The sequence below is a fragment of the Hypanus sabinus genome, chromosome 5 (assembly GCF_030144855.1).
Source record: "Hypanus sabinus isolate sHypSab1 chromosome 5, sHypSab1.hap1, whole genome shotgun sequence".
Classification (NCBI taxonomy): Eukaryota; Metazoa; Chordata; class Chondrichthyes; order Myliobatiformes; family Dasyatidae; genus Hypanus; species Hypanus sabinus.
Window position 1 is genome coordinate 91,385,170 of NC_082710.1, and position 144,179 is coordinate 91,529,348.

The window sequence follows — 144,179 nt, forward strand, 5'->3', positions numbered from 1 at the left end:
CATGCTGGAACATCTGCTACAGTTAAGAGAGAGATAAAGCAGGGGGAGAGAGGCTTCTTGATTCACCATGTTATGACTTCTGAAAGACTTATGGCTTCTGAGAGGATTGTTTACCTTATACCATTCTGTTCATTAAAATTCCTCAGTGGACAGCCGGAGTGGGCTGGTTTGATGGACACAGCCATTCAAAATTGATGGACAACGGAGAACCTGCGAGTAGGGATAAAAGTGAGGTCTGGGGAGATACCCCTCAGACACATCAGGAGACACACTATTGAGCACTGGTTGAGTGTTGGAACCCATGTGAAGGTGTGGGGCATCGGAGACCGAACAAAGGATTGATCAGTTTAACTCACAGTGTTATAGCAGGGCTGGTGGGGGCTTGTGTGTGTGTCCACTCATGCCTGGGTGATGAGTCCACCACAGAAGAACGGTCTAGCTGAAGGACAGAAGGGTCATACCTGAATGGCCACAACACATCGACGGATCAAGATCGTAGAGGAAGGTTTGCCTGTCTGTAGCTGTTACTGCTCGCTTGCTCTCTCTCTCTCTCTTCAACAATTGCAACACAATGACCAACATCTACCTCAGCCCGTATGAACTGAACTTTATATTCACCCTTTTAAATTCATTATTCCCTAGACATCGATAGAGCTTGTTTATTATTGATTATTATTATAGCCACACTTTTAGGTTTATTGTTACTAATGTGTATTATCTATATATTTGCATTATTGATTTGTATATTTTACTAATAAACACTGTTCAAAAATAGTACCACCAGACTCCAACAGATACTTCTTTCTCTGCTGGTTAGACACCCAGTTACAGGGTACGTAACACTGGAAACATTGGCCGAGTCATGTAACAATTGTGGGAAGAGGAAGAATTAACATCTCTGATTGAATTCCCTTAATTTGAAAATTACCTTGTGCTCTCAGTTTCTATGAAGATCTTAGAGACTGTAGATACTAAAATCTGGATGAACACACAAGCTGCAAGAGGAAAGATGTTTCATTCCTCCCATTGATGCTGTAGCTGTAGAGTTGTAGGAACGGCAGAGAGCAAGCGATGGGATAAAACAGGTTAGTCTAATCCCAAGATACATCCCTAAGGTCTCACGTCTAAAGGAAAATCCCTTTCCCATCCATTCTCCTCCACTGTTGACTCTGCAACCTAAACCTACTGTCTTTTCTCAGTTCTGACAAGGGATCTCTGGTCTGAAATGTTAACTCTTCCTCTCATTGCAGATGCTGACTAATCTGCTGAGTATTTCCAGCATTTTCCGGTTCTATAGTGGGCTTACCCTGCTCATTGCTAACAGCAAAACATTGGGTCCTTATATTTCAGAGATACCTAGTTCAAGTTGTTCAAGCTAAAGTTTCAAATCAATGGCCCATCACCAATTCTGATGAAAAATTATCGATCTGAAATACTAACACTCTTTATCTCTGCGGAAGATAGATTCAGCCTGGCCTGCTGTTTATTTCCAGCATTTTTGTTTTTAAACTATAATTAGGTCAAGGGATTGGTCAATAAAGACGTAATCCTAGACATCTGAGGGGACCAAAGAACACACAGAAAAGATACTTGGCAAACAGTAAAGAACTGAATGATGGAAAAAAAGTTAAAGATGGTCTCAAAATATAGAAAATGTGCATCATTACAGGAATGTGGATTCCTTATCAGAAAACCTGTCACAACATTTGAAAAGCAAAGAATGTCTAGAGATCAATATGGATGGAAAAACAAAACAAATTAGAAAAATAAATAGTAAAAGTTTCTAAATATATTTAAAAGATCGAACAAGGGAGAGTTGAGTTTATTGAAAATGAGTCTAGAGAATTAATAATGAAAAGAAGGAAATAACAAATGAATTAAACATGTACATCAATTGAATATAATTCAAGTCCCAGAAATATCTGTAAATTGGGGTTTCAAAGGGGTGAAAGGAAGAACCCTTGGGAGAAAAATAATGAGAAAGTGGTTTGAGATTGAGCTTGCATCCTCATGGACTTCATTTCAGAGGATCTGTCCTGGGCCAGCACTTATTAAAAAAAGCACAACCGTGCCTCTAGTTCCTTCGGAGTGTTGCAAAGATTCGGCATGACATCAAAATCTTTCAAGGACTCTTTTCATGTTCTTGATGTTTATTGCTTATTTATTTATTATTTCTTTGTTTTTGTATTTGCACACTTGTTGTCTTGAGCACACTGATTGAACACCCAAGTTATTACATTGATTTTATTATGGTTATTATTCTATTGTAGATTAAATACACCCACAGAAAGGAATCTCAGGGTTATATATTATGACATATATTTACTTCGATAATAAATTTACTTTGAATTTTGACTTCATCTTGGGGTCTTAAAAGTAGTAATTTGGACTATAGAACAATAGGATTGAAAATCAACAAACAAGATACATTATTCTTGTTTGAGTAAAACTTTGAACCCACTTATTCAAACGAGAGAAAGAAAACAGGAACATGCAGGCTAACACCCACCATAGTGAAATTATTAGAAGCTATCACTGCAGATCTTAGAACATTCAGATATGGTCAGGCAAAGTCTACGTGATTCTGTGAAATGAAAATCTGCTTTAACCAAGCTCTTAGAGTTCTTTGCTAAGATTAATGGAAGCTGGTGATTTTCCCATATGTAGATTTCCAAGTGATAAGATAGCATATGAAAGGTTATTGTAGAAAATAAAGGATCATCATGGAAGCATTAAGATATTAGTGTGGATTGAAGACTGGTTGAAAGATTGTACAAATTCTGGCAAATGGAGTATAATGCAGGAAATTGTTCACTTTCGCACAAAAGATATTTTTTATGGTTGCACCCTTTATGAAATTGGCCACCTTAATGTTTCCATTAATTCTCTCACTTTAACTGCACCCCTCCTAACATCCAGTAGTCTGCTTGCAGAGGACCAAATCCAATCCAAATCTGCTGATGAAGGCATTGATTTTGTTTGGAGAACTGACCTCTTTCTTTTATTGACAAACACAAGAAAATCTGTGGATGCTGGAAATCAAAAGCAGCACACACAAAATGCTGGAGGAACTCGACAGGCTAGGCAGCATCAATGGAAAAGAGTATACCGTTGATGTTATGTGCCGGGACCGTTTCTGAGGACTGAATGAAGCCAAATGCACATTTCTTGACACCTTCCCATACCTCCCTTTAGATTATCTGACAGTCACTGAACTGATTTCATCCGGAGATCACCCTTTTCTCCAGTTTCCAATTATCATTGATTCCCAAATGCCATGCAACTTCCTGCCCAAGATAGTAAGTAGGATGATTCTGGTTAACTCATTGTTTCAACCTGTTCTTGTCCCTTAATGCTAATTTGTTCCTCCTCTGTACAGTTTCTGTTTACTTACACCCATTATGCCTATGATGCCCTTCATCATTTCTACACTTTCCACTTTCCTGATCCAATTGACTCATATTTACTGTGAGCATTCAGTTTCTCTACACATCTATCCAGCATCAGGGTGGCCTTCTCACCTGAACAGGATCACAATCAGGTTTATTATCATCAGCAAGTGTCGTGAAATTTGTTAACTTAGCAGCAGCAGTTCAATGCAATACATGATAATTTAGAAAGAAAAAGTAGTAAATCAATTACATTAAATATATTTATGTATATTGAATAGGTTAAAGTGGTACAAAAACTGAAATAATATATTTTTAAAAAAGTGAAGTAGTGTTCATGGTTCAATGTCCATCTAGAAATCGTATAGCAGAGGGGAAGAAACTGTTTCTGAATCATTGAGTGTGTCTTCAGGCTTCTGTACCCCCTTCCTGACGGTAACAATGAGCGATGGGGGTCCTTAATAATGGATGTCACCTTTTTGAGGCTTTTGAAGTTGTCTTGGGTACTACAGAGGCTAGTACTCAAGATGAAGCTGACTAATTTTCTGACTTTCTGTAGCTTTTTTTAGTACCAGATGGCAATGCAGCCTGTCAGAATGCTCTCCACAGTACATTTACAGAAGTTTTCAAGTGTTCCATTCACAAACCAAATCCCTTCAAACTCCTAATGGAATATATTGCCTTCTTTATATCAATATGTCGGGACCAGGTTAGATCCTCAGAGATCTTGACACCCAGGAACCTGAAATTGCTCGCAATCTCCACTTCCGCTCCTTCTATGAGGATTGATTCGTGTTCCCTCATCCAACCCTTCCTGATGTTCACAATCAGCTCTTTTATCTTACATTGAATGCAAGGTTGTTGCTGCGACACCACTCAATGAGCTGATATATCTTGCTGCTGTACACCCTCTCATCTCTATGAGATGATGTTAATGGTTACATCATCAGCAAATTTGTAGATGGTATTTGAGCTATACCTAGCTACACAGTCATAGGTATAGAGACAATAGAACAGAAGGCTGAGCACATACCCTGAGGTGTGCCAAGTGTTGATCATCAGTGATGAGGAGCCATTATTACCAATCTACACAGACTTGTGGTCTTCCTGTTAGGAATTTAAGGATACAATTGCAGAGGCCCAGGTTCTGTAGCATATCGATCAGGACTGTGGGAACGATAATGTTAAATGCTGAACTATAGTCAATGAACAGCATCCTGACGTGTTTGCGTTGTCCAGGTGACCAAAAGCCATGTGAAGAGCCATTGAGATTGCGTCTGCATAGACCTATTGTGATGAAAGGCAAATTGCAGTGGGTCCAGGTCCTTTCTGAGGCAGGATTTCATTCTAGCCATGACCAACATTTCAAAGCATTCCGTCCCTGTAAGTGTGAGTGCAACTGGATGATAGTCATTAGGGCTGCTCACACTACTCTTCTCCAGCACTGGTATAATTCTTGCCTTTTTGAAGTCGGTGGAAGCTTCCAACCATAGCAGTGAGAGGTTGAAAATGTCCTTGAATACTCCTGCCAGTTGGGTGCCACAAATTTTCAGAGCCTTACCAGGTACTCCATTGGGTCTGTTGCCTTGCAAGGGTTCACCCTCTTGAAAGACAGCCCGCCATCAGTCATTGAGATAGAGATCACAGGGTGATCAGGTGCAGCAGGGTTCTTTACAGCCGTAGTTATATTCTCCCTTTCAAAGTGGGGATAAAAGAAGTTGAGCTTGTAGTGAAGCATTACTGCCATTCATGCTATTTGGTTTCACTTTGTAGTAAGTAATGTCTTACAAACCTTGCTAGAGTTGACTACATCCAATATTGCCTTCTACTTCACTTGTAATTGTCTCTTCACCCTTGAAGCAGTCATAACTGGTTTTCTTGTACAGACCTGGGTCACCAGAGTTAGATGCCACAGACCTAGCCTTCAGAGGATGATGAACCTCCCTGTTCATCCACAGCTTTTGATCCATCCATTTCCATTCCACCACCACCCTATTTTGCTTCACAGAAACTCATTCTCAAATGAACAACTTCTCCCTTAATTCTACTTTTCCATCCAATCAAAGATGTGGCAACAAGAACCAAGCCTTGTCCAGCTCTGTGGGGTGTATGGAATCATTCTCATTTCAGCTCTAAGCTCCCTTCCTCACCTCTTTCCATGATTTCCTGGTTCACTCCTCCATCTCCACCAACATCCACTCCCTTCTTCTTAGGACTTTCCAATGTAACAGCATTAATGATGTTTATTGTGCTGCTTATTGCTTTCATACAGAATTTGAAATTCTCATAATCTTTGCTGCCACTTTCCATTCTACTCTCATAAATTTAATCTCAGACTCTTCCCTTCCCCACCTCCATCTCAGGATGTAGATTAAGAAACAACAGATATTTTGACTATATCTTGCTCTTGGCCTCACCTTCCACTCTTCTGATTTCTATATGCGATGGATCATCCAGCGTACCTTGCCCTATCACTATCTTCCCTTTAAGCATCACGTTGCAATTTCCTGGATCACCTTTCCTTCACCTCAACAAACCAAGACACCTTCCAAGCAGCCTTTTATTCCCTCTCCTGCAGTCCCATCCTGAGACTGCAATACAAGTTTGCAGATGATCCTACATCAGTAGGCCAGATCTCTACCAACAGGTTGGAGTACGGAAAGGAGATAGAGAATTCAGTCGGATGGTGTCATGACAACAATCGTTCCCTCGATGTCAGCAAACAAAAGTACTTCAAGATCTACATGCTCCTATCTACGTCATCTGCACCATAGGAAGTATCCTATTGGCTTGAAATGGCAACTGCTCTGGAGAGAGTTGCGGACACAGCTTAGCACATCCCCTTCGTGGACCGTCTATACTGCTTGCTGCCTCTGTAAAACAGCCAGCATAATCAATTATCCATCTGAGACACTCTTTCTTCTTCCCTCTCCTATTGGGTAGAAGATACAAAATCCTGAAAGCACACCTCACCAGGCTAAGGCCAGCTCCTACCCCATTCCTATAAGACTTTTGAATAGTTTCCTAATACAATTAAACTTAAACTATCTCACTGAAATCTAGCACCTTACTATCTACCTGCACTGGACTTTCTCTGTAGCAGTTACACTTTATTCTGCATTCTATCATTGTTTTATCTAGTATTACTTCAAAGCACTGTGAAATGAATTGATCTGTACGAACAGTATGCAAGCCTCTGTACCTTGGTATATATAACAATAAGAAATCAATTCCAATTCTAAATAAATGTTTAATAGTTTGCATTAAACTTTGTCACAATTTCAGCTTGGCTAAACATGCACATTTGCGGGTTGCGGGGATGGAGAAGACCACTGGCCTTTATATTTACCATACTGGTAAAAGTCAGTAAAACTCATCATATTCAAGACAATGCCTAATAAAGTACAATAAAAAATTGGGGGGGGGGAAAGAGAGAGAAGTACCTGTGATAGTAGATTTAGAGCGGGGGCTCCCAATCTGATTTATGCCATGGAGCTTTGCCTTTATCCGAGGGGGTCTGTGGTCCCCAGGGATTGGGAGTCTCTGGATCTGGGCCAAATGGGAATAGCTTGGCTGGTACCGTGGTTGGCATGGATGAGTTAGGCCAAAGGGCCTGTTTCCATGCTGCATGGCAAGGTAATTCTGGAAAAATTATTAGAACTAAAAGAGCTCACACAGCTGTGCATCTATTTGCACATGGGAACAAAGGAAATGCTAAATTAGAAACCAAAATACGAAAGCTGCACCCAATAAAGGCTCACTATTTAAATATTTTGATTGATCATTTACATCTATGAGTTTATTTCTGTTGTAAGTCTGCAATGATATACTTCTCTGGGCCTGATATTAGAAATGATATAAAAGTTTTCTCAGTATCATAAACTACAAGGCCATGTGCCATATACACATTAGAACAATATGACAGTTTTCATTATCAGACATTAAGTGGTATCCAGAATTGATTTCATTGCACCTGTTATTACTCACAAATTAGTATCACATAAAAATATTCAAATAAGTATGAACTATTTGAAATACAAGTAAAAAGTACAGATCATGGAACTCTGAAAGGTAGTAACTGGTAGAAATATTCAGCATCTGTGGAGAGATGGTGTTAACAGTTTAATCAGAACATTAACTGCTGTTCCCCGAGTGAACACAAACTTTAACTAAAGTGACACCAATTGCTTTTGCTATACAATTTAGTTTTGGTCAGCCGTGGAAGGCCAATAATGCATAACTATACAAATTCACATATGCAAATTTTTACTGTATGTATCCTATAATGGGTGGCAGAGTGGAGATATTTCTCTACCAAAGGAGGTGTAAGGTGCTCATTCCCTCCGCTAGCCTGCAGGGCACCCTTGGGCAAGGTACAACACTTGCTTATCCCCTGATCAGGGTCATGTGAAGCCATGGGAGAAGGTGGTGGATGGTCATATGAGCAGCTGATGCATGTCACAAGTCCTGGTTTTGTGCCACTGACGCCAGGCAGACAGTCTCTGAAGAGTATTGCTAATGGCTGAGGTCACCTGTCTTGTAAAGACACTGCTCAGAAGACTGCAATGGCAAACCACTTTTGTAGAAAAGTTTGCAGAGGTTTGTCATGAGCCTACACCATATGACATGGCAAATGAGAATAATGGTCCTACAATATTTGTGATTCCCTGTATTCAAATAACTGCTATTGAACAAGAAGTTTTGAGGAGGGTGGGGGAAATCAGCTGTTCTTCTGCAGCCTCAGAAATTTGAGGCACAATTGACCATTTAACCATGGCAAATGCAAGTTTGGGGGCTTTGATATCCATCTCAAGGTGCTCTTTGTTCTCAGCACAAGTACTGGGAGAGCTGTGTTGACCTGTAAAACAAAATTAATTGGATTTAGCTAAGATGTAATATATAATAACCTTGCCTCTTATTTAAAAGTCCACAGATTGTGCTCAAACGATGCTGTACTTTACTAGATCTTCAGCTTTATATGTCCAAGTGCCTTTAAATGAATCAGCGGACCTCAATTCAGGACAGAAAACATTGGTGGAAATTGTCTACAGGCCTCCAAAGTCAAAGTTGAATAAGTATACATATGCGTACAGCACATGAATGCACAAGTGCAAAGAAAAACTTACTTGTAGCCACAACACTGGCACAAGAAAAAGCACAATTAAAAAGATGGCAGTTGTGACATAGGATACACAAAAAATAAAGAAATCTATAGTAAATAGCATCATAATGATGGTACAATAATTTACATACAGACATTACATAATTTACATAAAATAACATTCATATTAATTTAAAGGATGAATTCCTGGAATGTATTAATTAATGGATTTCTAGATCAGCATTTCAAGAATTAATGTGGGATATGGCTATTTTAGGTTAAGAAGGGATTGATTAACAATTGTGTAAAAAACGCAATGAGAAAGAATGACCAAAATGTGACAGATTTTATATTAAGCTAGAAAGTGACATCAATCTGAAATGAGGATTTCAGTCGAAACATGAAATAATAGTAATTTTTACTTCTAGAGCACTTTTTCATACAAATGATGTAGTTCAAAGTACTTTACAATGGGATAAAGTGCAAACATGAAAATAAAAGACAAAAGTTTGTTAGTTAAAAGCAAGGAGAAATAAATAGGTTTTAAGCTGATGTTTAAAAGTGTCAACTGAGTCTGCTTTCCTTATTGTTTTAGGTACTGAATTCCCCAGTTGATGAGCGCAGTTCAAAAAGCTAACCTGCCGATTACCTTTTGAGGGAGATTGTTTAACTTTTAGAGACCAGCAGAAGACCTGAGAGCTGGTCTTCTAAACTGGGTAATTTGGATGTGGTCAAATGGAAAACGACATTAAAGTTGTGACAGTGGACATACAATAGCTAGCATCTGAGACATAACTTCTTACAAAAGTATATTCTCTTGTGGCACAAACACAACAGGAAATTTGGTCAATCTGAGGAGTACAGTCCGAGACATCTCAGATCGGGTGCAGATTATTCTCGAGAGGGAGGGCAAGAATCCAGTTGTTGTGGTCCATGTAGGGACCAATGACGTGGGTAGAATGAGAGAGGGGGTCCTGCGTAGGGAGTTCAGGGAGTTAGGTACGAAGCTGAAGAGCAGGACCTCCAGGGTAACAATCTCAGGATTGCTACCTGTGCCATGTGCGAGTGAGACAAGGAACAGAAGGATTATAAAGATTAATACGTGGCTGAGAGGATGGTGCAGGAGGGAGGGCTTCAGGTTTGTAGATAATTGGGCTTTGTTCCAGGGAAGGTGGGATCTGTTCCAAAGGGACAGTTTACACCTGAACTGGAGCGGTACTAACATTCTTGCAGGGAAGTTTGCTAGTGCTTCTTGGGGGGGGGGGGGGGGGGGTTAAACTAAATTTGCAGGGGGCGGGGATCCAGAATGTGAGGGAGGATAGCAAGAGGAAGAATAAAGGACAGGTGGGGACAACACGGTTCCAGATTATTAAGTGTGTAGTAGAGGAAGGTGGGGCGGAACAAGTGATAAGGAGGACTCATGTACAGTGGGATGGTCTAACGGAACATGGAGTTAAATGTGTTGAAAGAATAAGTAAATTTAGGAAGGACAACAAAATTCTAGGGGCGTATAGCCCGATGGGAGTTCAGGGAGCTGGGTTAAGCACAATAGGCAGCGATTCAAACAGAGAGAGGAGAAATGGGTTAAAAATTCTATATCTGAATGCACAAAGTATCAGAAATAAGGCAGATGAGCTTGAAGCCCAGGTGCGAATGGGTAACTATGATGTTGTTGGGATAACGGAGACATGGCTGCAGGGAGATCAGACCTGGGAAATAAATGTACAAGGGTATACGTGCTATCGTAGGGACAGAAATGTGGGCAGAGGGGGTGGGGTGGCCCTGTTGGTGAGGAATGAGATTCAGTCCTTTGCAAGGGGGGACATAGGATCAGGAGAAGTAGAATCTGTGTGGATAGAACTAAGGGCAAAAGTACCCTAATGGGTGTTGTCTACAGGCCACCAAACAGTAGCATGGATATTGGGTGCAAGTTGAATAGGGAGTTAACACTGGCATGTGGCAAAAGTAATGTTGCAGTAGTTATGGGGGATTTCAACATGCAGGTGAATTGGGAGAATCAGGTTGGTGCTGGACCACAGGATAGGGAGTTTGTAGAGTGCCTACGGGATGCATTCTTGGAACAGCTTGTATGAGAGCTGACCAGGGACAAGACTATTCTGGATTTAGTGTTATGTAATGAACAGGATTTGATAAGCAATCTTGCAGTAAAGGAGCCATTAGGAGGTAGTGATCACAATAAGATAAGCTTTTATCTGCAATTTGAGAAGGATAAGGGCAGCTCGGAGGTGTCAGTGTTGCAGATGAACAGGGGAAACTATGGAGCCATGAGGGAGGAGCTGGCCAAAGTTGACTGGACGGATAGCCTAGCAGAAAAGACAGTGGAACAGCAATGGCAGGTATTCTTGGGAATAATGCACAAGGTGCAAAATCAGTTCATCCCCCAGAGAAGGAAGGATTCAAAGGGGGGAAAGGGGCCATAGTGGTTGCCAAAGGATGTCAGAGATTGCATAGCATTAAAAAAAAGGAAATATGATAGAGCTAAGGTGAGTGGAAGGACAGATGATTGGGAAGTTTTTAAGGAAAAACAGACCTTAACTAAAAAGACAATACGGGGAGAAAAAATGAGGTACGAACGCAAGCTAGCCAGAAATATAAAGGAAGATAGCAAAAGCATTTTTTTAGGTATGTGAAGAGAAAGAAGATAGTTAAGAAGAATGTTGGGCCCTTGAAGAATTAATTGGGTGAAATTATTATGGGAAACAGAGAAATGGCAGAAGAATTTAATGAGTACTTTAGATCTGTTTTCACTAAGGAAGACACAAGCAATCTCCCAGATGTATGGCTGGGCCAAGGACATATAGGGTAACAGAGGAAATGAAACATTGACATTTGGAAGGAAACGACGATGAGAAGACTGATGGGACTGAAGGCTGACAAATCCCCAGGTCCAGATGTTCTGCATCCTAGGGTACTAAAGGAGGTGGCCCTGGAAATTGCGGATGTATTGGTAATCATTTTCCAATGTTCCTTAGATTCAGGATCAGTTCCTGAGGATTGGAGAATGGCTAATGTTATCCCACTTTTTAAAAAAGGAGGGAGGGAGAAAACACAGAACTATCGACCTGTCAGCCTGACATCGGTGGTGGGAAAGATGCTAGAGTCCATTATTAAGGATGAAATAGTGGCATATCTGGATAGCAGTGATAGGATTGGGCCGAGCCAGCATGGATTTACCAAGGGTAAATCATGCTTGACTAATCTGTTGGAGTTTTTCAAGGATGTAACCAGGGATTAGATGGGGGAGATCCAGTGGATGTAGTGTACCTCGATTTTCAGAAGGCATTTGATAAGGTCCCACATAGAAGATTGGTGGGTAAAATCAAAGCTGAGGGCATCGGGGGGAAGGCATTGACATGGATAGAAAACTGGTTGGCAGATAGAAAGCAAAGGGTAGCGGTGAATGGGTGTTTCTCGGAATGGCAGGTGGTGACTAGTGGGGTACCACAGGGCTCGGTATTGGGACCACAGCTGTTTACCATTTACATTAACGATTTGGATGAAGGCATAAAAAATAACATCAGCAAATTTGCTGATGATACTAAGCTGGGTGGCAGTGTGACATGTGATTAGGATGTTAGGAGAATTCAGGGTGACTTGGATAGGCTGGGTGAGTGGGCAGATGGCGTTTAATGTGAATAAGTGTGAGGTTATCCACTTTGGGAGCAAGAACAGAAAGGCAGATTATTATCTGAACGGTGTAGAGTTGGGTAAGGGAGAAATACAAAGAGATCTCGGAGTCCTTGTTTATCAGTCACTGAAGGTGAATGAGCAGGTGCAGCAGGCAGTGAAGAAGGCTAATGGAATGTTGGCCTTTATTACAAAGGGAATTGAGTACAAGAGCAAGGAAATCCTCTTGCATTTGTAGAGCCCTGGTGAGACCACACCTGGAGTATTGTGTACAGTTTTGGTCTCCAGGGTTACGGAAGGACATCCTGGCTGTAGAGGAAGTGCAGCGTAGATTCACAAGGTTAATTCCTCTGTCTGGACTGTCTTACGCAGAAAGGTTAGAGAGACTGGGCTTGTACACGCTGGAATTAAGGAGATTGAGAGGGGATCTGATTGCAACATATAAGATTATTAAGGAATTGGATAAGATAGAGGCAGGAAATATGTTCCAGACGCTGGGAGAGTCCAGTACCTGAGGGCATGGTTTGAGAATAAGGGGTAGGTCATTTAGCACAGAGTTAAGGGAAAACTTCTTCTCCCAGAGAGTTGTGGGGGTGTGGAATGCACTGCCTCGGAAGGTAGTGGAGGCCAATTCTCTGGATGCTTTCAAGAAGGAGCTAGATAGATATCTTATGGATAGGGGAATCAAGGGATATGGGGACGGCAGGAACAGGGTATTGATGGTAATTGATCAGCTATGATTTCGAAATGGCGGTGCAGGCTCGAAGGGTCGAATGGTCTACTTCTGCACCTATTGTCTATTGAAATCAAATATGGCTGTGAATCTAAGGAAAAACCATAATAAAGTTGCCTGAAAAAGCATTAAGCCTGAAGCCAGTGCTTTGGAATTGAGCAAAGGATGTTCAAGAAACTGATGAAGGTAAATAGAACATAAGTGAATTAGATTGGGGTAGCACAATGACACACCTAATAAAGCTGTTGCCTCAATGCTCCAACTACCCAGGTTCAATTCAATCCTCCAGTGTTGTGTGGGAGTTTGAATAATTTTGAGACCACACAAGTTTCCTCCACGCGCTCGTTTCCTCCTGCATCTCCAAAGAGCTACAAGTCATCAGGTTTATTGGCCACTATCAAGCTGTCCTTCTTGTCCAGGTTTGTGCTAGAAATTTGGAGAAATTGTGGAGAGAATTAAAGACATTAATGTAAATGGATGTTTGATAATTAGTGTAGATTCAGGGAGCCAAGAGTCTGTTTCTATGCTTCCAGCTTTTATTGAAACATTAAAATGAAATGATTAGCAAATATGGCAGATGATCCTTTCAAGATGTGAACCTTTATAATGGGGTAGAAGGCCGGTTGGTGGTGTAGTGGCATCAGCACTGGATTTCGAGGTGGATGATTCTGAGTTTGCATCTGGCTGGGTCACAACCGGGGCAGCAGCATCTGTGTGGAAGAAAGTCCCAGCAATCTACTTCCATATTTTGCCATGAAAACCCTGTGGACTACACTATCCATAGGGTGTCATGAGCTAACGACATGAGGCACAAGCCTCCAATCTGTATTACAATTTTCCACCACCATCCTCTGTCTCCTTCCACAAGTCAGCTTTGCAACCATTTGACAAGCTCATCCTGGATCCCATGTAATCTAAGCCTCCATACTTTTCTACTCTGTGGTATCCTAGCAAGAGCCTTATAAAGTCCACATCTACTGCACTGCCTCAAACATTTAAACTTTAAACATGAGGCACAATTTCCAAGACACAAAGCCATCTCTAACCCAGCTTTGCCTTTCCAAATGCTGGTTGACCTGTTTCTCAGAATCCTCTCCAAGTGCTTGTAAAGAAGTTGTAGATCTTCCAGCTCACAATCATTTATTATTATTTCATGGGCTCCAAAAGAACAGTAGATTTGGTCACCTAGGAGGTTACCAAATGTACACAAGTCAAGAAGAGAAAATTAAGGAAACCAGACAGAATCAGAAGTATGATTCATCATGGGAATCTTGTGGAAAAAGCTTAAATTCTACCAATAGCTTTACACAGACCCAAAAGCAAGACAAAACTCACAGATGTAATGAGCACTGTAAGTATGTAATAACTGCAATTATTAAAATACTATAATCTGATTGCCAAACTTTTTGTCAGAATTCCACTAAACCGAAAGAAATCTGATCACGTCACCATTTTCCATGTTTGACAGGGCTCCCCCTTTCCACCTCCTTCAATCCAGATGGATCAGAAGTTGGTGGTTCTCCACTTGGACCCTTAAAGCAGAGCTGTATATGGACTTCATGCATCAAAACCAGCTTAGCAAAACCATGAGAACCCATAAAACAATGGATCTGTGTTTGAATACATCATACAAAGCAGCTTCAATACTTCTAAACAATCCGATAAAGGATGGGTAATTAGAATTCTCACTTGACATTCAGCCCACCTTTGTCCAAAAAGTACTTTACTAGCATTGCAGTCATAAAAGATGTGACAAAAATAACAAGAACTTTTTTTATGCCAATCTATCAGTTATTCTTTAACAATTTAATATCAAGTGTACAACAGAAAATCATTTCACATTTTTAGTTAATAACGATCCAATTTATTGCAATTAAATCCAGAAAATAATAAAACTGAAAAATTATCACAATAGTAAGAATAATTTAATACTTTTACCCCATAATTTCCTTTGATTTACCACATGAAATTAAGGCTGTATTTGCAAACCATCTTATAAATTACCACATGCAAACTAAAGCAGAATGTTGTCCATACACATTTCTCATTGTAATTACTTTTTTTGTTTATCCTTCTAAATCTTATAAATTGTCATTGCATTAGAAATGGTAAAATGGAGCTGTGTTTTCTTAACAGAATTTCAATCTTCAGCCCTGTAATTTAAGCATTTTAATTCAAAACAAATAAAATGTGAACTTAGCCACAAGATGAAAAACAATTTTGGCATTTATTAGTATTTAGCATTTGTTATTTCTGAAAAGACAAACATCAGTTATAATACTACATCAACAGATCTTCTTATCCTTTGAGCCTGATCAAGGAGTTAATCTCTTTGGATCACGGGGGAACATCGATGTCTGACGTATATTATGCAATCCCAAGTATAGCATTGTGACACGTTCCAAACCTAAAGGTTGAGGAAAGGAAAAAATAATGAATACACAATTATATCAATTTGTATTTATTTATATATTGACACATGCAGTAAAAAGACATTACCTATACCGCCACCAGCATGCGGTGGTGCACCAAAGCGGAAGGAATCAATGTATGATTTTATCTTCTCTATATCTGTAATGCAAAAATAAAACCTCAGTTATACAACAATAAAGGGCATTGTGGCAATTAGCACTTTCATTTGGTAGAAATAATATACTGGAGTCATTGAGTTCACTCCTGTATACAGTGGTGCTAGAAAGTTTGTCAACCCTTTAGAATTTTCTCTATTTCTGCACTAGTATGTCCTAAAATGTGATCAGATCTTTACCCAAGTCCTAAAACTAGATAAAGAGAACCCAGTTAAGAACATTATACTTGATCCTGCTGAAGGATTTTGGCCCGAAACATCGACAGTACTTTTTTCTCATAGGTGCAGCCTGGCCTGCTTTAACATTCGTTGGTAGACTGACGTGTGTTTAGGGTCATTGCTTTACTGCATTACCCACTTTCCCTTGAGTTTAAGTTCACAGATGGGTCTTCCTGTAGAAATTGCTGGTACAGTTCAGAATTCATAGTTCCATCAAGCCGTCCTAGTCCTGAGGCAGCAAAGTCGGCCCAAACCATGACACTGCTACCACCGAGTTTCACAGCTGGGATGAGGTTCTTATGATGGAACGCAGTGTTTGCTTTTCACCAAACATAACGCTTCTCATTTAAGCCAAGACATTCTATTTTGGACTCATCCATCCACCGAACATTCTTCCAATACCATTCTGGCTTATTCACATGGTCTTTAGCAAACTTTAGACAGGCAGCCATGTATTTCTTGGAGAGCAGCAGCTTTCACCTTGCAACCCTGCCATGCACATCATTGTTGTTCAGTGTTTGCTGATGGTAGACTCGCGAACACTGACACAAGTCAATTCAAAAGCGGCCTGTGGCTCCTTCGATGTTGATCGAGCACTCCTGGGGAAAGTAACAACAATGTTGAATTTCCTCCATTTGTACACCATCTGCCTGACTGTGGATTATTGGAGACCAAACTCTTTAGAAATGGTTTTGTATCCTTTTCCAGCCTGGTGAGCATCAATAACATTTTTTCTGAGGTCCTCAGAAATCCTCTTCGATCAAGGCATGGCACACTTCTGAAAACCTGTGTGGTAAAGATCAGACTTTGATAGTGAAGACCCAGGTCTATGTTCTTTAAATAGGACAGGGCCTCCCGCACTCACACCTGATTGTCATCCCATTGATTCAAACATCTGACTCTAATTTCCCCTTTAAATGAACTGATAATCCTAGAGGTTCACATACTTTCCCAAATACATGTAATATTGAATCAATTTTCTCAATAAATAAATGAAGTATAGTGTTTTTGTGTTACTTATCTAATTGGGTTCTCTTTATCTAGTTGTAGGATTAATGTGAAGATATGATCATTTTTTATGTCATATTAATGCAGAAATAGAGAAAATTCTATAGGGTTCACAACTTTCTAGCACCACTGTAAATACTTCACAACCATTCATAGATACAGAGGGAAATTTTTTGCCTTTAATATAGCAATTGTAATTTAACAATTTACTACCAAGGGTACAACTGAAAATCATTTTAATTTATAAAGTAGTAATTATCCAATTTATTGCAACTAATTGTAGCAGTTAATTGGTGGGCAAGTTATCAATTTTAGATTGTCCAGTAAGACAGGAAGCATCCCATTTCCCATCGCTGAATGGTGTCAACCTGTCTTCAGATCTTATTGGTTTCAGCAAGCATCCATCTAGGCAATTGAGTTTGCTGTTCCTCTTACCACTTCTAATACTTACAAGCCAGCTAGAAACAAATAAAACCAGTTGACCAATATGCCATAATCCTGGCATTGACTGAATCAGGTACACTCAATTGCCAGGCCTCTGTATCTGTTAACTTTGTTGAATTGGAAATTCAAAAAAAATAAAATTATGTAGATGACACAGTGGGGGAGTTACGTTTCTCACAGCAGGCGTTGCAATTTTAAGACACATACCTATACCAAGTTGGACAGCTCGATCGGTTAAGACCTGAGGGTCATGGATTCGCTGGGCACCAGACAAAATCTCCTCTCCTCTCATAAACATGTCATACGAGTTGGAATATTTCTGGAATGTTGAACAATTTAAATAAAATACAGAAATGCAACAGATTTTGCAAGGATAAAGTTATATTAAAGTTAAAGTAAAATGGAAGTATTACTCACAGGGTTATGTGGATCTGGCATTGTATAGAAAGGTCTCACAGCTAGAGGATACTTGTCAAGGATATAAAAGTCTGTATCATACTGTGAGAAAAAAATGAATTAATTTTATTTGCAAAATAAGTCTTTTGAATAAAAAAAGTTAAAATAATATTTATATTTCAGAATCCAAATGCACAAAAGTCCCCAAAACATGCATCTTTAAAGAGCAAAAAATAAACTGATGGAAGAGTTCAGCAGGTTGAGCTGCATTTGTAGAGACAAAGGGACCCCATATCAGCACCGAGAGTGCGGAAGGAAGACAGCCAATGTATAGAATCGAGAGGGAGGGGTTGGACTAGGTGATAATAGAACCAGATAAAGAGAAGGATGCTGGGCAGATGTAACCAAGTTGGAGAAGAGATTAGAAATATGAACCAAGGGAGAAGAATATCCAGCTGGTGTAGGTAGATGGGTACGTGGGTGAAGGGCAGATAAAAATAGATGGCAGAGGCTGATAAGTGTTTGTAACAAAACAGAGAACATAGAACATTACAGCAAAGTATAGGCCCTTCATCCCACAATTGTTGTGTTGACTTTATTACCTACTCTAAGATCAATCTAACCCTCCTACGTTGCCCTTTATTTTTCTATCATTCATGGGTCTAAGAATTTCTTAAATGTCCATAATGTATCAGGTCCATCATTATTTAACAGGGCGCTCCATGCATCCACCACTCTCTGTGTGAAAAACTTACCTCAGACATGCCCCCTCTACTTTCCTCCAATCACATTAAAATGATTCCCTTTCATATTAGCCATTCCTGCCCTGGGAAACAAGTCTCTTGTGATCCACTCGTTCTATGCCTCTTACCATCTGTATGCCTCTATCCCTCAAAATTGCCGTGCAAGTTGATAAGGGTTACTAAGAAGAGGTATATTATGTTGGCCTTAATTAGTTGAGGGATTGAATTCAAGAGCTGCGAGGTAATTTTGCAGCCTTTTCTCTCTTGAGTGACACAGTAGTACAATGCATCCTGGGTTCAATTCAGTCCGTTGCTTGTAAGAAGTTTGTATGTTCTCCTTATGACCCATACAAGTTTCCTACCACAATCCAAAGGTGTACTGATTGGTAGGTTAACTGGTCATTGTAAATTGTCCCGTGATTAGGTTTCAGTTAAATCGGGGGTTGCTGGGCAGTGTGGTTCAAAGGGCTAGAATAAATAAATAAAGATAGATAGATAAATAAAAAAAACAAAAACCCTGGTTGAACCACATCTGGAATATTGTGTAGCACAGAAACATAGAAAACCTACTGAACAATACAGGCCCTTTGGCCCACAATGCTGTGCCGAACATGTACAGTCGGCCCTCCTTATCTGCGGGTTCAGCATGTACAGATTCAACTAACCACGGATTGGGAAAACTCGGAAGTTCTCTCTCCAGCACAATGTTTGAGCATGTACAGACATTTTATTTTTCTTGTCATTATTCCCTAAACGATACAGTATAACAACTATTTACATTTGTATTAAGTATAAGTAAATCAGAACAGGTACATCCGGTATTATTTAGCACCAATTAGTCAAACGCTTGTCTTAGTATATAGTATATTTTCTATGCATATTAAAAAACTTAAGAAATGTATGTATTTCAATAATTAAACCACTCCGTTGCTTAGTAATAATCGTAGCTTTCATCGGGGCAGGGCCTTTCACATGCTCCATTATTCTCACTTTATCCTATAAAATTGTTCCGATTGTTGATCGACTGTAACCTAATGCTTTTCCAATGACTGATGGCGTTTCACCTCTTTCCGATTGCTTTATTATTTCCACTTTATTTTCAATCGTGATGGTTTTCTGTCAACGTAACAGAAACACTGTGGGCAGCGGGACCCGAGCTCCACCGGGTCCTAAAGTCCACCGCACTGACAGGTTAAATAAGCTCCGGAGCTCTGCCGGGTCCTAAAGTCCACCACACTGAGACCGGTTAAATGAGGGACTTGAGCATCCTTGTTTTTTGGTATCCGTGGGGGGGGGGGGGGGGTGGTGGTGGTGTCCTGGAACCAATCCCCCGCAGATAAGGAGGGCCGACTGTACATACTTTAGAAATTACCTCGTGTTACCCATAGCCCTCTATTTTTCTAAGCTCCATGTACCTATCCAAGAGTCTCCACCACTGTTACCAGCAGCCCATTCCATGCACTCACCACTCTCTGTGTAAAAAACTTACTCCTGATATCTCCTCTGTACCTGCTTCTAAGCACCTTAAAACTGTGCCCTCTTGTGCTAGCCATTTCAGCCCTGGGAAAAAGCCTCTGACTATCCACACGATCAATGCGTCTCATCATCTTGTACACCTAGCGTTCTGTTCATCTCACTATTGGAAGGATGTGGAAGCTTTAGAGAGGTTGCGGAGGAGATTTACCAGGATGTTGTTAGTAGCCTCCATAGTGTCAAGGAGTGATGCCTCAAAAAGGTAGCGTTCATCATTAACGACCCTCATTACCCAGGACACGCCCTCTTCTCATTGTTACCACCAGAAAGAGAGGTATAGAAGACTGAAGGTACACACTTAGCATTTCAGGAAATACTTCTCTGCCTCTGCCATCTGATTTCTGAATAGACATTACACCCATGAACACGACCTCACTACTTTTTAAAATCTCTAATTTTTATTCTACTTATTTATTTTAATTAATTAATTAATTTATTCTACACCACCACAGTGGTGCTAGAAAGTCTGTGAATCCTCTAGATTTTTCTCTACTTTTGTATAAATATGACCCAAAATGTGATCAGATCTTCACACGTCCTAAAACTAGATAAGAGACCCCACTTAAATAATGAACACAAAAACATTATATAATTTATTACAATTGAACCCAGGTTGCTGGTACTATAAACATTATACAAAAAACAATTTATTTATTGAGAAAACAATCTAATATTACATGTACATGTTGGAAAAAGTATGTGAACCTTTGCTTTCAGTAACGGCTGTGACTCCCTTGAACAGCAATAACTTTAACTAAACATTTCCAGTAACTGTTGATCCGTCCTGCACATCAGCTTGGAGGAATTTTAGGCCATTCCTTCTTACAAAACTGTTTTCTCTGAGATGTAGGTGGGCTTCCTTGCATGAACTGCTTGCTTTAGGTCCTTCCACAATATTTCTATAGGATTAAGGTCAGGACTTTGACTCGGCCATTCTTCTTTTTAAAAAATTCTGCTGTTGATTTACTTGTCTTTTGGATCACTGTCTTGTTATATTATCCAACTTCCATTAAGCTTCAGGTGACAGACTGCTACCCTGACATTCTCCTGAAAAATATCTTGATACAATTTTGAATTCATTGTTCCCTCTACAATTGCAAGCTGTCCACACCCCTGAGGAAACAAAGCAGCCCCACACCATGATGCTCCTTCCACCATGCTTCACAGTGGGATGAGATTTGTATTGGTGTGCAGTGCCCTTTTCCCTCCAAACAATGTATATTTATGCCAAAAAAAGTTTGACTTTTGTCTCATCTGTCCACAGAACATTGTCCCTAAAGCTTTGTATAAAATCCAGGTGGTCTTTTGCAAACTTGACACATGCAGCAATGTTATTCTTTGGAGAGCAATGGTTTCTTCCCTGATGTCCTTCTGTGAACACCATTCTTGTTCAGTGTTTTTCTTACAGCGGACACATGAACAGAGACATTAGCAAGTTCCAGAGATTTCGCTGTTACCCTTGGGTTTTTTTTCCACCTCCTTCAGCATTGCATATTGTGCGCTTGGAGTGATCTGTGCAGGATGCCCACTCCTAGGGAAGGTAGCAACCGTACTGAATTTCTTCCATTTTTTGACAATTTCTCTTACCGTGGGCTGATGAACACTCAGGTCTTTCAAAATGCTTTTGTAGCCTTTTCCAGCATCTCGACAATTCTTCTTCTAAGGTCCTCTGAAAGTTTTTTTGATCAAGGCATAATGTATATAAACAGATATTTCTTGAGAAGAGCAGGCTCTGACAGTACTCTGACTTTGTGTGTCTTTTTTATAGGGCAGGGCACCTCTACACCTCCAGTCTCATCTCATTGACTGGAACACTTGACTCCAAATAGCTCTTGTAGAAGGCATTAACTCAGAGGTTTGCATACTTTTTCTAACAAACACATGTAATACTGAAACATTTTTTCCAATAAATAAATAAACAAGTATAATGTTTTTGAGTTATTTATTTAATTGGGTTCTCTTTATCTAGTTTTAGGACAGGTGAAGATTTGATCACATTTTAGATCATATTTATGCAAAAATAGAGAAATTTCTACAGGGTTCACAAACTTTCTAGCACCACTGTGTGGTGGGGGGAGGGAGAGGGGAGAGAGAGAGAGAACGCGCATGTGCACATCTATTATTATGTAGTGCCTAGTTGCTGCCACTGGGTTAACAAATTTCATGACATATGCTGATGATATTGAACCTGATTACGATTCTAATATCTAGTGATCATACTGCCATTAGTGTCAGACTGCTTTCTGGCAAAGGTGTATCTGTTAGTGGGAGGCCTCCAAAAATGAAATTTTGAGAGTACAAAACTTGTATGTGCCTGTCAGAATAAAACTAAAGATAAAAGGTTTAGAGAACCTTCATTTTCAAGAGATATTAAAGCCCTGGTTAAGGAAAAAAAGGCGCACGGCAGGTATAGAACATAGAAAACCTACAGCACAATACAGGCCCTTCAACCCACAAAGCTGTGCCAAACATCTCCTTACCTTAGAAATTACCTAGGTTACCCACAGCACCTCTATTTTTCTCCATGTACCTATCTAAGAGTTTCTTAAAAGATCCTATCGCATCTGCCTCCACCACCGTCGCTGGCAGCCCATTCCACGCAATCGTCACTCTGCATAAAAGACTAACCCCTGACACCTCCTCTGTACCTACTTCCAAGCACCTTAAAACTATGCCCCCTTGTGCTAGCCATTTCAGTCCTGGGAAAAACCCTCTGACTATCCACACGATCAATGCCTCTCAGCATCTTATACATCTCTAATCCTCCATCGCTCCAAGGAGAAAAGGCCGAGTTCACTCAACCTATTTTCATAGGGCATGTTCCCCAATTGAGGCAACATCCTTGTAAATCTCCTCTGCACCCTTTCTATGGTTTCCACATCCTTCCTGTAGTGAGGCGACCAGAACTGAGCACAGTACTCCAAGTGGAGTCTGACCAGGGTTCTAAATAGCTGCAACATTACCTCTCGGCTTCTAAACTCAGAAGGCCAATGCACCGTATGCCTTCTTAGCCACAGAGTCAACCTGCGGAGCAACTTTGAGCGTCCTATGGACTTGGACACCAAGATCCCTCTGATCCTCCACACTGCCAAGAGTCTTAACATTAATACTATATTCTGCCATCATATCTGATCTACTAAAATGAACTACTTCACACTTAACTGGGTTGAACTCCATCTGCCACTTCTCAGCTCAGTTTTGCAACCTATTGATGCCCTGCTTTAACCTCTGACAGCCCTCTACACTATCCACAACACCTCCAACCTTTGTGTCATCAACAAATTTACTAACCCATCCCTCCACTGCCTCATCCAGGTCATTTATAAAAATCACAAAGAGTAGGGGTCCCAGAACAGATCCCTGAGGCACACCACTGGGCCGCAACCTGGGTCAGAAGCATGCAGTATAAGGAGAGGTTAGTCAAATTTGGGTTTTCTTTGGAGAGGTGGATGCTGAGATGAGACATGATAAAAGTTCATAATATTATGAGAGGCATAACTAGTGTAAACAGTCGACGTTTCAGGCCGAGACCCATCATCAGGACAGATGACTGGGGCAAGCTTTTTTCCGCACAAAGAAATAGGTGCATACGTGAAATGTACTGGCCAGGGTGGGCAGTGACAGAGGCCTTCAAGAAGCAAATGAATGGGCAGTGAATGGACGGGTTTGGACATATGTGGACAGAGAGAATTGGTTTAGATTGACATTTAATTAATCTGACACAACAGCATTTGCTAAACGGCCTGGTCTTTGATCCATCTTCATTCTGATCTCAACATGATAGGTTAAATGGGGTGAAGTGTTGTGACAACTCCGGGGCATTCATGTTAGTTACAATATCAGGCTGATAATCCATCCTCCCACCGATTACTTCTCTTTTTCCCACTGCCTTTATAAGGCTGACAATATCCAAAGGATCCTGATAATACTGTATGCACCCTGAATTATATTACAGAAAGAACACAAAGGCACTTGGAAAAAAGAGCAAAAGAAAACAATCTGAAAATAGATAACAACTCTCAGGCAACACTAACTAGCTCATTTCAGCAGCAAAAATAGATCAAGTGACAGTCATCTTCAAGATTACAAAGGGGTATCTTCATTGGACAGAAATCATGGCAACAAAACTTATGGGAAATCAGATACAAGCAAGATCACTAAAAATTAGTGTTACAAATGGTGTGAGATGATGACATTTATCACTGGCTGATGATAAGAGTGGTATTATCAAAAGCAACATAAAAATGAAAGAGACACAAACTGGCCATTCATTAAGATGCAAAAAAAGCTTGTGCAGAAAACAGTTATTGGCTTGGACCTGTTAACTCAAATGAGTAGTAAACTCTAGTTATTTAACTTTATTCAGACTGATATAGGCAGGTAGGAACAAATGAGGTGCTTATGGAGTAAAAGAAATACAAGAGGACACTTAAGAAAGAATCAGGACATGAGGTTGCCATAACATACAACGTGAAAGTGGACTTCTAGGAGTTTCTACAGACATGTTAAGAACAAAAGGATTGCAAGGGACAAAATCAGTCCTCTGGAAGATCAGAATGGTAATCCACATGTGGTGCCAAAAGAGATGGAGAGATTATAAATGGGTTATTTGCATTTGTTTTACTCGGGAGACAGACGCAGAATCTATACAAGTAAGGCAAAGCACCAATGAGCTCATGGAGTTTACAGAGGAGGAGGTATTTGCTGTCTTGAGGCAAGTTAAATTCCCAAAGTCCTCACAAATCCTCTCAGACCCTGCAGGGGCCCTAGCAGAGATATTTAAATTAGACTTAGTGATAGGTGAGGTACCAGAGGATTGGATGTTGTTCCGTTGTTTTAAGAAAGGCTCTAAATATAAACAAAGAAATTATAGGCTGACATCAGTTGTGGGAAAGTTATTCTAAGGGACTGGATATATGAGTATTTGGATGGACAGGGACTGATCAGGGACAGTCAACATAGTTTTGTGAGTGGTATGTCATGTCCAACTAATCTTATAGACTTTTTCAAGAAAGTTACCAGCAAAGTTGATGAAGGCAAGTCGGTGGATGTTGTCTACTTGGACCTTAGCAAGGTCCCGCATGGGAGGTTGGTCAAGGAGGTTCAGTATTCAAGATGAGGTATTAAATTGGATTAGACAATGGCTTTGTGGAAGAAGCCAGAGTGATAGTAGATGGTTGCCTCTCTAACAGAAGGTCTGTGACTAATGGAGTGCCACAGGGATTGGTGCTGGGTCCGTTGTTGTTTGACATCTGTATCAATGATATGGATGATAATGTGAATAACTGGATCAGCAAATCTGCTGATGACACCAAGACTAGTGGAGAGTGAGGAAGACTCAGAGCTTGTAGCATGAATTTAAAACACACAAGTGTGATTGTTGCACTTTGATAGGGCCAACCAGGGTAGGTCTTACACAGTGAATGGTAGGCCACAGAGGAGTGTGGTAGAACAGAGGGATTTGGGAATATAGATCCATAATTCATTGAAAGTGGAACACAGACAGATGGGTTGTAAAGAAAGCTTTTGGCATATTGGCCTTCATAAATCAAAGTACTGAGTACAGGAAGTGGGACATTATGTTGAAATTGTGTAAGATGTTAGTGAGGCCTAATTTGGAATATTGTGTGCAGCTTTGGTCACCTACCTATAGGAAAGATGTAAATTCCCAGAGTCTAGTCTGACACCAACCTACACACACACACACACTCTCAACTGAACACCACTCCACTCCCTTTGCAATTTTTGCTCATTTCTTTCTCAATTCCTGCTAAAACATTGTTTATATTTACAAACCCCATTTCCAGAAAAGTTGGAATATTTTCCAAAATGCAATAAAAACAAAAATCTGTGATATGTTAATTCACGTGAACATTTATTTAACTGACAAAAGTACAAAGAAAAGATTTGCAATAAGATTTGACCAACTTAATTGTATTTTGTAAATTTACGCAAATTTAGAATTTGAAGGCTGCAACACACTCAACAGAAGTTGGGACAGAGGCATGTTTACCATTGTGTTACATTACCTTTCCTTTTAATAACACTTTTTAATCATTTTGGAACTGAGGATACTAATTGTAGTAGATTTGCAATTGGAAATTTTGTCCATTCTTGCTTGATATAAGACTTCACCTGCTCAACAGTCCGTGGTCTCCGTTGTCTGATTCTCCTCTTCATGGTGCGCCATACATTTTCAATTGGAGATAGATCTGGACTGGCAGCAGGCCAGTTTAAGCACAAGCACTCTGTGTCTACAAAGCCACGCTGTTGTAGCCCGTACAGAATGTGGTCTGGCATTGTCCTGCTGAAATAAGCATGGACGTCCCGGGAAGAGACGTCGCCTTGATGGCAACATGTGTCTCTCTAAAATCCTAATATACGCCTCAGAGTCTATGGTACCTTCACATACATGCAACTCACCCATGCCATGGGCACTAATGCACCCCCATACCATCACAGATGCTGGCTTTTGCACCTTTCGCTGATAACAATCAGGATGGTTGTTTTCACCTTTGGCATGGAGAACTCGACACCCGTTTTTTCCGAAAACTAGCTGAAATATGGACTCATCTGACCACAGCACACGGTTCCACAGTCTTTCGGTCCATCTGAGATGAGCTCGGGCCCAGAGAACTCGCTGGTGTTTCTGCATAGAGTTGATGTATGGTTTCCTCCTTGTGTAATACAGCTTCAAGTTGCATTTCTAGATGCAGCGATGGACTGCGTTAAGTGACAATGGTTTTCCGAAGTACTCCCGAGCTCAGGTGGCTATGATTGTCACAGTAGCATGACGGTTTCTTAGGCAGTGCCGCCTGAGGGCTCGAAGATCACGCGCATTCAACAGTGGTTTCCGACCTTGCCCTTTACGCACTGAGATGTCTCTGAATTCTCTGTAATCTTGCGTTGGGAAATGTTCCTTTTGAACTGACTAACAATTCTCTCATGAATCTTGGCACAAAGGGGTGAGCCACGACCCATCCTTGCTTGCAAAGACTGAGCCTTTGATGGACACTACTTTTATACCCAGTCATGATACCTCACTTGCTAACAATTAGCCTGCTTAATGTGGAGTCTTTCAAACCAGTGTTACTTGAATATTCTGTGCACTTTTCAATCTTATTTTAACTCTGTCCCAACTTCTGTTGAGTGTGTTGCAGCCATCAAATTCTAAATTTGTATATAGTTACAAAATACAATTAAGTTGGTCAGTAAAACTATTGAAAATCTTTTCTTTGTACTTTTGTCAGTTAAATAATAGTTCACGTGAATTAACATATCACAGATTTTTGTTTTTATTACATTTTGGAAAATATCCCAATTTTTCTAGAAATGGGGTTTGTACATCATTATTATATTGTAATCTACTCTTTGCCATGCCTATTGTCTTGTTTATTAATTATTGTACTGTCTTGCACTGTTTTGTGCACTTTATGTAGTCCCGTGTAGGTCTGTAGTCTAATGTAGTTTTGTGTTGTTTCATGTAGCACCATGGTCCTAGAGGAACCTTGCTTTGTTTTTACTATGTGTTGTACCAGCAGTTATGGTTGAAATGACAATAAAAGTGACGACTATAGATGAAAGAGTACAGAGAAAATTTACAAGATGTTGCCGGGACTGGAGGACCTGAATCAAAAGGAATGATTGAATAGGTTAGGGATTTATTCCTTGGGACGGCGAAGTTTGAGAGGAGATTTGATAGAGGTATATAATGTTATGAGAGGTAATGATAGAGTAAATGCAAATAGGCTTTTTCCACTGAGTTTGAGTGAGACTACAACTAGAGGTCATGGGTTAGGGGTGAAAGGTGAAATGTTTAAGGAGAACATGAGGGAAACTTCTTCACTTTAAGGGTTGCGAGAGCATGGAAACTGCCAGTGCAAATGGTGCATGTGAGTTTGATTTCAACATTTAAGAGAAGTTTGGGTAGTTACATGGAGGGCTATGGTCCAGGAGCAGATCAATGGGACTAGGCAGTTTCAATGGTCCTGTATAGGTTAGATGGACTGAAGGGCCTGTTTCTATGCTGTACTTTGCAATGACTTTATGATTCTATGTCTCTACCCTTCCTCCCCACCCCACTTTGCTATACTTGCCTATGTTCTTTTTTCCCTAATGGTTCCATACATCAGCTACTAGCCTCTGTCTTAACACTACCCCTCTTGGTTCCATACTGCATCATCTTCCCCTCATTTGGTTCCTCCTATCATCTACCCCCTCTGTCTCACCCTTCCCTCTCATTTCTATATACTGACTTTCTCAGGTCTGATGTTGTGTCTTGTTGATCATCCCTTTACTTCTACAGATGCTCTCTAACCTACTCAATTCTTCTAGCCATTATTTTTGCTCAAGATTAAAACCCCTGTAGAAACCTGTATTTCTTTAAAGAGCTAACTTTTCAATTTTTTTCTATCGTTTAGAACTAAGAATGCTAATTATTATCCACCCATTTTTAAAAAAATGTACTCTGCACAAAATTACAAAGAGATCATTACTGAATTAGCCTTACTGTAGGATGTAATGCTTAAAGAACAGGATCAGATTCCCATTTCCAGTATTGAGACAATTATTTTATTTCATACTTTTACATCAAGAATCAGTAATTTATTTGTGATAATGCCAGCGGAGAAGCAAGATGGAATCACCACTGGTTGTAGTCATTATACTTGCGCTCAATGCTGTTTGCATTGTGCATCAGGTTATAACACAATTTTGTATTACATGATTCTTTTCATATAATTACTTTTGAACTGAAAATTTAGCAAAGCCATGTGAGGGACTAAGTTGACTACACTTGAAAAATTGGCATGTGGTGTATTTTCTAATAATTCTGTATTAGAAAAAAAACACTTGAACCAATTTAAATTTAAGCTATTTACAAATGACTCCCAATGTAAAATGTCCTAAATATAATATGCAAGAAAAATAAGACAGATATTACATATTTATGTAGCATAATGTAGTCAAATATTTCATGCAGAATATTCACTGTTAATTTTCTTACAAAGAAAAAAACATTCAAATCTCTAATATTCTTTTCTCCACCTTACAAATAAAATTATTATTACTTTTTTATTACCTTTTCTTTCACCAGGCGACCCAACAGCTTTTCATTGGGAGTGCTGGAAGTATAAGTAATATGCTCATAATCTGAATTGGTAATTCGTTAACAATTAATAAAGAAAAATCAATACTTGCCATCTTATGCTTCATTCTACCTTCAAGAATGAAACTGGAAAATCTATCTTATTAACTAGTTATTTCAATAATTTCTTGTAAATACAATAGTTTATGCTAAAATAAATGATTTGATTAACATTATGTCGCCAGACTGAGCTGACAGGTAAGGATTATTCTACAAAGACTTAACAAAAGGTCCATATAATTGCTTTAATTCCTAAGACTACAAATTTTTCAGTCAAAGTATCATTAATGCTACCTATGCAGAGTCAGGCACATATGTTCAATTATGATTCAAATGAAAAACCAACTTAATTTTAATATTTACCTCAAATCCTCTTCATCACCCATCTCCACACCTGCTTCTCTTAGCATGGCTACACCTTCCAAATACTCCAGCCTCAAAGTTGGTTCCAGGAACTTAAAAGGTTCACAGGGGTATTGTCTGCAAACTGTTTGAATCTCAGTTTGAAACCTAGCCATTTAAAAAAAAAACAGTAAATTAATGCTTTATTATACTTTTGCAAACTTTCAGACAGTGCAATTAACTTTTAGTTTTCCTTTATTCTTGATTTCAGTTCTAGCTACAAGAGAAAGCAAAATTGAAACTAAAAATACTTGTCAGTTTTTATACTTTTAACTAATGCTTGGTCAAAATCATAATGAATTTTATTATTAATTACAATGAACTATACTACTTTAAACTTTGAAGGAATCACAATTAGATACAGAATAAAACTTCTTTAGAAACAAATATTTGTTACGACTGACAGACATCATGCAGAGATGTCATTCAACTGTTTTACAATGAGAAGTGATGTATCGAGGCTTCACATAACTGAATTTCTGTACCAACTGCAATGAGGTAAACTTTGAAGGAATTACAAATAATTAGATGCAGAATAAAACTTATTTAGTAACAGCTATTTGTCATAATTGGCAGACATTATGCATAGACATTATTAAAGTTTTCTCATCAAGCAATTTACAAAGGGAAGTGATGTATTGAGACTTCATGTAACTGAATTTCTGAATAACAAAAAAGGTGTCTGGATGATGGGCGACATTATTATTTCACAAACTTGTCAACACAATGTTTTAATTGTTATCCAACAATAGCTAATTTGCATTAAGGCACCTTCAGCTTTATAAAAACAGCATCATGCCGTCAGCCTCTTCAGAGTTAAGGATCTCACTACTGTAAATTAATTGCTAATTTGACTGAAGAGAAAATCAAGTCTTTATAATGATATTGACAAATTATAATTGCTAATGACCACCAACCAACCTACTTTTTGCTTATTTTTTAATCTCGAGATCTTATTGGTCAAGGATGTATGTCTTGATATTTGTAAAATATCCTTCAATAATGGCTTTCAATACTTCCTTAAATACAAAGTCCAGAATTTTATACTTTCAAAATGAAAATGAAAAACTAAAGTTGATTTCTCTAACTGCCCTACTTTCAGAAACTTGAGCACATAGACCCAAGATTCCCTGTTCCTGCAGCTCCTTAAAACAATGTATTTCAGATTACTTTGCTTTTCCTCATTATTCCAATCCAAATATTGTACATCACTTTGCACTTCATGTTAAATTTCTTCTAAAAGATATCCCACCCATTTCACTAGCCTTCTGATGCCCCCCATGAAGTATGCTCTACTGTTTTCCCTTCAGCTCTGCATTGCATGCTGCCAGGTTCAGGGGAGTTGTTGCCCTGCAGCTGTCAGGCTCCTGTACCTCGGCACTGAACTGACTGCGCAGCTGTGGACTCCCTTTCAGGGACTCTGCATCTCATGTTCTATGTATTACTTGTTTCCTTTTTTCACTATTGGTACTATTTGTCCTCTTTTGCACATCAGATGCTTGTCTGCCTTTACTGTATGCATTTCTTTGTTTAAAGCATGCAAGCAAGATGAAGAATCTCGTATATGGTATGCATACTTTGATAACAATTTTGAACTTTGACACTTCTAACTTGTGTATCAGCTGCAAATTTAAAAACAGGCTCCTGTACATCAATGTCTAAGTTTAATACACATTAAGAAAAACAGTAGTGTTGATAACGGATTTCTGGGGAACTCTGGTATCTGCCGATGTTAATTCCAAGAAACAACCTTTCACTACAATTCTTCTATCCCTTGCCTAATCATGCATCCACATTGCCACAATCTCGTATTCCATAGGCTTCAATTCTACTGAAAGTCAATACTATGGCACTTTATCGATTACTTTGAAAATCCATACATAACAGTGGACTCGAGTTAATTGGGACAGCAACTTATTTGGGACAACTCTGAAAGAACAAAAACGAATCCAGAAAATAGCAAAGATTCTCTTCATTTATTTGGGATACTATGCTGCTTAATTGGGATAGGAGTCTGGTGCTGAACAGTTTCTAACTTGTGTCAGTCACTTGCACTTGCGTGATTATTAAGACATTACACCATGATTAGAGCAACCAGTTTTAAATAGAGCCAGTTGTGTGTGTGTGTGTGTGTGTGTGCGCGAGCATGCATATACAAAAACAGTGATTTTAGATGGTGACAAATAAGCAGTAAGACAATTTAGATCTGTTTTGTTCAATGTGGATACAAGCATTCAGGCATGGAGATGAAAGAAAAGGCCAGGAACAATTTCATCACTTCAAGTTAGGAACAATGATGAATTTGAAAGATCAACAATCATCTTGAATGTTGGAGGAAGGAATCACCGGAAGCGATGTGTGAAGGCAGCCCACTATCTGCACTGATTTTGTTAATTTGAAGTCAAAGGAGCATATCAGTGTACACTGGATGAATATGTCCATCAATAAATACTAGGAACTGATACACATTTTATAGCACTGTAGTACTACTGATAGTGTTCTATTTTTTTCCATTTCATTTAAAAACTTAATTTATGACTCAGTTAAATGGTAATTTGCCTTTTTAAACTATTTCCATGAAACTTTAGTTAAGTTTAATTTGGCCAGTGTGTACTGGTCTCAATGTGTTCCAGGTAGGCAGAATCCACTGGATTTTAATACCATTGCCTTCATCAGCCTCTCTGTTAAATGGACTGTTAGATAATGGTTGGGTTTATCTTTACATTCTATTTTGAGCAAAAAAATCTATCTAATGGATCAAAATATGAGGAGCTGTGTTCCACAAAACTGTACAAAGTTAACATTTCAGATTTATTCCTGTAGTTATATTTGGAAACTCAAATTTTATTTACTAAAGAATAAATTAGCATGTTATCCATTTGGGGATAAACTTAAATTATTTTGAAGCATAGTCATATTGTTATATTCAACACTTATACAAGAATTGGCATGTCATCTAAAACTCTGATAAACTTCTATAGATGTGTGGTGGAGTATATGACATATGGGGCACCACAGTAGTGTGCAACACACACAAATGCTGGAGGAACTCAGCAGGCCAGGAAGCATCTAGGAAAAGAGTACAGTTGATGTTTCGGTTCACAACCCTTCGGCAAGACCTCTCTTGTTTATGATTGGATTACCACAGTGATAAGAGTGGTGGTATTACAGCTCAGGGTATCAGAGCTTGGAAATCAATTTAGCGTCATCTGTAAGCAGTCTCTGTATGTCCTACATGTGAAATGAGTGGGTTTTACCCTGAGTGCTCCAGGTTCCTCCCACAGTCCGAAGGCGTACTAGGTTGGTTAGCTGGTCACTGTAAGTTGTCCAATGATTAGGTTAGGGTTAATAGGGATTGTTGGGGCAGCATAGCTTGAAGGGCTGGAAGGACCTACTCTGCTGTTTCACTAAATAATAAATACGCACTGTGATAATAAATTTACTTTGAACTTTGATCAAGTACAAATGCCAAAATCTAATTAGGATCAATAGAAATAATCTTTTGATATCATAATCCATCTCTATCTTTACCACACATCATCTAAAATTCTTAACTACAGCTCTATTATTTATGGTTGTTTCAACACTTCCCTATAAAATCAAGCATTTCCAAAATCTGGCTGTTTGTATCTTAACATGCATTTATTAGTATTAGTCAATAACTTCTGTGCTCACTACTTGTATTGATTCCCCATGAGACGACACCATGATTTAAACTATCTCATCCTTGTTCTTAAATCCATTGCTTGCATTATCTTACTCTAACCCTTCAGGTTTTCTCTGATCACTGAACTTCTTGGGATTCCCTAAGTTTCACAAACACGTGATTGATGACTTTACCCTCAACAGTCCAAAACCCAAAAGTTTTAGAATTTCTCAAGTCTCTCACTCATGCTGTAATTAATTCCTTCTGTTCTAAACTGTCACTGCAGCACAAAGTTTAAAATTTAACACTCCTGTAAAGTTGAAGCAATGCAAATTACTTTCAGCTGAAGGACAAATGTTACTCAACACCACTGGAGAAATATCTTGTGGCTTCCAAATACTATCTCGTGTTCACTTGCAACCTTTTGCAATTACTTGTTTTTGTGCATTAATTACTCATAAAATGTGGTCTGATCTTCATCCAAGTGACAATAATAGACAAACACAATCTACCTAAACTAATAACACACAAACAATTGTACTACTTCTAATCAATAATGAGTAAACCATTTAAACAATCACAGTCTAGCTTCAAGAAAGTATGTGATCCTCTGGGATAATGCCTTCTACAAAAGCTATTTAGAGTCAGGTGTTCCAATCAATGAGATGTAGAGGTGCTCTGTCCTATGAAGTCAGGTTACTGACAGAGCCTGCTCTTCTCAAGAAAGATCTGTTTATGTGCACCATGGCTTGATCAAAACAACTTTCAGAGGACCTTAGCAGAATTGTAGAGATGCATGAAACTGGAAAAGGCTAGATAAATATTCCTAAAGACTTGAGTGGTCATCGGTCCACAGTAAGAGAAACTGTCTACAAATGGATGAAATTCAGTACTGTTACTACTCTCCTTAGGATCATACCAAGAGCACAACGTGCAATGAAAAAGAACCCAAGGGTAATAGCAAAATCTCTAGAATTCTTTAACATTTGCCAAGTCTCTGTTCATGTGTCCATTATAAGAAAAACACTGAACAAGAATGGTGTTCATGGAAGGACACCACAGGGGAAACCACTGCTCTCCAAAAACAAAAACGTTGCTGTACGTCTCAAGTTTGCAAAAAACCACTTGGATGTTCCACAATGCTTCTGTGACAATGTACTGTGGACAGATGAGACAGAAGTGGAACTTTCTGGCAGAAATGCACATTGTTATGTTTGGAGGAAAAAGGGCACAGCACACCAACCCCAAAACCTCATCTCAATTGTGAAGCATGGTGGAAGGACCATCATGGTTTGGGGCTGCTTTGCTGCCTCATGGCCTGGATAACTTGTAATCTTTGAGGGAACAATGAATTCAAAATTCGATCAAGACATTTTACAGGAGAATGTCAGGGTAACAGTACGTCACCTGAAACTTAATAGAAGTTGGATAATGCAACAAGACAATGATCCAAAAGACAAGAGTAAATCAACAAAAGAACAACTAAAAAAAAGAAAATTTGTGTTTTGGAATGGCCAAGTCAGAGTCCATACCATAACTCAATTGAGATGGTGTGGCGTGACCTAAAGAGGGCTGTTCATGCAAGGTATCTCAGAAATATTGAAGAAGTTTTGTGTGGGATAGTCTAAAATTCCCTCTTACCGTTATGCAAGTCTGATCAACAGCTACAGGAAACATTTGGTGGAGGTTATTGCTGTTGAATGAGGTTGTACCAGTTAATAAGTACAAGGGTTCACATACTTTTTCAATGAATTACTAAACAATATGTTCATTTAAAGACATGAAAAGTAAAACTGTTTGCGTGTTATTAGCTTAGGCAGACTGCGTTAGTCTATTGTTGTGATTTAGAAGAAGATCAGATCAGATCACATTTTATGAGTAATTAACGCAGAAAACCAGTTAATTACAAAGGGTTCACAAAGCTTCTCTTACAACTGTACATGGACAAAATGGGTGTTAGTGCAGTTTGTGAAGCCTGTTTCTGTCCTGTATAACTTTATGATTGTTTATTTAACAACTCATCCAAAAGCAGCACAAATCCCCTGCATAGGCTTTCAGCTATCAGCAGACAAATTTACTACCATCTGGTAATTTAGTAAATATTAAGGTACATTATAGATAAATGTATTGTGTATCTTATATTTGAACACAACCTTGCACACTCAAATTACACCTTCTGGTGCTACTTGGACATGTCTTCAGTGATGAAACCATGGTTGTACAGTGTTTCAGGTCTTTAATCATCAGACATCCTCGCCTGGTCGACCCAGCCAGGGGTGATCGGCCCCCGATTTGTGTCCAAGTGGCGTACTAATCCACGGATCCCCCTCTGGATCCACAGCCACCGCGAGGCCTTTTCAGCAGCCTCCATAATGTTCTTGGTGGCTCTTCTGCACTGTAGTCCTTTTACTCCAAGGAGTTTAAGAGCCCGCTGTAATGAATAGCCAGCAAAGCCCCAGCACTCAACTTCGACTGGCTCACAGTGAGCTCTCCGGCCATTGCACCCAGCTTCGACTGGCTCACAGCGAGCTCTCCGCCCATTGCACCCAGCTTCGACTGGCTCACAGCAAGCTCTCCAGCCATTGCACCCAGCTTCGACTGGCTCACAGCGAGCTGTCCAGCCATTGCACCCAGCTTCGACTGGCTCACAGTGAGCTCTCCGGCCATTGCACCCAGCTTCGACTGGCTCACAGCGAGCTCTCCGCCCATTGCACCCAGCTTCGACTGGCTCACAGCGAGCTCTCCGGCCATTGCTCCAGCATTCCGCAATAAGATCTGTGTACTTAGCCCTCTTACGCTCACTGGGCTCTTCAATCCAGTTTTCCCAGGTGACAGTAAGTTCTGATATAAAAACCATGTCCAGGCAGAGTGGAGTAGATTTGATGATCTCTTGGAACTTGAGCTGCCCGTCTTGTGCAGTGGCAAGAAGCTTCCTCCCCCCCCCCCCCCCCGCCCCACTGAGGAGCTAGGCTGATGTTGAGCCTTCTCCCCGCTCCAATAAAGGTGATGGACTGTTTAGGAGCGTTTGGGAAAAACTGGCCAAAGGAAAAATATGAAACTGAATATAACCAGCAGTTACTTTACCTGTCCCTCAGGCCCTTGAAAATCTGTACCAGAGTATCAGCAATTTCAGTTACCACCTCATGGTAGTGATAGTTGAATGCCATCTCAATATCCAGCCCAACAAACTCAGTCAGGTGACGATGGGTATTGGAGTCTTCAGCTCGGAAGACTGTGGAAAATTCAAGAAAACTTAAATAATCATTTTCTAAAATAAATAATTTACTTTTGTTTTGGTAAAGATATAATAAAAACAAGCTTTGTTTAAAAAATCTGATTATGCAGACAGTGAAAATACAGCACATCCGACTGTACTAGTGATGTTTTAAACCCAAGTTAGATCATCAGCTCAGAGTACAAAAATACTTCAAGAATTTGTATCCAAATTGATGCATAAATACTTCATCAATGGATCATACAAGGTAGTACAGGAGCTCTTGCATTACAACTATTCAGATAAAGGATATTTGCCCTCACAGAATTCAGAAATATGGAAATAAATACACTCTCATGGAATTTAAATCAGATAAAGGAAATAAAAACAAAATGTACTTTTTTTCCAGCTTGTGTTTCTTGATGTATGCTGTCATGGCTTCATGTAATGGGAAATCACTGTACAGACTCTAGGAACACTACCAAGCCCCAGCCCCTGTAGTGCAGACATTGTAGCCAGTTTTCATGTGAAGCTGCACAATTATGAGTTATGCATATCTTGGCAGAATCAGTAATAGGATCCTCTAAGCCAACACAATCCCTCCCTTAATGACAATGTTAAAGGATGGGGTACAAAATAATGGCTTACCTGGTCCAATACAAAACACTTTGTCAAAATCAGCACAAATGCACATTTGCTTGTAGAGCTGCGGTGACTGAGCCAGGTAGGCACTGGTTTTAAAATAGGACACAGTAAACACATTGGCCCCTCCTTCACTGGCAGCTGCAAGAAATCAATAATTCTAATCTATTATACTAAATAACCACTTGTATCTTAAAAATAACTATTAGATTTTAAAAAAAATTGTCTTCTATTTGAGTTTTTGACATTGGGGAATCTCCAAGCTCTCTTTGGGTTTTGTAACCCTTCATTGGCTACTTTTGACATAGTATCTTGGAAATTCATAAAGAGTCTAATTTCTTATACAATAGAAATTTAACAAAAATAACAATATATAACAGAATTTTAACTGAAAATATTATAGTAAATATTTAATAAATAATGTATCCATACATTGGAAACAAACTCAACAATGCCATGAGCTGTACTTCTCATACATCTTGCAAAATAAAACATATTTGTAGATTAGAAAAATAAAATTAATAATCCTTTTCAGATGAAGCAACTAAGACTTCATCATAGTGCATCCAAGACCTTGACAGAGAATGATGTGTCTAGCTGATTAGATTTTAAGCCAAAGCTGAGCAGAACAAAGTTTTGAACAAAGAAAAAATAAAAACATTCTTTTTGAGATGGAGTGTTCTGGTGTGCTGATACTCAATAGGGGCTTGAACTGTCATGCAGATAAGGAAGCTGTTAAATTTATGAAACTTTGCTGAGTATGCAAAAGGAGGTCAACTGAATGCACAGATGTATGGTCCTTCTTTGAGCTGAATTTTGAAAACTGAGTTGATAATTATTGCTTTGCATATGTTTACTTTAATCACATTATTTTCAATGAAAATATTTCAGTGACAATCACGATACTTCCTTGCATATTTTTGTCATGATTTATTATGGCTTAGTGGCTGCACTTTTACATCAAAGGGTAAAGCATAAAGCAGGCCTTTCAGCACAACTTGTCCATGCTGACCAAGGTAACTACTTGAGCATGACCCTACATTTGTCCCCACCTCTCTAAACCTTTCTTACCATGTTCCTGTGCAAATGTCTTTTCAATGTTGAAATTAAACCCACCCCTACAACCTCTTCCGGCATCTTGTTCCATATACCTATAGTTTTAGATTTCCTACTGTGGGAAAGATTCTGTAAGCATCCATTTTTTCTGCGCCCCTCACAATTTTATGAACATCTCTGCATCACTTAGCTCAGCCAGCGTCCCTTTATAACTCAAGCTCTTCAGTCCTGCCAGCACCTGTGAATCTTTATTGCAACCTCACTAGTTTAATCACGCCTTTCCTGTAGTGTTGTGACTAGAGTTGCACACAATACTCCAAGTTCAGTCTCACCAGCTTTGTACAGCTGTAAAATGGTGTAATGATCTAAAAACCCCAACTAATGAAAGCACAAGTGCTGTACACTTTCTTAACCTCTTTGTCTACCTATGCCATTACTCTCAGAAAACTACATACTTGGTTCTATAATATCTTAGGGTTGTGCTGTTCACAGTGTATGGTTTAACTTCCCAAAATGTATCATTTCACATTTTCCCAAATTAAATTCTACTTTCCATTCTTTTGCCCACATTCCTAGTTGATCCAGATCCTATTGTAACCTTAAACGACTCTTTGTTGTCTACTACACCAATTTTGGTGTCATCTACAAACATACGAATATAGCTTCCTTCTTTCTCCTTTCTCTTCCAAAACATTAATATACAGGAGTGAGCACTACATCACACCACTGAAAATAGGCTTCCAGTCTGAGTTACAGCTCTCCACTAACATCACCTCCTTTCACCAAAGCCAACTTTGCATCCCTTTGGCTCGCTCATCCTGAATCCCGTGTGGGTCTAACTTTCCGGAGCAGTCTCCATGTGGGACCTTGCCAAAGGACTTGTTAAGGTTCAGATAAACAACATCTACTGGCTAACCCTCATCAATCCTCTTGGTCAACTCTTCAAAAAAAATCATTCAATTCAATGGACACAATTCCCCACACAAAAAGCTATATTTACAATCCCTAATTAGTCCATGCCTTCCCAAATACAGATAGCTGTGGATAAATTCTGTCTCAGGATTTCCTTCATTTTCATCACTAACATTAGGCTCACTGGTCTGTAGTTCCTGCAACTCCTCTTAAATACACGCACAATCTTCACCACCAGTGAACCAGAAGGATATGATTTCAAATGACAATTCAGAAGAATTGAGCATAGGAATAGAGTTCAGCATAGCAAAAATGTGCCATCGTCCAAAGTGCCACTTCTCTGTTGAGGTGTTAAACTGAAGCCTCATCTGTCCTCAGAAGCTGCACTCTAAGGGGATTGCCTACTAGTGCATCCAAACCTGGAGCCTTTAAAGAAGGTCTCAGCACATGGCATGCCATTCTGTGCTGCCCTGAGATTCTTCTTGAGATTAAGATAACATTCTTAAACGTAATCTAGAAAACAAACAAGACGTTAATCAAAGCTAAAATTAATTTTTAAAAATCAGCTTTTAACCCAGAAATAGTTGATCTTTTCTTTAAATAGTGTTTCCTGCGGTTGACCACGTTCAGTACAATGACAGATTTCAGAGAGCAGAATTCTCATTTGGTATCTTGTAATCAGTGTTGCATGTTAAATAACATCATAACCTGGCCACTTGCATTGCTCCACCAGGCACTCATTTCATGCACGTTAGCACAATTGCAAAATAAGACAGCTGGCTTGACACATGCTAGAAGTTTACATGTGCACACATTGGTCATCATGTCACATAAATTCAGCTTATGTACTGCCCTAACAGCAGCAATTTTCCCACCATCTAAAAGGTACGGCAGGAGTGTTAATAAACCACAGATGCTAGAAAGCTGCAGTAACGTCCTAAAGTACTGGAAAAGCTGAGATCAGCACTTTGAAGAAAGAAAATGATTTAATGTTTCAAGTCAATGACCTTTCATTAGACAATAGATCTGTTTTGTTCTCCAAAGGCGCTGCCCGACCTGCCAAGTACCTCCAGTGTTTTTGGTTTTTATAAGAAAAGTGGAATACTTTTCACTTGCCTAGATAAGTGCAGTTCCACTAACATTTAAGCAGCTCACTCATCTTAAGGCAAGGTACCCCATCTACAATCAGCATATTCTGGCTGCAGCCTCTCCCATTTACAATATACCAGGATGAGCTCTATTCTATCGAGATCTCCTAAACCTGTGACTTGCACCACAAAGGAACAGACCAACCTGCCTGCTTGCTCCTAATTACACACTGATCCAAATCGGAAATATACACACAGTGACCATTTTATTTAGTACCCCCGTACATAATGAAGTTGCACTGAATGTATGTTCTGTAGCCCATCTACTTCAAGGTTTGATGTGGCGTTCATTCCAAGATGCTGCTCTGAACAAAACTATTGCAATGCGTGTTTTTTTTTGAGTTACTGTCACCTTCCTGTCAGCTTCAACTAGGATGGACATTAGCAAGGCGTTTTTGCCCACAGAAATGTTGATCACCAGATGCTTTTTGTTTTTCAACACTATTTTCTGCAACCTCTAAGAGATTGTTGTGCGTACAAGTTGCAGACCAGTTGTTTCTGAGATACTCAAACCACCCCATCTGGCACCAACAATCATTCTACAGTCAGTCACTTAGATCACATTTCTTCTCCATTCTGATGTTTGGTCTGACCCAAACTGAAGCTCCTGACCAAGTCTGCATTCTTTTATGCATTGAGTTGCTGTCAGATGATTGGCTGATTAAATATTTGAATTAATGAGGTGTACAGGTGTATCTAATAAAGTGGCCACTGAGTGCTTTTGAACTTGCTCCCCATCAGGAATTGGGGCTTCAGAGAGCAGTCATTGAGAAGACAGGAACATGTGCAGCAACCAAAGAATGCAGGGCTAGCAACCAGGATAGCCATACTTACAGTAAATGAGTGCAGCATTATTATATAGTGGCTATGCTTTACAGCACCCATGATCAGGGTTCAATTCCTGTCGCTGTCTGCAAGGAGTTTCTACATTCTCCTCATTACCTCATGGAATTGCTCCAGGTACTTCAGTCCCACATTGCAAATTTGTATGGGTTAGCAAGGGTTAGGAAACTGTGGGCACGCTATGCTTGTGTCAGAAGCGGGCTGTTCCTGACTGGGTTGAAACAATGCACTTCACTGTACATGTATGATGTATATGTGATTAATGAAGTGAATCTTAATTGGCAGATAACTACTTCAAATTACATCTATTTCAATGCACATAACTTAACAAGTAAGGCAGACAAACTGACAACCATGGATTGCTTCTTGGGACTGGAGCCATTAAGAAATGTGCTGAGAGAGAACAGGACTGGCAGCTCAATGTTCTGTGTACCAATGCTTTAGGTGTGACAGAGGAACAGTTAAGAGTGTGTGTGGGGTGGAGGGGGTTGGAGGGACTTTTTGATAAGAAAGGAAACAACAGGTCAAAGGTGGGATATAGGGTGGTTAAGACGGCACAAGTCATGCTTGCTTTTATTAGTCAAAGCACTGAGGTTATAAAACACTAGTTAGACCACATCTAAAGTATTGCAATTTTTTTTTTATAAACACAGAGAGGTGGGTGCCTGGGGTGGTGATAGGGACAGATTTATTAGGGACTTTAAGAGGCATTTAGATAGGCACGTGAATTAAGGGAAATGAAAGGACATGGACATTGTGTAGGCAAAAGGGATTAGTTTAGTTAGACATATGACTACTAATTTAATTGGTTTGGCACAACATTGGTAGCTTGAAGGGCCTGTTCCTTACCTGTGCTCAGGAACATATTCTATGTTTAAGTAATTGAAGTGACAGTTGGGGTCAGCAACTACAATTCTATTAATTTTAAAATAGTTATGGAAAAAGAAAGAACAGGTCCACAGGTTCAAGTTCTGAACTACTGCAGGACTAACTTTTAGGGCATTAGACAGGATCCTCCTGAGTGACTCAAAAGGAACAGCAGCAAGTGCGAGATTTTTAAAAGGGTCATATCAAGAGTCCAGAGGCAGCATGTTCCTGTTAGAGTGAAAGGTAGGCATATTACTTTCAGGAAACCTTGACTAATCAGAGATATTGAGGCTCTGGTAAGGAGAAAAAGGAAGAGTACATCACATTTAGGCAGCTGGGCATGAATGAAATCCCTCGAAGAATATCAAAAATATAAGACCAGGCTTAAGGGGAAAATCAGGAGGGCAAAAAGATAGTATGAAATGAATTTGGCAGGCAGGATTAAAGATATTCCCAATAGGTTCTATAGTCATATTAACAGTAAAAGAGTGACTAGTGAGGCACTGACTCCTCTTGAAGATCATCAGGGCCGAACCAAAGGAGATAGCCAAGATTTTTAATATCTAGTTCTCCTCAGTGTTTACTAAGGAGAGTATCAAGAATACTGAAATAATGAGTGTAATATGTAATAAGTAGTGAAGTCTTGGATCATACTGATATTACAAGGAAGTGGCTGACCAAGTTCCAGGGAAGAAACTGTGCAGGCCTTTGTAGAGACATTTGCTTCATCATTAGTCACTGATGAAGTTCCAGAAGACCAGAGGATGGCCAGTGTCGTTCCATTATCCAAGAGGGGTAGTAGGGATAGGCCAGGGAACCTCAGGCCGGTGAGCCTGACTTTAGTTGCAGGGAAATTGCTGAGGGACAAGATCTAAAATTACTTGGATAGTCAGGGCCCGATCAGGAATAAGCAGTGCGGTTTTGTGTGTGAGAGGTCATGTCCGATGAATCTTAAGGAATTTTTTCGAAGAGGTAACCAAGTGAATAGATGAAGGGAAGGCACTGGATATTGTTTATACAGACTTCAGAAAGGCCTTTGATTAAGCCCTGCATGGTAGGTTGGGTTGGTAACGGGCACACCAGGTCCATGTTCCCACCGGAATTCTGGGCAACCGCCCGCAACCAGTAATCTTGTGCTTCCATCAATACCAGGTAAAACACCATCTGATTGTAGAGGCATGTCGCAGAGGTTCTTTTATTTTCCAGGATACAACCATTCGCTTTGTGGAAGATTTTGCACCCCAGACCTTAAAGATGCGCGCTGAGTTTAAAGGTGCAATGAAAGTGCTTTTTGATCGTGGTTTTAAACCCTCTCTTCTTTCCCCTGTTGATCTACGAATCAAGCTTAACACTGGGAAATACAAATGGTTTAAGTCAGCCAAGGAAGCTGAAGCATTTGGGGCAAGTCTTCCGGCTATCCAGCCATCTTCGGGACCCGATCAGACCTCCTAAAATGGTGGATAAGTACTTCTCGTAGTAAAATTACCTTTTCTGGACTCAGACTTACTTGAATCATTCAGACATTATTCATCGAAACTCTAAGGGCTGTTGACAATCTCTCCCTGGATTTGGTGTGTGTGTAATCTATTTTTTATTGTTGTACAACTTTATCTACAGAGTTCTACAACTGACTTTAACTTGTTTTGGAGGATTGAAGTCTTCAGTGAAGGCCTTCCTGTTTGTTGGTTCACAGTTTAATTGCCGATCTGTTTTTCCTTCTTTTTATATTTATTTATTTTATTATATTTTTTTCTTTTCTTCACCCCTTTTTTTTCTAATTTCTGAATTTTTTTCACTCTTCTCTGTAAATGGTTGATAAATACTCGTCTTGAATTTATAATTTTCCCCTTCCTCTCCTTTTTTTAATCTTTTTTTTCCTTTCTCTTACTTTATTCTTCTATAATTTTTTTCGCTGCCAGGTTAGTTTTGGTCCTCTTCCGATTTTCTCTATATTAAGTTCTATATTCCTGCAGAAGGTGTTCTAATCTGTAGTTATGCTTTTTAGTGCATAAACTAGTTACTATTTGTTATAGTATTTACACGGAACTGCTGTTAATGACATAGATCTGGAAGTTGTATTTGGGTTAATTTTTTTGGTAGAGCTAGCTACTTGTTTTGGTAGCCGTCTAGTTTTGGGTTGTGTGGGTGGGGTGGGTTTTCTGGTTCCAACAACACTCACTGTATATATTATATCTCTTTATTGCTCAGGACATGTATATGTTTTGATTTTACGAATCTATGTTTACATCTCTGCTCCCAGACTGCTATTGTACTGCTTGACTTTTTACATGCCTTCTGCCTTTTATGCATTAGTAATTGATAATGGCTAGTGCACTTAAATTCGTGAGCTGGAATGTAAAGGGATTGAATCACCCTGTTAAAAGGAGGAAGGTATTCTCACATATCAAACAACTCAAAGCTGACATTGCTTTCCTTCAAGAAACTCATATTCGTTGTTCTGATAACTCCCGGCTTTTGTCAAAGTGGGCAGGTCAGCATTTTCATTCATCCTTTACCGCTAAAGCTAGGGGAGTCTCCATTCTTATTAACTCAAATATTCCTTTTGAACTCCATAATAAAATAGCTGATATAAATGGCCATTTTATTATTGTTTCTGGCAAACTATATAACACTAAAGTTGCACTAGCAAACCTGTATGCCCCCAATTTTGATGATGTTAATTTTTTTGAACGGTTTTTTTCCTCACTACCAGACTTAAACTCATACTCTCTTATACTGGGTGGTGACTTTAATTATTGGTTAGATCCTAATTTGGATCGATCGTCCTCTGTTACTAGACCACCTACTAAATCTGCCTTAGATATCCAATCGTTTCTCTCTAATTATGGTATCTCTGATATATGGCGTTTCCTCCATCCTACGGAGAGAGATTATTCTTTTTTCTCACATGTTCACCATACCTTCACTAGAATTGATTATTTCTTACTCAATAACCAACTTATTCCACTTGCCCACTCTTGTGACTATCTCTGACCATGCCCCAATTACTCTCTCTCTCTGAATTTGCCTGGTCTCCTTCCGAGGAATAAACACTGGCGGTTTGATTCAACTTTACTATCGGATGATGATTTTTTAAAATTTATTAAGGATCAGATAACCTTTTATTTTAACACTAATACATCACCTGAAGTGCCATCCCAGATTGTCTGGGATGCCATGAAAGCATATCTGAGGGGGCAAATAATCTCTTACACAGCAAATCTCAACAGAAGATCCCGTGCAGATCGATTAGACCTCACTAACCAGATTAAAGAATTGGATCAAATATATGCCCAAACTAAGAACCCTGAATTATACAAGAAGCGTGTTGAACTCCAAACTAAATTTAACCTTCTGTCCACTCAACCTGTCGAACGCCAACTCCTCAAAAGCAAGACTCACTTTTACATTCATGGGGATAAGTCTGGTAAATTCCTAGCCAATCAGCTGAGGCGTTCCAAAGCCAAACAACATATTACAAAGATCCGGAAGGAGAACGGAGACTTTACATCGGATCATTTAGAAATTAATGACGCATTTAAAAATTTTTATTCTCGGCTTTATTCCTCTGAATCTCTGAATGACAATATCTCTGTTGATCAATTTTTACAGAATCTGAATATCCCCTCACTTTCATCTGATTTCAAAGCCAAACTCAATGTGCCTATGTCATTAGAAGAAATATCTATGGCAATTTCTGCACTGTCCTCAGGGAAATCTCCTGGACCTGATGGGTTCCCTGTAGAATTTTATAAAGCATTCTCTTCTCTTCTTTCTCCTCAGTTACTTTCAGTATTATCTGACTTGTTTAATTACGGCAAATTGCCACCCTCTTTCAGTGAGGCATCTATTATTCTTCTTTTAAAAAAGGGCAAAGACCCAACAGAGTGTTCCTCGTATAGGCCGACCTCTCTGCTCAATGTTGATGTAAAGATCTTAGCTAAAGTTTTGGCTCATAGATTAGAAACCGTCATTCCCTCAATTATCTCTGATGACCAAACAGGCTTTATTAAAAACCGTCTCCCTTTTTTTTAACATTCATTTAATATCTTATACTCACCTCCAACTGGGATTCCTGAATGTGTTATTTCCCTCGATGCGGAGAAAGCATTTGATCGTATAGAGTGGAACTACCTTTTTTGCAGTTTTAGAAAAATTTGACCTTGGCCAAAGTTTCATCTTCTTGGATTCAATTACTGTACCTGTGTCCTACTGCCTCTGTTTTAACCAATTTTCAGAAATCCCAAGTATTTAATCTCAAACGTGGCACCCGCCAGGGATGCCCCTTAAGTCCCTTTCTCTTTGATTTGGCTATGGAACCTCTGGTGATAGCATTTCGAAACTGCCCTGAATTGACTGGGATTTGGAGAGGGGGTGTTGAGCATAAAGTTTCTCTCTATGCTGATGACTTAATACTCTTTCTCTCAAATCCATCTACATCCTTACCTCTAATGTTTTCACTTCTTGACCAGTTTAGCCAGATCTCTGGCTATAAACTTACATAAGAGTGAACTTCTCCCAATTAATAAAGAAGCACAAGAACTTACATTCCGTGATCTCCCTTTTAAAGTAGTCCATAATCAATTTACTTATCTTGGAATTACAGTCACAAGGAAGTTTAAAGATCTCTTTTGTGAAAACTTTGCCAATCTTTCATATGCTATAAAACAGAGTCTGGTACAATGGTCACCTTTATCTATGTCTTTGGTAGGTCATATTAATGTTGTTAAAATGTATGTTCTCCCCAAATTTTTATACCTATTTCAATCTATCACAATTTTTATTCCTAAATCTTTTTTTGATTCCTTAGACTTTATTATTTTGTCATATCTGTGGCAGAATAAGCGCTCTAGAATTAATAAAATCCATCTCCAAAAATCTAAAAAAGAGGGTGGCATGGCTTTACCTAACTTTCGTTTATATTATTGGGCAGCCAATATACGTTGTGCTACCTTTTGGTCTTTTTTCCATAGCCAACCCGAGTGCCCTAACTGGGTGGCAATGGAGTTGAGTTCCACTAAAGATTTATCTATTTCTGCACTTCTTGGCTCTGTACTCCCTAGTAATTTGTCTAGATTAATTGTTAATCCTCTTGTTAGGCACACTTTGCGAATATGGGCTCAGTTTAGGAAATTTTATGGTTTCTATGGTTTTTCCTCTTCTAGTCCTATCTTACATAATCACCTTTTTTTACCTACTATGTATGATTCAACATTCCATGATTGGTATAGGAAGGGCATTAGACATTTTGGAGATCTTTTTATTGATAATCGCTTCACATCTTTTCAACAGCTCTCTGTTAAGTTCAATCTGCCTAATGCCCATTTTTTTTTAGATATCTCCAAGTTAGACACTTTATTAATCCTTTAATTCCTAACTGCCCTGAAATGCCTGAGAAAAATGTTATGGATTTCTTTCTTTCTATTAATCCACTGGGTAAAGGTTTAATATCATTTATTTGTGATAAATTAGCATTCTTACAGCGTGCCCCTGTGGATAAAATTAGAATGGCTTGGGAGCATGATTTAAATATCTCTTTATCTGATGAGACTTGGGACTCGATTCTCAGATCGGTTAATTCAACCTCTCTTTGTGCTCGCCATTGCCTTTTACAGTTTAAGATTGTTCAGAGCCCATATGTCTAAATCTAAATTATCTCGATTTTACCCTAATATTAGTCCTCTTTGTGATAAATGCAAAAGGGGTGAGACCTCTCTTATTCATAAGCCTGTCCTAGCTTAGAGAAATTTTGGAAAGATGTCTTCAAAACTTTATCCTATATTCTGAATCACCACTTAGAACCTAACCCTTTAATTGCTCTGTTTGGTTTTTTGGGTGAGACAGATATACGTTTGAGTTCGACTAAGTGTCGAATATTATCTTTTGCTTCTCTCCTGGCTAGACATTTAATCCTCCTTAGATGGAGAGATGTTGCCCCGTCCACGCATGCTCAATGGCTTAATGATATTATGTCCTGCTTAGACCTTGAAAAAATTCATTATTCAGTTCTTAATTTGGATATAAAGTTCCATACGGTCTGGGGACCTTTTATTGAGTACTTTCCTAACCTTCCTCTTAATTAAGGTTTTTTTTTCGTCCCTTGCTTTCAGCTCTTTTTTTTTGGTAGTAGGCATTATTATCTTCTGTTTTCAAGTGTATTTACAGTTTTGGGGGTTTGAATGTCCTGGTTTATATTCTCTATATTGTGTTGTGGTTGGTCTGGAGTTTTTTTTGTTGCGGGGCTTGGGGAGGATACTAACTTTACATGACTTCAATTTGGGTGCTTTCTCAATTATCTTTTTTGTATTATATTATTATTGTATGTTTATTTTTGCACTGTATTAATTTTCTTCATTTTGGTTTGGGGTTTTCTCTTATCTGTAGTGATGTAGAAAATGCATAAAAAAACCAATTTAAAAAAAAAGAAATATAAAGAGATCTACAGCAAATAGAAGAACTACAGTAGTTTAAAGCAGCAATTTCCCAAGGGCATTCAGAGATTGCTAATAAATGCAAGGCCCAGATCCTGAAGAATGAATAAATAATTTGACCTTTGGACAGCAGAGGGCACTGTTGCATCAATTAAATGACTGAAATTCAAAAAGCTGGGCCAGAGCAAGAAATAAATAACGTTACTGGCAATGACCACATCAATAACTTCAATCTCATTTTGGGTTAGGGATAGGGTGTTTAAATTATCCATTCTGGAGGCAGAAATCTCATCAACAAGATATTTTTAAGTACCCCTGATGGCCACTATCCTATAAATTTAAATGTTTTTTTTAAGAAATACCTGTTTGGAAGATAAAAGAAAAATTGCACCACTGGCAAACATCACATCAGCAATTGTTCTGTAAATCAACCAGACCAACCTATCAAGCTTTACATTTAATGTACAACTCCTTTTAATACCTCACTTCTTAAAAGTTCATAAAAGTTAGTTTAATTCCATTTGCCAGGTTTAATTCCATTTTAATTCCACTTGGCACATTTTCATTTAAAAATACCTTTCAATAGTATGTGGGAAATTACACATTTTGCTCAAAAAGCTTGTAAAAGTGTAGATATTATAAGTGCCGATTATTCTGCTGCCATCACACATACTTGATAGGTGAAGGCATAAACTACATATGTTTTTAAATGGAAGGTGAATTCAGAAATCACATCTGCTTGGGAGCCCTGGAGTAGGATTCCCTAAATTTTGACTTGTAGGTTGTAGTTAGTAAGGAAGGTAAATGCTTTCATTTCAAGAGGACTAGAATATAAAACCAAGGATGTAATGCTGAGGCTTTATAAGGCATCGGCCAGACCACATTTGGAGTATCGTGAGCAGTTTGGGTTCCCTTATCTCAAGAAGAATGTATTAGCATTGGGAGGGTCCAGGAGGTTCATGAGAATGAAAAGGTTCTTACGACAAGCATTTGATGTCTGTGGACTTGTAATCACTTAAGTTTAGAAGAATGTGGGGGGTGGGGGGTACTCATTGAAACAAACCGAATATTGAAAGGCCTACATAGAATGATCGTGCAAAGGATGTTTCTAATAGAGGGCAGGGCCAGACAGCACAGCCTCAGAATATGACGTCTATTTAAAAGAGAGATGAGGAGGAATTTATTTAGCCAGAGGGTGTGAATCTGTGGAATTCAATGCTACAGACAGCTACGAAAGCTAAACCATTGGGTATAGTTAAAATGGAGGTTGATAGGCTCTTGAATAGTAAGGGTGTCAAAGGTTACAGGAGAAGGTAGAATGGCACTGAGAGGGAATGTAAATCAACCATGATCGAATGGCAGAGTAGATTCAAGGGGCCAAATAGCCTAATTCTGCTCTTATATCTTATTGTCTAAGAATGAAATCCCCCAGTGTAATGCTCAGGAATCTCAGAAAGGCTGATCTCTGACACTTGATTCTACTGGGGTTCCCTACTGAATTAGGCACAGGACTTCCACAGTGATCTACCCACACACAGGAAACTAACAAATGCATATCAACAAAAGTATTTGAAAGGCACACTACCACAGAATTTCTGGTATTTAAAGAACAAAATCTGGGCCAAATATTTAAAAATTATTTCCATTCATGTCTTTAAAAAGTGGCATCTAGTTTTTAATTTGTACTCTGAACAACAGAGCACTGAATGACCTATAACCAGATCACAATTGAGAAATAAAGTTTTATATACCTGATATAATTTTTGGAGTTTGGACTTCTACAAACTCCTTTTTGATTAATGTTTCCCGGAACAGTTGGCATACACCAGACTGTAGACGAAAGATGGATTGACTTGTCATAGTCTGTAATAAAGTCAAAGAGGAGATTTTAAAACATCATGATCTACTATCTAATCACTGAAATTTATAACTGGATTTATTTTTCTCAGGCTTTAGTACAACTGTGATCAAAAAGTCTTAATGAACCAATCTTAATAAAGCAGTCAGAATGGAATTCCTAACTGATTAATTTCATACAAATCTGAGATTGTTGAAGATTGCCTCTGTTACAAATGAAAACAATTAGGTGAAATAAAGCAGGAGTCACCAAGGCAAATTATAAAATGGTGACAGAAAATAGTCACCCCTAACTAAAACTATAGCAACTAATGCAAGTTAGCCTGAAAGATTTTCTACAAAATTGATGCATTTTTTTGTTGACAAGTTTATGCACTCAAGCTGGCTACCATATCTAACCAAGGTGCTAGACAACACCACTTTGCTGCCAGTTTCAACTAATTAGGCTTAAGACAGCCTTAGTCTGGAGGAGGCTCAGTCTCCACAAGTGGGGAAGATCTAATTCTGCTCAATGCATCTCCAAACATCACATTTGAACTGACTACAAAAACGGTTGAACTACTGAGGGTGAGAGGTATGACTGCAAAATACAATGCAGTCTTTGGTGCAAGGCACATAAACAATATGCATTTCTAATCATTGACGTAAGCAGTTACACAGAAGATAACGTACAGATGGTTTCCCTTCATGACCACACAAACCTCAGTTGTTGTCATTTAACTTATGAAAATTGTTTCACTTTTCAACAGTTGACCAGAAATCAAGAAAAATACATCCAGAAGATCTGTGGAAGATCAACACTGTGAATGTTTTAGTGTGGAGCCATTCCTTGAACCACAGCAATCGAATAATAATTATCCTAACGGAAGTAAAATATTAACTTATTCCAGCCATGAAGTAACAATAACATTATGCACTCACAATATAGTCTCATTATGACTTTATAAATTATTGTTCTTTTGGACTTGAATTTCAGATAATGTGAACAGGTCTCAATGTTAAATGTGCAGAATTCGCATGCTTATATTTGAGATTTAACCATAGTTTCTAAGTGCTGGTATGGGCCATAATTACTGTTTGGCAAAGAAATAAAGTCTTAAAAATAAAAGATTTTTTTTTAAACTTCTCAGTTACTTTTTTTCCCCATAGGAATCAGCATACCACTAAGTACATTATATAAGAACTGTGTTATTTCCTAGTGTGAGAATTCTACTTTTCTGCTCAGCTCTATGTTATCATGGCAGCCAGTGTCTATGATACTTGAAGAAGAACAGAATCAGATATGTTTCGGACTGAAACAGTGCCCCGCAGTCCACCAAGGATGTGCTGATCGCCAACAGCTCATTCTTGTCTTGACCAAAAGAGAAATAGACAACAATAGGCTCGTGGGAAACAACTGGAAGAGCGGAAGGGAAAAGATTTACAAAAGGCGAATCCCTTACAAGTGGAGAAATTACATTGGGGAATTAAAAAAGGAAGATAAAATAAACAAATAAACCTTTTGTACCCATTTTCACAGAAGATAACCTCTCAGAAATAGTGGTGGACTGCAAGTTGACAGTAAATCAGGCGGTCAAAGAAATTAGCATTAGTTAAAACTTATCAGTGATAACCTTCCTCTTGAGGGTTTTGAAAGTAGCTATGAAGACAGCTAGAAGTAGTTCTCCAAAATGTTATCAATTCTAGAACAGTTCCCACCAATTAGAAGGGAGATAATGTAACCCTACTATTTAAGAAAGAAAGCAGACAACTTTAGACAATAGCCTGGCATCAATGGTGGAAAACTTGCTAGAATCTATTAAGTGGTAACAAAACATTTAGAAATTATGGTACAATTGAGCAGAATCAACATGAAATGAGTGCTCATGAAAGCATCAACTTCTACTCATCTCAACCAAATTAAAATCGGAACCATGGAATTCAATGTAAGACCAAGACCTGCCTGTCAACTTGCAGAATAAATAGAATAGTCTTATTTCAGTCCTACATAGCCCACTTCCTTCCTTAGCGCATTATGACTGTTTCCTGTTGAGGTATACAACTATAAAGCTACCTCACTTTTGCTACAGCTTTCACTGTTTTCACTTTTATATGCTCCGCCCCAAAGAAAAAGTCAGCAACTAGTTTTTGAGTTCAGATTCCTAAAGCTACATTGACAACTTATCTTATTCTCTTCCTGCAAGGAATCCATCCCATTATCCCAATTTCACCAGCTCCGTTTTCATCAGATCAGAAGCTACACTTTTTATTCCACGGCACCAGCCTCCATAGTCAAAATCTCCTCCACTTTGCCCATCCCTTCTTCCATCTATATCCCAAGAGGACTATTCACTCTGCTGTTCATTGCTTCACTCTTCCATTTTCATTGACATCTCTGAGCACATTCCCATACAGCTACAGGAGTAACCGCCGCTCTTTCCAATTCTAGGAACACAAGCACTTCAAGGAGAAATAGCAATCCGCCTGTACTCTCTGAAATTTAGTGTGGAAGGAAACCAGCGATCACAATGAGCTGCTCTGCACTGTAATATCCACACACAGGTTGTGTGATTGTTGCCCAAGGGTGAATCTAAGAGTTGCATCTCCATCACATTCACAGCATGCCTTTGATGTCTTACACTGTAAATAAAGGCTAACATAAGTTGACGAACGATATCTTCATTGTCATGTGAGATATGGTACAGATGCCAGGGCTGAACACTAAATTCAGTCATTTCAGTTAACTTTTCCAGTTCTGATGACATGTAATTGCTGCTCTTCCCACTGTTGGTGCCAGACCTGTTGAGTAATATCAGAATTCTTCAGATCATTCAGATTTCCAGACTTCTTAATCCGGGTTCCAGATTTTCCTCAGTTTAAAGATTAGCTTTCTATGTCACATTCAGATCAAAACATCCAGTGAAGTGTGTTGTTTGCGTTAATGACTAACACAGTCTGCAGGTGTACTGGAGGCAGCCCACAAGGGTTGTTGTGTTTCTGCTGCCAACATGGCATGCCCACAACTTACCGTATGTCTTTAAAATGTGGGAGGAAACCACAGCATGCAGAGGAAACCCACAAGGTTACGGGGAGAATGTGGAAACTCCTCAGCAGTGCTGTCTGACTTGGTGAATATTTCTAACATTTTTTGATTTCAGATTTCCAGCACGTGCACTTTTTTTTTTGTTTTTCAGTCCTTTCTCATCTCTTCTCACACTCTACACTGCTTTGCTACATCAGCAAACTTCTACACCTTACATTTAATTCATTCATTAAGTGACTGCTGCAGAGTTTGGGCATCTGTGGACCTAAAACATACCCTGTAAACCCTAGTGGTCATTGCATCGCAACCTATTTACCTCCACAGTCTTCCATTAAATCATACCAATACTGTCCATTCCAATTCTTGAAAATCTTGTTAGTAGCATGTCATCAAAAGCCTTTTGGAAGTGAAAATACACACCACACCACTCTCTAAATATCATTCATGTATATGCGAATGCTTACAATCTCAACACCATCTTACTGTCACAAAGGCAGTCTCTGGAACATCTATTCTTGATATAGAGCAATTTCCTTCAGCTGAAGGCTGGGAAAAATGTAGCAAACAACTTTTGTTCTGGTAAATTCTGTCCTCCCACTACTGATCAATTAATCTGCTGACAATTGGATGCCACAGTAGTGTAGTAGTTATCGTGATACTATTACAGCTCAGGGCATTCCACAGTTCAGAGTTCAATTTTGGCGCCATTCTGTAAGGAGTTTTGACATCCCTTCCATGAAATGTGTGGGTTTTCCCTGGGTGCTCCAGTTTCCTCCCACAGTCCAAAGACGTTCATTATCACTAAATAACTAAATAAAATCATTTGACCTAAAGAAGAGCCTCTGGAAGCACATAGCAATCATAGCTACTATTAAATCCACAGATTCTGCCACAGATGATACAGAAAGTGCTTTATGGTCAATTGGATGGCTTGTCTGAGCATTGATAATCAACATACAATAATTTTATTGGAGTTCCAAACTAATTTTCATCCAAATCTCAGTGAAGAATTGTTTATAACATTATTGGAGGATGGAGTCTCAGCTGAGAAGTTCTTTAAAGTGTTTCTTCCAGCTGGTACTGACTGTCTGTCTTGAATAAGCCCCCCTCTTGTGTTTCAGCCAGGTGGACCTGGATTGTTTGGGTTTCATATAGTATTGACAACAGTAAAGGATCTATACATTGAGACTAGTAGCAAGTTGCTAAATCTCCTTAACTCTTTCCAACCACCATCTGTTTTCCCTAGGTGAATGTTTTGGTGGACCTTGGCCTTACGGCAAGAAAACCTTATAGGCACCCGGAAGCTACTTGTAGGTACCAACCCAAAAATAGCCTGCATTTGTGATGAATCAGTTCGTGGAGTTTCTGGCCATTGTAATCAGAGCAGCCCTGGTGTTTTTTTCTTAATTTGAGAGACGCTAAAAGTATCTCCAGTTAACTGTACTGCTCACACTATGAGCATCTTGCAGATTTTGCTCCTTAGAAGTCGTCAGATAGTCGAGGCACTGTTTGAGAATCCTACCTCGATGCATCATGGCTTAGTGTGGTAACTCCTCTACCCGTGGCCACAGTTCAACACATCAGAGAAACAAGCATCCCCTCCATGAACTCCGTCTACACTCCTTGCTACCACTGTAAGGCAGACACTACAATCAAAAGCCCCACCCATCCTGAATATTCTTTCTTCTTCCCTCTTGCACCAGGTAGTAGATATAAAAGCCAGAAATCATTTACCACCAGGCTTAAGGATAGCTTCTACCCTGATTGGTTTCTTATAACAATAATCAGAATCAGGTTTAACGTCACTGGCATGTTGTGAAATTTGTTATTTTGCAGCAGCAGTACATTGCAACATGATTAAAAAAAAAACCCACTATAAATGACGATAGATAAGTAAATAGATATATTAAATAAGCAATGCAAAAAGAGAGGGAAAAATAGTGAGGTAGCGTTCATGGGTTCATCGTCCATTCCGAAATCTGATCACAGAAAGGAAGAAGCTGTTTCTGACACATTTGAGTGTGTGCCTTCAGGCTCCTGTACCTCTTCACTGATGGCACCAATGAGAAGAGGGCTTGTCCTGGATGATGGAGGTCCTTAATGGTGGTTGCTACCTGTTGGAGGCATCACTTTTTTAAGATGTCCTCAATGTTTGGGAGGCTAGTGCTCATGATGAGGCTAGCTGAGTTTACAACTATCTGCAGTTTTTTTCCAATCCTGTGCAGTGGCCCTTCCATAAATGGTGATAAAGCCAGTTAGAATGTTCTCCACGGTACATCTGTAGAAATTTGAAAGTCTTTGATGACTATCAAGTTTCCTGAAACTCCTAATGCAATATTGCCACTGTTGTGTCTTTTTGTAATATGTTGGACCCAGGAAAGATCTTCAGTGATGTTGATACCCTGGAACTTGAAACTGCTCACCCTTTCCTTTCCCTTGATGAGGACTGGTGTGTATTCTTTCAACATTTCCTTCCTGAAGTCCACCATCAATTTCTTGGTCCTACTGACGTTGAGTGTAAGGTTGGTGTTACAACACTACTCAACCACCTGGTCTATCTCGCTCCTGTATCATCTGAAATTCTGACAATAATACTTGTGTCATTGGCAAATTTATAGATGGCCTTTAAGCTGTGCCTAGCCACACAACTGTGCGAGTAAATAGAGCAGAGTAGTGGGCTCAACATGCATCCTTGAGGTGCACCAGTGTTGATTGTCGGTGAAGAGGAGATGGTATTTCCAATCTGCAATGACAGTGGTCTCCCATGAGGAAGTTAAGGATTCAGTTGCAGAGTGAGGTACAGATATGCAGGCTTTGGAGCTTGCTGATTAGAACTGAGGGTATGACTGTGTTGAATGCTGAGTTGTAATCAATAAACAACAGCATAGGTATTGCTATTATCCAGGTGATCCAAGGCCTGGTGGAGAGACAGTGAGATTGCATCCATTGTAGACCTACTGTGACGATAGGCAAATTGCAGTGGGTCCAGGTCCTTGCTTTGGCAGGAGTTGATTCTGGCAGTGACCAACCTCTCAAAGTACGTCATCACAGCAGATGAGAGTGCCACTGGATGATAGTCATTGAGGCAGCTCACCCTGTTCATCTTGGGCACTGGTATGATTGTCACAATTTTGAAGCAGGTGGGAACTTTCAGCTGTAGCAGTAGAAGTTTAAAGATGTCCTTGAGCACTCCCATCAGTAGGGTTTATAGAGCCCGATCGAGTCCGTACATCATCAGGGCTTGACGTCTTGCGAGGATTCACCTTTTTGAAAGACACTCAGACATTGGCCTCCGAAAGAGTTTGCAGGGTCGCCAGATGCTGCAGGGATATACACATATTCCCCCTTTCAAAGTGTGCATAAAAGGTGGGAGTAAAGCATCTTTATAGGTATCTGTTAGCCTCGTGAGACCATAGATTTGCACCTTGGAAGGTTTCCAGGCCGCAGACTTGGGCAGGGTTCTATGGGAGACCGGCAGTTGCCACCCACCGATGTTGTCCAAGGGAAGGGCACTAGGAGCTTGGCACCGGTGTTGTTAAGTGCCTTGCTCAAGGACACAAACATGCTGCCTCGGCTGAGGCTCGAACCAGTGACCTTCAGATTACTAGTCCGATTACTTATCCATTAGGCCACTCTTACCCTTGCTGAAGTCCACAATCAGCTCTTTAGTCTTACTCATGTTGCTGCGACACCACTCAGCTAGCAGGTATATCTCATGCCTGTACGCCCTCTTCACTCTATCTAAGATTCTGCCAACAATGTGCATCTGATTCAGCTTTTAACTTCAATTGGAATTGCTTTTATCGCTATTAGCCTTCTGTAGGTCGTACCTGCACTTCTTACATAGTTCTGGATTACTGGTTTTGAATGCCACGTATCTAGTCCTCAGCAGACTACGAATCACCTGATGCATCCACACCTTTTGGTTTGGGTATGTCTGGTATGCACACATTCACCCACACAGGTTTTGAAGAAGTCAGTGACAATTGTGTGTATTCATTCAGGCTCGAAGATGAGCCCCTCAATATTGTCCAGAAAACTGACTCAAAGCAGTCCTGTAAGTGTTCCTCCACCTCCCTTGACCATACCTTCTTGGTCCTCACCACTGGTGCTGCAGTCTTCAATCTCTGCCTATATGCTGGGTGTAAAAGTACAGCCAGGTGATCGGACTTTCCAAACTGTGGGCACAGGGTGGCACTGTAAGCATTCCTGATGGTGGTATAACCCACTGGTGGTCAAGTGTATTGACTTCTCTGGTATCAAGGTGATATGATCGTAGTAGCTGTTCAGACTTCTTCAAGCTGGCTTGGTTGAAATCCCCTGCAATGACAGGGAAGGTATACTGTATCCTAGCTGCTGATCACGGTACTCAGCTCCAGCTACTGACATTGGCCTCAGGTTTAATGTATATTGCTACCAGGATGATGGCAGAAAACTCCCCGGGCAGATAAATAAGATGGACTCTTGACCTTATAATCCACTTCGCTCCATAGCTGTTTAGCTTTATTCTGCATCTATTGATGAATTACCTCAATGTACTGTGAAGTGATATACAAAACAGCTTTTCACTGCACCTCTGAGTTTGCAACAATAATAAACCAATCCCAATCAATCAGGCAGATAACTGGGAAAATTCATACCTGTAAGCATTCCATGACAAGCAAGTTAACTTTACACTGATTTACTGGCTGCATCAGTTATATGGGGATTCTATAACAACAATTACTGGATTACTTCAACATATGACAAAAGAAATATGAAAAGAGGACTAATGTGAAAATCTGGACAAGAGTGAAATTTGTAAAATTGGTTATATGGTGGAAGGAAGCACAAATGGGAGGAGCTCAACTCAATTACGCAAGTCATGTTCCATGATAAGGACCAATGTGGTGAAGAAGAAACCTGGACAAATGATAGGCAACTGAAATTAAATGCAGCAATAAAGACCATGGATTATTAATGATGAAGCAAATGTTAAGAAGGCTGGTGAACAATGCACAATGTAGCTTACCCTTAGATCAATTATTCGATTATCAAGTCTTGTATCTTGGTTGACAGTGGCCCGTCCTTCCTTTATAGAAAAATTAGAACATATATCAAACAATCAACATTGAATACTAGTAGCTTGATCTTATACCTTTAGAGATGGATAATTCTTTCTCCCTAGTCCCAATATTTAAAAACTACACAACAAAATCTGTAAATTAACATGCAAAATTTGGCCAACCCCTATTTGTTAAAGTTTGACGAAAGCTATTGATGTTGACCTTCCTGTTGTTACCCATTGAAATGAATTGATTAGTATTAGAGTTATGATCAAAGACCTGTCATTAGTTCAGTGCATAAACAGGACAATAATAATGACCAAGGAATCATCTAATCTATTTCCTGCATTTAATATGGCAAGCAGGAAAAGCTATTATTGTTTCAACAACAATCTGCATCTTATCAGAGTTCTGTAATATACAATGCCCTTATCTTAAATATATCAACGTTTTAAGTTTTTTTTAAATTGACCACATACAGCTGCATTTTTAAGAGTTTAAATTAAGCTTCTCCAGCTCACTAGATAGACTGCCCCACAGGCCTTCATTTGTCTTCATTATTTATGGAGAGGAATATTTTTATTTTTCAATAAAAAATACTTGAAGACATCAATAAGCATTAATAATCAACATAATTTTATCTGGAGCTCCAAAACTAATTTTCATTTATATATCAGTGAAGAATTGCTTGTAACATTATTGGAGAATGGAGGTTCAATTGAGGAATTCTTTGAAGTACTCTTCCAGCAGGCAATAAATATCTATCTTTAATAAGCTTCCTTGCCAATTCTCTGAGAATTAGCTGTCATCATCACCTTCAATTTTCACATAAAGTCAAAATTAACACACCAAATAGAGCCGTTATAAAAGCAGTAAATCATAACTGTTCAAAAATGTATTCATCTTAAATTTACAGGTAAAATACAATTAAAAATAATGCCCAATTTAATTTGCTCCTCAAGGATCTAATATTAGAACAAATCCTAATTAATAGTGTCAATCTCCGTGAGAACAACTGAACTATCTTATTCCAGCATCTGCAGATTTCCTCGTGTTTGTTGTATCTTATCTGGGTGAAGACTTTAAATTATATTACCGCATTAAGATATTTTTGGGTGTGAAAGGGTGAGGTCAGGGTTGCCATGGTGAAACCTTAATCTATCTGCCACCAGAAGGCTGTGTGCTTATACCCATGCTCTACTAGCTTTACACATACGACCGTATGGCTAAGTAGAGCTCCAATGCCATATTTAAGTTTGCTGATGACACCACTGTAGCAGGTCGAATTAAAGGTGGTGGTGAATCAGCATATAGGAAGGAGATTGAAAATATGGCTGAGTGGTGCCACAACACTAGCCTCTTACTCATTGTCAACAAGACCAAGGAGTTGATAATTGACTTCAAGAGGAGGAAACTGGAGGTCCATCAGCCAACTGAAGATGGAAAAAGTCAACAACTTTAAATCCCTTGGTATTATTTCAGAGGCACAATATGCAAGTGCGATTACAAAGAAAGCACAGCAATGCCTCTAGTTCCTTAAGAATTTGTGAAGATTTGGCATGACGCCTAACATTCTGACAAACTTCTATAGAGGACTGGTTGCATCACAAACTGGTATGGAAATTTCAATGCCTTTGAATGGAAAATCCTACAAAAAGTAGTGGATATTGCCCAGTGCATCCCTCCCCACCAATAAGCACACGTGCACAGAGCACTCTTGCAGGAAAGCAGCATCCATCATCGGGGACCCCCACCACCAAGGCCATGTCCACTTCTCACTGCTGCTATCAGGAAGAGGGTACAAGAACTTCAGGACTTGCACCACCAGGCTCAGGAACAGTTATTACTCTTCATCCATCAGGCTCCTGAATCAGTGGGGGAATAACTTCACACATCATCATTTGCCCACAACCAATGGACTCACTTTTAAGGACTCTTCATCTCATGTCTTCAATATGTATTGCTTATTTATTATTATCTCATTTTTTCCCCTTTCTTTTTGTATTTGCATAGTTTGTGGTCTTTTGACACTGATTGTCCACCCTGTTGGTGCAGTCTCTCATTGATTCTATTATGGATATTGGATTTATTGAATATGCCTGCAAGAAAATGAATCTCAGGGATGTATATGGTGACATATATGTACTTCAATAATAAATTCACCTTGAACTTTTTGAATATAGATTGATTGATTGATTAATGCTTGTAGATAGAGAGAAAACACACAAGAGCAAAAGTTGTAAAATGGAGGTTGAAGTTGTTACAGAAAACTGAACCAAAAATTGAATGCTTAATAAACTAGACAAGTCTGTGGAGAGAAATACAAGTAGTCAGCCTTCCAGGAGTCATGGCTGCTCTTACACTAAGATTTCTACCATTTTCTTATCTTCTTCATTTTCAGATAAAAGATAGAATTGTGCTGGGAAGAGCACAGAAAAAAAAATAGATGGATGCTATCAGTACCCGAAAATTGCAGGTTTGAGGAAAAGTTAAGAACGTTTTTTTTGGAATAGATTTTCATGAAGTAGAGTAAACTGAGGAGAAGCAATTCAAATGTTTACAATTATAAGGGTGCTGCGCAGAATAAAAAGTATTTTCATTAGCAGGGTTCTGAGAAACAGAGGTAATGGTTTAAAGTAATTGATGGAATGATTGGAGAAAGCAGGAAACAATTTGGTTTTCCCATAAAACATTGGGGTCTGGAAATATTTGCCTGAAAGTATGATACAAACTCATTACATTTAAAGAGTACTTAAATGTCAAGCTGTATGGATGTGCTGAAAAGTAGGATCACATTGGTTATCTTTTACTATTAACATTTGGAATAAATTTACCATTTCAGAGAGGTATCCCGGGATATGTAAATATGACAATGGCACAACACACTAAAGCATAATACTGTAACTAATGCTTCAATAAAACAATGAAAAGGCCAAGAGGAAGATAAAACTGAAATTTCAGACTCTAGGAAGATATGAATGGATGAACTGATCAGCAATTTTGAACAATGAATTGAAATACTTTACATCAACTATGAATTCGGTAATGATTGACTGAAAACATCCGTCTGCAACTTGTGTAAGTTTATACATCTTGACTAAATAGAGGGGATGTGAAGTATACATTCCATGATTTTTACACCAGTGATATGATCTGTCTGCATTAATTTTTGTAGGCATTCAGTTCTGTTCAAACAATTAAATCTAACAAACTACTGAAGGAACTAATAGAGTTTGACATTTTAATCTATATGCAATGTATTTGTTATGCTTTGAACAACATTGAAACAAAGTAAAGAATGCTAAAAATACAGCACTGAAATTATCTAACTCACCTCATCACCTGCCTCGGGTCTTATTGCGTCATCCAGCTGCAAAGGTAGGCGTGGCTCAGCTGCACTTACAACAAAGATCTGAAAGCAAATGATGCCATAATTATTAGGATAGTAACAACATGACAGGGTGGACAAAACCATTCATTGGAATAACTTTACAACTGAAAGATCTCAGGTGTAGCAAATTGAATTTGTACTTTAAGTAGACATGTGGTTCCCAAATATATATCATAGAAAGCAGAACATTAACTAGCATAGATTTTTTAAAGCAATACAGAAAACACTGGGATGCTTGGTTCAATGTAGAATAATTAAAAGAGCACATTAAAGTCTTATTTGAGGTCCAGTTTGGATCCCTACCTCAAAACATTTTACAATATATTGATGATTGTAATGCTGTTTTTGCCTATATTCATGCAGAACTCCAAAATTTCCTCATACATTCTTTGTGTCCTTTTCTTTCTGTATCTCCTTATTTCTGGGACATATTGCGCCAAATATCCATTACAAACTTACAGACTAACACAGGCATCCTGAGTATACTTTCTCCAAATCTACTTCCTGCAATGATTCTATTGCATTCTTCTAGTCTCCCTGTCTCCTTCATATCTACACCAAGGAGTAGACTTTCCACAGATGTGTTCTTTACTTGTGATTTCCCTTCTACTACAGTTAATAACACAAGGACAGCTCAAATAGTTCCCATACCTTCGCTTCTTGACAAGCCAATATGCAGGTCAATGAACTTGCATGACAATTATTAATTATTTCACTTATCATAGATGCTGCCCGCTTTTCACTGAATTGTTATTTGGATGTTTAAGGAAATAACAAAAAAATCATCAAAGAATGTATTTTTAAGGTCATGACCACATCAAGCTGCATTATTATTCAGCAGTTAACTCAGCGTATATAACACATGCTACAGCTTTAGAAGCTACTTACTTTGACAATATGGAGCTCAACATCACGCTGGGAACAGCTCTCTATTTTCTGGTCCACCTTCCGAACATAACCTTCCACATCCACAATACTCTCTTTGCTAATGCTACACATAAAATAGTATGAAATAAGTAAGTATTTCCAAACTATAAGTTGTTTTATGAAAGACAGCTTTACAAAATATTTGAAATATTTCCGTGCCAGATTATGACTAACCAAATGCAAAAAATCAGACAATGGTATGCATACATTTCTTGTCATTCAAGCATATTAAAATGATCTAATCAATCTTTACTTCAGATACTTTTGCACTTTTTTTCCAAATAAGCATTCCTTCCTGCATTGTTCATTTTACAATCACAACATTGTGGAATAACCTGTGGATCTGAGACAGCCAGTGGCAAAGTTGTGCATGTAGTATCGCAGGATGGATGAACAGAGAGGAAGTGACTGTGTACACAAAAGAATGCACACATAGGTTATACCAACAAAAGCATTAGGGTTAGTGACATCACTGCCATGGAATAATTAAGAGAAAAGAGAAAGCAAATTAAGTAATTTTCAACTATTAACTATTTGTGGATCCACATACTTGTGAAGCCAACTGTTAATTATTGGGAATATCATTAGCTCTTCTTGGGCCCACTTAGGTTTTGTCAGTGGAATGAAAATTTTTTCATCCAAACTGGGACAAAGCTCGAAAGCCACAAGAAAACAGAACTGGATGGATTACTTGCAAGTGACTCAAGCAGTGCAAAAGACAATGGTAAAACCTGATCTGTCAAAACTAAAAAAAACCCCTCCTTACTAACATCTGGGGGCTTGTGCCAAAACTGGTAAGCTGTCATCAGCAAAAGCCCACATAGTCATACTCACAAATCCTACCTTACACTAAATATACCAAACACCTTCAAATCCATCCGTGGCTAGGTCCTATTTCACCAGCAGGACGGACCCAACAGAGGCAACAACACAAGAGTCAGGAGGAAACTTCCCTGGAAGTTTTCAATAACAATGCTGGATATCATAGTATCATGCTATGCTTCTATATTGTACCATGGAGGGCATTCTGACAGGCTGCATCACTACCTGGTATAGGTGGGTCTACTGTACAGAACTGAAAGAAGCTACAGAAAGTTGTAAAATTAGTCAGCTCCACCTTGGGTACCAGCTTCCGTAGTATTGACACATCTTCAAGGAATGGTGCCTCAGAAAGGCGATGTTCATTTTTAAGGACCCCCATCACCCAGGGCATGTCCTCTTCTCATTGTTACCATCAGGAAGGAGGTACAGAAGCCTGAGTGCACACACTCAATGATTCAGGAACAGCTTCTTCTCCTCTGTCATGCAATTTCTAAATGGCTATTGAACACTACCTCACTTTTTTAAAATATATATTACTTCTGTTTCAGCACCATTTTCAATCTATTATGCATAAATAAATTTACTGAAATTTATTTACTTTCTTTCTATACTGTCATGTATTGCATTGTTTCATGACACACGATTGTGATAATCGGATTCTGATTCTGCTTGGGCAAGGTATCCTTTTGCTAATTACCACCAATCATTCTTCAATAGCTGAGGAATTCATTTTATTCCATGTAGAACACCACTTGGTGACACTTCATGAACTGAAGTGCACGTGGATGTAATCACAAGGAAGGTGCACCAGTACCTTCACTTTCATAGAAGGTGGAGTCTCATTATGTCACCAAACACTTTTAATCTTCTACAGATGTACTGTTGAAAGTACTTTGACTGATTACACTATATCCTGGTACGACAATCTGAAATGCGGAGTAACACCAAAAGCTGCAGAGAGTAGTGGACTCAGCCACTACATCACTAGCACATTTCTCCCCACCACTGGAAGTAACTACATGAGGCGCTGCCTCAAAAAGGAAAGATCTATCATTGAAGATCCCCATTATCCAGGCCATGCCATCTTCTTGCAGCTACCATTGGGCAGGAAGTACAAAAGCTCAGGTCCCACACCACCAGATTCAAGAACAGCTATTTCCTTTCATTTGGATCTCCAAGCAACCTGTATAAGCCTCATTACCACCTCAACATAGCAACACTGTGACTTTGTTTGATTTGTCATAAATGTGTTCTTTCTTGTTGAAATAGTTTTCCTTATGATTGTTGTGTATCTGAGGATGTGGCTGTGATATACTGCAAATAAGCTTTTTATTGTATCTGTACACACATGTACTTAAGGAAATAAACTCAACTTTGAAATAAGCACCAAGAGCAGCAAAAGCAAGGAAAATATTCTAGGAGAGCTAGCTGGGTGGGATGGGACAGGACAGAGCGAGTGGGGTGAGGAAGGGATCCCAATGCCCATTACCAAGAATAATTAAGTGGCATCATGACTGACCATGTTGGCCTGGTGTTAAAAGACATTTGATGCTAATTGGAGGTGCGGCTGATGAAAAGGGTATCAACAAAATGGGAAAACTAACTTGATATTTTCTTCACTGAAGTTCAACGTAAATTTATTTTGAAAGCATGTGTATGTTACTATATACTATCCTGAGATTCAGAAAAACAATAGTATTAGCAAAAAAAAAAAAACTGCAAATAAACAAGGACTAAGAACAACTAATGTGCTTAAGACAAACACTTCTGTCTATGACAGCACCAGTGTGAGTGATCCCCATAGCCTTTGTGGAGACCAAATCCTGTTTTCACAGTGAAAATACACTTCATCGTACTGTATATTATCATACTACCTTCACACTAAATAAATCTAGAAGTCTAGGGCTAGGGTTGCGTAAAGCATTGTAGGTCATCAGCAGCGGAATTTATTCAAGCATATCCTGTAACACATGCCCAACTCTACTATCACCAACAAACCAGCAGAGCAACCCTGGTTCCAATGAAGAGTGCAGGAGCAGCAACAGATACACCTCAGCATGAGGGATCAACCTGGTGAAGCTACAGTACAAGACAACACAAACAGCATACAATAGACATCCATAACAAATCAGATGCTGCCACTTTCAACGGTGGTGGACAATTAAATGACTCAGTGCAGGAGCAGGCTCCACAAACATCTTCATTCAACTAACAATATCTCCATTTTCAACTATATGGAAGTGCAACACCAAAATAGAAGGAGCCTCCACAGCGGGAGATTGGGGTGCAGGTCTATAGCTCTCTCTATGCGGTAAGTAAGGTGTAAAGAAAGTGCTTGGCGTACATGTCTTCATCGGTCAGAATATTGAGTGTACATGTCAGGAAGTCACGTTGCAATTGTATAAAACTTTGGTTAGACTACATTTGGAATATCATGTGCAGTTCTGATTGCCACACTATAGGAAGGATATGGATGCTTTGAAGACAGTGCAGAAGAGGTTAACCACGATGTTTCTTGGGATGGGGTGCATTAGCTACAAGGAAAAATTGGACAAACATGAATTGCTTTCTCTTGAGGATTGGAGGCTGGGAAGCAACTTGATTGACATTATAAGAGGCAAACAGGGTAGAAAGTTTACCTCCCCCCCCCCCCCCCCCCCCGAATGAGACGGGGTAAGTTTAAAGGAGATTAACGTGGTAAGCTTTTGACATTGAGTGGAAGGTGCCTAAAATGCACTGCCAGTAGAGGCAGTGGAACCAGATATAATAATACAGAAATGCTTAAGAGGCATTTAGACAAGCACATGATCAGACAGGGAAGTGAGAAGTATCGACCACATGCAGACAGATGAACAATTTAAATTGGGATCATAGTCAGTACAGACACAATGGCCTAAAGTGCTGTGTCTTTGCAGCCTTGTTCATTTGGTCTCTCATGTCTGTTAAAAAGATCATATTGAGCTGACAGTAACCCAACTCTGCATTCCCATCTAAACAACGGTAAACTTTCACTTCCTTTGCTTCACCTCATTTGTCTTAAATAGACAACACTTCTTTCCCTAGATTCTCCCACACAAGGATATAGTCTCTCTATATCAATCACCCTTATCAAGACCCTTGTTTCAATCAAGCTTGCTAACTCCAGCCAATACAAGCCTGGTCCATTTAACCTTTTCTCAATGGACAAGCTATCCATTCATATATTAGTCTAGTAAATCTTTTCCATCCTACTTCCAACATAATTACATCCTTCCAAACAAAAAGATCACTGTTATATGCAGTATTCTACATACAGGTTCACCAAAACCCTTGATTTTGATATACTTTATCCGTTAGCAATAAACATCAAAATTCATTAACTTTCCTAATTTCAGCACCATCACGTCCTTGCTTGTCAAAAGGAACTGAAACAGCCTATTGGTACCATCCAGCACTACGGTAGCATATCAGTTAGTGCAACGTCATCACAGGTCAGGGCGGAGTTCAATTCTGGTGAATCACAGAGGAGTTTGTATGCTCTCTCCGCTCCACGACCATGTGGGTTTCCTCTGGGTGCTCCGGTTTTTCACCACAGTCCAAAGACATACCAGTTAGTAGATGAATTGGTCACTGTCAATCGTCCCATGAATACACTAGGACTAAATTGGGGTTACTGGCATGGCTCAAAGGGCCAGAAGGGTCTTCTCTGTGCAGTATCTCTAAATAAATGCAGGCCAGTGCCTTTAAGCATTTCAGGCAATGAATTGTGGATTGCCAGCACCCTCAGTGAAAAAAATATTTCCACATCTCTCATCTAATCCTTCCATCAGTTACTCTATGCTCCTTGGTTTCTGAGCCCTCTGATAAAAGACATATGCCTGTCTGGGTCCTTCACATTTTATACACTACAGGTCAATTTCCCTTAATAAGCCTGTTCAAAATCAACAGGCCCAGATTCTTCTAGATTTCCTTGTAATTTGTATTATCCCATTCTGTTCACCCCATCTCTGCATTCTTTCCAGTACAATCACATCTTTCCTATAGTATGGTATTGTAATATTAACTTATTATCTGTGGTTACTTTACTGTAGACTTTTTTCCCTAGTGCTCAAGTTGTATTTTAACTCCAAATGTATACACTTTCACCAAAACCTCCCTGCTCTTATGTTCTATGGCTACAATACACCCTCAATATCCTAGATGGTTTCGAAAAGCTAACTAAAACAAGTTCTGATAAAGGGCTTCAGCCCGAAACATTGTCTGTTTACTGTTTTCCATAGATGCTGCTTGACCTGCTGAGCTTCTCCAGCATTTTGTGCGTGTCACTGTCGCTACCAAACTACACATAAAAGTTAGTGTTTACGCAATGAGTCCTACTAGAAATAGCTACAATCATAAAAATTTTTATATTGAAAGAAAATTTAAAAATTATTAGGATTATAATTAAGAAAATATGAAATCAATACACATTTGCATGAGCAGGCAGTGCATATATAATAAGGATATAGACATATTTTGCTAACTAGCATCCTCCAGTTGAATCTGTGATCACACTCCCACACAAAAGTACTGTGAAGGGTAACAACATTTTGAACCGTGGCAGGTGCAAATGAACTTCCTGTCTCGCCTGTTAGACCAGGCGTATCAGTTTAACACAATCAAGCTGAGACAGCTGTGAAAGAAGACGGCAGTAGAGTAATCACGTAAGTTTACAAAGCCCATTAATGACCTGCAACCTGTAATCACCCTTACAAAAACATCCGCCAGGATATCTATTTTAAACACAACAGCCGAACAATTGCACAATCAGATGTTGGTTCTTGAAGAAAAAATGGCTAAAAATCTAAGAAAATTTGAAATAATTTAAAAATTAGGTCTTTAGAATTTGATTCAAAGTATATTTTAACACTACATTAATATAGACAAGCACATATTTCAAATGAATCCTAAAATGAACAAATTTCTTGAAAGAGTTATCTAAAACAGTGCTAAACTCGTTTTTTTTCCTTTATCTTTAACCTTCAATTTCTTCAAATAAGTATACAAGTAGAATTCCAAAATTTCAATGGTCATACTCTGATAAATAGTTGCATAGTCACAATCACCAAATCACTGAATGCAGGGGAAAAAATATTGACTAATTCTTGCTCATATTCGTTTAGATCGATAACTAATCACCAGCCTTTGAGGGAAAACATTGGCAGACTAGCCAGCAACCTCAGTCATAAAGGATAGATTTGGAGGCAGTCAGACAGAGCAGCAGAGAGTAGTGAAAGCAGCTGAGGGAGGGAAAAACCAATGGTGAGAGGGACAGGGGAATGTGGGGAGATTTGATGTGATAAGATTGTAATTTTTCTAGCCACAGGGGTCAGAGTGACAGTGTAAGTTTGCTTTTCAGACTGGACGCATGTGATCGGTCACATGGTGAAGTTTGTCTAAGGGTTGCCACAGGATTTAGACCAACTGGGAAAGTGGGCAAACGAATGGCAGATGGACTACAACACAAACAAGTGCAAAGCAATATATTTTGGGAAGTAAAACTAGGGCAGTTTAAACACTGCAAACCTTCTCCAATTCCAGCATATCCTTTCTTAGGTATGAGGCTCAAAACTGTTCACAATATTCCAAATGTGGTCTGACCACTGCCTTATAAAATGTTAGAATTACATCCTTGCCTTTATATTCCAATGCTCCTGAAATGAATGCTAAAAATTGCACTTGCCTTCCTTACTACTGATTCAACCTGCAAGTTAACATTTAGGGAATCCTACACGAGGACTCTGGAGTCCCTTTGTACCCCAATTTGTGAATTTGCTCCTCATCTAGAAATAGGGGAATCAACATTACAGGGTATTGGTAATGCCCTCTTATCCAGGTAGCATCTTCGTAAATCTCTTCTGCATCCTCTCCAAAGTCTCCACATCCTTTCTGTAATGTGGCGATCAGTACTGCACACAGTACATCAATTGTAGCTTGACTGAGTTTCATATCACAGCAACACGACTTCCTGACTCTTATACACTATGCCCCTAATGATGAAGACTAGCACAGCAAATGCCTTCTATACCACTCTATTTACTTGTGTTTCCACTTTCAGGTTGTTGTCAGAGAGCCATACAACATGAATATACAGGCTCTTAGGTCCACCAGATTCATGCAAACCATCAAAATCCATATTCCGGTACTGTGCATGTAGCCATCTATGTCTTGGTCATCTCCAGACAAAATTTGGACCTCCACTTCAGGCACTGTTTCCCCAATTGAAACTACCATGTTGGTGAAAAATTTCTTCCTCAAATTCCCTCTACTTCTCCCATCCCTTAAGTAGTGTTACTAAGCAATCCTTCCCCCTTTGTAGAGTTGTCTGTCAATCCAATCTACAGACTTCATAATTTTGTTTACATCAATCAGGAATTTCAGATGGCAGTGAGAAGATGTACAGGAATAGATCAGGAAGACGTATAGATCAGCTCGCTGAGTAGCGTCACAGCAAAACTTTGCATTCAATGTGAGTAAGACCAAAAAATTGACTGTGGACTTCAGGAAGTGTAAGACGGAGTCACACACATCAGTCCTCATTGAACAATCAGTAATGAAAGGGGTGAACAATTTCAAGCTTTTTGGTGTCAACATTTCTAAGGGTCTGTCCTGGGCTCAGCATACTGATGCAGCTACAAAGAAGGCACGGCACAGCCATATTTCATTAGGAGTTTGAGGAGATTTAATATATCACCAAAGAAACTCACAGATTTCTACAGATGTACCAAGGACAACATTCTATCTGGCTGCATCACCATCTGGTATAGGGGTGGAGGGCACTGCACAGGATGAGGAAAAGCTGTAGAAAGCTGTGAACTCAGTCAGCTCCATCATGGGCTCTAGTCTCCCTAGCATCCAGGACATCTTTACGGAGTGATGTCTGAAGAAGGTGCCATCCGTCATTATGGACCCCTATCACCTAGAACATGCTACCATCCTATTGCTACCATCAGGGAGGAGGTACAGGAGCCTAAAGACATACACACAACAATTCAGGAACAGCTTCTTCTCCTCTGCCAACTGATTTCTGAATGCACATTGAACCAATGAACACTACTTTAATCCTTTTTTATTCTTTTTGCATTTATTTGAATTTTTTAAATATGTAAATTACTGTAAATTACAGATTTTACTGTGTATTGCAATGTACTGCTGTCACATATCAACAAATTTCATAAGATATGACAGTGATATTAAACCTGATTCTGAGGACATTTTTTCAGAAAATACCAGATTAACTTTAGATGGTTTGAATTTTCAGAATGGACTAGGTTTCAATAATCTTTATAACTTAGAACATTCTTTTACAGCTTGAACATCAAAACAATGGCATTTAAGAACTGTACACTAATTTATCAGAACCATACCAACAAAGTAACCCTATAATGTACTTTCTCATATTTGTACTTCAAACAGGATACGATTCTGAACTCACTTCGCAGCAAATTTGACCATCTGTTTGCTCACATGGTCTCCCACAGCTACAAGTCCTTGGACGTTAAACTGTTGCTGACGTAGAACTAAAAAGCATTGCTTCCCTGTGGAGACAAAAATAGTGTGCAATGAGTGCTACATAACACAAGATCCCTTGACACATTTCTTTGTTTCTTAGTCACAGCTTTTTGTTATTCATAGTTTTCCTTTAAAGCTGGACAGAAACAGGTGCAGAAAAACATTTCTATCTATACACATCAAATCAAAAGGTTATCTATCAGAATCTCACAGACCAAATTAATTAGTCAAAATTTCCAGAAAGACTAACTCCAAATTGTTCACTTTGTGGCAAAATAATCTTTGACTCCTAGCTTGCTGAAAATGATTTTAACCAAAATCTACTGCCAAAAATCAATTAGCCACATAGGTAATATCTCTGTAAACTTCATGAACAAAGACAATCTACTAAAGGTGCTTAAATAGAGAAATGTGCATGCTAAGTTAATGTTTATACTGAAGTCTAGGATCAATAGATTTTTGTGAATGAAGAGATTCAAATGAAACTGGGCAAGGATGGGGGTGCTGAGCTGATTGTATGGCTGAACAGGCTCAAGGGGCAGTTGAGCCTACAACTATTTCTTACACCCTTCACTGTAACATCCTGGAACAAAAGCAACCAAGAATTACTAGATTTACACTGTAATGTAAAACTACACAGATGGCAGAGAAAATCTTATTGTAAAAACTGGACTGATTATCAGCAGGACGTTCATTAGTTAAATGACAGCATACATGATAAACAGGAATATGGAAGGTCATTTGACCAATTCAACCTTACCCGTTAAAAATGAATCTGGACATGTTTGATTACCTATAAATCATTATACAGAATTAATTGCTGAAGATTTTTGCCCTTTTCTACAAGATAATAAAATCAATGTGAGGGAGTTGTATAGGTAAGTTTAATGTATTTGCCCTGAATTACTCTATTGCTAATATGAGCAAGGACCTAAATACTACTTCGGTTGGAAATGATCTTCAGTATTTGTATTGTCTACATAATAGAAACATAGAAAACTTACAGCACAATAGAGGCCCTTTGGCCCATAATACTGTGCCAAACATGTCCTTACTTTAGAACTTACCTATGGTTACCCACAGCCCTCGGTTTTTCTAAGCTCCATGTACCTATCCAAGGGTCTCATAAAAGATCTTATTGCATCTGCCTCCACCACCGTCGCCAGCAGCCCATTCCACGCACTCACCACTCTTTGCATGAAAAACTTACACTTGACGTCTTCTCCGTACCTACTTCCAAGCTCCTTAAAACTGTGCCCGCTCGTGCTAGCCATTCCAGCCCTGGGGAAAAGTCTCTGACTATCCACATGATCAATGCCTCTCATCACCTTGTACACCTCTATCAGGTCACCTCTCATCCTCCGTCGCTCCAAGGAGAAAACGCCAAGTTCACTCAATCTATTCTCATCAGGCAAGCTCCCCAATCCAGGCAACATCCTTGGAAATCTCCTCTGCACCTTTTCTATAATTTCCACATCCTTCCTGTAGTGAGGTGACCAGAACTGAGCATAGTACTCCAGGTGGGGTCTGACCTGGGTCCTATATAGCTGTAACATTACCTCTCGGCTCTTGAACTCAATCCCACAATTGATGAAGGCCAATACACTGTCTGACTTCTTTTTTTTTTAAACTTTTTTTTATTGAGTTTTCAAATAATTACAGAAAGAAAAAGAAAATATGTAAAAAAAAATACCCTTCCCCCCTCCCCCCTAACATCCCTATAGAAAAAAAAAGAAAGAAAGAAAGAAAAAAAGAGTGCCTGGATATCGGAAGATCCCCACATGCTCCATGGAGTTCTTAATAACTTTAGTATATATATTTATTTCTTTCCACAAATAACCAATTATTTTATCTTCAGAGCACCTATATATTTAATCCTGCCTTTTGTAAATAAGGGCGCCAAATTTTCAAAAATGTTTCATATTTATCTGTTAAATTATAAGTAATTTTTTCAAGCGGAATACAGCTGTAAATTTCATTCTTCCAACCATCTATACTTAAGTATGCATCCGATTTCAAAGTAACTGCAATAGCCTTTACTGCCAGTGCAATTTTTATAAATTCTTTCTGATATTTATTCAATTTGGGTTTTGGTTTTATCCCTTCAATGTCACCTAATAAACATATTGGATTATGTGGAAGATGTGTTCCAATAAAACTCTTAAATTTGTCCAAAAAGGTTGAATTTTAGAACAAGACCAAGTAAAATGTAAAAAAGTACTGATTTCTTGTTTACATCGGAAACACTGATCGGATAAATTTGGGTTTAATTAATTTATTTTTTGTGGTGCAATATATAATTGATGTAAAAAATTATATTGCACTAATCTTAACTGGACATTTATTGTATTTGTCATAATTTGCAAGTCACTTTCCCATTTTTGTCTTGACTTATGGACTCCTTGTTTAATTGCCTGTTTTTGAATCAAGCTATACATACAAGAAATAAATTTTTTAGTCTTTCCTTTTTAAATTAAAGTTTCTATTTCATTAGATTTCGGCAATAACATTGTTTGACCTATTTTTTCTCTTAAATAAGCCCTTAATTGGAAGTAACAAAAAAGAGTGTTCTTTGATACTTTATATTTATTCTTTAATTGATCAAATGACATTAATATACTTCCTTCAAAACAATCTCCTATATATCTAATCCCTTTTTGAAACCAATTATATAAAAGTTGATTATCCATTGTAAAAGGAATGTCTATTTTGAATTAAAGATCTCTTTGCTAATAAAGATTTCTTTGTCTCATCATCAACATTTATCTTATTCCATAAATCAATCAAATGTTTTAATATAGGAGATTCTTTCTTTTCCCGTATCCATTTAGATTCCCATTTATATATAAAATCTTCTGGTACGTTTTCTCCTATTTTATCTAGTTCTATTCTAACCCATGCCGGTTTATCTTTCTCAAAAAAAGATGCAATAAATCTAAGTTGATTTGCTTTATAATAATTCTTAAAATTTGGAAGTTGTAACCCTCCTAGATCAAATTTCCATGTCAATTTTTCCAACGATATTCTTGACATCTTACCTTTCCAAAGAAACTTCCTCACATATTTACTTAACTCTTGAAGAAACTTCTGGGGTAGTTGTATTGGTAGTGATTGAAATAAGTATTGTAGTCTAGGGAATATATTCATTTTTATGGTATTTACTCTACCTACTAATGTTATTGGTAATACCATCCGTTTATCAAGATCTTCTTGAATTTTTTTCAATAATGTTAAGTAATTTAATTTATATAAGTTCTTTATATCATTATCAACTCTTGTACCTAAATATTTTATACCATTTGCTGGCCATCGACATTGAGTTATTAATCGACATTGACTATAATCTCCTTTAGTAAGAGGTAAAATTTAACTTTTCTCCCAATTTATTTTATAACCTGATACTTTCCCATATTCTTCTAATCTATAGGATAATTTACGCAACGAGTGCAATGGGTTTGTTAAATAAAGCAGAACATCATCAGCAAATAAGTTAATCTTGTACTCTTCCTGATTAACTCTGAAACCCTTAATATCTGGGTCCATTCTAATTAATTCAGTGGTTCTAATTAATTAGTGGTTCTATCGCCAACACAAATAAAGCAGGTGATAATGGACAACCTTGCCTAGTTGACCTTGTTAACTGAAATGGTGTTGAAATTTGACCATTTGTCACTACTTTAGCTTTGGGATTAGTATTTAAGGTTTTAATCCATTTTATAAAAGATACTCCTAATCCATATTCTTCCAATACCTTAAATAAAAAATCCTATTCCAATCTATCAAATGCTTTTTCTGCATCTAAAGCAACTGCCACACTCATTTCCTCCCTCTTTTGCGCCAAATGAATTATACTAAATAACCAAGTTACATTGTCTGCCGATTGTCTATTTTTAATAAATCCTGTTTGATCCGTATGTGCTAATTTTGGTCAGTATTTAGATAATCTGTTAGATAAGATTTTTGCTATTATTTTATAATCAGTGTTTAATAAAGAAATAGGTCTATATGATGCTGGCTTTAAAAGATCTCTATCTTTTTTTGGCAATACTATTAAAATAGCTGTCGATAAAGATTCTTTCCGCTTGATGTATTAACTCCATAAAAGGAGGAATTAATAAATCTTTAAACTTTTTATAAAATTCAGGCGGAAAACCATCTTCTGGAGATTTATTACTTTGAAGTGATCTTAGGGCTTCTTCGACCTCTTTCAATGTAAAAGGCATATCTAATCCCTTCTGTTCTTCCGTATTTAATTTTGGAAGAGTTATTTGTGATAAAAACCTTTCTATCTTGACATTATCATTTTGTGATTCTGATTTATACAACTCAGAATAAAAATTCTTAAAAATTTCATTAATTTCTAAAGGTTTATAAGTAATTTTATTTACTCTTGTTCGAATTGCATTTATTGTTTTAGAAGTCTGGTCTGTTTTTAACTGCCATGCAAGGGCCTTATGTGATCTTTCACCTAGTTCATAATATCTCTGTTTAGTTTTCATAATTGCTTTTTCTGTTCGATATGTCTGAAGTGTATTATATTGTAACTTCTTATTAATAAGTTGCCTTCGTTTTTCTTGTCATATTTCTTTGAGATTCTTTTTCTAATTTTGTAATCCCTTTTCCCAATTGATCTATTTCTATCATATATTCCTTCTTAATTTTAGAAGTATAACTTATTATCTGACCTCTCAAATATGCCTTCATTGCTTCCCACAATATAAATTTATCATCAACTGAATGTGAATTTGTATCTAAAAAGAACTGAATCTGCTTTTCCATAAAATCACAAAAATCTTGATGTTTTAGCAATATTGAATTAAATCTCCATCTATAAATTGATTCCTCTTTATCTATCATTGTCATTGTCAAAGGAGAATGATCTGACAATATTCTCACTTTATATTCCATATTTTTCACTCTATCTTGAATATTCGTTGATAATAGGAAAAAATCTATCCTTGAATATGTTTTATGTCTATTTGAATAAAATGAATAATCTCTTTCTTTTGGATTAATTCTGCTCCATATATCAATCAAATTTAAGTCTTTCATCAATGATAGAGTTAATTTTGCTACTTTTGATTTTGTGACAACCTTTGTTATCTATCTAAAACTGGATCTAGACAAAAGTTAAAATCTCCACCTATTAATATTTTGTCATGTGTGTTAGCCAAATTCAAAAAGACCTCTTGTATAAATTTTACATCATTTTCATTTGGTGCATAAATATTCATAACAGTCCATAGTTCTGAAAAAATTTGACAATGTATAATTACATATCTCCCCGCCAAATCAATTAATACGTTTTGTATTTTAATTGGTAAATTTTTATTAACCAAAATTGCAACTCCTCTCGCCTTTGAATTAAATAAAGCTGCAATAACATTTCCAACCCAGTCTTTTTTTAATTTCTGATGTTCTTTGTCTGTTAAATGTGTTTCTTGTAAAAAAGCTATATCTGTTTTCATTTTTTTAATATATGTTAAAATTCTTTTTCTTTTCACCGGTCCATTAAGCCCATTAACATTAAAACTTAAAAAATTCAGTAAATTAGTCATTATTTTTAATTATATTACTCCAATCTATAATAATACCTAATCTTTCAACTTTCATGGTATCTTGGAAAATCTTTTTAAGATTCTCCATGTTGCTATGTGTGTCCCCACCGATCATCCAGGCGGAAAGATAGAAGAAAAATAGAGTATAAAGAAAAAAACAAAATACCCCCCTAATGTTGTGAAAAAAAAAGAATACATTACCCCACTCTGTTGTACGAGTCATGGCAATCACCATGATTACACACGTGAATCCCGTAGTAGTTGATCCAAAGCTCCCCAGCCCCCCCGGAACATAAAAAAGTATATATATAAGAAAAAAAATACTATTCTCAATTAGTATTTCTGAAATTTTGCTTTTCTCCCCTGTATCATCCTTAAATGTCCAGCACTTCCATTCACTGTCTCTATCTTCATCTTTAATCCATTACGCTTGGAAATCTCTACGTGTAATTAGCAAATAGATGGAAGTTTTTGTGCGAACTCCTCCGCTTCTCGATAATCGGTAAAAAATCTTCTTTTCCCCACCTCCAAAAAAATTATCAGTGTTGCTGGGTGACGCATTATAAATTTATAACCCTTTTCCCATAAAACATTTTTCGCTGGGTTAAATTCCTTCTTTCTCTTCAAAAGGTTATAACATATCAGGATAAAAAAGAACTGCCTTCCCTGCTATCATCAAAGGCCCGTTTCTCTTTTTGGCACATTGGGCAGCCGCCTTCAGGATCTTTTCTTTATCTTGGTATCTTAAGCATTTTATCAAAATTGATCGTGGATTTTGATCAGCTTGAGGGATCCATTTTTGAAAAAAAATTATTGAATCTTCTCCTTCTATATCTTCTTTAAGTCCAACAATTTTAAAATTGTTCCGTCTACTAAAATTTTCAAGCTTATCAATTTTTTCCATGAATTGTTTTCTTTCTGATGTCCAGGCAGTAATATCATCTTCCATTTTATTCATTCTTTCAACCATGTCTTCTGTTGTAGTTTCCAAATCTATAATTCTCTTTTCCATTTTTTCCTGTCTTTTTGTCATTTTATCAAACATAATCTCCATATTTATCACTTTTTGTTTGATTACTTTTAATGTGTTTAATTTTTCTAATTTATGCATTATTTGCATCAAAGTCTTTTCTATATTTCCAGAAAAACTATTACCTCCATCTTCGTCTGATTTTTCCAGAGAATCTGACTATCTCTCAGATTCACTTTCACTTTCAGTCGTAACTGGGATTTGTAGTTCTGGTTGCTCCTGTTTGTGCAAGCTCCTTCCTTCACGTTTGCGCAGTTCTCGTTGGTCTTTTTCTTTAAAAATGGTCGATGTTGCTGCAGTTTCCTGTTCTGTATCGCCGGTGGTATAATGCACCTGAGCCCGTGGTTCTTTGGCAGAAGTGGGCCTTGATTCTGTTCCAACTTGCGTTGTCTACACGGTAGTAGTTTTCTTCCTCTTCTGTTTGTGAGGCATAACTTGAAACAATCCGGAGTAGTATATAAATAACTTTTAGAAAGAATTGACTAACTTTTCTTCACTTAAACATTAATTTATTGATTTTTTTTACAGGAGAGCTGGGTTCCAGTATCTCGATCCTACGTCATCATGTGACGTCCCCCACCGTCTGACTTCTTAACCACACAGTCAACATGCGTAGCAGCTTTGAGTGTCCCTATGGACTCGGATGCCAAGATCCCTCTGACCCTCCACACTGCCAAGAGTCTTACCATTAATACTATATTCTGCTATCATATTTGACCTACCAAAGTCTGCAACTCCTCAGCCCAGTTTTGCATCCTATCGATGTTCTGCTGTAACCTCTGACAGCCCTCCACAGTATCCACAACACCCCCAACCTTTGTGTCATGAGCAAATTCACTAACCCACCTCTCCACTTCCTCATCCAGGTCATTTACAAAAATCATGAAGAGAAGGGGTCCCAGGACAGAGCCCTGAGGTACACCACTGGTCATTGACCTCCATGCAGAATATGACCCATCTACAACCACTCTTTGCCTTCTGTGGGCGAACCAATTCTGGATCCACAAAGCAAGGTTCCCTTGAATCCCAGGCCTCCTTACTTTCTCAATAAGCCTTGCACATGGTACCTAATCAAATGCCTTACTGAAATCCATATAAACTACAACTACTGATCTAACTTCATCAATGTGTTTAGTCACATCCTCAAAAAATTCAATCAGGCTTGTAAGGCACGACCTGCCCTTGACAAAGCCATGCTGACTATTCCTAATCATATTACGCTTCTCCAAATGTTCATAAATCCTGCCTCTCAGGATCTTCTGCATCAACTTACCAACCACTGAAGTTAAGACTCACTGGTCTATCATTTCCTGGGCTATCTCTACTCCCTTTCTGAATAAAGGAACAACATCTGCAACCCTCCAGTCCTCTGGAACCTCTCTAGTCTCCATTGATGATGCAAAGATCATTGCCAGAGGCTCAGCAATCTCTTCCCTCACCTCCCACAGTAGCCTAGGGTATATCTTGTCTGGTCCCGGTGACTTATCCAACTTGATGCTTTCTATAAGCTCCAGCACATCTCTTTCTTAATGTCTATATGTTCAAGCTTTTCAATCCACTGTAAGTCACCCCTACAATCACCAAGATCCTTTTCCGCAGTGAATACTGAAGCAAAGTATTCATTAATTACCTCTGCTCTCTCCTCCAGTTCCATACATACTTTTCCACTATCACACATGATTAATTAGTCCTATTCTTTCACATTGTAAAAAGCCATGGGGTTTTCCTTAATCCTGCTTGCCAAGGCCTTCTCATGGCCCCTTCTAGCTCTTAATTTCATTCTTAAGCTCCTTCCTGCTAGCATTATAATTTTCTAGATCTTGATCATTACTTACTTTTTTGAACTTATCATAACCTTTCTCTTCTTCTTGTCTAGATTTTCAACAGCCTTCGTATACCATAGTTCCTGTACCCTACCATCCTTTCCGTCTCATTGGAACGTACCTATGCAGAACACCACGCAAATATGCCCTGAATATTTGCCACATTTCTGCCATACATTTTCCTGAGAACACTTGCTCCCAATTTATGCTTCCACGTTCCTGCCTAATAGCTTCATATTTCCCCTTACTCAAATTAAATGCTTTCCTAACTTGTCTGCTCCTATCCCTCTCCATTGCTATGGTAAAAGAAGTAGAACTGTGATCACTATCTCCAAAATGCTCTCCTACTGACAGACCTGACACCTGACCAGGTTCATTTCTCAATACCAGATCAAGTACAGCCTCTCCTTTTGTAGTCTTATCTACATATTGTGTCAGGACACCTTCCTGAACACACCTAACAAACTCCACCCCATCTAAACCCACTTCTCTAGAGAGATGCCAATCAATATTGGGGAAATTAAAATCTCTCATCACGACAACCCTGTTATTATTGCACCGTTCGAGAATTTGTCTCCCTATCTGCTCCTCAATATCTTTGTTACTATTGGGTGGTCTATAAAAAACACCCAGTAGAGTTATTGAGCCCTTCCTGTTCCTAACTTCCACCCACAGAGACTCCGTAGACAATCCCTCCATGACTTCCTCCTATTCTGCAGCCGTGACACTATCTCTGATCAGCAGTGCTACACCCCCACCTCTTTTGCCTCCCTCCCTGCCCTTTCTGAAACATTTGAAGCCTAGCACTCGAAGTAGCCATTCCTGCCCCGAGCCATTCCAGTATCTGTAATGGCCACAACATCATAGCTCCAAGTACTGATCCATGGTCTAAGCTCATCCACTTTGTTCATGATACTCCTTGCATTAAAATACAGATCTCAAACCATCGGTCTGAGCGCAATCACTTCTCTACCATCTGCCTATCCTCCCTCTCGCAATGCCTATAAGCCTTGTTCATTTGTGAGCCAACCGTCTCTTCCTCCGTCACTTCAGTTCGGTTCCCACCCCCCAGCAATTCTAGTTTAAACTCTCCCCAACAGCCTTTGCAAACCTCCCTGCCAGGATATTGGTCCACCTGGGATTCAAGTGCAACCCTTATTGTACAGGTCACACCTGCCCCAAAAGAGGTCCCAATAATCCAGAAATATGAATCCCTGCCCCCTGCTCCAATCCCTCAGCCATGCATTTATCCTCCACTTCACTCTATTCCTATACTCAGTGTCATGTGGCACAGACATTAATCCTGAGATTACTACCCTTACGGTCCTATTTCGCAACTTCCTTCCTAACTCCCTGTAGTCTTGTTTTCAGTACCTCCTCTCATTTCCTACCTATGTCATTGGTACCAATAAGTACCATGTCCTCTGGCTGTTCACCTTCCCACTTCAGGATATCGTGGACGCTATCAGAAACATTCCGGACCCTGACACCTGGCAGGCAAACTACTGTGTTTCTTTCCTGCGTCCACAGAATCGCATGTCTGACCCCCGAACTACAGAGTCCCCTCTCACTGCTGCCATCCTCTTCCTTTACCTACCCTTCTGAGCCACAGGGCCAGACGCTGTGCCAGAGGTGCAGCCACTGTTGCTTCCCCCAGGTAGGTTCCACCCACCACCTCTTTGCACCAACAGTACCTAAACAGGAGTACTTATTGTTAAGGAGGATAGCCACAGGAGCACTCTCTATTATCTGACTCTTGCCCTTCCCTCTCCTGTTACCCACTTATCTGTCTCCCAAGGCTCCAGGACTTGCCTATAACTCCTATCTATCACATCCAAACTTTCCCTGACTAGACGAAGGTCATCAAGCTGCATCTCCAGTTCCCTAACCCAATCCCTAAGGAGCTGCAGCTCGACGCACCTGGTGCAGATGTGGATGTCTGGGAGGCTGGGAGACTCCCGGACATCCCATATCTGATGCTTAGTACAGAACACTTCCTATTCCTATTCTTCACAAGAAACTTACCTGACTCGACCCGTTATCGCCAAAGCCCTCCTACTTTGACTCACTCTACTCTAACACCCACTCTATAATGTTGTCTACTTTTTAAATTCTTCCTGCCAGTCTAACTCATTGATGTCCACGTGCCTGCTCAGTTATACCTCAATCAAACCACTGAAGAAAAAATGCTGTCCTTTTAAATTCTTCCCGCCGGTCTAACTTGCTGGCATCCACACGCCTGCTCTGTTGTGCCACGATAATGAATAACGAATGATTCAAGTCGTAGAACATAAAACAGTACAGCACAAGAACAGGCCTCTCAGCCAATAACACTGTGCTAATCTAATTAGATTAGTAATTAATCCCCTAACTAAACTAGTTCCTGCACAAGGTCTACAACCCTTCATTCTCTGCACATTCACAAGCATATCAGGTATAGATAGTTAGGATAAAATGAGGTTCGTGAGGAGTACAATCACTGGTGCCCCACAAGGCTGTGTACTCAGCCCTCTGCTGTACTCACTGTACACCCATGATTGTGTAGCCAAGTTTCCATCGAACTCAATATTTAAGTTTACTGATGACACCACAATTCTAGGCCGTATCTTGGGTAATGATGAGTCTGAGTACAGAGGAAATTAAGAATCTGGTGGCATGGTGCAAAGACAATAACCTATCCCTTAACGTCAGCAAGACAAAGGAATTGGTTGTTGACTTCAGACGGAGTAGCGGACTGCATGACCCCAGCTACATCGGTGGTGCGCAGGTGGAACAGGTCAAAAATTTTAAGTTCCTCGGGGTGAATATGACAAATGACCTGACTTGGTCTAACCAAGCAGAGTCCACTGCCAAGAAGGCCCACCAGCGCCTCTACTTACTGAGAAAGCTGAAGAAATTTGGCCTGTTCCCTAAAACCCTCACTAATTTTTATAGATGCACCATAGAAAGCCTTCTTCCAGAGTGCATCACAACCTGGTATGGAAGTTGTCCTGTCCAAGACCGGAAGAAGCTGCAGAAGATCACGAACATAGCCGAGCACATCACACAAACCAATCTTCCATCCTTGGATTCACTTTACACCACACGCTGTCGGAGCAGTGCTGCTGGGATAATCAAGGACACAACCCACCCAGCCAACACACTTTTTGTCCCTCTTCCCTCCAGGAGAAGGTTCAGGAGCTTGAAGATTCGTACGGCCGGATTTGGGAACAGCTACTTTCCAACTGTGATAAGACTGCTGAATGGATCCTGACCCGGATCTGGGCTGTACCTTACAAATATTCGGACCTGACTTGCACTACCTTACTTTCCCTTTTCTATTAATTATGAATTATAATTTAGATTTTTATTATATTTACTTTGATTTGTACTTCAGGGAGCGTGAAGCGCAGAATCAAATATCGCTGTGCATGATTGTACGCTCTAGTATCAATTGTTTGGTGACAATAAAGTATACTAAATTCCTGAGAACACCTGAGTGAAAGCAGGAACCTCAAAGAGGACATGAGGTTGCTCTGCAGGCAATATGAAAGAGAATCTTAAACAAAAGGGTAGCAAGGGACCAACCTGATCCTCTTGAAGATCAGTGTGGTCATCAACGCATGAAGCCAGCTCTGCAAGGGCAACATGGCAGAATAAAGCTGGCACAGTAGTGCAAAGGTCTGCACAGTGACACAGTAGTCAGTGCAGTGCTTTAGAGTGCCAGCAATTAGGGTTCAATTCCTGCTGCTGTCTGTAAGTCTCTGTGACTGCATGGGTTTCCTCCCACATTCTAAAGACGTGCAACTGAGGGTTAGTGAGTTGTGGGCATGCTGTGTTGGTGCGGGAGGCATGGCAACCCTTGTAGGCTGACTCCAGAACATCCCCGACTGTGTTGGTCGTTGGTGTAAATGGTGCATTTCAGTGTATGTTTTGATAATTGATGTACACGTTATAAATAAAGCTAATCTAGTCTGAAAGAGATCGGGGGGGAGATCTTAAATTTTTTTTTGTATCTCATTGACTGGGGAGACAGACATAAAGTCTATAGAAACAAGGAAAAAGAGCAGTGAAATCACAGACATATTACAGAAGAGGAGGTGCTTGCTGCCTTGAGGCAAAATAGGGTGGATAAACACCTAGAGCTTGAGCCGGTGCCCCCTCAGACCTCGGAGAAGACTAGTGCAGAAATTGAAGGGGCCCTGGCAGAGATATTTAAAACATCCTTAGCCACAGGTGAAGTTCTGGAGGACTGGAGGATAGCTAATATGTCCCGTTATTTTAGAAAGGCTCTATGATTACGATGGGAAATTATAGGCCAGTGAGCCTGATTTCAGTAGTGGGCAAGTAATCGGAAGGTATATAATTTGAATAGACAGGGCCTGATTAGGGATAGTCACTATGGTTTTTGCGTAATAGGTTATGTCTACTTGAACTTACAGTTTTTTGAGAAGGTTACCAAGAAGATTGATGAATAGAAGTCGGTGGAATACTTTAGCAAGGCCTTTGACAAAATCCTGCAGAGGAGGCTGGTCCATAAGGTTAAGCTGCTTGGCATTGCGAATGAAATAATCAATTGCATTCATCACTGGCTCAGTGGAAGAAGCCAAAGCGTGGTAGTAAATAGTTGTCTCTCTGACCAGAAGAGGCTTGTGATTAGTGGAGTACCACAGGGATTGGTGCTGGGTCCATTGTTGTTTATCATCTATATTAATGACTAAGGTGACAATGTGGTAAACTGGATCATCAAAGTTGTGGGTAAAATCAGGATTAGGAGTGTAGTGGACACTGAGAAAACTTGCCAGTGATCTGGACCAGCTGGGAAAATGGACTGAAAAATGGAAGTGCGCTTCAAAAGGATAAATCAGGATAAGGATGTGAATAGGATAGCATTGAGGTGTGCAGTAGAACAAAGAGCTCTGAGAATGCAGATCCATAATTCCTTGAAAATGGCATCACAGGTATATACGGTCATAAACAGGGCTTTGGGTACAATAGACAATAGGTGCAGAAGTAGACCATTCGGCCCCTCGAGTCTGCACCGCCATTCTGAGATCATGGCTGATCATTCACTATCAATACCCAGTCCCTGCCTTGTCCCCATATCCCTTGATTCCCCTATCCATCAGATATCTATCTAGCTCCTTCTTGAAAGCATCCAGAGAATTGGCCTCCACCGTCTTCCGAGGCAGTGCATTCCACACCTCCACAACTCTCTGGGAGAAGAAGTTCTTCCTCAACTCTTAAATAACTGACCTCTTATTCTCAATTCATGCCCTCTGGTACTGGACTCTCCCAACATCTGAAACATATTTCCTGCCTCAATCCTATCAAATCCTTTAATTATCTTAAACGTTTCAATCAGATCCCCTCTCAATCTCCTCAATTCCAATGTGTACAAGCCCAATCTCTCCAATCTCTCTGCGTAAGACAGCCCTGCCATCCCAGGAATCAACCTAGTGAATCTACCCTGCACTTCCTCAATTGCCAGAATGTCCTTCCTTAAACCTGGAGACCAAAACTGTACACAATATTCCAGGTGTGGTCTCACCAGGGCCCTGTACAAATGCAAAAGGACATCCTTGCTCTTGTACTCAATTCCCCTTGTAACAAAGGCCAACATTCCATTTGCCCTCTTCACTGCCTGTTGCACTTGCTCATTCACCTTCATTGACTGATGAACTAGGACTCCTAGGTTTCTTTGCATTTCTCCCTTACCTAACTCTACACCGTTCAGACAATACTCTGCCCTCTTGTTCCTGCTTCCAAAGTGGATAACTTCACATTTATTCACATTGAATGACATCTGCCAAGTATCTGCCCACTCACCCAGCCTATCCAAGTCTCCCTGTATTCTCCTAACGTCCTCTTCGCATGTCACACTGCCACCCAGTTTAGTATCGTCAGCAAACTTGCTTATATAGTTTTCAATGCCCTCATCTAAATCGTTGACCTTCATTGGCCTTCACAGATGATTGAGTAGGAGTTAGGATGTTAAGTTGAAATTGTTTAAGAAGTTGATGAAGCCAGGTTTGGAGTATTGTGTGCAGTTCTGGCTAATTTCTTATGGGAAAGATATAAATTAGCTTGAAAGAATGCAGAGAAAAGTTACACGGATGTTGCTGGGACCTGAGGATCAGAGTTACAGGGATAGCCTGAAAAGTTAGGACTTTATTCACAGCAATACAGGAGAATGGGGGGGGGGGGGGGGAAGAAATTACAGTGGTGTAATTATGAGGGGTATAGACAGGGTGAATGCATGCAGGCTTTCTCCTCTCAGGTTAGGATTAAAATTAGAGGGGACGTCACGTGATGACATAGGATCGAGACGCTGGAACTCAGCCCTCCCGTAAAAAAGTTAATAAGTTAATGTTTAAGTGTAGAAAAGTCAATCAATACTTTTTTAAGGTTATTCATAAACTACTCTGGATTGTTTTAAGCTATGCCTCATAAACAGAGGATGAAGAAAACTACTTCCGCGAAGACCGCTCAAGTTGGAACAGAATCAAGGCCTACTTCTACCGAAGAACCGCGGACTCAGGTACAACACACCACCGGTGAAACAGAACAGGAGACCGCGGCAGCATCGGCCATTTCTAAAGGAAAGGATCAACGAGAACTGCGCATGCGCAAAGGAACGAGCATGCGCAAACGAGTGCAACCAGAACTACAAAACCCAGCAACGACTGAAACCGACAGTGAAAGTGAGTCTGAGAGAGAGTCGGACTCTCTGGAAAAATCAGACGAAGATGGAGATGAAAGTTCCTCTGAAAATACAAAAAAGACATTGAGGCAAATAATGCATAAATTAAATGCATTAAAAGTAATTAAAAGTAACCAAAAAGTAATTAAAGAAAAAATAATAAATATGGAGGCTATGTTTGATAAAATGACAAAGAAACAGGAAAAAATGGAAAAGAAAATTACAGATTTGGAAGTCAAAGTGGAAGAAATGGATGGAAGAATGAAGAAGATGGAAGATGATAATGATGCCTGGACATCAGAAAGAAAACAACTCGTGGGAAAAATTGATAAGCTCAAAAATTTTAGTAGATGCAACAATATTAAAATTGTTGGACTTAAAGAAGGTACTGAAGGAGAAGACCCAATAAATTTTTTTCAAAAATGGATTCCTGAAAAATTGGAAATGGGAGAAGAAACTTCAATTGAGATTGAAAGGGTGCACAGAGCCTTAAGACCAAGATCTCAAGATGATCAAAATCCGCGATCAATTTTGATAAGATGTTTAAGATACCAGGATAAAGAAAAGATTTTGAAGGCGGCTGCCCAAGGTGCTAAAAGAAGAAAAGATCCATTGATGATAGCAGAGAAACCAGTTCTTTTTTATCCTGATATAAGTTATAACCTTTTGAAGAGAAAGAAAGAATTCAATCCAGCTAAAAATGTTTTATGGAAAAAAGGTTATAAGTTCTTAATGCGTCACCCAGCAACACTGATAATTTTTTTGGAGGAGGGAAAAAGATTTTTTCCTGATTATCGAGAAGCGGAGGTGTTCGCACAAAAACTCCCATCTCTTCGCTAATTAAACGTAGAGACTTCTAAATGTAATGGTTAAAGATGAATACAGAGATAGCGAATGGAACTGATGGACATTTAAGGATGATATAAGGGAGAAAAGTAAAATTTTAGAAATAATAACTGAGAATAGTATGTTTTTTTATATATATACTTTTTATGTTGCAGGGGGGCTGGGGAGCTTTGAATCGGTTACTACGGGATTCACGTGTGTAATCATGGCAACTGCCATGACTCGTACAATAGAGGGGGGTAATGTGTTTTTTTTCTTTCACAACATTAGTAGGGGGGTATTTTGTTTTTTTCTTTATTTTCTATTTTTCTTCTATTCTTTTGTCTGGATGATTGGTGGGGACACCCATAGCAACATGGAGACTTCTAAAAAGATTTCCCAGGATACAATGAAAGTTGAAAGATTAGGTATTATTATAGATTGGAATAACATAATTAAAAATAATGACTAATCTATTGAATTTTTTAAGTTTTAATGTTAATGGGCTTAATGGACCAATAAAAAGAAAAAGAATTTTAACATATATTAAAAAAATGAAAATAGATATAGCTTTCTTACAAGAAACTCATTTAACGGATATAGAACATCAGAAATTAAAAAGAGACTGGGTTGGAAATGTTATTGCAGCTTCATTTAACTCAAAGGCGAGAGGAGTTGCAATTTTGGTTAATAAAAATTTATCAATTAAAATACAAAACGTATTAACTGATTCGGCAGGAAGATATTTAATTATACATTGTCAAATTTTTTCAGAACTATGGACTCTTATGAATATTTATGCACCAAATGAAAATGATGTAAAATTTATACAGGAGGTTTTTTTGAATTTGGCTAACGCACATGATAAAATATTAATAGGAGGAGATTTTAATTTTTGTTTAGATCCAGTTTTAGATAGATCAACAAAGGCTATTACAAAATCAAAAGTAGCAAAATTAAAGATTTAAATTTGATTGATATATGGAGAAGAATCAATCCAAAAGAAAGGGATTATTCATTCTATTCAAATAGACATAAAACATATTCAAGGATAGATTTTTTCCTATTATCAACAAATACTCAAGATAGAGTGAAAAATGTGGAATATAAAGCAAGAATATTATCTGATCACTCTCCTTTAATAATGACAATGATAATGATAGATAAAGAGGAATCAATTTATAGATGGAGATTTAATTCAATTCTACTAAAACATCAAGATTTTTGTGATTTTATGAAAAGGCAGATTCAGTTCTTTTTAGATACAAATTTACATTCAGTTGATGATAAATTTATATTGTGGGAAGCAATGAAAGCATATTTGAGAGGCCAGATAATAAGTTATACTTCTAAAATTAAGAAGGAATATATGATAGAAATAGATCAATTGGAAAAAGAGATTATAAAATTAGAAAAAGAATCTCAAAGAAATATGACAGAAGAAAAATGAAGACAACTTATTAATAAGAAGTTAAAATATAATACACTCCAGACATATCGAACAGAAAAAGCAATTATGAGAACTAAACAGAGATATTATGAACTAGGTGAAAGATCACATAAAGTTCTTGCATGGCAGTTAAAAACAGATCAGATTTCCAAAACAATAAATGCAATTCGAACAAAAGTGAATGAAATTACTTATAAGCCTCTAGAAATTAATGAGGCTTTTAAGAATTTTTATTCTGAGTTGTATAAATCAGAATCAAAGAATGATGATGTTAAGATAGAAGAATTTTTATCACAAATAACTCTTCCAAAATTAAATACAGAAGAACAGAAGGGATTAGATACGCCTTTTACATTGAAGGAAGTTGAAGAAGCTTTGGGATCACTTCAAAGTAATAAATCTCCAGGAGAAGATGGTTTTCCACCTGAATTTTATAAAAAGTTTAAAGATTTATTAATTCCTCCTTTTATGGAGTTAATATATCAAGCGGAAAGAACGCATAAACTTCCAGAATCTTTTTCAACAGCTATTTTAATAGTATTGCCAAAAAAAGATAGAGATCTTTTAAAACCAGCATCATATAGACCTATTTCTTTATTAAACACCGATTATAAAATAATAGCAAAAATCTTATCTAATAGATTATATAAATGCTTACCAAAATTAGTGCATATGGATCAAACAGGATTTATCAAAAATAGACAATCGGCAGATAATGTAACCCGGTTATTTAGTATAATCCATTTAGCGCAAAAGAGGGAGGAAATGAGTGTGGCAGTTGCTTTAGATGCAGAAAAAGCATTTGATAGATTGGAATGGGATTTTTTATTTAAGGTATTGGAAAAATATGGATTAGGAACATCATTTATAAAATGGATTAAAACCTTAAATACTAATCCCAAAGCTAAAGTAGTGACAAATGGTCAAATTTCAACATCATTTCAGTTAACAAGATCAACTAGGCAAGGTTGCCCATTATCACCTGCTTTGTTTGTGTTGGCAATAGAACCTCTAGCTGAATTAATTAGAATGGACCCAGATATTAAGGGTTTCAGAGTTAATCAGGAAGAATACAAGATTAACTTATTTGTTGATGATGTTCTACTTTATTTAACAGATCCATTACATTCACTACGCAAATTATCTTATAGATTAGAAGAATATGGGAAAATATCGGGTTATAAAATAAATTGGGATAAAAAGATTATAAACAATGTCGATTAATAACTCAATTTAGATGGCCAGCAAATGGTATAAAATATTTAGGTATAAGAGTTGATAATGACATAAAAAACTTATACAAATTAAATTATTTACCACTTTTGAAAAAAATTCAGGAAGATCTTGATAAATGGATGGCATTACCAATAACATTAGTAGGTAGAGTAAATACTATAAAAATGAATATATTCCCTAGACTACAATACTTATTTCAATCATTACCAATACAATTACCCCAGAAGTTTTTTCAAGAGTTAAACAAATATGTGAGGAAATTTCTCTGGAAAGGTAAGATGTCAAGAATATCATTGGAAAAATTGACATGGAAATTTGATCTAGGAGGGTTACAACTTCCAAATTTTAAGAATTATTATAAAGCAAATCAACTTAGATTTATTGCATCTTTTTTCGAGAAAGATAAACTGGCATGGGTTAGAATAGAACTAGATAAAATAGGAGAAAACGTACCAGAAGATTTTATATATAAATGGGAATCTAAATGGATACGGGAAAAGAAAGAATCTCCTATATTAAAACATTTGATTGATTTATGGAATAAGATAAATGTTGATGAGACAAAAAAATCTTTATTAGCAAAGAGATCTTTAATTCAAAATAGACTTACTCCTTTCACAATGGACAATCAACTTTTATATAATTGGATTCAAAAAGGGATTAGATATATAGGGAATTGTTTTGAAGGAGGTATATTAATGTCATTTGATCAATTAAAGAATAAATATAAAGTATCAAATAACACTTTATTTTGTTACTTTCAATTAAGGGCTTATTTAAGAGAAAAATTAGGTCAAACAATGTTATTGCCGAAACCTAATGAAATAGAAATTTTAATTCAAAAAGGAAATATTAAAAAAATTATATCTTGTATGTATAATTTGATTCAAAAACAGGCAATTAAACAAGGAATCCATAAGTCAAGACAAAAATGGGAAAGTGATTTGAATATTAAAATTGAAGAAACAAATTGGTCAAGACTATGTCTTGATAGTATGACAAATACAATAAATGTTCGGTTAAGATTAGTGCAGTATAATTTTCTACATCAATTATATATTACACCACAAAAAATAAATAAATTAAATCCAAACTTATCGGATCAGTGTTTCCGATGTAACCAGGAAACTGGTACTTTTTTACATTCTACATGGTCTTGTTCTAAAATTCAACCTTTTTGAACAAATTTAAGACTCTTACTGGAACAAATTACAGGAACACAATTTCCTCATAATCCAATATTACTCTTATTAGGTGATATTGAAGGGATAAAACCAAAACTCAAACTAAATAAATACCAAAAAGAATTTATAAAAATTGCACTGGCAGTAGCCAAAAAAGCTATTGCAGTTACTTGGAAATCGGATACATATTTAAGTATAGACTCTTGGAAGAAAGAAATCTATGGTTGTATTCCATTAGAAAAAATTACTTATAATTTAAGAGATAAATATGAAACATTTCTGAAAATTTGGAGCCCTTATTTACAAAAGACAGGATTAAATCTATTGATGCTCTGAAGATGAAACAATTGGTCATTTGGGGAAAGAAATAAATATACATATTAAAGTTTTTACGAATTCCATGGAGCATGTGGAGATCTTCCAACAACCAATCTTTCTTTCTTTCTTTTTTTTTCTATAGGGCAGTTAGGGGGGAGGGGTTAAGGGGAGGGGGGAAGGGTTATATATATTTTTTTTCATACTTCATTTTGTAACTACTTAAAAATGCAATAAAAAAAGTTTTCAAAAAATAAAGGATTAAAATTAGAGGTTAAGACTAAAATTAGAGGTCATAGGTTTAGGGTGAAATATGAAATATTTAAGGGGAATGTGAGGGGGATTGATTTCACTCAGAGGGTGTTGAGGGTTTGGAACAAGTTTCTAGTGGAAGTGCTAGATTCAGGTTCAATTGTAACATTTAGGAGTCATGATCATCATAGCTTGTCACACCAGACAGCCAGCCACTCTAGTGTTGTTTGGTTGATGTTGAGGTCAGTGTCAGCTAAATCGGGTGAGAGTGGGCAGTTGCGCAGAACTTATTCAATGTTCTGCACCCTTTCGCCACACTCACAGGATTCGCTGGTCTTTAAACCCCACTTCACCATATTGTCTCCTGTCCTACAAACTCCCGCTCTCACTCTGTTAAGAGTGCGCCACTTCTGTCCGTTAAGCAGTGCCCCGTCTGGCAACATTTCTGTGGGGTCTTGCACTGTATTATTTGGTGGGGTTCTGGCTTCTATTTGTTGCCAGAGGACAACCCTGTATGTTTGGGGGGAATGTTCCGTGTGGTAGTTCCTCCACTGTAGCAAAGCTTTTCCTCGATTTTAGGCAGTTGGAAACTGGCACATAATGATGTAGTGGGTGCCATGGATCCAAGTTCTGCTTACCTTTTGCAATATTTGTTGTAGTGTGTCTTTGGATCTCCGGGGGACAATGCCTGCAAGTCTGTAAATGATGTTAGTGGGTGTGGGGTGCAGTGTGCCCGTGATTATTCAGCAGGCTTCATTAAGCAATGGGTCTATTTTCTTCGCATGGGCTGATCTGCCCCACACAGGTGCACAGTATTCTGCAGGTGCATAGCAGAGTGCTAGGGCAGTTGATCTAAGTGTGTGAGCATTAGCTCCCCATTTTGTGCCTGCTAATTTTTTTCAAGACAGGATTGCGAGAGCCAACTTTCCCTCTGAGTTTTTGGATGTGGGTGGCAAATGAGTGTCCTATCCAGGGTCATGCCCAGGTAAAGTGGAGTCGAATGGTGTTCAAGCCCCTTCCCACACCAGAAGATCTTGGGTTTCTGATTCCTCGGGTGGAATGCACACACTTCAGTGTTTGATGGATTTGGGTTCAGAGACTATTTTTCATAATACTGCTTCATTGCTTCGAGGACTGTTGTAAGTTGTGCTTCAACTTTTTGGAAGGAGTTAACTTGTGTTGCTATGCATAGGTCATCTGCATAAATAAACCTGCATGTGTTAGGAAAAGTTGGTTGGTTGTTTGTGTAAACATTAAATAGTAGGACTGATCACTGTGGTAGTCCGTTCACTTGTGGACTCTTAATTCCATTCATTTCGACATAATATCTGTGATTTTCTGGGAGGCTTCTTATTATAGACAGTGGTTTCGTTCTTTAACATTTTAGCTAATTTCAGTAGAAGGCTTCTGTAATTCACAGTGTCGTATGCTGCTGTTAAGTCAACGAATACTGCCCCTGTAATTTGTCGCATTTCAAAGCCATCCTCAACATACTGGGTTAAGTTCAGGACTTGACTGCAGCAGTAGTTTGGATAGGTGCATGGATGACAGAGGGATAGAGAGCTGTGATCTAGGTGCAGGTTGATGGGTTTCGGCAGAAAACAAGGACAGCATGACCTAGATGGGCCAAAGGGCCTGTTTTATTGTGTTGTAGTGCTCTATAACTCTGTCCTATTGATCTCCACCACCAGCCTTGGCAGCACATTCCAGGCACCCATCAATCACGTATACAAACATTTGCAATGCACATCTCCTTTGAAATTCCCCACTCTCACCTTAAATGCCCTCTAGTATTAAGCATTTTGACTCTGGGATAAAGATACCAGTTGTCTACCCTACCTATGACTTTCATAATGTTATAAATTTCTAGCGAGTCTCCCCTCAGCTTTCGCTGCTCCAGAGAAAACAGCCCGTTTGTCCAATCTCTCCTAATTGTATACACCCTCGAATCTAGGTAGCATCCTGGTAAACCTCCACTGCATTCTCTCCAAGGCCTAAACATCTTTTCTATAACGTGGCAACCAGAATTGCATTCAATACTCCACACGCTGTTTAACCAGAGTTTTATTGCTATTGGGCTCCCATTCAGAATGAAAGCACTACTGTTAATCAGTCAAGTAGTTTGCAAATATTAATTTTGTATGTGCTTTCTATTTTATCTTCAAAAAGTTCAGGACTTGTTGTCTAATTTGCTTGTAGGGCTGAAGTAAGTTCTTCCAAAAGCCTTATTCTTATCATGAGAAACTTCTACCCCCAGAAAGCTGTTTCCTGTTGACCAAGTATAAAAGGGAAAGATAAGTCAATACTATTGTGCATCATTCTTACCTTTTGCTCTGCTGGTGTGGACCCTGGAACGGAGCCAGACCATCTGGTTGGCTTTATCTTCTGTCAAACTTTTCACATGAACCAACACCCGGTCTTTACATAAAGAAGATATTACCGTTTTAGTACCACTCACACAAAAAAAAAAATCTGCAGATACTGGAAGTCCAAAACAGCACACACAAAATGCTGGAGGAACTCAGCAGGCCAGGCAGCATCTGTGGAAGACAATAAACAGTTGACATTTCGGCCGAGATCCTTCATCAGGACTTGAAGAAGGGTCTCGGCACGAAATGTTGACAGTATTCTTTTCCGTGGATGATGCCTGGCTTGCTGAGTTCCTCCAGCGTTGGTGTCTGTTGCAACACTGTATTAGTGTTAACTCTGAAAATAGTGTGTCATCTCAAAGATCAAATCACTGTGATACATAGATGAGAAAGCAAAACATACAGTCTGTTTAGGCTGCTTACACACAGCTTCCAGATCTTTTCTCAATATGGGGATTTTGGGGGGGGGGGGGCAGAATCTGAGCACCCTCATAAAGGAAGTTGAACTTCCATCATTTAAAATTGCATCAAAAGATAGTACTCCTATTATTTTTTTCTTATACAAGTTGAGTACCCATTATCTGAAATTACAAAATCTTAAGTTTTTTGAGCACTGACATAGTGTCACAAGTGGAAAATTGTACAAGGTTCGCAGGCAATGCACAGGTCTCTGTACATCACAGACAGTTATGAGAAGTGACATCACATATGTAATGAAGTTAAATGAAAAAATAGAAAACACTGCCTAAAGCAAAAAAAATCTTAATCCTGTATTGAAAAAAATTAATTTGGCAGTGTCAGTGAGCATATGCCACAGTGGCATGTGGATAATGAAACAAAGATCTACCGAGACAAACTGAAATTTGACGCTAATTGTGAATATTCAGAAGGTTGGTTGCAGAAATTTAAGAAAAAGAATGGCATTAAATTCTTAAAGATTTTAAAACTTTTAAAGATAAAGAGTTTGCTGATCACAAAACAGCAGATAAATTCATTCATAAATTTGTGAAGATCATCAGTGATGAAAATCTAAAAGAACGAGTCTACAATGCTGATTGGTTTTATAGCCTACATAAACCTTAAAAAAAGTAAAGCCCAAATACAATGTACTGTAACCTTTTAATCAAAACACGGCATTGGAGGTGGAGACTAAAAACCTGCCATTGTTTGTTGTTGTTCAACAGCTGATCCAGATATTTTCCTGATGCTACTGTGCTGCTTCTGTTACCCTGCACACATTATATTTTCATTATATTAATGGTAGGTAATAATTTTTACAGTTAAGTACAAATGTATGATGAACAAGTGTAAGATAAAGACTTCTTACCAGTCGCATATAAATTCAGTCAGAAATGATGGCAATCCCAAGCTATCTCATTATACAGAATATTCCAAAATCCCAAAAAATCCGAAAACCAAAACACTTCTGACCCTAAGTATTTCAGATAAAGGGGTACTCAACCTGTATTACAAAACCCTTGGCTTTTGCATTGACTTATAGAAAAGCGAATAGTAATATAATCACACTTTTGGGACTTTTTTCATGTGTCTCTCAGAAAACAAATAAAGTATTTATTTAGTTTTTGTATCTGACATTTTAGCTGGTGCGATAGCATCTATTAGCTTGAAGAAAGCACTTGAATTTAGAGTTTCTTTTTGAAACTATCGAACCAGACTTTTATTTAAAATTCTTTTTTTAAAAAAAAGTATTCTTTAGTATTTTTCTTGTTGTTTCCATAATATGCAAGTCTTTTTTCATTATTAAACTCACCCAGTTTTTCTTGTGATTGGATCATTGGAAGAATTCCATATCTGTCCTTAGCAAAGTCCTAAAAAGGGAAACCATATTTAGTACACCGGAGGCTTATATATAAACAATAAATATTCTATAGATCAGGGGTTCCCAGCCTTTTCTAATTCATGGACCAATACCATTAAACAAGGGTTCCCTAAATTCCAGGTTGGGTACCCCAGTATAGATGACAATTTGACTATAGCAATTTAATTTATAAAGCAAATGGCATTCTATCACCACAAATTTTAAGCAATTGTGTTGATACATTTGAGAAGGCCTTTATCATTCTTCACAGGAACTTCTATCACTATTGCAAGTTATTATGAAGTTTATAAGAAGCCATGACATACAGTAACTTTACATATACAGTGCCTTTAAAAATATTCAGCCCCAAACCTTTGTTCACCTAAATGAGTATTTAACTGAGAATTTTTATTTGTGAATAACATGCTCTGATATTCATAGTAGAGCTCTCCCCCAAAAAGAGACAATCGTAAAGCATGAGAAACTAAACATACAAAAACTGAAATGTCAGCAGGTTCCAAAGTATTCATCCCCATATGCTCAGTACTTAGTTGAACCACCTCTTGCAGCTATTATAGCTAGTAATCTTTTTCTCTATAAGTCTCTTAGCTTTGCACAACGTGATAGACACAATTTACCCATTCCTCCTTGCAAAATTAGTTGGGGAGCAGTGGTAGACAGCGATCTTGAGGTCTTGCCATAGATGTATGATAGAGTTAAGGTCAGGACTTTAGGCCACTCAAGGACATCCATTTTCTTCATCTGAAGTCACTCCATGGTTGCTCTGGCAGTGTGCTTTGTTTGGGCTGTTGCTATGCTGAAAGATGAATTTCCTCCCCAGTTTAAGCTTTCTGGCAGAGGCTGTAACAGGTTTTTATCCAGGACCTCTCTGTATTTAACAGTATTCAGCTTCCCATCAATCCTGACCAGATTTTAAGTCCCCGAAAAGCATCCCCATTGTATGCAACCTCCACCATACTTTACAGTAGGCATGGTGTTGCCTAGCTGGTGCACAATATTAGATTTACACCACAGGCATTGAGACCAAAAGGTTGAATTTTAGTCTCATCCAACCACGAGACCATCTACCACATCTTTACAGTAGCTTATCAGTCACTGATTCTTGAGACTTCGGCGAAAACTAAGAAAAGTGCTAATTCCATTGAAAATGAGTAACATTTTCTTATTTAAGATAATTAAGGTTGATCATCTGAGGGTCTTTTGCACAAATGCAACATTTTTTTATGTTTGTTTTTAATTTTATAAATTATATGGTTATATGATAGCCCAGTACCCACAAAATCAGTTTTCTTCAGACAAGAGATCATTTCAATTTGATAACTGTGAAAAAAATCATTTAAAATGTATAATATATATGCCTGATGAATGATGCAGAGTGAAAAACCTCTATAAAACTAAAAGCAGTGAATTTTCAACAATATTTACTCTTATTTTGTGCTTGCTCAAAATGTGTCCCAAGTTTTTGTCAACACTGTCAAATATTAAAAAAAGCAATAAAATCAGGCCACCACATGTTCAACTATATTCCTGAGGACCCCCATTCCACCCTCCACATCTGCTAAATGCAACAAGGTCAAACAAGCTCCTGTAAGTTTGCTACTTTTTCAATAATTTTTACAGTTATTGATGTTGCTACGGTCACAACCATGATGTGTCAACACTGTCTCTTTTGTATAGAAAGAATTATTTTAAATTATGACATTAATTTATGCATTTTAAGTAGAGGACAGAGGCAGCTAGCAACAGAGGGAAAACAAGGTTTCTCCTGTGTACAACTCATGCATGTCATGTAAAAAAGTGTGTTTTGTCAACACCGTCAGGTTTTCTGTCTGACAGTGGTGACACATAGCTTGACGGTGTTGACGAAAACATCCAAATCATCCTCAGTGGAGGCTTGAATATAATTTATGATCACAATAAATAGTAATATGGCTTGTAATGTTTCATTAACCCATTTTATAAAATATGTAATTTCCCCTTTATTTCTTCCACACATAGGCCTACAATATTTCCTTACTATATGTATCCCCAATGACTAAAACCATAAATGAATTCAGTTGAACCATTTCATACTCATTTAACAAAATTGTCACCAAATTAAACATAGTTAAATTCATAGTAATTTTGCACAATTTCATAGTAATTCCATTAAATTCTTTTATGTATTTTAGGAAGTTATGGCTAGGCAGCAGCTATCAGTGGAGGAGCGAAGAAGAAACAGGGAATAATAATATAAGCAGAGAGAGAAAATATATAGTGAGCCAGCGTTAAAGGAGGAATATCTGAGAAAGGAAAAGCAAAGATGGAAGAAGAGAGTACAGGAAGGGAAGATAAAAACTATCAGTGATTTGAATGAAAGGGAAGAGAGGAGTACGAGAAAGGCGTGGAAACGTAGACAGCAAGAGTCAAGAAAGCGTGAGAGAAAGGGCCCAGATACTCCCCCAGATAATCCACTGGATCAGACTATACAGGAGCCAGCTCGCAGTAGGCAGTCAACAGCAGGGGAAAGGGAGAGAAAGAAAACAACAGCACGATACTTGAGAGAGATTAAAGCTTTGAAAAAAAACTTCAAGAGATAATAAAAGATAGGAACAGACTGAAAAATGGAAAAGCGTTGGCAATGAGAGCAAACTAGAAATAAAAAGCACAAGGATCACCAAGAAATAAAACAGAGCAGATGCTACAGGGAAGTAAAATCTTCCATGAGATGGCTGGGAGAAACCTTTGCAGTACTCAGCTCTATCATATTGCTGAAGGTGACATGCAGACATATAATACACTCCATTCTCAACCATTAAAGCCTGTACCAGCAATGAGGAAAATCCATCAGGTCATACCTTACGGAAACAGCATCCATCGCAGGCCATTGTCATGTCTTTGCAGTGAGCCACAGATGTGCCAGTGTTTCAGCCCAACATTTCAGTTGACTGAAAATACACATGCCAGGGTACAGGCTGAGGAGAATGATGGCCTGACCACAATGGGAAAGAACAAAGGGCCTTTGGCAATACTGATGGAGGAAATGGAGCAGGAGCCCCAGTGGTCATGACGGGACTACGACAGATATATCTGCTGGTGTCAATAATTATGGAGTTGGCTTGCAGTCATTTGGTTAGCAAAGGCTGTCACTGTGGATGCTCATCACCAAGATGTTCAAGTGGAGTTTCTCTACCCTCTTGGGCCCAACACGCGCTTCCATCCAAAACCAGGTGGAAAGGATATGTGCTTCGTACCAATTGAAGATATTCTGATCAAACTGATGGAGCCATCATCACCGGGTCGTGCAAGCAGGATGAGGGAGATTTACCATCTGTCTGCTGAAGTCATGGACTTCATAGAGGAGGAGCATATTAATCGTCTACTTACTGATAAAGCTGACTGAACATTTTCGAAGATTTTCAAGCCCAGAAATGGATGGAAATTTTTTTTTAGTTCCTGGTGTGCTTTCTGATATTTATGCTGAAACACTGCAGTTGTACTGCAGTTTTTATTTTGCTGTTTACCATTGTTGTTATTTACAGAAGGATAAAATGTACATTACAAATTGTTAAATAAAGTTGTTAAGCAAGGAAGCATTGACTTCAGTGGTGAAAAGGTTGGAATTGTTTGTTGTAATTAGGCCACGGCCACCACCATCAGGTCTCAGTCACCACCGCCAGATGGAACTTTCTTTGTTTTAATTTAATATGCTTACAATCTGTTTCTCCAAAACAGTTGATTTATTAAATATGATATGTGTACCTATGGTGTAGACACAATGATTCAAAAGCTCTAAATCTATATAAGACTAAATAAATAGGAATAATTAGCTTTTTATTGTGTCTGACTGCATTGACAAAAATTAAGTAATGACAGGAAAAACACATATTTTATGAAAAAGTTACAAAATCTGGAGGTTGCACTGAAATATTGCTTGCTTGCTGAGACCTTGTACTATAAACATACAAGTTTAGATCTCTTAACATTTAAAATCTTTTCAAAATTAAAGCCTGTTTTATCCAAATTCTCAAGAATTAGTGCAGAAACACTTTGCAAAGTCTTTATGGGCAAGGATATGTTTTTTAGCCAGGGCTTCTTCCTTGCCACTCTTCTATACATATCCTTTTTGTGCATGGCCTTGGAGATTTGTGGAGCCATGAATTTCATCTCTATGACTTCTTAGCTAAATCAGTGACTGCTCTTACAAGTGCCGTTCTTCTCCGGTGACTAAGTTTAGAGGGGTGGCTTGACCTAGGCAGTATGACTGTGGTTTCATATTTTTTCCACTTTTTCACAATGGACTGCACTGAGCTCCGAGATATGTTCACTTCCTCTGAAATTGTCTTGTACTCTTCCCCAGATTTGTGCTTCTTTATGATCCTTTCCCTTTTGTCTTCATTTACATTTGGTTGCTTGAAAATCTACCACACTGTTGGGCCTTACAGAAAGATGGGGTATTTATTCAGGAGACCCTCCAATTTTCTACTTCAACAAATTGGGTGATATATATTATTGTACATGAGGAAAGTTAGCAAAGTAATTACAAAGGGGATGAATATTTTTTCAGCATCACAATTTTGGTTTTTAATTTTTACTAAATGGTTGACAGGTTTTAGAAGTTTTCTTTTGATTTGACATGATACACAATGTTTTGTAAATTAGCTCAAAAATACTACATCAATATATTTTAAATTTAGAAAATGAGACAGTAAAATGTGAAAATAGCTGTGGAGACTGAATACTTTTTCAATGCACTATAAATTTAGAACTTTACATACAATAGTCATAAAAATGAATATTTAAGGTCTTGTCTAATTGGTTTAAAATTGTCAGAATCTTACACTGAAATACACATAATTTTGTTATTGCAATATCATTGGCCTTAAAGACCAAGACTGAAATTCAACCTAACACTAATTAAAAATTGTTCAGAATCCATTAATAGCCAGACCCCTACAATACCTGCATTCTCAAAAACATTTAATCATCTTAAACCCTTTGCTTTGATCACCACAATATTAACTTGTGGTTTTCACATGGAACTCAAGTGAATACGCACTGGAAAATATTCAGGAATATTTTTCACCAACTTTCCCACTCCATATTCATGAAGGGAAGGTAGAAAATTTGCCCTTTATTTTTCAGAAATGAAAATGTCTCTACCTCTTTTTTACCATTTGCAAGTCAGATGCAAAGGTGGCCAGGGACCTTTGTAGGCATGCACGCCCATGGCAGTATGATTCAAACTGTCAGGAACAAAAGGCTAATTCAACTATTTTGATTATTTAGGAAATCATTTCAACAAACAGTTCTAATTAGAGTTCTAATTAGATGTATTCAAGAAATTCTTCAAGTCATCTGGGGGACAAATACACAATCAGGAACTAAGCTAATAGAGCATGCAGACACCATCTTAAAATACATTCTTCATCCATGAAAACTGATGTATCATGTTCTACTACTACAATTATACAGATGCTCGCCAGCATGTTTATTTAAAAGAAATCATGGGTAATGAACTAGAAGAGGAGATGCAACACAGATATTTAAGGGAATAATGAATTGTGAAGCTTTTTGCATATCCTGAAGGCAGTCCAAGATAATCAAATTACCTCAAGAGCCAGGTTAAAATTCCATGATTTTACAAGATGAAACTGGATGCTCCCAAACAGACATACAAAGTAACAAAACTGTACTAAAATCTCATCATTCTGGGACACAGCCAATACAAGAATGAAAATAAAATCATGTAGGTGATGGATGACTTCCATGTGATATAATACAGAAGAAAACATGTTTTTTGAAGAGAACCAAACAGCTTAGGTTTTAAAAATCTTCACAGTTATTAAAATGGGAACTAGAGATCTCAGACTTATTAATGGACCAGATGAACTATGCTGCAGTGTTCTGAAAGAAGTAGCTGAAGAGGTTGTGAAGACATTTGCAATGATCTAAGAATCACTAAATTCTGGAAAGGTTCCAGAGGACTGGAAAATAATAAATATCATTCCACTCTTTACGAAGGCACGGGGCAAAAGGTAAGAAAGTATAGGCCAGTTATCAACTTGAATGACTGGCAACATGTTAGAGTCTATTATTAAGGATGAGGTTTTGGAGTACTTGGAGGCACACGATTAAAGAAGACAAAGTCAGCATTGTTTCCTTAAGGGGAAATCTTGCCTGACAAATCTGTCTGGAATTCTTTGAGGAAATATTAGGCAGGTTGGACAAAGGAGTCAGCGGATGTTGTTTCATTGGATTTGACAAGATGCCGCACATGAGACTGCAAAACAAAATAGCAGCAGAAGGCCGAGTGGGAATAAAGGAGGCCTTTTCTGGTTGGCAGCCGGTAACTAGTGCTGTTCAACAGGGGTCAGTGCTGGGCCCATTACTTTTCAGATTATAGTGTTACGAATGTGCCACAACTCTGAGGGGCCAAAGGGTACAAAGTTGCCCCCTCCTTTTTGAGAATCGCAAGATCGCTATTAATTTGGGTCTGGGACCCAGGAAATGAGAGACAGACACGCAGAATCCACAAGGTTTGGAATGTGTCCTGGCCTCAGCGAAACAAAGCCACTGATAACGGCCATTATCTCTTGGAGACGGAATTGTGTATTGAGTACTATACTATTCATTGAAGCCCCTCAGGGGATGACCAGAGTGGGCTGGTTGAGGGATTGCATCATCCCAACCTGATTGACATCTGAGACCCCGTGAGTAAGGATAAAAGAGGGTCTGGGGAACAACCCCTTTAGACGCACCAGGAGAAACGCTAGAAATCCCGTGACAGCGTTTAATAGCAACAGCTGGTAGGGGGCTCGTGTGCGTCCTTTCCCTTTGCCTGGGATTGGCGGCCTCACCATGGAAGAATGGCTTGAGCTAAAGGAGAGGCCACAAGTGAACGGCCACACCAACAGGACTCCCGAAGGATCGAAATCATAAAGGTTGGAAAACCCGTAGCGGTATCTATTCCCATTCTATTCCTATTTCTCTCTCTCTCCAACAAAGTGCAACACAGCGACAACCAAAAGGCTGCAGCCTGAATGAACTGAGTGACTTTTATATTTCCATCGGACAATACATTATCCCCTAGACAACGATAGAGCTTATTTCTTATTGATTATTATTATACCTGCACTTTCAGATTTAGTATTGACGACATAGATTATCTGTATGTTTGCATTGATATTATTTTTGTGTATTTTTACTAATAAATACTGTTAAAAATACTACCATCAGACTTCAACGGACCTCTCTATCTTTGCTGATAAGTGACTCAGTTACGGGGTTCGTAACAATAGGTTAATGGTCTGGGTGATAGAATTGATGGCTTTGTGGCCAGGATTGTCGATGATACCATGGTATGTGGTGGGGCAGATAGTGGTGAAGAAGCAGGGAGTCTGCAGGATTTATACAGATTAGGAGATCGAATACAGTGTAGGAAAGTGCATGGCCATACACTTTGGCAAAAGGAACAAAGGTGTAGACTAACTTTCAAATGGGGAGCAAATTCAGAAATCAGAGGTGCAAAGGCACTTGGGAGCCCTTGCGCAGGATTCCCTCGAGATGAACTTGTACGAGTCAGTGGTAAGGAAGGCAAAAGCTGTGTTAGCGTTTATTCCAAGAGGACTAGGATATAAAAGCAAAGATATAATGCAGAGCCATCATAAGGCACTGGTCATACTGCACTTGGAAAATTGTGAGCAGTTTTGGGCTTATCCAAGATAGGATGTGCTGGCATTGGAGAGGGTCCAGAGAATATTTACAAGAACAATCCTAGAAAGAAGGGTTGGTGTATGAGAAGCTCTGGGTCTATACTCAATGGAGTTTGGAAGAATGAGGGGGGGATCTCAGTGAAACAAATTGAATAAAGCCTAAATAGAGTGGACACGAAGTGGATGTTTCTAATAGTGAGAGCCTAGGACCAGAAGATACAGCCTGAGAATAGAACCTTAGAACAGTGATAAGGAGGAACTTCTTAGTCAAAGAGTGGTGAATCTGTGGAACTCATTTCCACAGATGGTTGTGGATGCCAAATCATTGTGTATACTTAAAGCAGAGATTGACAGGATTTTGATTAGTACGAGTGTCAAAGGTTAAGAGGAGAAGGCCAGAGAATAGGATTGAGATGGAAAATAAATCAATCATGATCGAATGGTGGAGCAGACTCGATGGGCTGAATAGCCTTATTCTGCCCCTATGTCTTATTGTCTAATGGAATAGTATTTACACTAACTTCGGCAAAGCTATTTAATGATAAAAATTAGCAACATTTCTGGACACACCACGAATTGTAGTATTGAATATTTAAAATACACTTACTTAAAATCGTAAATTTAGATATAACCTACCTCTTCATCTGCTTGATTTTCTGCTGCCTATAGGAAATAAAAATATTAACAATCTTAGTTACCTCAATCATTTTTTATAAAGAAACCAAATACAAATATTGATTTTCATTTTAACATTAATTATGATAGCTAGACAATTATATAAACTATTATTTTGTATTTAAAAATCTGAACTACTACATCTCCACAGCTAGATTTCAAGAAATTTTCCTTAATTTGTCAAATAGCCATCCTGATAGCTGACTGCCCAGCTAAATAATCTAAATCAGTACATAATGAGTTAGCTAATCTTAGACAAAGTGGCAATTTGGTACTACATTTAGATCTTAAAGGTTTTCTTTTTATGGATGAAAGATGTGGTTAAGAAAAAGCAAATATATATTGGGAATCCCTAGTTATCATCTGGTGACAAATGCTGGAAAAAGTCCATTTTGTGGACTTTAGGAGAGGATTAGATTTGGTTGGGATGAAATACTTCCCACCGTGCCCTCTGGGTAGGGCCCTAGAAGCTTGCTGACAACCAGGAGTTGTAGACAGCATGAATCAGTAATATCTGGGAAAGAGTGGAAAAACCTGCTGCAGTAAGACAAAACAGAGCGTACTTCTTGTGAATTAAAATACATATATCCTGCTCTGAATGCAGTAATCTTTAAACTTACAACTAAACGCCACAACATATGTTGGAAGAGTGGATTTCACAAAAAAGAGGCTAAAGATCTGATATCTTTGATGTTGAGCACAAGATTAAAGGCAAGCTAACCTCCATAACTTGAGCAAGAAGTTCTGTCACTAATTATATTACAAATTGTAAAAGTCACATCTCCATCTGCAAATCTAAATAATCTAGTTATCCATTTTTCATAAATGGTGTGAGGAACTTCACGCATGTGAAAACATTTTAAAACCAACCAATTTGGCTTGCTTCTCTGCCTTTTTAGCAGCCTTTTCTGCTTCTTTCTGTAGCTTCTTTGCTGCTTTCTTCGACTGTGCCTGGTCCCCCGCGACGCTGTAGGATCAAATGGTGGCAATCATTGAAATGCTTTTGAAATGGCAATGCAAAATTATCATCTTGTTATTTCTACCCATTAACATTTTAGAAATGTCCTTCCGGATGGTAATAAGTTATTAGAATTCTGCCTGCTTTCTATTAGATGTGGAGATGATTTTGAATTTTACAATGCTGTATTCCACACAACATTCCCTATTAACAAAAACAACTATAACAGGTCAAGGTTGACAAATAATCCAGTTGGCATTCAATTATTAAACAACTTCAGGAAATAAACACACATGAACTTTTATTGCGGGATACCAGCTGTAAGGAAAACAAAGAGAGTTCCTCCAGCATTTTGTGTGTTGCAGAAGTTCAAAACTTGTTTTGACCTTAGTCATCTTGTTACTTCCACTGAAATTAGAATGCCCAAGCATGGGATATTCAGACATAAAGTAATCACACTGGACTGGAATCAGAGTCAGCGTCTGATGAGCACTCAGCTACAGCTGACTTCCATAGTCAACAGCCTGGCTATCAAATGCTGTTCTGTAATTCCACAAATGCAACAGGACTAGAGCAGATGTTATTCAGAGATAAGTAACAGATTTGCTTTAAGTCCTGAAGTCCATAGCATATCCTTTGTTATTAACATTAAATAGCTTTTATTAAACACAATGCTAGCAGCAGGCGACCACCACCCAACTCATGCAGTCCTGTTCATTCCATTGTAACAAAAGAACTGGGAATTTTTGTTTTTTTGTGTGAAAGTAACATTACTGCCAACTGAACAAAACAGAAACAATAGTTTGGTTGATACACATTTATATTGAATATTTTGCCACACAAGGCTTCAAGTAATACTGATGATGATAAATTACGCACATCACCCCTAAAGTCTTTGTATCCTGGAGGAACAAAATTTAAATTCAAAGTAAATTTATTGTCAAAGTACATATATATTCCATATAGATTCATTTCCCCAAAGTCTAAATTAATTCCAAACTTCACACCATTATAATCTATTGAAATTATAATCAAATTCAGCCAGCCTTTTTATTTAAGCAATTAACATTCATAGAGATGACTGCATTAATTTTTGCAATTCAGGGGAATGGTAAATAGTAACATTAAAACTCTACATTTAGCAGGGAATAAATTGCATTTTTCTCCTGGAATATCTTGCCTTTATTCAAGTTTATGGATCTATATTCATAGCTCAATTTTTACCCTTACAGCCAGCAAATCACCATTGATAAAGATTTTCTTTCCCATGCCATATCCAGAAAACTCACCCGTGTATGCCAGCTGATCCTCATCTATGCAATGCCTTTTGGCAAAGGCATACTAAATCATAAGGCATATTCCAGAATGGCTACCTTTTCAACCTATCTTGTCCTGCCATTTACTCTATCATTGTGGTTGGCTTTCTGGTGCAGTGGGTAATACACTGCCTTAAAGCTATCGTGATTGAGGTTCACTGTTCCACTTCTGTTTGTTTGCAGTGAATTTGTATATTAGCCCTGTGATCACTTGGCTTTGCTTGGTTTTCTCCCACATCCCAAAAGATATGTTGCTTGATAAGTTACCAGGTGTATGGCTAATGGGAGAATCAGGGTGGAATTGATAGGTTACAATGTGTGAGGGAACGGGATTGAAAAGGGTGTTCTGATAGCAAGCATAGACTCAAATGAGCCAAATGGCTTCTTTTTACAATGATAAAACACAAAATACAGAATTAGACTGCAGATTTGATTTTGGATCTTGAATTAGAAATCTGAATTAAACCCTGTAACTACTCATGTATTTAAAATTTAAGGGACATTTATAATCAAAGAATGTATAAATTATAATCTTGACATGTCTGTTCATAGGCAGCCGTGAAGCAAGAAACCTGAAAGAACTGAATTTAAAAAAAAACAACACCCAATGCGCAGAGAAAGAGAAAAATACACTAATCATGCAAACAATAGAAGCAAGCAACAGCATTCTGAACCAAACTGAGTCTTCAGATCGAATCCCCGGAGTAGGCCCAAGCCTCAGTCTCACTTCATCATACTAGCGTTACAAATCGCTACAAAGACCACAGAACGAGCACAGCAGCCGGGGTCGTCTCACAGCCTCGGTGAGGAGTCAACATCGCAGGAGAATAGGCAAAATCGGCCTGACTCTCGCCTCCAGTCCTGACACCCTATCTTTCCAGTCCATTTGGGCCAGCGTTTAAATTGCCCACAGTTTAAATGGTCCAAATAGCGGATTGTGCCTTGCATTAAGACCTGGGCCCCACCGCAATGAAGCCATGCTATCCAGTCATTCACTCTGGATCCCACTGCTCAGCCTGGAGCCATTTTCTCAATTCTCTCCAATCAGCTTGGCACTTACGGCAGTCCAACCTTGCACCCAGGTTAGTTGGCTGGGCATTGAAACTCCCCTGCCTCAATTTCTCCTCTCTGAATCGCTCACTCCAACTCCAACAACACCAGCACGGCTCATCCTTCCAATTCACTTCACCTTCACTCATTGTTTGCAGTGATAGTTAACCACAATTTACTTCAGAAAAGGTGTTATTTAGTAATATTTTTACCAAAATTCTTGCCTTTCAAACTAAAGCTCATCTTCATGGCGCCATCTCAAAAGGTGGCTTATTCTGTGCCATTGCCACAAATTGCATTGTTCTCCCTGGCTGGAGGATGCCTGCAAGCTCAGCATCTTTATGTGATCACAGCTGAGCCTCGAACTACATCATCTTTAGCAAGTGCACAGAGGCACAGCAAGAACCGCCGCCTGACAGCTCAAGCAAGTCAGGTTCAATCCTGACCTCTCGTGCTGTCGAAGGGGAGCTTGCACATTCTTCAATAGTGTGGCTTCCACTCTGGTTTTCTCTTACATCACAATGATGTCTGGATTGGTAGAACTGACCTCCATAGTAGCTGATGGGAAAGTCCTAACCCTTCCAACTGTGAATTATTTGTTTGGTTGTGACAGTGAACCTTCTTGAGCTGCCAGATTATTTGAAAGACTGGGAAATTAGCCTCACATCAAAATAATTTTCTTTTCGTGAAAGGTGGATGATGATAATATTAGAGGAAAAATAAACTGGAAGTAGAAAATAACTGCCAAAACACAGAATAGAGCACAGAAGACATATTTGCTGACATTGGTTACAAAGAGCATAAGTCATAGAATGCAATTCCCTGAGGAAGTCACATGCTAGTCTTGGTTGGAATATCATATCGCAAGAACATGGCATGTAATATACATCTAACATCTTACCTTTGACCTACAAAGAGATGAAGAAATTAAAATCTGGTTAAGCTAAAGCAGAGAACAGATGGACACATCAGCTTTCAATCACATTTAAATCAATTTGTGCATTGGGAAAAAAAGAGTGAAATCTTTGGCTTGACTGACAAAAGTTATACATTTAGCTAATGAACCAGAGAACATTACAGCACAGAAACAGGCCTTTTGGCCCTTCTTGGCTGTGCAGAACCATTTCTCTGCCTAGTCCCACTGACCTGCACCTGGGCCATATCCCTCCAAACCCCTCTCATCCATATACCTGCCCAAGTTTTTCTTAAATGTTAAATGTGAACCCACATTTACCACTTCATCTGGCAGCTCATTCCACACTCCCACTACTCTCTGTGAAGAAGCCCCCTTTAATGTTCCCTTTAAACTTTCCCCCCTTCACCCTTAACCCATGACCTCTGGTTTTTTCTCTCCCCTGGCCTCAGTGGAAAAAACAAACATGAGGAAATCTGCAGATGCTGGAAATCCAAACAACAACACACACAAAATGCTGGTGGAACACAGCAGGCCAGGCAGCATCTATATTCGGCCGAGACTCGAATATTCATCAGCGTGTCCTGATGAAGGGTCTCAGTGGAAAAAGCTCACTCTATCTATACCCATCATAATTTTATACACTCACTCTATCTATACCCATCATAATTTTATACACCTCAATCAAATCACCCCTCATTCTCCTATGCTCCAGGGAATAAAGTCCTAACCTATTCAACCTTTCTCTGTAACTCAGTTTCTCAAGTCCCGGCAACATCCTTCTAAACCTTCTCTGCACTCTTAAAACCTTATCAATATCTTCCCTGTAATTAGGTGACCAAAACTGCATACTATACTCCAAATTCAGTCTCACCAATGTCTTATACAACCTCACCATAACATTCCAACTCTTATATTCAATACTTTGATTTATAAAGGCCAATGTACCAAAAGCTCTCTTTACAACCCTATCTACTTGTGACACCACTTTTAGGGAATTATGTATCTGTACTCCCAGATCCCTCTGTTCTACTGCACTCCTCAGTGTTCTACCATTTACCTTGTATGTTCTACCTTGGTTTGACCGTCCGAAGTGCAATACCTCACACTTGTCCGCATTAAACTTCATTTGCCAATGAAAGTCATCATGAAAGCCTAGGATGGTATGACTGTTAAAATGGGACATATTTGTGTGGAAACTTAGCCTAATTCAATCCAGTATTAGAACAAAGGAAGATGAGTTCACATGCACTGACACAATTCTGGTTCCAATCCATGCATACCCACAATTAACTGTTTTCTTTAAAATCCAGCTGTCCAAAACTATGAATGGATACACCTGCAGCTTTTCAGAATGGTGGGACAATGCGGAAAATTCAGCTTCAAACATTTCCTCTGATCAACAGGAAATCCTGACTGTGATTTCCTTCACACAACACTTAAGTGTTAAAGCTTGCAAAATAATAAAATCCACCATTAGAACTAATGTGTCCAACTAAAATCACACAAAAAACATTAACCATTTAACTCCATTAGTTAATAGAGGATCAAATAGGGCAATTAACTTCCACACAATATCTTGGAGGAAGAATAATGACAATTGTACCCACTCTGTAGGGTCAAATATCCTATACGTCTCGATAACTTACATTATTCAGCTGAAGGCAATAAATGAGAAACGTAAGAACCCTGGTTCTGACAAGGGAAGTGTCATAGTATTTGAATTACTTGCTATCATCCTCTTATTTTTAAAATAGCACACTGAGGAAAAACATGTTTAATGTCCCTTATCAGAGTTCATTATGAATAGATATTGTATCCCTCTGATGATAATGAATCATACAGCAATTAAATTACTCAAATGAAAGTAAAATGCAGCTGGATACACCAAGTGGCACTCAGGAAGTGTCATTCACCGGCTTGTCCCTGCAATTTTCCATGTTGCCGTAGCATACAAACAACTCTGCTTTGCCGGATCTGCTTAGTAATGAAAAAAATGCTGTTTAACAGGAAAGTCTTCCAGCTACATTTTTAGATTTGCCACTGTTCTGTTTGCGTAGGAAATCATCTGCAGGTAACAATTCCAAACAGTAATCACTGAAATAGCTCACCAAAAAAGCCTGTCCTGACACAGACACCGTCCACAGACTAGCTCAAATTAACATGATTACAAACAAGATCAATGTTTAACGGAGGACAAATCTGCCAGGAGACTCTTGTAGATACCGCTTACATGAGAAACCAGTTTTCAGTGTATTGTAATTTATCAATACAAATAGAAAATGACTAAAGCTGCATCCCTACCACATGACAACAAAACATCAAAGCTGCTAGCAAATTAGATTAAGAGAATGGCAAGCTAAAATGTCATTTTTATATTAGTAATAACTCTTAAATAACAACAGTACTCATTATACTATTTGTTCCAGTCAAATACAAGGGTATGAAAATTTATTTCTTTTACTCAAAAAACCAAACCATCACCTCCAAAGATGAACATAAAAGATTCATTTATTTTTAACTGAACTAGCTTCTTCTGATGCCTCTGACTGATACAAATGGCATTCCACATTGCACAACCATCCACTGGTGATGAGCAGACCTCAGGTAGCAGATCTCTGAGCCACAACCTTAGAATATCCTAATGACTTTTGAACATTTTTGATTATCACTGATTATACATTTAAGTAAATTATTTACTTAAAAAGCACTAGAGATGTTTCACTGATTGGAGACCTGTAACTAGTGGTGTGCTGCAGGGCACATTATCTATATTAATAATTTATATGATAATGAGGCAAACTGGATCAGTAAATTTGCATACAAAACCAAGATTAGGGGTGTAATGGACAGCGAGGAAGGCCATCAAAGCTTGCAAAGTGACTTGGACCAGCTGGGAAAGTGGACTGAGCAATAGCAGATGGAACTTAATGCAGACAACTGTGAGGTGTTGTACTTTGGAAGGACAAACCAAGGCAGGTCTTACACAGTAAACGGTGGGGCACTAAGATGTGTGGTGGAACAATGGGACCTGAGAATACAGATCCATAATTCCTTTGAAGTGGCATGATCACAGGTTGTAAAGACAGCTTTTGGCATATGGCCTTCATATATCACAGGATTGAACAACTGGAGTTGGGACACTATGTTTCAGTTGTAGAAGATATCAGTGAGGCAAAGCTTGGAATATCGGGTGCAATTCTGATTACCTACTTCAGCTTGAAGGAGTGCAGAGAAAATTTACATGGATGTTGAGGACCAGAGTTACAGAGATAAATTGAATAGGTCAGGACTTTATTCCCTAGAACACAGGAGAATGAGGAGCGATCTTATGTAAGTATACAAAATTATAAGTGGTATAGCTAAAGTGAACACTTGCAGACCTTTTCCCCTCAGGTTGGATGAGATGAGTACTAGAGATCATAGGTTTAAAGTGCAAGGTGAAATATTCAAAGGGACTCTGAGGAGGAGACTACTTCACTCTGTGAATGTGGAATGAGTTGCCAGTAGATGCAGTTCAAACGTAACATATTAAAGCTAAGGAGCCAAATACAAAGTGCATCCAGCCCCTAACATCAGTGGTACTTCCCCAGATCCAAGGCAGAGTTCAGCAGCAAGGCAGCATTTGATATAACAGAACAAGCCCTTCAACCCACAATGATTCTAACAAACTGCACATGGTCTATATCCTTCCTTTTTGTCTGCCTGCGAGCCTCTGAAACATTGCTATCAACTTTCTTGCCACAGTTTCCCCTGGTAGTTCACTCCCAACATCTACCACTGTGTAAAATAAAATTGTCTTGGAATTCCATGTTGACTTAGAATCTTGGCGTGGTAAGGGAGGAAGACAGAGCGGCTCTTTGTGTCAGGTTTGATACCAAGAAGTCGGGTGCACATGGTATTGCAGGTGTAAAGTGAGGCTAGGAACTGCAAAACAGAGGGGAAGGTTGGTGACACAGACACATTCACGCAAAATACCCCACGTTGGTAGATGGTAATAAACCACTAACGCTAAAGGTTGATCAGTGTCGGGGCATTGGATGTCTTGAGAACAATGAATGAAGATGTGAAAGCTAGGCTGTGGAAAATGGGGAAGAGAAACGAATGGGTAGGGCCAAGCGGAAGAGAAATGGTGGAGGGCAGTGGGGGGGGGAGAGAGAGAGGAGAGTGTGTGCGTGTGTGTATGCGTGTAAGGGAAGCCCCGAGGCGAGAGGGTGGGCGGGAATGGGAAGCCCCTGTGGGGAAGGAGGGGTAGAGGGCAATGGAAAGCCCCGGCAAGAGGGTGGAGAGGATGATGCAATGTTCGTGAAAGCTGAGGTTCTGTCATTCTTCATTTTGAACTATAATTATTTAATTATGGCCGTCTTTCTGTGCCTTACCCCACGGCTTCTCCTTTTGTCATCTTGATGATTTCTTTACAAAGAACCGACTCTCTTAATGGAACAAATCTCGCCTGCAGCCAGGAATTTGCCCCACTGCGCAGTACGCACGAACCGGAAGAGGATTGCTGCACGCCAGCTACCTCTCCGGGTGCAACAGACGTTCCCAAACATGGATCCGGGCAGGCACAACTGGCAGAATATTGTAGGCAATGAGGGCAGGTAGAAGCTTGGGTTTTTAAAAAAAATCTGTTAAGCAATGGAACCTGAAAGAGTGGAAAGGAGAAGATCACTAAGAAAGTTAACAGAAAATAAAACAAGTTGAAAGTATGTTTTTACCATGCATGTATTTTTTAATCATCCAAATCAATTCCTGATTTATGTCCCTAAAGTAAGTGAGCAGAGTCTGGCAGTGAGGGACAATAAAACATTTTGGAAAATGCTTGTGTAGTCTACTGTTAGACCAGAGTAGCACTTAGGAGTATTTAAGTCTGATGACCAACAAAGTTACAAGAGGTCCAGATACGATCTCCGGAAAGCGATCTTACAGGTGGAGTGGCAATCCCAGTCTAAACTTGAATCAATGCAGGATGCTCCACAGCTGTGGCAGGACTTGAATGGACCTCTTATAAAGTAAGATCGAGCAACATAAGTGACAACAGGGCTTTGCTTCCAGACGAGCTCAATCCATCCTCTGCTCGCTCTGACCGACAAAGCATGGAGGAACCATCACAAACTCCCAAAGCCTTCATGATCTTGTGATTTCAGTCTCAGAGGCCAACGTGCAAGCAGCCCTCAGGAGGGTGCACCCACAAAAAGCATCCGGCCCAGACAGGGTACCTGGCTAAGTACTAAAGACCTGTACTGATCAACTGTCGGAAGCGTTCACTGAGATCTTTAACCTCTCGCTTCGGCAGTCCGAGGTACCCATCTGCTTCAGGCAGGCTTCACCTGTACCGGTGCCTAAGAAGAATGTGGTGACCTGCTGCAATGACTACCATCCAGTAGTACTTAGATCCACAGTGATGAAGTGTTTTGAGAGGCTGTTGATGAAACACATCAACTCCTGCCTGAGAAACGTCTTGGATCCACTCCAATTTGCCTACTGGTGCAGCTCAACTCTGGAACATCTGGGCAGCAGAGATGCATACTATCTGTCAGGATGCTCTTCATTTACTAAAGTTCAGCATTCAATACTATCGTCCATTTAAAAGTAATCAAAAGCTCCAATAACTTGGCCTCAATACCTCGTTGAGCAATTGGATCCTCTATTTCCCTACTTGCAGATCTCAGTCAGTTCAGACTGGCAACAACATCTCCACCACAACCTCCATCAGCACAGGTGCACCACAAGGCTGTGTGCTTAGCCCCCTGCTCTACTGGCTTTATAATTATGACCGTGAGGGTAAGCACAGCTCCAATGCCATATTTAAGTTTGATCATGACACCACACTGCCATTGGCTGAATCAAAGGTGGTGATGAATCAGCATGTAGGAGGGAGATCGAAAATTTGGCTGAGCGGTGTCATAACAACCTCCTATTCAATGTCAACAAGACCAAGGAGCTGATCATTGACTTCAGGAGGAGGAAATCAGAGGTCCATGAGCCAGTGCTAATCAAAGGATCAGAGTTGGAGAGGGTCAGCATTTTTAACTTCCTCAGTGTTATCATTTCAGTGAACCTGTCCTAGGCCCAGCACATAATTGCAATTATGAAGTAAGTATGGCAACAGCTTCTACTTCCTTAAGAGTTTGTGGAGGTTCAACATGACATCTAAACTTTGACAAACTCCTGTAGACATGTGGTGGGAAGCCTATTGACTGGCAGCATCATGGCCAGCTATGGAAACACCAGTGCAACTGAATGCAAAATCCTGCAGAGGTAGTGGATATGGCCCAGTCCATCATGGATAAAACCCTCCCCACCATTGAACACATCCACACAGAGTGTTGTCACAGGAAGGCAGCACCCATCATCAGGGACCCCCACCACCCAGATCATGCTCTCTTCTCACTGCTGCCATCAGTAGAAAGGTACAGGAGCCTCAGGACTCACACCACCAGCTTCAGGAGCAGTTATTACCCCACAAATATCAGACTCTTGAACCAGAAGGGAAAACCTCACTCAACTTCACTTGCTCTACTCACAACCTATGGGCTCACTTTCATGGACTCTTCATCACATATTCTTGATACTTATTGCTTATTTATTTGTTTGTTTGTTTGTTTATTTATTTACTTTTTCTTTCCTCCTTTTTGTATTTGAACACTTGTTTTTTTGCACTCTGGTTGAACGCTCAGGTCTTTCACTGATTCCATTATGGTTATTATTCTATTATGGATTTATTGAGTATGTCTGCAAGAAAATGAATCTCAGGGTTGTATATGGTGGCATATAAATTGATAATAAATTTACCTTGAATGAATGCTACATTGTTCTCATAGTGCACACTTGTACCTGCACCCTCAGAATGTGATATCTTGGGATGGATGTTTGTGTTGACCCACAGTGGGCTGCAATGCAAGTGGTATCAGCAAAATCCAAGCTGGGCATTGGATCAGCAAGTTATTAGTGAGTAGGATCTATCACAGGCACTGTTGCTGATAACTTTTATACTTTGTTATCAGAATCAGAACCAGGTTTATTATCACTGACATTTGTCATGACTATCGCCCGGTAGCACTCACATCTACAGTGATGAAATGCTTTGAGAGGTTGGTCATGACTAGACTGAACTCCTGCCTCAGCAAGGACCTGGACCCATTGCAATTTGCCTATCGCTACAACAGGTCAACGGCAGATGCAATCTCAATGGCTCTTCACATGGCCTTAGACCACCTGGACAACACAAATACCTACATCAGGATGCTGTTCATCGATTATAGCTCAGTGTTTAATACTATCATTCCCACAATCCTGATTGAGAAGTTACAGAACCTGGGCCTCTGTACCTTCCTCTGCAAATGGATTCTCAACTTCCTAACTGGAAGAAAACAATTTGTTCAGATTGTTGATAATATCTCTTCCTCGCTGATGATCAACACTGGTGCACCTCAGGGGTGCATGCTTAGCCCACGGTCTACTCTTTGTATACACGTGACTGTGTAGATAGGCATAGCTCAAATACCATCTATAAATCTGCTGATGATACAACCATTCTTGGTAGAATCTCAGAGAGAGACAGGAGTGAGATATGCCAACTAGTGGAGTGGTGTCACAGCAACAACATGGCACTCAATGTCAGTAAGATGAAAGAACTGATTGTGGACTTCAAGAAAGGTAAGATGAAGGAACACACACCAATCCTCAAAGAGGGATCAGAAGTGGAGAGAGTGAGCAGCTTCAAGTTCCTGGGTGTCAAGATCTCTGAGGACCTAACCTGGTCCCAACATATCGATGCAGTTATAAAGAAGGCAAGACAGCGGCTATACTTCATTAGGAGCTTGAAGAGATTTGGCATGTCAACAAATACACTCAGAAACTTATGTAGATGTGCCATGGAGAGCATTCTGATAGGCTGCATCACTGTTCGGTATGGGGGGGGGGGGGCGGGTATGTGCAGTGTTTGGCTGCACAGGACCAAAAGAAGCTGCAGAGGGTTGTAAATTTAGTCAGTTCCATCTTGGGTACTAGCCTAGAGAATACCTAGGACATCTTCAAGGAGCAGTGTTTCAGAAAGGCAGCGTCCATTATTAAGGACTTCCAGCACCCAGGGCATGCTCTTTTCTCACTGTTACCATCAGGTAGGAGGTACTGAAATCTGAAGGCACACACTCAGTGATTCAGGAACAGCTTCTTCTCCTCTGCCATCCAATTCCTAAATGGACATTGAACACCACCTCACTTTTAAAATATGTATTATTTCTGATTTTTTGCATGAATTTGAACCTGTTCAATATAAATATACTGTAATTGATTTACTTATTTATTTATTAATTTTCTTCTTCTATATTACGTATTGCGTTGAACTGCTGCTGCTAAGTGAATGAATTTCACAACACACGCCGGTGATAATAAACCTGATTCTGACTCTAATTCTGAAATTTGTTACTTTGCGGCAGCAGTGTGGTGCAAGACAAAAAATTATAGTTACAAAATAAATTATTAAATAGTGCAAAGTAGAGTAGAATGATTGTGCAGCAATTAGCCAATTAGATTTATTATGTTCTGGTAACCAGGTAATACCTGGACAATTTTCTACATAGGCAGGTAGATGTCCGTGTAAGCATACTAGAACAGATTGGGTAGAGGAGGGGCATTGAAGACCTGCGTTCCATCGTTATGGAATATAAGTTCCATAAGTTCTATGGAATGCCACAGCTGGGATATTTTCCAGTCCTGGGATATTACAGCAATGAGTGCTTTCCCTCTCTTCTTAATGTCCTGTGGAGTGAACTGATTTGTCTGTAGTCTGACTTCTGGCATCTGTAATCTTGAAGCCATGATGTTTTATTCACTTGGCAGTTTTTGCTGAACTAAGTTGGAAATTCTTCTGCTGTGTCCTTTGCACTCGAATAAAGAATGGAAGTGTTCTTGGAACCTCCTTTTCCCAATACACAAAAATGTATTGGGAAAACGAGGCTGTGGAGCAGTTAACATAATCGCTTTCTAGTGCCAGCGATCACCGATCGGGATTCAATTCCCCGTGCTGCCTATAAACAGTCTGCACGTTCTCCCATGACCACATGGGTTTTGTCTGGGTGCCCTGCTTCTTTTCTCACATTTCAAAGACAAGCGGGTGAGACAGTTAGTGAGATGTGGTCATGTTATGTCAGACTGCATGTGTAGTGAAACTTGCAGGCTGCATTGTTTATTTATCTATTGTGTAGATTGTATTTGCTTAGCTTGTCTTCTTTTGCACATTGGATGTTTATCAGTCTTTATTTGTGCACAGTTTTTCATTGGTTCTGTTGTATTTCCTTGTTCTACTGTGAAGCATACAAGAAAATGAACCTCAAAAGAAGTAAACATACTTTGATAATAGATTTACTTTGAACTTTGAAAGAGCTGAAAGTGACTGGCCATGACATCAAAGCAACATTTGACCAAGTGTGGTATCGAGGAGCCCTGATAACATTAAAATTAATAGGCATTAAAGTGAAAACATTCCACTGGTAGGAGACACGGGTTGTGCAGAGAAATAAGGTTGTGGTTTGTTTGCGGATTTGGGAAATGCTTTGTGAGTAGCCTGGCAAATAACGCAGTATGTTTTGTGGAGTTTTAACACTGTGAGTTGGTGTTGACCATCCCAGCACTTCAGGAGTTCCTCAGGGTGGTGTCCTCGGCTTAAATATCTTCGGCAGGTTCATTAGTGAACTTCCTTCCAACATGGAGTTAGAAATGGAAAAACTTGTGATTGCACAATATTCAATTCCATTTGAAAAACCAGCCCATACAGCAATCTGTGCTTCCGTTAAGAAAGACTTAGACAATATTTAAGCATGGGAAGTACTACAAGAGTCTTTAGGCTTCCGAACCAATTGCTTCTTATATTTCCACTATCTTATGGTGTTGCTGCATTCTCAGACGCCCCTCTGTTATTGTCACTTAAGTGTTTTTCAGATTGCGCTACTTCTGACTGCAACACACACAGACTGCTGGAAGAGCCCTCCCCAGGTTAGGCAGCACCTGTGGAAATGAATAAACAGTTGACATTTTGGGCTGAAACCCTTCATCAGGACTCTGATAAAGGGGCTCGGCCTGAAATGTCGACTTTTTATTCATCTCCATAGACGCTGCCTGACCAACTGAGTTCCTCCAGCAGTCTGTGTGTGTTGCTCTGGATTTCCAGCATCTGCAGAATCTCTTGGGTTCAGACTGCACGTATATCCAGAGCGGCATAGCAGCCAAGCGGTTAGCACAATGCCTTTCAGAGCCAGCAGCTAGGCTCAGTTCCTGCTGCTGTCTGTACGTTATCCCTGTGACCATGTGGGTTTTCTCCGGGTGCGCTGGTTTCCTTCCACATTCCAAAGTCATTTGAGTTAGGGTTAGGAAGTTGCTGGCATGCTGTGTTGGTGCCAGGCTGCCCCCAGTACATCCTTGGACCGTGTTGGTCGTTGACACAAACGAAGCGTTTCACTGTATGTCTTGATGTACATTTGAGAAATAAAACTCATCTCATTTTATAATTCTCTATTTACTTCAAGCTTCATGCAAACAAGGAAGTTCAAGACAATAAGGTTAACTAATCTAATCTAATCCAAAGTGGCAGACCATGATCTTTTCTGATAGAACAGGAGTCCAACCAGCAACTCTTAATATTCTGCAGAGTTATCATTGTCATCAACATCTTGGTGGACCCACCATTGTCCAGTTATGGATCCAAACCAATTACCAATTCAGTGGTGACAAGGACATTTCAGAGGTTGAGTATCCTGTTGCACCTCCTCTCCTGTAATCCTAAAGTCTTTCCTCGAGGTATACCAAAAACATAAAAAGTTAAGGCCAAACAAGATTGAATGTTTATTGTCTGTTCTTCTTGTGTTATTGAAAATGTACTATATTACCCTATAAAATTACATTATCCACATTAAATTACATCTATCACTTGTTGCTCCATTTTGTAATCTGGCTTTGTCTTCTTAAACACTTTTATATCTATTTGCCAGTTCTACTTCTGTTTCAGCACCAGATTTTAAGGTTTCATCCCCAAACTGAACTCAGAAACATTTATAAATACTGGGAACAAAAGTGCATTCAACACTGGAACTTGTGTGTTATTTTCATTCCTTCTCTAGTTTAAGCTACATCTATTCATCACTTCACTTTCAACCTTCTCATTGCCATTTCCTCATTATATGCTTGATTTAACAAACACTTTGTAAAAAGAAATATTTTCCTTCTAAGTATCATACATATTCATTCTTCTTTTTCCCTTCCCTTCACCTATCCGAACAGTGACGACTTCACAATTATTATCTTAGTCAAACATGACAAACCGAAACTGGTTGTCCTTGATTAACCTATTCATTTTACTTTTTGTTTATGTTGTGACTTACCCATGCTAAGAATGGATGTGAATTTATGTTAGAATAGCTGACCCATATTTACCATGCACCTATCTTACACTGGAGCAGCAGTTCAGTTCTGCAATTCAGAATTGAATTGAATTGACTTTATTTCTTACATCCTTCACATACATGAGGAGTAAAAATCTCTATGTTACGTCTCCACCTAAATGTGCAATTTGCAATCATAGTAATTTATAATTAGTAGAACAGTCAATGTAATACAGAGTACAGTACACTCAAATCAGTGTGAGTTCATCAGTCTGATGGCCTGGTGGAAGAAGCTGTCCCGGAGCTTGTTGGTCCTGGCTTTTATGCTGCTGTACCGTTTCCCAGACGGTAGCAGATGGAATAGATTATGGTTGGGGTGATGATGCACTATCAATTACTCCAGAAGACTGGAAGTAGAGTAAATACTGAAAGGCTTTTTTTAGCAGTAAAATGGATCCATGTCCATGCTGTATGTCAGTCCTGAACAGTGGGAGGAGCAGTGACATAATCGCCTTTATTCAGGGGTTTGTGGGAGGAGCTACAGGAGCAGTCAGCAGAGGGGCGTGTCCAGGCATTCCAGACAGATATACATGGCTTACCACAGGTGACTTGGGTCCCCAATGATCCTATGGGCCCTTTTTACACACCTGTCCTTGTAAATATCCTGAAAGATGGGAAGTTCACAACTACAGATGCACTTCTCCAAGCTTCTGCACTCGCCTCGATGTTTCAATCTCCCTCGTCACTTTAATCAGCAAAAAATGGAAGCTTTAATCAGCAAGATGGAGTCAACCATTGGCTCACGCTCCACTGGTAAAGCCTGCCCACGCTCACCACCTCGGCCTCCTAGAATCCTCTCGGGGACTGCAGAGTGTGGGAACACCTAAGTGATCTCCAAACAGCAAATCACACTCTCCAACCGTTCCGGAATCACATTCAAGATGAAAAACAAATGTAAAATACATAAAAAAAGAAGTGAAATATATGTTTTCATGATTTGTCCAGAGGCTGTTGACTGAAGGAGTATTGTACGCAGGCACCATCTTAACCAGAAGGTCAGTGTTTTTTATCACTATATACAAAACTATATCATCTAATCCCTTCTACTTTGTACATTTATAACACCACTGTTTTCCACAATTACATTGTTTTACCCTTGATGATCCCTCCTGACCTCTATATTTGAATATGCTAATAAAATGTAACATTTCAGTTGTATTATTTGCTAACCATTTTAGTGTTTCTTTTTTGTCCGTTTTTGATTCTTCATTTTCTTAAACCACCTTAATTTTGTTTGGCATCAAAGACTTCTTTTTGGTTCATTTATGTTCCTTTCATCCACAAGATATTATCCTTTTTGTGTACTTCAATATTATTCCATCCATCACAATTTTGATAATTTTCCAGTGCTCTTTTTTGCCTATTTAGTTTTATTTAGATCTCTTCTTGTTTCTGTGAACTTTGCTTGACCATCACCTGTCTCTTCATTCACTCTTGAATCATAGAACAGGAGAACGTCGAAAAGGTTACTTGACCCATTAACTACCAGACTGCCCTATCAAAGAATAATCCATTCACAGATTTATACACGTATTCCTGCAAATTTACTCCTATTTTGACAGCAAGAATTGAATCTGTTTTCACCATGGCATCAGGCATTCCAAAGATAGACATTCAGAGGTAGACATAGAACAGACTCTTTGGCCCACAATGTCTCTGCTTACCACAATGCTAGACTAATCAAATTCAATCTACCTACACATGGTCCGTATTCTTCCATTTTCTGACTGTTTATCAGCCGGTCTAAATGTCTCTTAAATGGTTACTGTAAATGCATCCACCAGCATGTTCCAGGCACCTGCCACTCAATGGGTATAAAACTGATCATGTAAACCTCCTGTAAATATTTCCATTCTCATGTTAAAGCTATGCCCTCTCACATTTGACATTTCCATCCTGGTGAAAGTAAAAACTACTTGCCTTATCAATGCCTCATATAATGCTGTGTAGAATAGTTCATTTCCTCATTTTTTCCTGTTATTATTTTTATCACCTTAAAGCTTAAAGCGCATCTCTTTGGTTATTGGTAAAGTAGCAAATGTAAATGTATTAATTTATTAACTCTATCTAAATTCTCCATCATTTTAAACAAGTCTACTCAATTCCATCCGAACCTTTTCTGCTCTGTAGAAAGCAACCTTGCTTCTCCAGTGTCTTCACACAATGTCATTCCTTATCCCTGGAAGCACTCCTGTAAATCTCTGATGTACTTTCCAAACCTCTTAAATCTTTCTTACAAGATGTGATGCCCCGAATTGGACTTTATACCACAGTTGTAGCTGATCTTCTATTTCACATTGGGTTATCATAACTTTTAGCCTTTAGTTCTCTGTAGGGTGACAGGATGGAGATACATCTCTACCAAAGGAAGAGTAAGGCATTCCTTCCCTTTGCTAGCCTGCAAGTCACGCTTGGGCAAGGCGTAGCACCTGCTTAGCCCTCTCCTTCGATCATAGTCATGTGAAGCCATGGGAGCAGTGTGGTGAACTACATATACCTGTCTGGACACACCCCCTGCTGACTGCTCCTGTGGCTCCTCCCACAGACTCCTGTATAAAGGCGATTGAGGCCTGAGCCCGGCCCTCAGTCTCCAGGATGTAGTATGGTGGTCAACTACTGCTTGTTCTTTCTTCCAGTCAATAAAAGCCGATATCTCGACTTCACGTCTCAGAGAGAGTTATTGATGGTGCATCAATTTTATTGACTGGATGTTTTAAAACATGGAAAGCGTTTTACGTCTGGAAAGATTGGATTTGGACCCCCAAGACCCTGAAGCAGCTCTTGCCTTTGAACTCTGGCTTGCATGCTTCCAATCATACTTGGAGGAGGTTAGTGCAACTGAACCCACTGTTGTGCACCGAATTCTCCTCTCGAGGGTCACCCGAAAGTTTACTCACTTATCAGAGGCCTGCCGACCTATGAAGGGGCACTGGACGCCCTCAAAAGACAGTACCTGTGGCCGGTGAACACTGTCTATGCAAGACATCGCTTAGCTATGCGAGGACAGTGGCCTGGAGAATCGAGCGCCGAGTTTCTCCGAGACCTATAGACACTCGTGCGAACTTGCGATTGCAAAACACTCATGGCGGAACAGCATGCGGAGCTCCTCGTACTTTGTTACAGGGATCAGGTTAGTGTATGTGTGCCAGCGGCTGCTGGAAAATGCCAATCCTACCTTACGCTCAGTGATCGAGACAGCCGACACGCTGGAGGCTGCTCTGCACAACGCTGACGTTGTCCAGCCGCGCGATTCCCTGCCGGTTCCGTGGACACCCCAGACCCCGCCGCCACTGGTTCCCGTGAGCGAATTCACCAACGCCGCTGCCAGTCGCGATTCCACGAACTCCCCGAACCCGACCACAGCTGCTGCCAGTCGCAAGCCCGCACAGTGTTACTTCTGCGGACTCGAAAAGCACCCCCGAAAACGCTGCCCGGCCCGAGAAGCGACCTGCTCCAGCTGCGGGAAGAAGGGCCATTTCGCCAAGGTCTGTAAGTCTAAACCACGAGCGGGGTCGGGCAGCGCTGCATGTGAGGCATGGGGGCCGCCATCTTGCATGCCCGGATGTGGGCGGCCATCTTTGTCGGCGCCAACATGCCCTGCCCCCTACCCACCGGTGCTTACCGGGCACCAAGATGGCAGTTCAACTCTGGCCACCGTAACCCTCGACTGAAGCGCCCCACACCAGCTCTCAAGGTCAATGATGGACATCCTGGTGGAGGGGCACAGGACTAGCTACCTGTTTGACACGGGCAGCACTGAGAGTTTTATTCACCCGGACACGGTGCAACGCTGTGGACTCGTGACACGGCCGGTAAGCCAGAGGGTCACCATGGCTTCTGGGTTGTATTCCACAGACATCCAGATGGGTTGTGTAGTGACATTGGTGGTGCAGGGCACAGAATATCGGAACTTTGCGCTACTGGTCATGCCTCAACTGTGCGTGCCTCATTACGCAGACAAGGCCCGCCCCCTGGTCAAGTCTACCACTTTTCTCCTCTCCGCCGAGGCCTGCGCGGCCTTCAGCTGCATTAAAGGGGACATTGCCAAAGCAACGATGCATGCGGTGGACGAGACCATTCCCTTCCAAGTGGAGAGTGACGCCTCCGACTTCGCGCTGGCTGCTACCCTCAATCAGGCAGGCAGGCCAGTAGCATTCTTTTCTCGTACCCTTCAAGGCCCTGAAATTCGGCACTCCGCGGTGGAGAAAGAAGCCCAGGCCATAGTGGAAGCTATTAGGCACTGGAGGCAATATCTTGCCGGCAAAAGGTTCACCTTGCTGACCGACCAGCTCTCAGTTGCGTTCATGTTCAGCAACCAACAGCGGGGCAAAATCAAAAATGATAAAATTTTGCGGTGGAGAATAGAACTCTCCACCTACAACTATGACATCCTGTACCAGCCTGGAAGGCTCAATGGGCCCCCTGATGCCCTATCCCGGGGAACGTGTGCCAACGCACAGCTCGACCAGCTATACGCCCTCCATGCACATCTTTGCCATCTGGGGGTCACCCAATTTTACCATTTCATGAAAGCCCGGAACCTGCCGTACTCCCTTGAGGACATCAGGACGATGACCAGGGACTGCCAAGTCTGCGCTGAGTGCAAAACGCACTTCTACTGTCCTGAAAAGGCGCAACTTATCAAGGCCACCCACCCCTTTGAGCGACTGAGTGTTGACTTTAAGGGCCCCCTTCCCTCCACCAACTGCAATGTCTACTTTCTCAAAATAATCGATGAGTACTTGTGGTTCCCCTTTGCTATCCCCTGCCCCGATACCACTGCCACTTCAGTCATAAAAGCCCTGCGCCAGCTCTTCACTCTGTTTGGATATCCCTGCTATATCCACAGTGATAGAGGGTCCTCCTTTATGAGTGACAAGCTGCGCCGGTACCTGCTGGTTAGGGGCATTGCTACTGGTCGGACCACGAGTTATAATCCCCGGGGTAATGGACAGGTGGAGAGGGAGATTGCCACAGTGTGGAAGGCCACACTTTTAGCCCTTAAGTCAAAAGGATTTCTGGTCTCTCGATGGCAGGAGGTCCTCCCCGAGGCACTCCACTCTATCCGCTCCCTGTTATGCACGTCCACCAATGCCACCCCTCACGAACGCCTATTCTCTTTTCCCAGGAAGTCTGCCACTGGGACCACCCTACCAGCTTGGCTGACGTCCCCAGGGCCAGTGCTGCTCCGGAAACATGTGAGGAGCAATAAATACTCCCCGCTGGTCGAGAGGGTTCACCTTCTACATACGAACCCCCAGTATGCCTACGTGGTCTTACCTGATGGGCGGGAGGACACGGTCTCCGTCCGCGACCTGGCACCCGCAGGAGCACCAGACCACTACACCGAACACTCCACGGTAACTATGAACCCTGTACCTGAGGTGACACCATGCACACCGAGCCCTACACAGACTCCTCACAACACTCCTATACCGGGTGTCTCACATGCACATATACCAGGCGCCTCGCACACGCATGAGGGATCACTGACGCCTAGTGGGCTGACACCTCCAGTTAGGCCGGAACCAGCACAACCACCGTCTCCGGTGCAATCACAGCCGGCATCTGTGCAATCACAGCCGGTGCTACGTAGATCGCAGCGACAGATTCGACCACCTGATAGACTTAACCTGTAAATATACTTGTGAGAAACTTCGCCCCATGGGGACTCTCTTTTAAAACAAAGGGGGGGGGGTGAATGTGGTGAACTACATATACCTGTCTGGACGCCCCCCCCCCCGCCCCCCGGCTGACTGCTCCTGTGGCTCCTCCCACTGACCCTGGTATAAAGGCAATTGAGGCCTGAGCCCGGCCCTCAGTCTTCAGGATGTAGTATGGTGATCAACTACTGCTTGTTCTTTCTTCCAGTCAATAAAAGCCGATATCTCGACTTCACATCTCAGAGAGAGTTATTGATGGTGCATCAAGCAGGTGGTGGATGGTCATATGAGCAGCCAGTGAATATCACAAGTCCTGGTTTTGTGCCACTGACGCCAGGCAGACAATCTCTGAAGAGTATTGATAATGGCTGAGGTCACCCGTCTTGTAGAGACACTGCCCAGAAGGAGGCAGTGGCAAACCACTCCTGCAGAAAAATCTGTCAGGAACAGTCATGGTCAGGAGACCATGATCGCCTGTGTCGTATCTCACAGCATATAACAAACAAATGAATGTTCTATGTATTTGATTATGTAGCCTAAGATGCCATATGATTTTGTGATTGTTTATATATTCTGCAATATTGTCCTAATCTCTTATCCTTCTTATTGAAATGGATCACCTCACAATTTTCTGTGTTGAGCTACATCAGCAATCAGTCTGTTGATCTGATCATTCTATTACTGTCTTTATCGCTGTTTGTTACTTTACAACCTTTATCTCACTTGCAACTCTTGAAATTGTGACCTTTAGATTCAAGTCCAAATCATTAACTGTAGTAACAGAATCCTATATCACTCTCCCCTGTTCATCATATTTATCACCACTGCCCATTTTCTGCGTAATATTAGCACTGGCTCTTTTAGTCTGACTAGTACGTCTAACGCGATGTACTTTGAGAACTGTCTCTGTAAATCTAGAATTTGCACATCAACTGAATTACTTCCAACTACCCTCTTTTGCCTGAATCAAAAACGAAGATAGTTAAACACCATTTCTTGATAACAAGAGCATGGCAGCTTCATTATTAGTTTGTGTATGCCCAAGTGGCTGTTCAGTTCTCTTTGTCTAATCAACTCCTTGTTCGTTACTCAGTTTATCATGCTTACCATTTTTAACTCTGTCATGATTGCAGTTTTTAGTATGTTTATTTTTGTCACGTTTCACGATCTAGTGAAATGCTTGTCTTGCATAATGTTTATACAGATCGAATCATTTACACAGCACATTGAGCTGGCATGAGGTAAAAGAACAACAGCGGTTTTTGAAAGTTGAGAAGTTTAAGGAGAACATGAGGGGAAACTTCTTCACTCAGAAGGTCACGAGAGGATGCCAGTGCAAGTGGTGCTTGTGAGCTCACTTTCAACGTTTAAAAGAAGTTTGGATAGGTACATGGATGGTAGCGGTATGGTCCTGTTGCAGGTCAATGGGACTAGGCAGTCTAAATGGTTGGCATGGACCAGATGGGCTGAAGGGCCTGTTTTTGTGCTGTACTCTTCTATGACTCTAATGGAGAATAAAGCTATTGAAAATGTGCAACGCAGGCAAGCAATAAAAAGCCAGATCATAACAAATTAGATTGTAAGATAGAGTCATTTAATGGTATAAGAGGTCCTCTCAAGAGTCTGATAAGAGAGCGATAGAAGCTATCCGTGAGCTAGTTGCTTGTGCTTTCAGGCTTTTGTATCTTCTGCCCAATGGAAGAGGGGAGGAGAGAGAACAACTGGGGTGGGTGAGGTCTTTATAGAGTCCATAGCGGGAGGCTGGTTCCTAAGATGTGCTGAACTGTTTCCACAACTCTCTGCAGTTTCTTTTGGTCACGAACAGCACTTGCCCTATCGCCCAGACTGAATGCTTTTGATGGTACATCGATATAAATTGTTAAGAGTTGACGGAGACACGCCCAATTTCTTTAGCCTCCTGAAGAAGTAGAGGCATTAGTAAACTTTCTTAGCTGTGACATCAACATGGTAGGACCACGATATGCTTTTGGTGGTGGCCATGCTGAGCAACCTGAAGCTCTCAACCTCAGTACCATCCTCCTTTCTGAGGTCAATGACCCGTTATTTCATTGACATTGAGGGAAATATTTGCAATGCCTCACCAATTTAGCATCACCATGATGTCGAATGAAGATCGGAGGACTGATTATAATCTGCAATTTCAATCCATAGGTCACACAGCAACTTGGGTGCATCCTATCTGGACAGGACGAGACAGGATTGCTTATTCACTTAAAGGACTCTTGATAAACTATGTATACCTATCTGGACATTTTCCCTTCTGCTGACTGCTCCTGTGGCTCCTCCCACAGACCCCTGAATAAAGGCGATTGGGGCACTGCTCCTCCCTCAGTCTTTGAGATGTCGTGCTCCCTTTTGCTGTTAATAAAACCCTATCCTTCACTTCCAGTCTCCGAGAGTTATTGATGGTGAGTTATTAACAGCAATTTTAAAACATGGAGAGCATTTTACGACCCGACAGATTGGATATCGACCCTCGATCCCAGGAAGCCGGCGACGCTTTCGAACTCTGGCTAGCATGCTTCGAATCGTACCTGGAGGAGATTCGAGTGACTGAGCCTGCCACAATGCGCAGAGTTCTCCTCTCCAGGGTCAGTCCGCGGGTCTACTCCCTGATCAGGGACCTGCCGACCTACCAGGGGGCACTGGACGCCCTCAAAGTACAATACCTGTGGCCGGTGAACACCGTCTATGCAAGGCATTGCTTAGCGACATGGCAGTAGCGGGCCGGAGAGTTGAACGCTGAGTTTGTCCGGGCCCTGCAGACACTCGTACGGGCCTGCGACTGCAGGGGACTGACGGCGGAACAGCATGTGGAGCTCCTGGTACGAGACACCTTCGTTATGGGGATCAGGTCAGTGCACGTGCACCAGCAGCTGCTGGAACACGCCGATCTCACCTTACATTCGGCGATCGAGCTGGCCGATACGCTGGAGGCTGCTCTGCACAATGCTGACGCTGTCCAAGCACGTGATCTCCCGCCGGCCCCATGGACGCTGCAGACCCTGCAACCAGCTGGCGAATCAACCTTGGCTGCTGCCAGTCATGAGTCAGTGAAGTCCCCACAACTCTCCGGCAAATCGACCTCGGCTGCTGCCAGTTGCAACTCCGTGCAGTGTTACTTCTGCGGACTCGAGAAGCACCCCTGAAATCACTGCCTGGCCCGAGAAGCGACCTGTTCCAGCTGCGGAAAGAAGGGCCACTTCAGCAAGGCCCATGAGTCCAAACCGTGAGTGTGGTCGATCAGCGCCGCGTGCGAGGCATGGGGGTCGCCATCTTGCCTGCCTGCCGCGTGCGAGGCAGGGGGGCGGCCATCTTTGTCAGTGCCACCTCACCCCGCCTCCAACCCACGGGTGCTTACCAGGGACCAAGACGGCGATTCAACTCTGGCCTCCGTGACCCTTGACCAAAGCATTCCACATCAGCTCGCAAGGTCAATGATGGCCATCCTGGTGGAGGGGCACAGGACTAGCTGCCTGTTTGACACGGGCAGCACTGAGAGTTTTATTCACCCGGACACGGTGCAACGATGCGGACTCATGACACAGCCGGTAAGCCAGAGGGTCACCATGGCTTCTGGGTTGCATACAACAGACATCTGGGGGGGGGGGGGGTTGTGTAGTGACACTAGTGGTGCAGGACACAGAGTATCGGGACTTTGTCTTACTGGTCATGCCTCAGCTGTGTGCCCCTGTGCTATTGGGGCTTGACATCCAGAGCCACTTGAAAAGTGTGACAATGGAGTATGATGGGTCCCTCCCACCAATCACTGTCAGAAATCCTCAGTTCTGTGGGAATTCATCACATAAATCGCTACTGCCCCCACACACACACCGAACTGCACATCTCACCCAACACCATGCCAACAGCCGCACTACGGACACCATTTGCAGCCTCTCCACCCTCAAGAACCCTCCCCCATCGCTGTTCTCCAACTTGACCCCCGACTGTGAACCTGTGGCAACTAAAAGCAGGAGGTACAGCGCAGGGGACAGGGCCTTCATTCAGTCAGAGGTGCAGCGGCTGCTCAGGGAGGGGGTCATTGAGCCAAGCACAAGTCCTTGGAGGGCCCAGGTGGTCATTGTTCGGCAGAAAAATAGGATGGTCGTGGACTATAGCCAGACCATCAATAGGTTCACGCAGCTTGACGCGTACCCCCTACCCTGCATCGCGGATATGGTCAATCAGATAGCTCAGTACAAGGTGTACTCAACCATAGACCTGAAATCTGCTTGCCATCAGATTCCCATCCGCCTGGAGGACCGCCCCTACACCGCCTTCGAGGCGGGCGGCAGGCTCTATCAATTCCTGCACGTCCCCTTCGGTGTCACAAATGGTGTCTCTGTCTTCCAGAGGGAAATGGACCGGACGATGCACCAGTACCAACTGAAGATCACATTCCCATATCTGGATAACATTACCATCTGTGGACACGACTGGCAGGATCACATCAAACTCCAACAATTTTTCCAAGCGGCCAAAACTCTTAACCTTACCTATAACAGGGACAAGTGTGTGTTCGGAACCACCCGACTTGCTATCCTTGGGAATGTTGTGGAGAACGGGGTCATTGGCCCTGATCCCGACTGTATGTGCCCCCTGTTAGAACTCCCTCTTCCCACCACTCTCAAAGCCCTCAGACGGTGCCTGGGCTTCTTTTCCTATTATGCCCAATGGGTCCCCCATTACGCAGACAAGGCCCACCCCCGGTCAAGTCCACCACATTTCCCCTCTCAGCCGAGGCCTTCGCGGCCTTCAGCCGCATTAAAGGGGACATTGCCAAAGCAACGATGCATTCGGTGGACAAGACCATTCCCTTCCAAGTAGAGAGTGACGCCTCCGACTTTGCGCTGGCTGCTACCCTCAATCAGGCAGGCAGGCCAGTAGTATTCTTCTCTTGTACCCTTCAAGGCTCCTGAAATTCGGCACTCCGCGGTGGAGAAAGAAGCCCAGGCCATAGTGGAAGCTATTAGGCACTGGAGGCACTATCTCGCTGGCAAAAGGTTCACCTTGCTGACCGACCAGTGCTCAGTTGTGTTCATGTTCAGCAACCAACAGCGGGGCAAGATCAAAAATGATAAAATTTTGAGGTGGAGAATCAAACTCTCCACCTACAACTATGATATCCTGTACTGGCCTGGAAGGCTCACTGAGCCCCCTGATGCCCTATAACATGTGCCAGCGTGCAGCTCGACAGGCTGTACGCCCTCCATGCAGATCTTTGCCACCCGGGGGTCACCCGACTTTTCCATTTTGTGAAAGCCCGGAACCTGCCGTACTCCCTTGAGGACATCAGGACGATGACCAGGGACTGCCAAGTCTGCGCTGAGTGCAAAACGCACTTCTATCGTCCTGAAAAGGCGCAACTTATCAAGGCCACCTGCTCCTTTGAGCGACTGAGTGTCAATTTTAAGGGCCCCCTTCCCTCCACCGATCGCAATGTGTACTTTCTTAACATAATTGTCAAGCACTCGCAGTTCCCCTTTGCCATCCCCTGTTCTGATACCACTGCCACGTCTGTCATAAAAGCCCTGCGCCAGCTCTTCACACTGTTCGGATACCCCTGCCTTGTCCACAGTGACAGAGGGTCCTCATTTATGAGTGACGAGCTGCACCAATACCTGCTGACAAGGGGTACTGCTACCAGTAGGACCATGAGCTATAATCCCTGGAAAATGGACAGGTGGAGAGGGAGAATGCCACAGTGTGGAAGGCCACACTCTTAGCCCTTAGGTCAAAGGGATTGCCGGTCTCTCGATGGCAGGAGGTCCTCCCTGAGGCACTCCACTCCATCCGCTCCCTGTTATGTACATCCACCAATGCCACCCCTCGTGAGTGACTCTTTTCTTTTCCCAGGAAGTCTGCCACTGGGACCACCCTACTGGCTTGGCTGACGTCCCCAGGGCCAGTGCTGCTCCGGAAACATGCGAGGAGCAATAAATACTCCCCGCTGATCGAGAGGGTTCACCTACTTCATGTGAACCCCCAGTATGCCTACGTGGTCTTACCTGATGGGCGGGAGGACACGGTCTCCGTCCATGACCTGGCGCCTGCAGGAGCACCAGACCTTTACCCTGAACACTCCATGGTGACTATGAACCCCGTACCCACCGATGTATATACCCACGAAACACCGCGCACGTCAAGCCCTACACAGACTCCTCACGACACTCCCATACTGGGTGCCACGCACACACATGAGGGGTTACTGATGCCTAATGGGCTGGCACCTCAAGTCAGGCCGGAGCCAGCACAACCACCGTCTCTGGTGCAATCACCACCGGTGCTACGTAGATCGCAGCGACAGACTCGACCACCTGATAGTTGTGACGTGTAAATATACTTGTAAGAAACTTTGCCCTGTGGGACTCTCTTTTAAAACAAAGGGGTGGGGGTGAATGTGGTAAACTATGTATACCTGTCTGGACCTGTCTGGACACGCCCCTCTGCTGACTGCTCCTGTGGCTCCTCCCACAGACCCCTGAATAAAGGCGATTGGAGGCACTGCTCCTCCCTCAGTCTTCGAGATGCCGTGCTCCCTTTTACTGTTAATGGTTTTGTTTTTGCTGTTCTCCCTTTTGCCTATCGTTCACTTCCAGTCTCCGAGAGTTATTGATGGTGCATCAGGACTACCTCTCTAACACACAAAATGCTGGAGGAACTTAGCAGGCTCCTCCTGATGAAGGGTCTTGGCCTGAAACGTGGACTGTACTTTTTCCATAGTTGCTGACTGGCCTGCTGAGTTCTTCTAGCATTTTGTTTGTGTTGCTCTGGATTTCCAGCATCTGCAGATTTTCTCTTGTTTGTGATTGGACTACCTCTCCAACAATTCTTTTATACGATTTTAAAAAATTGCACCTAACAACATTGTGGTAATTGTTTATAAATTCTTCTTCTGCCTCTACGTAGTAAATGACTATCCTGATTTAGTTTTCTAGTACAAGATTAAGCAATACTTAGCGAAGTTGTTGTCCTTCTCCATGCCCTGTGACACATCTGGTGGAACCTTGCCATTTCTTTACCATTTTGTCTGCTTTTTATGAGGCCGAGTTGCTAGCTCAGGGCTCAGCCCTGCATGCATGGAAAGCGTGCAAGGAGCAGGCTGGAATCGAACCTGGGACCACTCGCCTTGAAGTCCAGTGCAGATGCCACCTCACCACTGGCCGGCAAATATAGGGAAGACTGAACCCCAAAACTCTATCCTCTTCACATCAGTTTCATCTGAGTTTCTGACGAATGTCTAAGCCTGGGGCAAAGTGTTTTTACATTGGTATCCGGAGCTGTGCTCTTGATCTCACTTTATCTCCATATCCATGGCATTAGGAGATGCAGGCTTGATCTTAGATTACTTTCTGCTGAACCGCTTATCCATGCCCTGTAACCACCCCTGAATAGTTATCTTATTTGCACTATATAGCTGTATATCATGCACACTCTGACTTAATCCATTCAGTGGTTTTCCTTAACTCAGATATAAAGAGTTGATACAAAATTAGATGAAACAGAAATTTATTAAAATGATATATAATTATTTACATGAGACAGGGCAGCACAGCAGCAGCGGCCTTCCAGACCTGGTGTTACTTTAATTTAATTTTCTAATTTAAGTTTGATACAAAATTTTTGATGAGCGCACATGGATAACAAAGCGACTATCTACTACTACAATACAGAGATCGCCTCGGCTTGCTGAGGGGAACGGGCCTGCAATCCTCAGAGTCGCCTGATGCTGGTAGCTGGAGACGGAGACGTCGAAAGCGATGTGCGAGGAAGCGGAAGCGAGGCAAACAGGCAGGGGTCCGTGCCAGGCTAAAAGCAAACCCTAGCCGGCCGGCTCTCCAGTCCATTCTGCTCTGCAATGTCCACTCCCTGGACAATAAAATGGACTACATCCGACTCCAACAAAATACTCGGCAGGAGTACAATGCGTATGTTTTTATAGACATGGCTCACTGATGGAATTTCGGACGCTGCCGTTCAGCTGGAGGGGCTCGCCTTGTTTCGTGCAGACGGAGATGCAGCTCTTTCCAGTAAGGCTCACGGTGGTGGTGTCTGTGTTTACATCAACACGGAATGGTGTAAGAACTCTGTGCTGGTTTCCAGACACTGCTCATCGCTAGTGGAGTTTGTGACTGTTACATGCAGACCATTTTATTTACCACAGGAATTCACTTCTGTTCTTATATTTGGTGTGTACATTCTCCCCAGCACTAATGCTAAGGAGGCACTCTGTGAACTGTACGGGGCTATAAGCGAACTGCAGAATGCACACCCTGATGGTCTGTTTATTGTCGCCAGTGATTTTAACCAAGCGAACCTTAAGTCAGTGCTCCCCAAATTCCATCAGTATGTGGACTTTGCAACAAGGGGGAGAACGTGTTGGACCTGGTTTACACAAACATCCCCGACTCGTACCGGGCAGAGCCCCGCCCCCACCTCGGATACTGAGACCACATCTCTGTGATGCTAATCCCAGCATACAGACCGCTCATCAGGCGCTCCAGACCAGTTCAGAAGCAGCTGAAAACCTGGCCAGCGGGAGCCATCTCTGCTCTTCAAGACTGCTTTGAGAACAATGACTGGCACATGTTCAGGGAGGCTGCAACCGATGGCGACTCTACCAACGTAGAGGAGTACACAGCATCAGTGACCAGCTACATCAGCAAGTACATTGATGATGTTACTCTGTCCAAGACCATCACTATACGTGCTAACCAGAAGCCATGGATGAGCGCAGAGGTGCGTGCGCTGCTGAGGACCCGTGGTTCCACCTTCAGAGCAGGCGACAAGGCAGCTTTAACAACAGCAAGGGCCAAACTGTCCTGGGCCATCAGAGGGGCAAAGTGTGCACATGCCCAGCGAATCCACAGCCATTTCCAGGACAGCGGCGACACGAGACGCATGTGGAAGGGCATCCAGGACATCACCAATGACAGGACAACATCATCTGACTGTGAAGGTGATGCCTCCCTCCCAGATGCGCTGAATAACTTATACACCCATTTTGAGGCAGAAAATGACATGGCAGCGAGTAAGTCCACCTCTCCTACAAATGACCAGATGTTGTGTCTCTCCATGGCTGACGTGAGAAGAACCCGGTGCAGGGTCAACCCACAGAAGGCTGCTGGACCAGACAACATCCCTGGTAGAGTGCTCAGAGGATGTGCAGACCAGCTAGCAGATGTTCTCACTGACATCTTCAACATCTCCCTGAGTAGTGCCACCATTCCAACGTGCTTCAAGGCTGCCACCATCGTCCCCGTGCTGAAGAAGTCTTCAGTGTCCTGCCTAAATGACTGGCGTCCCGTTGCACTCACATCCATCATCATGAAATGTTTCGAGAGACTTGTCATGAGGCATATCAAGACCCTGCTGCCCCCTTCACTGGACCCTCTGGAGTTTGCATACCGTCCCAACCGCTCCACAGACGACCTGATGAAGGGTCTCAGCCCGAAACGTCGACAGTGCTTCTCCCTATAGATGCTGCCTGACCTGCTGTGTTCCACCAGCATTTTGTGTGTGTTGTTTGAATTTCCAGCATCTGCAGATTTCCTTATGTTTGCTCTTTAAATACATTCGAATGCTGTTCATAGACTTCAGTTCAGCATTCAACACAATCATCCCTCAGAAACTGATTGGAAAGCTGAGCCTACTGGGCCTGAACACCTCCCTCTGCAACTGGATCCTAGACTTCCTAACTGGGAGAGCTCAGTCAGTCTGGATCGGGAGCAGCATCTCCAACACCATTAGACTGAGTATGGGCCCCCCCCCCCCAGGGCTGTGTGCTCAGTCCATTGCTGTTCACTCTGCTGACCCACGACTGTGCTGCAACACACAGCTCGAACCACATCATCAAGTTCGCCGATGACACGACCTTGGTGGGTCTCATCAGCAAGAACAACGAATCAGCTTACAGAGAGGAGGTGATGCACCATCAATAACTCTTGGAGACGGGAGGCGAACGATAGGCCTTTATTAGCTGCAAAAGTGACCACAACATCTTGGAGACTGAGGGAGGAGCAGTGCCTCCAATCACCTTTATACAGGGGTCTGTGGGAGGAGTCACAGGAGCAGTCAGCAGAGGGGCGTGTCCAGACAGGTATACACATAGTTTACCACATTCACCCCCCCTTTGTTTTAAAAGAGACTCCCCACGGGGCCAAGTTTCTTACATTTACAGGTTAAGTCTATCAGGTGGTTGAGTCTGTCGCTGCGATCTACGTAGCACCGGTGGTGATTGCACCAGTGATGGTGGTTTTGCTGGCTCCGGCCTGACTTGAGGTGCCAGCCAGTTAGGCGTCAGTAACCCCTCATGCGTGTGCCTGGCACCCGGAATGGGAGTGAGGAGTCTGCGGAGGGCTTGGTGTGCACGTGGGCCTCGGCTGAGATGGGAGTGTGCGCGGTGTCTCGTGGGTATATACATCGGGCCCTCCTGACCACCTGGGCCCTCCAAGGACTTGTGCTTGGCTCAATGATCCCCTCCCTGAGCAGCCTGAATGAAGGCCCTGTCCCCCGCGCTGCACCTCCTGCTTTTAGTTGCCACAGGTTTACAGTTGGGGGTCAGGTTGGCGAACAGCAGTGGGGGAGGGACCTTGAGAGTGGAGAGGCTGCAAGTGGTGTCAGTAGTGTGACCATTGACATGGTGTTGGGTGGGATGTGCGGGTCAGTGTGTGTGTGTGTGGTCAGAAGTGGGGTATATGATGAAGTCTCACAAAACTGAGGATTACTGACAGTGATTGGTAGGAGGGACCCGTCATACTCCATTGTCACACTCTGGAAGTCGAGCCCCAGTAGCGCAGGGGCACACAATTGAGGCATGACCAGTAACGCAAAGTTCTGATATTCTGTGCCCTGCACCACCAATGTCACTACACAACCCCCCCCGGATGTCTGTGGAATGCGACCCAGAAGCCATGGTGACCCTCTGGCTTACCGGCTGTGTCATGAGTCCGCAGCGTTGCGCAGTGTCTGGGTGAATAAAACTCTCAGTGCTGCCTGTGTCAAACAGGCAGCTAGTCCTGTGCCCCTCCACCAGGATGTCCATCATTGACCTTGCGAGCTGGTGTGGAGCGCTTTGGTCGAGGGTTACGGAGGCCAGAGTTGAATCGCCGTCTTGGTGCCCATTAAGCACCCGTGGGTGGGAGGCGGGGCGAGGTGGCACCCACAAAGATGGCCGCCCCCATGCCTCACACGAGGCGGGCAGGCAAGATGGTGGCGAACAAGATGGTGATCCCCCATGCCTCGCACGCAGCGCTCCTCGACCCCGCTCGTGGTTTAGACTTATAGGCCTTGGTGAAGTGGCCCTTCATTCCGCAGCTGGAGCAGGTAGCTTTTTGGGTTGGGCTGCGACTTCGGGGGTGCTTTTCGAGTCCGCAGAAGTAACACTGCGCAGACTTGCGACTGGCAGGAACCATGGTTGATTGCGGGGACTTCACGGACTCGCGACTGGCAGGAGCCGAGGTCGATTCGCCTGCAGTTTGCGGGGAATTCACGGACTCGCGACTGGCAGGAGCCGAGATCGATTCGCCTGCAGTTTGCGGGGAGTTCACGGACTCGCGACTGGCAGGAGCCGAGGTCGACTCGCCTGCAGTTTGCGGGGGGTTCACGGACTCGCGACTGGCAGCAGCCGAGGTCGATTCGCCGGTGGGTTGCGGGGTCTGCAGCGTCCATGGGGCCGGTGGGAAATCGTGCAGCTGGACAGCGTCAGCATTATGCAGAGCAGCCTCCAGCATGTCGGCCAGCTCGATCGCCGAATGTAAGGTAAGATCGGCATGTTCCAGCAGCTGCTGACGCATGTACACTGACCTGATCCCCATATCGAAGGTGGCTCGTACCAGGAGCTCTGCATGCTGTTCCGCCGTAAGTCCCCTGCAGTCGCAGGCCTGCACGAGTGTCTGTAGGGCCCGGACAAACTCAGCGCTCAACTCTCCGGCCCGCTGCCGCCGTGTTGCTAAGCGAAGTCTTGCGTAGATGGTGTTCACTGGCCGCAGGTATTGTCTTTTGAGGGTGTCCAGTGCCCCTTTGTAGGTCGGCAGGTCTCTGATAAGGGAGTACACCCGCGGACTGTTCCTGGTGAGGAGAATTTTATGCATCGTTGCCAGCTCGGTTGCACGAATCTCCTCTAGGTACGATTGGAAGCATGCAAGCCAGAGTTCAAAAGCGATGCTAGCTTCCGGAGATTGAGGGTCAATATCGAATCTGTCTGGCCGTAAAATGCTCTCCATGTTTTAAAATTGCAGCTAATAAAATTGATGCACCATCAATAACTCTCGGAGACGGGAGGTGAACGATAGGCCTTTATTAGCTGCAAAAGTGACCACAACATGAGGGAGGAGCAGTGCCTCCAATCGCCTTTATACAGGGGTCTGTGGGAGGAGCCACAGGAGCAGTCAGCAGAGGGGCATGTGCAGACAGGTATACATAGTTTACCACAGGAGGTGCAGTGGCTAACGGACTGGTGCAGAGCAAACAACCTGTCTCTGAATGTGAACAAAACAAAAGAGATTGTTGTTGCTTTCAGGAGGGCACGGAGCGACCACTCCTCCGCTGAACATCAATGGCTCCTCAGTAGAGATCGTAAAGAGCACCAAATTTCTTGGTGTCACCATGTGGAGAATCTCACCTGGTCCCTCAACACCAGCTCCATAGCAAAGAAAGCCCAGCAGCGTCTCTACTTTCTGTCAAGGCTGTGGAAAGTCCATCTCCCAGCCCCCATCCTCATCACATTCTACAGGGGTTGTATTGAGAGCATCCTGAGCAGCTGCATCACTGCCTGGTTTGGAAATTGCACTGTCTTGGATCGCAAGACCCTGCAGTGGATAGTGAGGTCAGCTGAGAAGATCACTGGGGTCTCTCTTCCCGCCATTATGGACATTTACACTACACGCTGCATCCGCAAAGCAAACAGCATTATGAAGTACCCCCCGCGCCCCTCATACAATCTCTTCTCCCTCTTCTGCTGTCTGGGAAAAGGCACTGAAGCATTCGGGCTCTCTCGACCAGACTATGTACCAGTTTCTTCCCCCAGGCGATCAGACTCCTCGATACCCAGAGCCTGGACTGACACCAACTTACTGCCCTATTGCCTTGTTTTTATTTCTTGTAATGCCTGCACTGTTTTTGTGCACTTTATGCAGTCCTCGGTAGGTCTATAGTCTAGTTTTTTTTTGTGTTGTTTTTTATGTAGTTCAGTCTAGTTTTTGTACTGTGTCATGTAACACCATGGTCCTGAAAAATGTCTCATTTTTGCTATATAATGTACCAGCAGTTATGGTCGAAATGACAATAAAAAGTGACTTGACTTGACTTGACTTTAAAAGCAAGGCAACATTTGAGGACAGAGAAACAGAGTTACTTATCAGGTCATAAATCCTTTATCAGAACCTATTAAAAATGGATATTGTTTTAGCAGTTTTCTCACAAACTATGTTATGTTTATAATATTTATTATATTAGATTCTTTGTCCCCTGCTGGAAACATTTGCTGACCACCTATGCAGACAAACTTCTTATGGTAGAACAATGTTATCTATATTCTGCTACCAAGACACCATCTGTGACTCTGCAGAATTATGTTGCAATACATATTTCAAAAGTCTATTGCAGCATCTTACTCATTATTTTCATTTCCTCACTTCGTATTTACTTAATACATAGTGCTGCTTGATGTTAAAAAATTATAAATAAATGCCAGCAAAGTTGGTGTAAGCTCTGGAGATCTGTGCTGTACTGAAGCTTATTGTTCTGTCTGCCACTGAATTCTTCTGGTCGTCCATTGTGATTGGTTGTGCAGATAGCAAGAAAATTCAGACATCTGGTTGCACAATGCAGTTCCTGCTGCTATCTTTGATTAAACTACGTCAGAAGGCATAAACACATGAGATTCTGCAGATGCTGAAAATCTTGAACAACACACTCTCAAAATGCTGGAGGAACTCAGCAAGTCAGGCAGTGTCTGCTGAGGAATAAATACTCAACATTTTGGACTGAGACCCTTCATTAGCCCTCCGGCACTTTGCACATCAGGGAGCTGGATGCTTCCTAATGAATCCCTACAACTGTGTTTTGTTCTCTTTTGTTGTTCTCTCTTAAGTTACTTACATTTGTTATTTTCCTTAATGTTTCCACTTATGTTACTTTATTTTCCCCATGTTTACGTTATTCCCTTTGTGTGTTTTTACTGTTCACACAAGTTCTTGTCATTTTCTGTGGTTCTTCTGTTCTTGGAGACATTGTCTCCTTAACTTAGTCCAACAGCACTGTAATGTACCATGGAATGATTTTACAATAACCTACATGCACTCTCTGCCCTCCTTCATTCAAAGCAAAAGCTGCAACATCTTATCTGATAACGTGCTTGCGCAATTTTGATATTCTTGTTTGGTTCATTTGCTCAACCACAAGGAAAATGACCTCAAACCCCAGAGTGACCTCCTGGCCAGAAACATGCATCATTATCGCCAATGCTCTATGTTACATTACTTTTCCAGTATCTTCTCTCTAACTGCCGAGCTGGTGCTAAAAGGAGATGGAATGAAAAACAATTCACACATATGTACTAAAGTCATCAGACATTGAAAATGTGGCTCTTCCTTGACACGACAAGAAAACAGATATTGGTAAAAGATAGCTCTGGCTGTAAAAAAACAGAATTTTTCAATAAATCTTTACTTGATACCATCTTACAGCTTCCCCATCACCAAAACCCACAAATTAATATAATGAATGGCTTGTGCTCATGGACTTTACATATAATTGGTTCTGCTTTTATCCTCTCACCCTAGAAATTACATCTAGGTGTTATTGTAGGTCAGAGTAATGTGACTTAATTCTTTAAGGATTTTTTTTTCAAATTTAGGTAACAGGCTCCAAACTTTTACATGAAACCCTTATGAATAATCAGCATTTCAAATCTTGATCTTTCCAGATCATAAATTAAATTATAATAAATTTAAGATCTGAAAGTCTTTAAAATACCATATTATTTAGAACTTGTAAAACAAAAATATCTCGCCTAGTCAGTCAGCATCTGTGGAGTGTGAAAGGGAGATTTTTTTTCAAGGCAATGACCTATTTTATGAAACCCCATGATATCTGCAATGAAAGGTCACAGACCTCACATTTTGTTTTTCTCTTGACAGATGCTGCCTAATCTATTGTATATCTTAAACACAAGCAAGAGAAAATCTGGAAACCCGAGCAACACACACAAAATGCTGGAGGAACTCAGCAGGCCAGGCAGCGTCTATGGAAAAGAGTGCAGTTGACACTTCGGGCTGAAATGCATTTTGTGTGTGTTGCTATTGTGTATTTTTGTCAGTTTCTGTTTCACTGTTTTGTAAAGTTAATTGCAACTCTCCACTTTCCTAAGAAGGCTGCCAACATTAAGAACAAATTAATGATGCATCTAAAAAGATACTAGAGGAACCCAATGTGTCAGGTATGTGTTGTGGAGGGCAATAGACCATGGAAGGAGTATCTGAGTGATATCCAGATGGTATAGGTGCAGGAGAGGAAAGGATGGGGTTTCATCCCCATTTATCCTCCTCCACCCACGCCACCTGTTCATCACCCACACAATCCTTTCACTGGTTCTCCTCCACCACAGTTCTTTCCTTACTTGATTCCATGTTCTACCTTGCTGTCCCATCAGATGCATTATCTGCGACCCTCTGACATCTCCACCATTCACCTTCCAGTCTCAGTTGTTATTTTCATTCTTCACACCTCCATCTGCCTGTCACCCCTCCTCATCTTAAATCCCCACATTGCTTGCTCGATCTTGCTCCTCCCCTTCCCATGTTTTTATACTGATTATATCCCCTGTATCTTTCAGTCCAGAAGGGACTCAATCTGAAATGCAAACTGTGCATTTCCCTCCAAAGATGCTGCCTGACCCATTTGTTGCTCCAGATTTTAGCATCTGCAGTCTCTTGTATCCCATTATTAGGTGTTTATTAGACCAGGAATTTGCTCCTAATTCAGACAAATATTCATCCATTCACAAACTCCAGGCCAATATCTAGCACTTTGAAAAGAGAAAGAATCTTTGCTCATTTATACAAATTTCTTGTATAAATACATGATGGAGAACACTTGAGACATGAATATTTAATTCTCACAGATAACTAAATCAAAGTTTAAAGGAAATTTTATTATCAAGGTATGTATATGTCAGCAAGTACCACCCTGAGGTTCATTGTCTTGCAGGCATTTACAGTGGAACAAAGAAGTACGACAAAATCAATGGAAAGCTCCATACAAAGACTGATAAATTGTGCAAATACAAAAATAAACAAGTATTAATCCTAACAAACAAATAAGTATATAAATATAATGGAGAATGTGAGTTGTAGAGCCCTTGAGAGTGAGTCCAAAGTGTGTGGTCAATGATCAGGTCAGTGTGCTAAGTGGAGAGGTCCATGCAGATTCAGGAGCCTGATGGTTGAAATTGAAATTTTAAGGTTATAAAATGGCTTATTGGATAAATGGAGCATCTTTTACATGTCCAAAAGTGAAGAAATACAGTCCAACATTTAGAGTAGTGTTGAGGAAAACATTAGCGAGAGCAAGGTTGCATTGACAGAATTCTTGCCTTGGCAAATCTATGCAACTGAAAATCTCTTCTTTCCAATAAATGTTGGTTCATCAAGATAAAGATACCCTTGAAATAAGTTCAATTTAGTTATGGTAAACTCACTCCTATTACTTCAAACACAAACACACGTTAGCCATCTGGTGATGTAGTGGCTTTGAGGCGAGTGATCCCAAGTTCAGATCCTGCCAGCTCCTTGCACACTTTCCATACACACTGGGTAGAGTGTAGAGCTAGCAACTTGGCCTCATAAAAAAACAGCCCAATGCTACTGAAACAGCAAAAATGCCACCCGATGTGCCACAAGGCATGAAAAGGAACAACAGACCAACATCGGCCCAATGTTTAAAGCTAAACATATAGCTGTATTGGACATGCTTGAGATCATTTACAAAAGGAGGTGTATACCTGATTGGGAGGTATAACTTGAAGAATATCATTGCTTTGATTTCCTCCATCTGGAATGCTGGATAACTGGATGGGTTACAGGCTGACAGATGGACAAAGTTTACATGGTATGAACTACCCGAGAGATTTAAAAGTTTTAATCTGAACTCTACCAGAAATCAGCAACTGGAAATCAGTTTTAATACAGCTATATTTTAATGTAAGACATATAAAATATATAGAGGGATGAGAGGACTGATAAATCAGCCATGGTGGAATGGCAGAGCATCACCATGGGCTGAATGGCCTAATTCTGCTCCCATGTCTGATGGTCTTAAATTGATTTTATTTCAGGGACGGATTAAGAAACGGCCAAGTGATGAAGCAAAGCATAGTACCACAGATAAAATGCAACGAAGTGGAAAGAATGCAGCAGAAGAGAGTGGAAGCAAAGCTGACAAGCATGATGGCACAACAAGGAAATGTCAAAAAGTCACAACTGTCAATGGAAATTTTGGTGAAATATAGAAGGGAAAGATAACAAGGCAAGAGGACTGAAGAACAAACGCAAATCAAGGGAAACTACCTTGAAATAAAAAAAACACCTGACACAGTGGCCTCAGAGGACAGTGCTGGATCCAAGAACAGGAGGAATAGCAGGTTCTCAGTCATGAGAAGCACTGTCAATGACTTGAGCCCAGCAGCAGAGGGCTTCAGTTTCCCCATGAAAGAACAAAAACAAGCAGAAAACAGAACATAAAAATACCAACAGAGCCTCAGCGGAATGACTGAGTAATACTGCAAGACAATTCACTCTCTCCTACACAATGACTCAGCTGAGGCAGTAAACGAGAGTCCTCTTTAAATAATCGTAGAATGCAGGAAACCTGTGCTGGCCACAATCAACTTGACCAGATTAAACTGAAAACACAAGGTCCAATGGCTCTAGTTAAGATAATGATTTGTAAATACAGGTGTTCAAGAACCCTTGAAGCTCATTGCTCTATGGCAAGCCGCAGGGCTTGTGATAAAAGCAGTTAGACCTCAGTAAGTTAGGCAGAGTGTGTGGAAAGAGAAACAGAGCTAATATCTCAGGTCTAAGGAACTTCATTAGAATAAATGTTTCACCATGTGCATTGGAGAAGGAGAGAAGATGGTTATTTTTAACGTGTGGCTATTAATACTGCAACAAAGAAGAGTACCTTAAAAATACAGCTGGGGAAATCCCAGAAGTTAACATCTTAAAATGTACTCTTGATCAGAGGGGGTTTCTGGGTGTGTCCAAGATAAAGGCAAAGTGGTTGGATTGTCCAGCTCGCCCACCTTTCATTTACGTAAAAGATACAAACCATTTTAGATTTGCAACTAACTCATTGCCACATGACAGATACGCTCACCTTCATTGTTTGTTGGCAGCTTGTCTTAGATGGATTGGGGCAGTAGTTTTGGAGCAGATGATGCCACACAAATGTAGCTGAACCTCAAATTAGGAGACATGATCTGTGCTATATTCTTAAGAGCACAAAATTCAAACAGAATGCGGCAAAACAAGTTCTTTAATAGTTCAGGACAGTGTGGGAAGATGGTCTTGAGCTGGAAAATTAATCACAATAATGAAAAAAGGCAGAGAAGACTTCAAAACACAAATGGTCTAATCCTGTTCCTAATTCTTAAATTTTTTTCAAACCCCTTAATTTTCAGACAGTGTGATGGAGTTTCTTATGAAAGAGGCCAAGCAGAAACTGGAGATCCAAGTCTGGAACAATATGGAGTTCCTCTTTTCAGATGACAGAAGAGAGATCCAAATAAAGAGTTGGTGGCCATTGCCAAAGTGACCAAACATGCAAGGAACATTCTTCCCTTGGAGTGGCTGTAATGAATTAAGAACTTGTAACTCTTCTGATTAAGATGGTGTTACCAAACCTGTGTGACAGCTCACTGGCAGTTGAAAAGTTAACACATTTGACTAAAAGCATCACTAAAAATATCTTTTCTGTGGTAAATTGTGTAAGATTTTCACCACAAACAGTGAAGAGGTGAGCGACGGTGAGGCAAATTCTGGGAATTAGCCATGATGGTGTGTTGCAGAATTGATGCAGGTGGGAGTTCTGATGCCCATAAAACTGGCCTGGTTGCGAGGTTGGATCACTGTGATCTCTAAGAGAAGTCGGGGCACAGCAAAGGAGATTCAATGCCTATTCAACT

The 144,179-nt window shown here is 40.3% G+C and overlaps 1 protein-coding gene across 1 annotated transcript; it reads right to left on the reverse strand.

Moving 5' to 3' along the window:
* Positions 1-14,656: 14,656 nt before the first annotated feature.
* On the reverse strand, positions 14,657-112,406 carry dars1 (aspartyl-tRNA synthetase 1). Its single transcript, XM_059970233.1, has 18 exons — positions 112,251-112,406; positions 104,505-104,601; positions 103,596-103,622; positions 95,197-95,254; positions 93,382-93,474; positions 70,625-70,727; positions 62,311-62,413; positions 61,366-61,443; positions 57,998-58,057; positions 49,859-49,970; positions 36,857-36,991; positions 36,079-36,226; positions 29,310-29,456; positions 28,881-28,923; positions 17,547-17,627; positions 17,337-17,448; positions 15,371-15,442; positions 14,657-15,278 (listed from the first exon to the last, which is right to left on the reverse strand). Exons 1-18 carry the CDS (start codon positions 112,271-112,273, stop codon positions 15,187-15,189), a joined length of 1,584 nt encoding a protein of 527 aa, XP_059826216.1. The 5' UTR covers positions 112,274-112,406; the 3' UTR covers positions 14,657-15,186.
* Positions 112,407-144,179: the final 31,773 nt, after the last annotated feature.

Bases quoted from the DNA above. Each gene is read 5' to 3' on its own strand.
- dars1 (XM_059970233.1), bottom strand. From the start codon at position 112,273: ATGACAAAAGGAGAAGCCGTGGG. The intron at 62,414-70,624 runs GTGAGTTCAGAA...TTTTATGTGTAG, and splicing joins ATGGTCAAATTTGCTGCGAA to CATTAGCAAAGAGAGTATTG. The intron at 29,457-36,078 runs GTAAAGTAACTG...TTAAATGGCTAG, and splicing joins TTCAAGGGCCTGAGGGACAG to GTTTCAAACTGAGATTCAAA.